The sequence below is a fragment of the Mya arenaria genome, chromosome 12 (assembly GCF_026914265.1).
Source record: "Mya arenaria isolate MELC-2E11 chromosome 12, ASM2691426v1".
Taxonomy (NCBI): domain Eukaryota; kingdom Metazoa; phylum Mollusca; class Bivalvia; order Myida; family Myidae; genus Mya; species Mya arenaria.
In genome coordinates, this window is record NC_069133.1 from 60455090 (window position 1) to 60599268 (window position 144179).

General features: G+C 35.5%; 5 protein-coding genes and 1 long non-coding RNA gene across 10 annotated transcripts; 4 read left to right on the top strand and 2 right to left on the bottom strand.

Annotated features, from left to right (window-relative positions):
- The first annotated feature begins 43354 nt into the window (after positions 1-43354).
- Positions 43355-46649, top strand: LOC128212279 (uncharacterized). Its single transcript, XM_052917654.1, has 3 exons — positions 43355-43506; positions 44756-44880; positions 46179-46649. Exons 1-3 carry the CDS (start codon positions 43502-43504, stop codon positions 46433-46435), a joined length of 387 nt encoding a protein of 128 aa, XP_052773614.1. The 5' UTR covers positions 43355-43501; the 3' UTR covers positions 46436-46649.
- A 4591-nt stretch (positions 46650-51240) lies between these two features.
- Positions 51241-65284, bottom strand: LOC128211547 (UV-stimulated scaffold protein A-like). 2 transcript variants are annotated; one of them, XM_052916460.1, is made up of 14 exons: positions 65183-65284; positions 63432-63555; positions 61983-62158; positions 61487-61641; positions 60494-60614; positions 58857-59524; positions 58468-58606; positions 57960-58034; positions 56623-56776; positions 55381-55647; positions 54017-54215; positions 53366-53468; positions 52660-52822; positions 51241-51988 (listed from the first exon to the last, which is right to left on the bottom strand). In XM_052916460.1, the coding sequence occupies exons 2-14, from the start codon at positions 63551-63553 to the stop codon at positions 51892-51894; spliced, it is 2439 nt and encodes an 812-aa protein (XP_052772420.1). In that variant the 5' UTR covers positions 63554-63555; positions 65183-65284; the 3' UTR covers positions 51241-51891. The 2 variants fall into 2 exon arrangements, with proteins under 2 accessions (XP_052772420.1, XP_052772419.1); XM_052916459.1 differs by lacking the exon at positions 65183-65284 and adding an exon at positions 64976-64986.
- LOC128211548 (BLOC-1-related complex subunit 7-like) lies at positions 65028-72045 on the top strand. Its single transcript, XM_052916461.1, has 5 exons — positions 65028-65332; positions 69351-69413; positions 69703-69746; positions 69981-70001; positions 71299-72045. Exons 1-5 carry the CDS (start codon positions 65213-65215, stop codon positions 71348-71350), a joined length of 300 nt encoding a protein of 99 aa, XP_052772421.1. The 5' UTR covers positions 65028-65212; the 3' UTR covers positions 71351-72045.
- Positions 72046-77160: 5115 nt separating this feature from the next.
- On the top strand, positions 77161-81418 carry LOC128212307 (uncharacterized). The gene is made up of 5 exons (XM_052917696.1): positions 77161-77352; positions 79044-79195; positions 79670-79770; positions 80079-80324; positions 81243-81418. The coding sequence occupies exons 1-5, from the start codon at positions 77227-77229 to the stop codon at positions 81257-81259; spliced, it is 642 nt and encodes a 213-aa protein (XP_052773656.1). The 5' UTR covers positions 77161-77226; the 3' UTR covers positions 81260-81418.
- A 2683-nt stretch (positions 81419-84101) lies between these two features.
- Positions 84102-105066, bottom strand: LOC128211554 (uncharacterized). 4 transcript variants are annotated; one of them, XM_052916467.1, is made up of 9 exons: positions 104588-104741; positions 93733-99212; positions 92138-92647; positions 91643-91786; positions 91277-91437; positions 90984-91116; positions 90540-90749; positions 88060-88158; positions 84102-87602 (listed from the first exon to the last, which is right to left on the bottom strand). In XM_052916467.1, the coding sequence occupies exons 2-9, from the start codon at positions 93809-93811 to the stop codon at positions 87493-87495; spliced, it is 1446 nt and encodes a 481-aa protein (XP_052772427.1). In that variant the 5' UTR covers positions 93812-99212; positions 104588-104741; the 3' UTR covers positions 84102-87492. The 4 variants fall into 4 exon arrangements, with proteins under 4 accessions (XP_052772427.1, XP_052772431.1, XP_052772428.1 ...); XM_052916471.1 differs by lacking the exons at positions 93733-99212; positions 104588-104741 and adding an exon at positions 104944-105066; XM_052916468.1 differs by lacking the exon at positions 93733-99212 and having other exon boundaries at positions 104588-104771.
- Positions 105067-105227: 161 nt separating this feature from the next.
- LOC128210267 (uncharacterized) lies at positions 105228-107194 on the top strand. The gene is made up of 2 exons (XR_008257131.1): positions 105228-105507; positions 105812-107194. It is a non-coding gene; the product is annotated as an uncharacterized LOC128210267 (long non-coding RNA).
- Positions 107195-144179: the final 36985 nt, after the last annotated feature.

The following is a 144179-nucleotide window of genomic DNA, read 5'->3' on the forward strand; positions in this document are numbered from 1 at the left end:
AGTTAAAGCCACACATTTTGTAAGTTTCGAGTAAAAAAGGAAAGAAAAAAGATATAGTTCAACTGCCAGGCCTTTAACAACTCCAAGTGCATTTTAATTGATATCATCGTCAAAGGGTAGCACGAGGAGCTAAATGTCGCCCGGCCGTCACCACAAGCATATACATGTATTTAGCAGACCTCCTCACAGGTTCAAGTGAATTGGGTCACCTCACATGACACACTTTATTTACCTATTTATAATTTATATGTTCAGTTTTGTTGTATCTAAGAGACCCCCACCACCACACAAACTGTGACGCCGCAATTTTCTTGTCGATGTTACTACAGTATATTCATAAGGGAGATCACTGGAGCTGACGATAACAAAGAGCCAATTCGTTAATTTAACTTTCGAAAACATAAAATGGCGCTTTAATATAGATGACAACGCTACACAATCGTTTTAATGAAAGAAATTCGTGCATATAGATAAGTGGCTGCTTTATGTTTAACTATGTTCAGTTTATTGGATTTAATTTTGTTTGAAATGACCATTATAATTATCATGTTTGTTTAGGTATATTGAAATTAGTTCAATTTAAACAAATACAGTACACGTGCATTTGACAGTTGAAAAGATGTGCTGAACTTAAAAATGACAATAAAATAAGTAATTCGAAGACAAAAAGTAAAATATTTAAATAAGTAAAATATCCCCACCCACCTCCTCCTGCCTTGCACACCGTCATTTTAGTTTTTGAGGGCAGGGCGTATGTCTAAAGGTTGCGCCCAAACGTTACGCCCCCTCAAAATTCAGAACCCCCCCTCCTTAACACACCTTTGCTGTGACCAATACCAGAGAGACACATAGCAGACAAGTCCATGATGCAAGATTAGATGGAAAGATCTCACAAGGGGGGGGGGGGGCGGGAGGGGGGCAGAGATTGCAATAATCAATCATAATAAAATCACTATTTAAAGTCGCAGATGTTGATCTTTCAAATCAAACTTAAATTAAAAGTGATCATTGGAACAACAAAAGTTTCTTGTTTCCTGACCTGAACCATATTTTTTACCATGACAATTTTTTTTTTTAATTCAAGCTCATCTATTTTCAACCAAGAATATGTTCAGGTTTTGAGGTTTATTGGACCAACATGACCTTTTAATATCCCATATTTTGAAAAATCAAAACGTTTGGATAAATTGTAAGAAAATGTACTGATCATTAGTTTAATGGGCCAGGGGTAGCTATTCAGTGCTGATAAGAATGTATACACAATTTGAAAAGTAATTGAAATGTTTTATAAATGTCAAACCATGTATTTGAGCAAATTGGGCTGATTCCACCTTTTGTTCCCTTCTCAAAAAAGCAATGGAGATATAGTAATGGTAGGTGTGTGTGCGTGTGTGTGTCTGTCACTTTAATTAACTCCAAAAGTCTTTGAAGTTTTGATTTCAAACTTCATTTACAGATAGATTTTATTTAGGGGGGATTGTGGTGCATAGGAACTATCACTTTGTTTGTGGTATTTTAGACTTCTTGCTCTTTGTCCATTTTTAGATCTCATGCTCAAGGATGAGCTTTTGTGTTAGGGGACTTTCCGTCTGACTGTCGTCAACATTTTCCTTGAAACAACTTCTAAACCACCGGGCGAATTGCCACCAAATTTCACAAATGGTCCTCTTCCAGATTTCTTAAAACAGAGTGGTTTCATGTAGAAAAAACTATGAAAATCTTTTTTTATAAAACAGATGGCCTGATTTCAACATAATTTCATAGAAATGTTCAAAAGGGTGTCATTCATCAAATTACTTCCAGGCGCGTAGCTGCCTATACAGTTGAATCCACATGATTTTGACAAAAAAATAAAACAATTCAGCCAGTTACAATATTTGTACTTGACTATACATGATGTTACAGACATATGGTGATTGACATTAAAAATGTAATTATACGGTTCAATGGCAGAAAGGACAGAAAAGTAGATTTCTGTTAGACAACCTGATTGTTAGGGTTATAATCAGGGCTTATTTAGTTACTTAATTAAGCACCTCAGAATGCCAATGATGCACCTGATTGCACCAATGTTTTCATAAATGTCAAGGGGGGATGCCCCCAGACCCCCCAGCAGTGAGCACAATTATGAATCCACATGAATAGAGGGCTAGCTAGGCTCATGCCTTCAAGCCATGCTGATTCATTGAAAACCTTGCAGACAAGTGGAGTTAGTTTCATATATAACTATATGAAAAATTTCTCCTTAGAAACTGCTGGGCATATTTCAAAATGATTTAGAATGTTCCTAAGATGGCCCTTTTTGAAATTCCTTAAAGCCATGTTGGTTCGTTTAAAACTCTGCCAACAAGGGGCAGGGCTAATTTTCACTATCTGACTTATTTCTAAATGGTGAGGTTTAGTATGAAAGACAACTCCAAATGGAAGAATCAGTTTGTTTTTCAGGCAAAATCTCCCTTTGAAAATATTCTCTGAAACTGCATTGACATTATGTTGTGGATCTTTATCAAAATTGGCTCGAGGGTCAAGGGTACCCGAGGTACCCCGCCTCTTTATTCCTTCAAGTTTTGTTAAAAACCATGCTGATAACATAACAGCACATTTCTCTTATATGACTAGAATTAGTTATTGTTAATTTGTTGTCAGAAACCACTGTCCCTTTTGAAAAGAATTCCACAGAATTGTTCTTCAGCTAACCCTAAACCATTTAACCTGTTAAAAAATTATGGACAGTTAATTGACATTTTCACTTTAACTCCCCCATTCGTTCAATTCACTTTATACCTTACACAGTTTTTAAAGCTGCACTCTCACAGATTGAACGTTTTGACAACTTTTTTATTTTTTGTCTTGGAACAAGCCAATTTTTTGGAAAATCCTTGGAAACCAGTTATATAAGACTGCTGACAAAAAATCGCATCGCAGATTTTTATATTTAAGTTCAACAATTGATGTTTCATGCATTTTTCTTAAACCGTTAGCCATAAAACATTTATTTTTGAACTGAAGTTATTATAATGAATATCTGCGATCTGATCTTTTGTCAGAAATCTTATATCATTGATTTGCAGATATTTACGCATACATTGGATCATTCCAAGACAAAATATAAAAAGGTTGTAAAAATGGTAAATCTGTGAGAGTGCAGCTTTAATGGCCATCACAGTATTAGGTTACATAACACCATATTAAGCTGATTACAAATTATTGCCCTTGATTGATTTTTTTTATTTTATATACACCCGTTTATAAAACAGGACGTATTATAGTATTAGTAGATGCAACGTAAATGTGGGCAAGCTGTTGGCAAAACATCTTGGACAGATATATTGCTGGGGTCAATCGGGGTTTATCACCCTTAAATTATAGAAACTACCTAAAATCAGTCTTGTCTGCTCATTTACTTTAGAAGCCTTGGTCCAAACATAACCAAATTTGGTCAGAATGTGTATGGAATAATATCTTGGATAAGTTCATTTACCAGCCATATGACATGAGTCATTTGATATTTATCGCCCTTTAATTATAAAATTACATAAGATTGGTCTTGTCCGTTCAATAACTTTAGATGTCTTGCCAATTATCACTCAAATCTCAACTTAACAATTTGGTGAAAATGTGTACTGGCATAATATTGTGGACAATTTGATAACCAGCCATATCGCTTTAGTTACTCGACAGTTACTGGCCTTATAAAAATTACAGAAAATTGGTATTGTCGCTCAATTACGCTAGAAGAAGCCTTTAATTTGTCTTATCATCAAATTTGGTCAGAATGTGTATAGGCATACTATTTTGGACAAGTTTTATAACCAGCCATATCGCTCTAATCACCCAATAGTTAACACCTTTTCATTATAGAAATTACCAGTAATTGGTACTTTGTCTGCTTAATAACTTTAGAATCCTTTGTCCATTAATATCACAAAATTTGGTCAGAATATGTATGGGCAAAAAAATTGTCAGGTTTGTCAACTATGTAACCTCAGTCACTCCAAAGATATGACCCTTGAATAAGCAAAAACTTCATTTACAGGGTCCGCTTACTTAATTTGGCTTAACGTTCAACAACTTATCACAAAACTTGGTGTCCATAAGGCCAAAAAAAAAATATGTGTGTTTCAGGTTACATGATCAAAAAAAATAGGGACGGTAGGCAGGCTTTTTTTTTTTTTTTTTTTTTTACCGTCACATATTTGGTATCTTTGACAACTACTATATGATGCCATTAAAGATGCCATTTTTCGATGTTTTGAATATTTTATAACATTATAATAATTTAATTGGTGCACTTTCAGGACCATACATGTACAATATTTAAATGAAGACCCATACAACCAATTACAGCAAACCAAAGGAAACAAGATGCTGCACATGTTTATGTTTGTCAGTTTCTGTTAGGACGTCTGTGGAAACACCAAATTAGTACTATTATCCTGTCATTTTTCTTGCTAAAAGATCAATATTAAAAACAAACAACTTGTATTTTTATTTCTTTGTTTCTTTATTACTATCAATAAACCAACACTGTGAAATCAGAAAGGCTTATTTTATCCATTAACCCTTGACTCCATGTATGCTACATTTAAAAAAAAATGCATTGTATTCTAATTTTGATCACTCTTGCAAATATTATCGAAAACTGAGCATTTGCTCCTGAGGAGCAAATGCTCCATTTCCCATATTATTAAATACAAAACATTCATAATAATTAATTAGAATTTTATGGGAAAAAATAAAATGCCAATTATGAATGTTTTGTATTGTGTTTTTAATGTTAAATATTATTATTAAAGGATTAAATGTAGAGTCAGTAAAATATACATTTAGCTTTCATGCAGCTTTGTCAAAGATATATAGCCCTAACTCCAGTTACTTGATAAGGCTGTGCACAGTATTTCACACTTCACAATTCCAACACAAGTATATGTTATTAATTCAAACAAAAAGGGTATGTGTTGCTTTCATACATTTAAAAAACAATGCAGCTTTCTGCAAAATAAATGGAAACTCAAAGAAATATACATTGTCAAACTAGGGCCATAACTTTCCTAATAGAAATTTGTCTACCTACTCTTTACTCCAGCCAACATATTAGAAGCCTTATCAAATGGGGTTTAATCCTATTTATTTGATTTCTGTTAATCTTTTTGACACTTTTTGAACTCTTAGAATGCTGCATTTATAGCAATATTACAAATTGAGACAAAACCGAAAGCAAGTATATTTTTAGCGCGTAAACGTCATTACGAAATTTGCATATCACGTGACTTTCCGACAACATAAAATTCTATGATTTGCATATTTAAAACTAACACGATAATTACGCAACAACAAGGCTGTTGAGCTAAATATTAAAATTATTTGCTAATAAGAGACATAACAGTTAAAGGATGTCATTGTTTATCCGTGAAAGCAATAAAATTCTACAATAATTAGCGAGGTGTTGACTGGGCCGTGACTGCTTGCCCTAATTATCGGATTAATTTTTGTTGTCGCACCAGCAGATGCGCTTGATTTATGACAGTGACAGAATCGATTATCATACAGGCCGCATGGTCACCACTTACGTCACTTTAAGAAAATATTTTAGAAAAAAATCGTTGTCGCCATAAATTCGCCAAATTTGAAAAGTTGTCGCCACTTTTGCGATTTTGTCCCAAATGGCGACAATGGCGATCGCCAGCGGAAACCCTGTTGCGTCAGTTAACTCCGCTTATAACCATATTGACATACCTCAAAACTATCATCGTTATATCGGAATTATTATCATTAAAAGCGAAACATTTAATTTTATATTTGAGTCACTAGCAGAGATAAAATACACACTCTGAATTTCAAACAGATTGCATACAGATGAGACGCTGAGTTAATCGGCAGACGCCATTATCTGTCGCCTGCTTACTCCTACTCAGTGCGCTCAGACGCTCTATCGATTTTTCCGGGATGAATAAAATACACGTTTAAAGCGTCTGACGACATTGAGGAATATTTGGGTAGGATAAAAAAATTACGGTCGGCGGGCGCGGAACAGACACGGCCGGGTAACCGGAAACACACAATTTTTTTTTTTACGCCTAACCTAGGACAGGCATATTTTGTGACACTTGGTGCTCAAGTGTTTAATTATCTTGACTATTTGAAGAATAAGGAGAGCTATACTATTCACTCGAGCGTCAGCATTGGCATCACACCTTGGTTAAGGCTTTGCATGTTAGCAAAGGGCCTTCATTATTCAACTCAGAAATTTTGGTTAAGGTTTTCCATGTATAAGCACATATCTATATGTTAATATCTCGGCAACGATTTGATTTATTGCATTGATACTTTATGCAACTGTACTTAACAATCCAACCTATGTAAATAACCAAATTAGATAATTAGCTTTTGCATAACTTGCAAAATGTTGCCCTTTATTATTCACCTTAGAAATTCTGGTTAAGGTTTTGCTTGTTACCATGCTTAAGTCAATATCTCAGCAAATACATCATGTAATTGCATTGAAACTTTATACAAGGGCTCCCAACCATCCAACCTTCTTAATTAATCAAGTAAGGTAACTCTATCCTCCATTTAGTATAAATTTTGCACCTCTATTATTTATTTCGAAATTCTGGTTGCGGTTTTGCATGTAAGCACATATAAGTCAATAACACAGAAATAACTTGATGTTATGCATTGAACTTTTATACAATCAAGTATCATAATGTTATTAAAGGTCACAGTCATCAATAAAGTGAAAAACTAAGCCACCCAGGAATAGACATGGATGAACATGCATTAAAAAATGCTCGACCTTAAAGCTGCATCCTCACAGATTGAATGTTTTGACAACTTTTTTATTTTTTGTCTTGGAACGATCCAATTTATGTGAAAATGCATGGAAACCAGTTATGTAAGACTGCTGACCAAAAAATAGATCGCAGATTTTTATATTTAAGTTAAAAAATTGGTGTTTTATGCATTTTTCTTAAACCGTTAGTAACGGTTTAAGCTATAAAACATTTATTTTCGAATGGAAATATGAAAAACTGCGACCTGATCTTTTTTCAGCCATCTTTTATCATTGGTTTGCAGGTATGTACGCAAAAATTTGCTCTTTCCAAGACGAAAAAAAAGAGTTGTAAAAACTGTATATCTGTGAAAGTGCAGCTTTAAGAGCATGAAACTTCATTAAGGAAGGTCACACAACAAATTATAAGATGAGCCATATTGCGTTTTGACTCAATGCATTTCTCCTTAAAGAATGTACCTTATTGCAGTCTGACAAGCAAAAGCTTCTGACAAAGCAGTGCTTAGTAGGCTTAAGGTTTTGAATAGTATTAGGTTACAGTAACATTGATAACCAGTTTAAATCATGTGCATGTTGTGGAAAGGTAGATTTTTTCTTAACAAATATGACATTTGATGTTATTTCTTTAATAAATATTACAAAACATGTTATGTTTTCAGCCTTCAAGAAGTAGGGATAGAACCTGATGATGGTCGCACAACCAATGCATGATGAGGACATGCGCCAGGTCAACAACATGAATCTGACCAGAGATTGGATGGCACTTGAGTCAACATGAACTATGGTATGAGTCATGGAATGTTTGTAAGTACATATTTATCTAGATTAACATGTAAAAGATGGTAGTAATGAATTAATATGCGAAGATAAAAAAGCACAACATGAACATGAAGTAATCCAATTTTGCTAATTTGGTAGATTGAAGCTTGTAATGTGTTCTCTGAATTAAAAAGAAATTCTAGCAATATGGTGTTATTTGATCAAACTCTGCCTTTCACCAGGGCATTAAAGAAAAAAGTTTGAATATTTTGCTTTGTCAAAAATAAAGTTTATGGCGAATAATATCTGAAAAAGTTCAAATGCAAATAGTTTGAATGAAATCCCTAATCTTGAATATACAGTATATCAACTTAAAGTAATATATCAACTTAAAGTTTAAACAAATTAAGTGGACAGTATACATGTACTGTGAGCCTATTGCATAAAAAACATTCAATAAAAGTACTCCACATCTTTCTGAGATCATTAAGGCTGCCTATGACAATCTTCTCGGTCCTTAATATATTGACATGCACCTTAAGCCTGCCAACAACTCTTCCAAGGTAATTATGCTTTTCATCAACTTACTCTTTTCTTCCAAACATAACCTCAAAAACGCTAAGCCTGCCAACAACAGTTTACTAGAGATGGTCTGCCAAACATGACCGCGAGCACCTTATGTCTTCCAACAACAGTAAAGCCTGCCAACCACAGGTATCTCATGTCTTTCAACAACAATTAAGCCTGCCAACCACAGGTATCTTATGTCTTCCAACAACAATTAAGCCTTCCAACCACAGGTATCTTATGTCTTCCAACAACAATTAAGCCTGCCAACCACAGGTATCTTATGTCTTTTAACAACAATTAAGCCTGCCAACCACAGGTATCTTATGTCTTCCAACAACAATTAAGCCTTCCAACCACAGGTATCTTATGTCTTCCAACAACAATTAAGCCTTCCAACCAAGGTATCTTATGTCTTCCAACAACAATTAAGCCTGCCAACCACAGGTATCTTATGTCTTTTAACAACAATTAAGCCTGCCAACCACATGTATCTTATGTCTTCCAACAACAATTAAGCCTGCCAACCACAGGTATCTTATGTCTTCCAACAACAATTAACCCTGCCAACCACAGGTATCTTATGTCTTCCAACAACAATTAAGCCTGCCAACCACAGGTATCTTATGTCTTTCAACAACAATTATGCATTCCAACAACAGGTATCTTATGTTTTCTAACAACAATTAAGCCTTCCAACCACATGTATCTTATGTCTTTTAACAACAATTAAGCCTGCCAACCACATGTATTTTATGTCTTCCAACAACAATTAAGCCTTCCAACCACAGGTATCTTATGTCTTTTAACAACAATTAAGCCTGCCAACCACATGTATCTTATGTCTTCAAACAACAATTAAGCCTTCCAACCACAGGTATCTTATGTCTTTTAACAACAATTAAGCCTGCCAACCACATGTATCTTATGTCTTCCAACAACAATTAAGCCTGCCAACCACAGGTATCTTATGTCTTCCAACAACAATTAAGCCTTCCAACCACAGGTATCTTATGTCTTGTAACAACAATTAAGCCTGCCAACCACATGTATCTTATGTCTTCCAACAACAATTAAGCCTGCCAACCACAGGTATCTTATGTCTTTTAACAACAATTAACCCTGCCAACCACAGGTATCTTATGTCTTCTAACAACAATTAAGCCTGCCAGCCACAGGTATCTTATGTCTTCTAACAACAATTAAGCCTGCCAACCACAGGTATCTTATGTCTTTCAACAACAATTTACCCTGTTATTCTTAATAATACCACATGCACCTTAAGCCTGCAAACACTAATTTACTCATTCCAAACTCCTCAGCCATTTTTATTGAAAACAACCTCTGATGTATGCCTGTACATCAGTATAAGTAGTTTGTAAGTTTTGAATTATATCATCCGTCGGTACACCAAACTTGTCCGAATGATAACACAACTTTCCCAGGAAGTATGGTCATCAAACTTGACATGAAGGTTGGGCCTGACCAGTAGATGACTCCTATTGATATAAGGGCTCATTGGGTCAAAGGTCAAGGTCCCAGTGACCTTGAATGGTAAAATAATTATAAAGCTTGTCCGGGTGATAACTCAACAACGAATATACCTATGGTCATCAAACTTGATATGGAAGTTGGGCCTGACCAGTAGATGACCCCTATTGTTTTTGGGGGTCATCGGTCCAAAGGACAAGGTCACAGTGATCTTGAATGGTAAAAGGTTGTCCGAGTGATAACTCAACCATGCCTGCACCCATGGCCCTTATACTTGACTTGGAGGTTGGGCCTGACCAGTAGATGACCCCTACTGTGTTTAGGGGGTCATCGGGCCAAAGGTCAAGGTCACAGTGACCTTGAATGGTAAAAGGTTGTCCAAGTGATAACTGGACAATGCCTGCACCCATGGCCCTCAAATTTGACTTGGAGGTTGGGCCTGACCAGAAGATGGACCCTATTGATTTTAGGGGTCATTGGGCCAAAGGTCAAGGTCACAATGACCTTGAATGGTAAAAAGTTGTCCGAGTGATAACTTGACAATGCTTGCACACATGGCCCTCAAACTTGACATGAAGGTTGGGCCTGACCAGTAGATGGCCCCTATTGATTTTAGGGGTCATTGGGCCAAAGTCAAGGTGACAGTGACCTTAAAAGATAAAATCTTGTCCGAGTGATAACTCAACAATGTATGCACCCATGGGCCTCAAACTTGACTTGGAGGTTGGGCCTGATCAGTAGATGACCCCTATTGATTTTAGGGGTCAAAGGTTAAGGTCACAGTGACCTTGAAAGCAAACTCGACAATTCCTGGACCTATGGTCATCAAACTTTACATGAAGGTTGGGCCTGACCAGTAGATGACCCCTCTTGACTCTGGGTCATTAGGCCAAGGTCACAGAAACCTTTAATGCAAAAAAGTGAACAAATCTTCTCCCAGTGATATATCAACAATGCCTGAACCTATGATCATCAAACTTGACATGGTAGTTGGGCCTAACTAGAAGATGAATCTTATTGATTTTAGGAGTCATCGGGTCAAAGGTCAAAGTCACAGTGACCTTGAATGCGAAAATGTTGTTCGGGTGATAACTCGACAATGACTGAAGCCTTGGCCCTCAAACTTTAATTGGGGTTGCGTCTGACCTGTAGATGGCCCCTTAAGATTTTAGGGGGCAGTGGTCAAGGTCACAGTGACCTTAAACGAAAAAAGCTTGTCTGTGTGATAACTTAACAATGCCTGCACCCATGGCCCTCAAACTTGACATTTAGGTTTTCGGTGACCAGCTGATGACTCCAATGGTCCATATAATCCTGACAACATGGCGCTTAGGGGTGGGGGCATAATGTTTGATAAACAATTCTTGTTAAATGTAGTGTTTAAGCTTGTATTTAATGATCTAAGTTTAAATTAATTGCCAGTGAAGTGTAGTATTGCAAACATAATTAAGATTTCCAACAGTTTAGTCATTAAGTTTAACTGCTTAATTAAATTACTACGCGATCAACTTGCAGCGGACTTAAACATACCGATTTCTGAGTAAATAAACCGCTTATACATTTTCGATAAAAATGGCCGAGGAGCTCTGAATGCAATTTACTTCGTTTTTCCAAATAAAACCATTTGCACCTTCAAACTACCAACGACAATGAACTCAGTTCTTCCAAATATTACCACAAGAACCTTATACCTTTCAACAACATTTTACTTTGCCTTTCTCAATATATTTACAGGCACTGTAGGGGCCTTCAACAACAATTTACCCTCTTGTTCTGTATTCATGGGCACCTTAGTCCTACCAACAACGATTAACTCTGTTCTTCAAAATACAATCACTGGCACCTTATGCCTTTGAACAAAAAAAAACACCTCTACTTTTTCCAAATATAACCACCTTAAGGCTGCCAACAACAATTTACTTTGTTCCTCTTAATTCAACCACATACATATTGAACATTCCAAGAACAATAATTGTTGTTATCTGTTCTTAATATAACACCACAGGCACCATATGCTTGCAAAACAACATACTTTGCTGTTCTTCTTGATATAATTGGAGTCACCTTATGCCCTCAAATACATATTTACTCTGTTCTTCCAAATAAATCCTTGGCATCCTTAGTCTTCCAACAACAATTTATTCTGTTACACTATGGGGCCTCTATACATGCCAACAACAATTTAATCTGTTCATCTAAATATAACACCACATGCACCCTTAGCCTGCCGAAAACAACAAAGTCTGTTGTTCGTCTTACTACAGGCACCTCTAATACAAAGTTACGCTGTCCTTCCAAATAAAGCAATGGGCGTACTTTGTCTTCCAACAACAATTCATTCTGTTATACTTAATATAAGCATGAGTCCATGTTCTTATAGGGCCTCGATATATGACAAAAACAACTAACCCTGTTCTTTTAAAGATAAGGAAGGACCTTTTAAGCCTGCAGACAGCAACTTAATATGTTCTTCTAACTATAGCCACAGGCACCCTATGTCTTTGACCAATAATTTACTCTGTTCTTCCAAATAAAACCATGGGCCCCTATGACTCCAGCCACCAGCAATTAAATATATTCTATCAAATGTAACCATGGGCATTGTTTGACGTCCAACAACAATTCACAATATTCTTTCAAATATAAAAATGGGCGTCATATTCCTGCTTATTACAATTTACTATGTTCTTCCGAATACAACACTGGGCACCCTTTATCTGCCAACAACAATTTACTCTGTTTTTTTTTTCAAATACGACCACAGACACCCTATGTCTTTCAACATCAATTTACTCAGTTCTTCCAATAATAATAACAACAGGAATAAGAACCAAAGGCATCTTGAATGCCTGCCATCAGCATTTGGCTGTTCTTCCGAATATAACCACAGGATATATATGCCTTAATTCCAACAATAATTGACTCTGTTGTTCCAAATAAAATCATAGACATCTTATGCCTGCTAACTGTTTTTACTCCGTCTTTTTTTCAAATATTACCATGGGTAATATACCTGCCAACAGCAATTTACAATGTTCTTTCAAATATAACCATTGGGCCCTATACATGCAAACACTTTACTCTGTTCTTTCAAGTATAACTACATGAATAATATGATTGCCAACAACAATTCACTCTGCAGACACCCTGTGTTATCCAAAACTGTATAAAATATGTTTGAACCCTGCAAAGAACAATCTACTCTTATCTTATATCACTAAAAGCACCCTGTGCAAGCCTATTAAATGCTTTATTTTTTCCCAAATTATAGTTTATATGTAAATATGTTTTCAACAAATAAAGAAATGTAAATTTCCGTACAGGTACCCATGACTTTGAAACACATTGATATATGGGCATCCCATTAATTTCAACTATGACGTCATATTAATCATATTTATTGTAACAACTATTTGTGCTTATCATGGATCCGTTGCCCTAATAAACCAACAGTTAGTGATGTAGACTTTTGTGCACAATGATATGACTTGTTGTGCAATGATGTATTGGTATATGACTGTGGTCAAAATCACAAGCCTTGTACTTTTATATGGATTTTCTGGCTTTCTTAAATTCTCCATTTTATAAAGCAGGCCTTTTTAAAAAAAAATACTTGTTGGCAAGGACTAGCATGTATATGGATTTGGGCTTGTTCATCCCAAAATCTTATTTCGATGACTGATTGATAGCAATTGTTGTGACTAACATTGTGCGGGAGGTAAAAAACAATAAATTACGTACTTTAATCAAGAAGGGGGCTACAACAGTTGCCCAGGGAAAAGGTGTTCAAAGAAGTGAAGAACTTCATCCAAGAAAGAGCTACAAGTAACCAAGAACTTGATTCAAGAAAGGTGACTTCTACAAGAAAACAAAAGCTTCACTCAAGAAAGGAGCATGTACAAATAATTAAGGACTTCTTTATTCAAGAAAGGAGTTACAAGTAACCAAAAACTTCCGTCAGGAATGGATGAACAAGTCGTTGACATCATTAATCAATAAAGGACAAACACGTACCTGCAAATGTATTTCATAAAAGGTCTTTTATTGGCACTAGTAACCTTGAGGATAAACATAACAATAACAATTAAGAGTCATCTATAAAACTGTTAAAATATTGATGCATCAACATCGAGATCCTTAGAGCACAAGAGTGTTCACTTTGGTATTAAATATGAAATTAAAAGTTGTTTTAATATGTGACCCTTGATCAACTTTGTTGGGTGTATTACAAATGTAGATCAACATTGTATGTTTTGGTCAATTTTTGTTTTATATAGTTACCATGCCTTTTTGCATATTTTACTTGTGCAATTGATATCGATGTACTCTTTTATTACCTTATTGTTAGACCATGTGGTAGCCAGCCTCTATTTGTTGGATTACTTAAGCATTCTGTTGTATAATGTTAGCTTGTTTTCGTTGTCCTCTCATGTTGTTAACAATGATATTTGCATTCACTGACTTTGTAGAAATATTTTGAGATCCTGAGTTTGATACTTTAAACCATTCTTTTATTGCCATAGCTTTTATTATTTTTTATTTAGGCTCTTTCTTTTGGAATGAATGATATTTGTATTCACTTGTCAGTAAATTGATATTGTATTAATGTTTTCTATAAGTTCGCCTCGGGTAACAGTATTTCTCTCATGTTGACAATATGTACTGTCACACTGGAAGCCATGCAATATTTATATATTGACATGTTTTTTTATTGTTAGAATATTTTTATATTTTTTTGTGGCCATGGAGACTTTGAATACTTTTGTGATATTGTATGTTTATTTTTGTTGTTTGTCTATGTATTAAGTGCTATTGGAGAACAATATTTTGTATTGTTTTTTGTTGTTTTTATTCTGTGTATATAGTATGTAGCTTTGGTCTATCTTTGAAGGTGACTTTGAAATTAATAATAATTTTTGCTCTGTTAGTTTGTTTTTGGCTTCATTTGGTAGCACTGGTTTATGTATTCAGTGACTTTGCAGATTTTTTGTTAATGTAATTTGTGCTGTTGCTTTTTTGGTAACCATAGTATGTATTTAGTGTCTTTGGAGAAGTCTATTATATAGGCTTATAGTCATTGAAAAATTGTGTTGTTTAGCTACCTTGTGTTTCTAATTGTTTATGTAATAACTAAAATAAGTGAACTTGAAGAATACTGTTGAATTATGTTTTTGTTCTTTTGTATTGTCTGTTTAAATTTGGGTATTTTTATGGTAACCATTATGTATATTGCAATTTGTTTTTGAAAATTTCTGCTGTATATTTAGTTTTAGCCATGTTCTAGGTATTAAGGCATCTTAGTAGCATTTTGGTATGAAATGACTTTGAAGAATTTTGTCAATTGTAATTTTGCTCTTCTGTTATAAAGATGCTCTTTTTATTAAGTTACTTTAAAGACTATTGTTTTATTATTTTTTGTTTTATTTTATTTTGTATTGTTTGTTGGTTTTGGTGTGTTTTTGTAGTCATTGTCTTCATTTGAAGGTGGAAGCCAAGCATGGTCTGTATGTTTAGTGACTTTGAAAAATTATGTTACCTTGTCAGTTCGTTTTGGAGTACAATTTAGTAGCCATGGTCTTATATTGAGTTACTAGGAATACTAATTTTGTATTGTTGGTTTGTTTTTTGGCTTTTTGTTGGTACTACCGGTATAAGTGTTAAATGGCTTTTAAGAAGTCTTTTGTATTAAATGTTGCTCTTTTTGCTAGTCATTGTTTTATTTGAAATGAATTCAAATAATTCTATTGTTACTTTAGCTTGTTTGGCTTTTTGATAGCTATTGTTTATGTTCATATTTAGTTTTACTAATCCAGCTGTATCATTATTTGGTTTTGGGCTCTTGATTTTGTTACCCTGTTATATATGTCAAGTGACTTTTAAAATTTATAATGTATTGTTAGATTTATTATGTTTTGTTAGATAGTTTTATGCTTTCTTGATAGCATTTATTAACCAGGTTTTCCCATAGTGAAACCTGGTTATTAGAATGGCGAACGTCGTTGTTCGGGCGGGCGGGTTTGCGGCCGGCCGGGCGGGGTCAAACTCACCTATGAAACTGAATTACTTTAGTAAGGGTTGACATATCTTGACCAAACTTGGTCAATAGGAAGAGTTTATGGATACCTTTCATGGGATTGCGTTTGGGGTCCCTAGTGTCAAGGTCAAGGTCACTGTTACTAAAAATAGAAAAACGGTTGAAACTGAATAACTTTAGTTAGGGATGACATATCTTGACTAAACTTGGTCTATAGGAAAAGTTTATGGAGATCTTTCATGGGATTGCGTTTGGGGTCCCTAGGGTCAAGGTCAAGGTCACTTTTACTACAAATAGAAAAACGGTTGAAACTGAATAACTTTAGATAGGGTTGACATATCTTGACTAAACTTGGTCAATAGGAAGAGTTTATGGAGACCTTTCATGGGATTGCGTTTGGGGTCCCTAGGGTCAATGTCAAGGTAACTGGTACTAAAAATAGAGAAACGGTTGAAACTAAATAATTTTAGTTAGGGTTGACATATCTTGACCAAACTTGGTCAATAGGAAGAGTTTATGGATACCTTTCATGGGATTGCGTTTGGGGTCCCTAGGGTCAAGGTCAAGGTCACTGTTACTAAAAATAGAAAAACGGTTGAAACTGAATAACTTTACTTAGGGAAGAACTATCTTTACTAATTTTGGTCTATAGGAAGAATTTAAAAAGACCTTTCATGGGATTTCGTTTGGGGTCCCTAGGTTCAAGGTCAAGGTAACTGTTACTAAAAATAGAAAAACAGTTGAAACTGAATAACTTTAGTTAGGGTTCACATATCTTGACCAATTTTGGTCTGTAGAAAGAGTTTATGTGTAGTTTTCATGGGATTGCGATTGGGGTCCCTAGGTTCAAGGTCAAGGTCACTGTTACTAAAAATAGAAAAACGGTTGAAACTAAATAACTTTAGTTAGGGATGACATATCTTGACTAAACTTGGTGTACAGGAAGAGTTTATAGATACCTTTCATGGGATTGCATTGGGGTCCCTAAGGTCAAGGTCAAGGTCACTGTTACTTAAAATAGAAAATTGGTTCAAACTGAATATCTTTAGTTAGGGTTGACATATCTTGACCAAACTTGGTCCATAGGAAGAGTTCATGGAGACCTTTCATGGGGTTGCGTTTGGGGTCCCTAGGGTCAAGGTCAAGATCACTGTTACTAAAAATAGAAAAACGGTTGAAACTGAATAACTTTAGTTAGGGATGACATATCTTGACTAAACTTGGTGTACAAAAAGAGTTTATAGATACCTTTCATGGGATTGCGTTTGGGGTCCCTAGGGTCAAAGTCACTGTAACTAAAAATAGAAAAACAGTTGAAACTGAATAATTTTAGTTAGGGTCTACATATCTTGACCAAACTTGGTATAAAGGAAGAGTTTATGGATACCTTTCATGGGATTGCGATTGGGGTCCCTAGATTCAAGGTCAATGTCACTGTTACTAAAAATAGAGAAATGGTTGAAACTGAATAATTTAAGTTAGGGTTGACATATCCTGACACAACTTGGTATAAAGGAAGAGTTTATGGATACCTTTCAATGGGTTGCATATGGGGTCCCTAGGGTCAAGATCACTGTTACCATAAATAGAAAAACAGACACAGGCTGAAGTTCTTCTGTCAATCATTAAAACCTGATTTCGTTGCATTGCGGCGTTTCTTGTATTTGTATTCAGTGATTTTGAAGATGTGTGTTGTACTGTTATGATAGCCATGGACAATGTTTTAAGTGACTTCAAATAATTTTGTTGTATTGTTCTTTGTTTTTAAGATGCTTTTTGTAAGCCGTGTTTGATGTTTCAGTTGCTGTTCAGAGTTCTGTTTTAATGTTGGCTAGTTCTGGCTGTATTTGTAAATGACATTAAAAAATGATTACACTTAGTTTGAAGAATGATTTAATATTGATGTTTTTTTTATGACTAATTGTTGGTAGCCATGTGTTTTGAATTAAACATTTTTAAAGATGTCCTTTGTTTTTAGCTCACCTGAGCACGAAGTGCCCAAGGTGAGCTATTGTGATCGCCCTGTGTCCGTCGTCAGTTGTAGTTGTCATCGTCCTTCGTCAACAATTTGACTGTTAACACTCTAGAGGTCACAATCTCGGCACAATCTTAATGAAACTTGGTCAGAATGTTACCCTCAATAAAATCTTGGACGAGTTCGATATTGGGTCATCTGGGGTTAAAAACAAGGTTACCAGGTCAAATTAAAGGAAAAGCTTGTTAACACTTTAGAGGTCACATTTATGACTGTATCTTCAGGGAACTTTATCAAAATGGTAGTATTAATAATCTCTAGGTCAAGAGCGAATATGGGTCATGTGCGGTCAAAAACTAGATCACCAGGTCAAATTGAAGGAAAAGCTTGTTAACACTCTAGAGGTCACATTTATGACTGTATCTTCATGAAAGACGGTCAGAATGTTAACATTGATAATCTTTAAGTCAAGTTTCAATCTGGGTCATGTGCGGTCAAAAACTAGGTCACCAGGTCAAACAATAGGAAAAGCATGTTAACACGCTAGAGGCCACATTTATGACCATATTTTCATGGAACTTGACCAGAATGTTGTTCTTGATGATCTTTAGGTAGAGTTTGAAACTGAGTCATAAATTGTACCCATGGTGCATGAATAACCTGTTGTACAGTTAGCTTGTTTTATGCTCTGTGTTGTAGCCATAGTACATGCATAACCTGTTGTACAGTTAGTTTGTCTTATGCTCTGTGTTGTAGCCATGATATATGTTTTCTCTATTGTACAGTTAGCTTGTTTTACGCTCTGTGTTGTACCCATGGTGCATGCATAATCTGTTGTACAGTTAGCTTGTTTTACGCTCTGTGTTGTAGCCATGGTGCATGCATAACCTGTTGTACAGTTAGCTTGTTTTATGCTCTGTGTTGTAGCCATGGTGCATGCATAACCTGTTGTACAGTTAGCTTGTTTTATGCTCTGTGTTGTAGCCATGGTGCATGCATAACCTGTTGTACAGTTAGCTTGTTTTATGCTCTGTGTTGTAGCCATGGTGCATGCATAACCTGTTGTACAGTTAGCTTGTTTTATGCTCTGTGTTGTAGCCATGGTGCATGCATAACCTGTTGTACAGTTAGTTTGTCTTATGCTCTGTGTTGTAGCCATGGTGCATGCATAACCTGTTGTACAGTTAGCTTGTTTTATGCTCTGTGTTGTAGCCATGGTGCATGCATAACCTGTTGTACAGTTAGCTTGTTTTATGCTCTGTGTTGTAGCCATGGTGCATGCATAACCTGTTGTACAGTTAGCTTGTTTTATGCTCTGTGTTGTAGCCATGGTGCATGCATAACCTGTTGTACAGTTAGCTTGTTTTATGCTCTGTGTTGTAGCCATGGTGCATGCATAACCTGTTGTACAGTTAGTTTGTTTTATGCTCTGTGTTGTAGCCATGGTGCATGCATAACCTGTTGTACAGTTAGTTTGTTTTATGCTCTGTGTTGTAGCCATGGTGCATGCATAACCTGTTGTACAGTTAGCTTGTTTTATGCTCTGTGTTGTAGCCATGGTGCATGCATAACCTGTTGTACAGTTAGCTTGTTTTATGCTCTGTGTTGTAGCCATGGTGCATGCATAACCTGTTGTACAGTTAGCTTGTTTTATGCTCTGTGTTGTACCCATGGTGCATGCATAACCTGTTGTACAGTTAGCTTGTTTTATGCTCTGTGTTGTACCCATGGTGCATGCATAACCTGTTGTACAGTTAGTTTGTTTTATGCTCTGTGTTGTAGCCATGGTGCATGCATAACCTGTTGTACAGTTAGCTTGTTTTATGCTCTGTGTTGTAGCCATGGTGCATGCATAACCTGTTGTACAGTTAGCTTGTTTTATGCTCTGTGTTGTAGCCATGGTGCATGCATAACCTGTTGTACAGTTAGCTTGTTTTATGCTCTGTGTTGTAGCCATGGTGCATGCATAACCTGTTGTACAGTTAGCTTGTTTTATGCTCTGTGTTGTAGCCATGGTGAATGCATAACCTGTTGTACAGTTAGCTTGTTTTATGCTCTGTGTTGTAGCCATGGTGCATGCATAACCTGTTGTACAGTTAGTTTGTCTTATGCTCTGTGTTGTAGCCATGGTGCATGCATAACCTGTTGTACAGTTAGCTTGTTTTATGCTCTGTGTTGTAGCCATGGTGCATGCATAACCTGTTGTACAGTTAGCTTGTTTTATGCTCTGTGTTGTAGCCATGGTGCATGCATAACCTGTTGTACAGTTAGCTTGTTTTATGCTCTGTGTTGTAGCCATGGTGCATGCATAACCTGTTGTACAGTTAGCTTGTTTTATGCTCTGTGTTGTAGCCATGGTGCATGCATAACCTGTTGTACAGTTAGTTTGTCTTATGCTCTGTGTTGTAGCCATGGTGCATGCATAACCTGTTGTACAGTTAGTTTGTCTTATGCTCTGTGTTGTAGCCATGGTGCATGCATAACCTGTTGTACAGTTAGCTTGTTTTATGCTCTGTGTTGTAGCCATGGTGCATGCATAACCTGTTGTAAAGTTAGCTTGTTTTATGCTCTGTGTTGTAGCCATGGTGCATGCATAACCTGTTGTACAGTTAGTTTGTCTTATGCTCTGTGTTGTACCCATGGTGCATGCATAACCTGTTGTACAGTTAGTTTGTCTTATGCTCTGTGTTGTACCCATGGTGCATGCATAACCTGTTGTACAGTTAGTTTGTTTTATGCTCTGTGTTGTAGCCATGGTGCATGCATAACCTGTTGTACAGTTAGTTTGTTTTATGCTCTGTGTTGTAGCCATGGTGCATGCATAACCTGTTGTACAGTTAGCTTGTTTTATGCTCTGTGTTGTAGCCATGGTGCATGCATAACCTGTTGTACAGTTAGCTTGTTTTATGCTCTGTGTTGTAGCCATGGTGCATGCATAACCTGTTGTACAGTTAGCTTGTTTTATGCTCTGTGTTGTAGCCATGGTGCATGCATAACCTGTTGTACAGTTAGCTTGTTTTATGCTCTGTGTTGTAGCCATGGTGCATGCATAACCTGTTGTACAGTTAGCTTGTTTTATGCTCTGTGTTGTAGCCATGGTGCATGCATAACCTGTTGTACAGTTAGCTTGTTTTATGCTCTGTGTTGTAGCCATGGTGCATGCATAACCTGTTGTACAGTTAGCTTGTTTTATGCTCTGTGTTGTAGCCATGGTGCATGCATAACCTGTTGTACAGTTAGCTTGTTTTATGCTCTGTGTTGTAGCCATGGTGCATGCATAACCTGTTGTACAGTTAGCTTGTTTTATGCTCTGTGTTGTAGCCATGGTGCATGCATAACCTGTTGTACAGTTAGCTTGTTTTATGCTCTGTGTTGTAGCCATGGTGCATGCATAACCTGTTGTACAGTTAGCTTGTTTTATGCTCTGTGTTGTAGCCATGGTGCATGCATAACCTGTTGTACAGTTAGCTTGTTTTATGCTCTGTGTTGTAGCCATGGTGCATGCATAACCTGTTGTACAGTTAGCTTGTTTTATGCTCTGTGTTGTAGCCATGGTGCATGCATAACCTGTTGTACAGTTAGTTTGTTTTATGCTCTGTGTTGTAGCCATGGTGCATGCATAACCTGTTGTACAGTTAGCTTGTTTTATGCTCTGTGTTGTAGCCATGGTGCATGCATAACCTGTTGTACAGTTAGCTTGTTTTATGCTCTGTGTTGTAGCCATGGTGCATGCATAACCTGTTGTACAGTTAGTTTGTTTTATGCTCTGTGTTGTAGCCATGGTGCATGCATAACCTGTTGTACAGTTAGTTTGTTTTATGCTCTGTGTTGTAGCCATGGTGCATGCATAACCTGTTGTACAGTTAGTTTGTTTTATGCTCTGTGTTGTAGCCATGGTGCATGCATAACCTGTTGTACAGTTAGCTTGTTTTATGCTCTGTGTTGTACCCATGGTGCATGCATAACCTGTTGTACAGTTAGCTTGTTTTATGCTCTGTGTTGTAGCCATGGTGCATGCATAACCTGTTGTACAGTTAGCTTGTTTTATGCTCTGTGTTGTACCCATGGTGCATGCATAACCTGTTGTACAGTTAGTTTGTTTTATGCTCTGTGTTGTAGCCATGGTGCATGCATAACCTGTTGTACAGTTAGCTTGTTTTATGCTCTGTGTTGTAGCCATGGTGCATGCATAACCTGTTGTACAGTTAGTTTGTTTTATGCTCTGTGTTGTAGCCATGGTGCATGCATAACCTGTTGTACAGTTAGCTTGTTTTATGCTCTGTGTTGTAGCCATGGTGCATGCATAACCTGTTGTACAGTTAGTTTGTCTTATGCTCTGTGTTGTAGCCATGGTGCATGCATAACCTGTTGTACAGTTAGCTTGTTTTATGCTCTGTGTTGTAGCCATGGTGCATGCATAACCTGTTGTACAGTTAGCTTGTTTTATGCTCTGTGTTGTAGCCATGGTGCATGCATAACCTGTTGTACAGTTAGCTTGTCTTATGCTCTGTGTTGTAGCCATGGTGCATGCATAACCTGTTGTACAGTTAGTTTGTCTTATGCTCTGTGTTGTAGCCATGGTGCATGCATAACCTGTTGTACAGTTAGCTTGTTTTATGCTCTGTGTTGTAGCCATGGTGCATGCATAACCTGTTGTACAGTTAGCTTGTTTTATGCTCTGTGTTGTAGCCATGGTGCATGCATAACCTGTTGTACAGTTAGCTTGTTTTATGCTCTGTGTTGTAGCCATGGTGCATGCATAACCTGTTGTACAGTTAGCTTGTTTTATGCTCTGTGTTGTAGCCATGGTGCATGCATAACCTGTTGTACAGTTAGCTTGTCTTATGCTCTGTGTTGTAGCCATGGTGCATGCATAACCTGTTGTACAGTTAGCTTGTTTTATGCTCTGTGTTGTAGCCATGGTGCATGCATAACCTGTTGTACAGTTAGCTTGTTTTATGCTCTGTGTTGTAGCCATGGTGCATGCATAACCTGTTGTACAGTTAGCTTGTTTTATGCTCTGTGTTGTAGCCATGGTGCATGCATAACCTGTTGTACAGTTAGCTTGTTTTATGCTCTGTGTTGTAGCCATGGTGCATGCATAACCTGTTGTACAGTTAGCTTGTTTTACGCTCTGTGTTGTAGCCATGGTGCATGCATAACCTGTTGTACAGTTAGTTTGTCTTATGCTCTGTGTTGTAGCCATGGTGCATGCATAACCTGTTGTACAGTTAGTTTGTCTTATGCTCTGTGTTGTACCCATGGTGCATGCATAACCTGTTGTACAGTTAGTTTGTTTTATGCTCTGTGTTGTAGCCATGGTGCATGCATAACCTGTTGTACAGTTAGCTTGTTTTATGCTCTGTGTTGTAGCCATGGTGCATGCATAACCTGTTGTACAGTTAGCTTGTTTTATGCTCTGTGTTGTAGCCATGGTGCATGCATAACCTGTTGTACAGTTAGCTTGTTTTATGCTCTGTGTTGTAGCCATGGTGCATGCATAACCTGTTGTACAGTTAGCTTGTTTTATGCTCTGTGTTGTAGCCATGGTGCATGCATAACCTGTTGTACAGTTAGCTTGTTTTATGTTCTGTGTTGTAGCCATGGTGCATGCATAACCTGTTGTACAGTTAGCTTGTTTTATGCTCTGTGTTGTAGCCATGGTGCATGCATAACCTGTTGTACAGTTAGCTTGTTTTATGCTCTGTGTTGTAGCCATGGTGCATGCATAACCTGTTGTACAGTTAGCTTGTTTTATGCTCTGTGTTGTAGCCATGGTGCATGCATAACCTGTTGTACAGTTAGCTTGTTTTATGCTCTGTGTTGTAGCCATGGTGCATGCATAACCTGTTGTACAGTTAGCTTGTTTTATGCTCTGTGTTGTAGCCATGGTGCATGCATAACCTGTTGTACAGTTAGCTTGTTTTATGCTCTGTGTTGTAGCCATGGTGCATGCATAACCTGTTGTACAGTTAGCTTGTTTTATGCTCTGTGTTGTAGCCATGGTGCATGCATAACCTGTTGTACAGTTAGCTTGTTTTATGCTCTGTGTTGAAGCCAAGGTACATGCATAATCTGTTGTATAATTAGTTTGTTTTAGGCTCTGTTTTTTGGCCATGGTACATGCATACTCCCATGTTCTGTTAGATTGTTTTATGTTCTGTTTAGTAGCCATGGTACATGCATAGTCTCTTGTACTATTAATTTTTTATATGTACTGTTTTGTAGCCATGGTTTATGTATTATCTGTTTTACGGTTAGACTGTTTTATGCTCTGTTTTGTAGCCATGGTTCATGCATAGTCTGTTCACTGCTACTTTGTTATATGCTCTGTTTTATAGCCATGGTACATGTACATGTATACTATGTTTCACCATGAGATTGTTTTATGCTCTGTTTTGTAACCTATGGTACATGCATAATCTCATGTACTGTTAGATTGTTTAAGCCTTGTTTTGAAGCCATGGTACATGCATAATCTGTTGTACTATTAGTTTGTTATATGCTCTGTTTCGTAGCCATTGTTCATGTATACTATGTTTGATGGTGAGATTGTTTTATGCAGTGCTTTGTAAGCTAAGGCACATGCATAATCTCGTATAGTTAGATTGTTTTATGCTCTGTTTTGTAGCTATGGTAAATGTATAATCTGTTATACTATGAGGTTGTTTTATGCGATGTTTTGTTAGCAATGGTATATGTATATAATCTGGTGGACTGTTTGTTTATTTTATGCTCTGTGTTTTGTTAGCCATGGTATATGTATAATCTGGTGTACTGTTAGTTTGGTTTTTGTTTTGTTTTTTTAGCAATTTTTATAGTTTCTTGCACTGTTATAAGTTTGTTGGTGCTGTTCTATTATTCGCCATTGTTTATGTTAGTCTGTCGTACTGTGAGATTGTTTTGCCATAGTATATATGTATTTAGTTATATAAACTGTTAAAATGTTAGTTTATTTGTCTTTTTTATTATACATTGTATATGTTTAATCTGGTGTACTGTCAGTTTCTTTTATGCTCTGTGTTGTAAGCCATGGTATACAAATGCCCTGTTGTTTTGTTAGTTTGTTTTGTGCAGTCTTGTGTTAGCCATGATGCATGTATAAACTTTCGGTGTGCTAGGGTTTCTTTCTCTTTATTTGTTAGCCAAAGTATATGTATTAAGTGACTTTAATACAATATGTCGAATTGCTAGCTTTTGTTTTGGTAGCCATGGTGTACATTTTAAATAACTTGAAGACTTATGTTGTATCGTTGATTTGTTTATGCCTGTTGTTTTTTTGGAAGTCATGGTATATGTATAGAGGGATTTCGAAAAAATCTGCTATATTGATTTTGTTTTTTGTCTCATTGTGAATATATATGTTTATATTAAGTGGTTTTAAAGAATTCTGCTGTAACATCGGCGTGTTTTGTAGCTATGGTATAGTTTAAATTTAGTTTTAATTATACAGGTATGCTGCTCTTGAACTTCTTACTTTAGATATGTGGTAAGTTACTTTAAAAACTTTTTATGTTTGGATGTGTCTAGAAAAGGTCAATAATTTTGTTGTATTTTTTTATTTGTTTTGGGATCAAGGTTGGCAGGCGTTTGAATTTATTGACTTCAATTTTCTTTGCTGTAATAGTATGTCTTTGCGTTTTTGTGTTTCTACAATTCATTTATGTTTTTAGGTATTTTTAAGCATAATTGTTTTGGGCTATTTTTGTTATTTTGCATTGTGGATCGTTTTGTTCTCTTTCATTGGTAGCTATTGTCTTCCCTTGTCCCAGTAGTTTTCATTGTATTATAAAGAGTCATTGAAGACTTCGGTGGAATGTTAGTTTGTCTTTTTTTTGCTGGGTAGCAAATTTCTAATAGTTTAATAACTTTGAATAGTTATATTGGTGTTCTATTGTGTTTTTACTTATGTAGAACCAATGGTTTTGTATAAATTGACTTTGATAAGTTATGTTTGTATGTCAGATGTTTTTGTGGTGTTTTCTTTGGAATATGTATGCTCTGTTGTACTGTTCATTTGATATTATTGCTCCTTTAATTAACCATGGTCCATATTTTAAGAGACTAATACATTATGTTGCAGTGTTGGTTCCTTTAGTCCCTTTTTGAAGTTGCCACGGACTAAGTATTAAGTGACATTGAAGAATGATGTTGTTTTGTTATTTCATGGGCTGTGTTGTTGTAGCCATGATGTATGTAATAAGTGTTGTTGACTATTTCTGTTGATTTCTTTGTTTGGTTTGGGCTTTTTATAGCCATGATCTATGATTATGTGATTTTGAGCAATTCTGCAATGTTTGTGGCACCCTCTGCTGGCATTGTTATGTATGAAATGATTTTAAAGTCATTTATTTGTGGTATGCAATTGCTGTTGGTAGTCATGATATTAATATATTTAGTTACATTGGACAGTTTTAAACCTTTTTGCGCATTTGATTTTGCCCTTTGTTTTAATTTGTTTTGTTTTGTGCTGGTAGCACATGGAGATGGTGTTATGTTACAACTTTAGTTTCCTTTTTTACACTGACAATGACTTTTGCTTTTAGATTCAACTAGAGTCTTTTGGATAGTGGGCATGTCCGTGTAGTTCACTAGGAAAACTACTATATTCAACATATTTGAAAGCCCTTTTTTGTGTGCAGTTGTGGCATTTCACATTACACAAATAACATTAAATTATACTAAATAACTATCTACCTTTCAGACAAAACCTATGCAACGGCACTTCTTTTTCTACCCCACCCCCGTTTATCATCTGTGTATCAAAAACACATCTGCTCCCTTTCCTGACAATGACTTAATTGATGATCTGAACTTGACCTTAGTTGGCAGCTTTATAGCAATAAAAACAAATTGTACAAACTTGGAACAATTTTCAATGACATGTTTTCTATATCATCATGTAATATAATCACTGACATATAACAGATGAACATAATTATGCAAATGAAAGTTAAGAACTAACTATTAATCAATTAACGTTTTGATATACTGCACCCATTTAGCTGTGTAATGTGTTTATTTAGATGACCTATCAATAATTACAAGGCCTACATTTGACAAGATAAAAAACAGACGAAAAACATGATTATATTATGAATATATGGTTGCTCGATAAAATAAATCGAAAATACTTACTGCTACATCATGTTCATGTTGTTTATTTGTTTCTTGCATATGAATTAAAATTTTAAGTTGATTCTTCTTGCTGAGCTATGCTTAAAGATTTATCAAACACATATATTTAGTACAAAGTTTCTCTGTTAATATTATTCAATGTTTTTTATACTTTCATGAACATTCCTGTGGTCCTGTCTACATCTCAACATAGACAAAGCAACCAGGCAGTCCACTTGTTTCTTTATTAATTCTGGACACAGTTATCTTCCTCATATCTAAGTAGACCATCAGAATCTCTATATCTCTAAAGTCTCTAGAATTTCTATATAGGTGTAATGTATAATATACGCTAGTTGTCCACTTAATATCTACATAAAACTACTTTCTGACACTAGTCCGATTCTACTTCCGTTTGCATAGAACTGCAATCTCGTACTTGTTGTCAACTTCATTTCCAAATCAAACTGCGGACGATAGGTACGATTTCCGTTTTGTTGTCTCGCGAATAACGAGGATTATGAATTTAACGCTATATATATACATTTTAAACACCAAAAACAGAAAAAAAATCATAAGAGGTCGGGTAAGGGCCGTCGGCATGATTGATGCAGGAACCTAGATTCGGCAGGTATGGCCAATTTTGTAAATAAATAAATAAATTCCTATGTAATGTGTGAAATTATTTTCAAAATGAACTGTTTTAACCAATGAGGCTTTGTAATCATTATATTTCAGGTTGCGCGGCTGTTCAATCGGCGACACTCCAGTCAGCTTTAGGGAAACTAAAAGAGCCGTAAGTGTTGCTGACATGCACCGAAAACCCAAACGCAACTTGCCACCAAGATAAATATATGGCTCTATCTCACGTACGCAACCGTTTTCCTCCGGATATGTCGATGGCAAAGAGAAAAATCATTGGCACGCACAACCGGCCAATTGGCCCAAAGACCGCCTGCAACCGGCTCCTGCTCTAACCGTATGGCACAAAACAGCACGATAAGCAATGGCGTGAGGGATTATTGGATTAACTAGAGCTGACTGGGCTAATCTCGTTTTGTGAATGAAACCAGACTGAAGCTCCGTAGGTCAGACGGGTGCGTCTGTATTTACCGACAGAGGGAAGAGCGAAGCAGAGAATGCTGTCTGGTTAACGCAAATAAGTTCTGCTGTTGATGGTATTCGGTAGTACAGTGTTTACCCATATTGGCGACCATTACGTATTGAAGTTTTTGTTGGTGATTTGATATTACATGTATAATATTTGTCCATAATTGCGACCATAAGATATTTAATTTGTTGTTTGTGATTCGGTATTAGAATGTTTGGCCATTGTATTTGATAAAAATGTTAATGACGTTTCAAAAAGACTAAATTATTTGAAAAGGGCATTTTTGTTTTTATAAAATTGATTTCAGAACAAACTCAAATACTCTTCGAAGTATAATTTCGTAACGTTTTCTTGAGATATAAGTAATTGATCTAATTGTGTTGGCTTTTTTTGCAGGAAATAACGTGAAACGCTAAAAGATACGTTTGAAATGAACAAAACAATTTATGCGTTGATTTATTTTAGTTCAAGGAAGATATTGGGGCGAATCATTTACATATTTTTGCCAAAACTGGCACTGATCAAAACGGAGAAGTAAAGGTAAAACATGCGTCAACTGCAAAGTGATGTGTTAAAATTCGTCGATTATGATTGCTGTAGGCCACATGCAATTACAAAACAAATAGAAAAACGTTTTGAAAGTGAGTATTTTAATGATCATAACACAAGGAATTTGTTGATGGTATCAGATGGCCATATGCTCCGACATTTAACCTTATGGTGGAATACATACAATTTGTTGTTGTTTACTTAACGATTTAAACGATTGAACGTATTGTTAACAACATGCTCCAATATGTCCAGTGCTGTTTCCGGAAAAAGAAACCGTCATATTGGGCGTTAGAAATGCCATAAAACAAGCAAAAGGGTGTATGCGATCATGAATTTGGAAAATGTTTAACTGCACCATTTTGTTTTGTCCGCCCTATACCATTCAAATTAAAAAAAAATGTACGTAAAGACTGCAAAATCACGGTGACCATATTTGCCATCTTTTAACTGAAAAAAAAAATGATTTGATGTTGATAGTTGACATTGGAATGCCTTTACCGCATCTGTAATTGTTAATTTCGGTAAGCCAAATAAATGTACAGAAAAGTACGTAAGGGGGTTAAAATGTGCTTTATTTTTATCAAAATGCTTATGATTATGAAAAGGGTAAAGAATGTGAAAGGAAAACAATTGTTATAGACCATAAAAAAATGTCATTACACCATGGGAGGAATGTCAACACTTGCATCACCAGGTCGCTAAATAACAGTGGCCATAACCACCATTGAAAATGTTCTTGGTGATCGGTATAAGAATGTTGGAAATATTAGTAACAATAACATTTGTATTTTGTTGTTTGTGATTTTGGTACTATAATGTTTTGCCATTTTAATGACCATAACACATGGAATTTGTTGATGGTGGTACGGTATTAGACGGTTTTGCCATTGTATTGACCATAGCGCTTGGAATCTGTTGAAGGTGACTCGGTATTAGAATGTTTGGCCATTGTATTGACCACAGCGCTTGGAATCTGTTGAAGGTGACTTGGTATTAGAATGTTTGGCCATTGTATTGACCATTACACATGCAATTTGTTGATAGTGATTCGAAATTGTAATGTTATATTTACCACATGCAGAATGATTTTTCTTGAATTTGAGTCAATTTTAGTTGGCAGTAGTTAAAATTCAACCCTATATTAAATCTTTCACAAGGTATGGAATTTGATAACAATGGTTATGACTGGTTTCAAAAAGAACAGAATTATGAAAAGGGTAAATTATATTAATTCAACAAACTGTTTTGTAATAAAATTCCAGTTCTGGTTCTTAAGCTATAATTTATTGGTTTACTGGTGTTGTCTTGTTTGTGGGAAATAATTTTAAACCTTAAAACGTCATTCGGAGCTCTTCGGACATTTTTATCGAAAACAGCCTCGATTGTATGCCGGTACAACACTTGAAGTAGTTCGTAATTATTTTAATTAAATGTAGTGTTTTAAAGTTGTATTTATTGATTTTTGCAAGTTTAAATTGATTGCCAGTGAAGTGTATCATTGCAAACATAATTAAGATTCCCAAGAGTTAAGTCATAACGTTTAACTGCTAAATAAATTAATACGCGATCTACTCGCAGCGGACTGTAACGTACCGTATATTTGAAACGAACAAAACAACCGATGTGACAATCGTATGCTTGTATATGAATTTTTAAATATTTTATTGGTGGTGCGGGGGGGGGGGGAATTGTGCCATCAATGGTATTATAACCGGTCAATATTTCATCACAGCATCACCGTGCTGCAATTTGTCGGCGGTCGAGTGGCCAAATTCACCGCAATTAAACCTTATGATGGAATACATATATTTTGCTGTTGGTCATTAAACGTTAAAATGTGTTGTTATGCACAAATATGTTGGCAGTGCTGTTTCCGGAAAAAGAAACCGTGATATGAAGCGTTCGAAAAGCCGTAAAAAAACAGCAAAACGGTTGTAGGCAATCATGAATTTGGAAAATGTTTAAATGCACCATTATGTTTTATCCTTCCAATGCCAAGCAAACGGAAAACAATTAAATTGTACATAGTAACTGCAAAATCACGGTGACCATATTTGCCACCTTTTAACTTGCATAAACAAATGTAATTCGATGTTTATAGTTCGACCTTGGAGAATGCTTTGAACTACATCTCTTAACAAGTCAATTTTGGTTGGCCAACCCTTCACAGAATGTACAGAAACGTAAGGAAAGTGGTTTAAATGTGTTTTTATTTTAATTGAAATGCTTATGTTTTTGAAAAGGGTAAAGACGGTTCGAAACAAAATTGTATAATATCATGAAATAAGAAAAGGTCTAACAGTGAGAATCTTTTTTGCGCTAAATGTCGATAGACCGGCAGAGGGACGTCAACACTGCATCGCCTGGCTAATTTATAACGGTGGCTATATAAGCAACCATTACACATATAATTTGTTGTTGGTGATCGGTATAGGAATGTATGCCATTTTAGTGACCATTACATAGTATTTTTTGTTTGTGATTGATTCGGTAATAGAATGTTTGGCCATATAAGTGACCATTTGACATGCAGTTTGTTTTTGGTCAATCGGTATAAGAGTGTTTGGCCAAATTATTGTTCATTACAAATGTAATGTGTCGTTAATGATTTGGTATTGAACTTTTATATTGACCACATGCAGAATGATCTGTATTTAAAATTTGTCGTTCTGTCGGCATTATTTTAAATTCAACCTTGTATTCAATACAGGACAATGTATGGAATTTGAAAAACATAATTGTGACTGGTTTGAAAATCACAAACATATATGAAAACGGCAAAGAATATTGATTCCAGAACGAACATTTTGCAATACAACAACAGTATGTTTTTTATTGTATAACTTAGTGTTCTGATAGTGTTGTCTATTGTGCGGTAAAAATACTTTGACGATAATGACTTGCAGTTGGCCACATTGAACCCACCGTAACATGTTAGAAAACGTTTGGAGTCTGAGTTTATGTGTTATGTTTTTTTAAATAGATTTTAATATATAAAATGATAAGGCATTAATTCTGGTCAACCGATCGTTGTTTCTTGTCGAACAGGCGGGCCCCTAGTCGAGGGAAAGGGTATTCGTGTATATCATACTCCGGTGGTACGAAATCGAAAAAACTTAGTACGGGGTGCTTTCCGGAGCAGGTGCAAAATTAACTAATTTCATCCCAAATAAAACGAGCGTTTTGTGGTAAGGAGAGGTCCCAAGACGCCGTTCCAATGTGCGTTCTTATTTTTGCAAGAAATAAACTGATACGCTTACAATGATGTTTGAAGCGTCAATTGTTTACAAATTTGGAGAAAGTTTAAGCGTGTTTTTCATGTGGGTTGTCTTTTTGCCACCAATGGTACTTGAACCCGTCAATGTTTCGACACAACATCACAGTGCTGCAAATTATTGTATGTGGATTTGTTTTAATATCCCAACCTGTGGTCTTATTAAGTGTGATGTAATAAATCTAAGAATTACATGATACGGTTAGAAACGCATTTGAAACGATGAAACAATTTATGCGGGTTTGGAAAAGGTTTAACAACACCACTATGTTTTATTTGTTTCCATAATTGGTATTGAAATTGCTAAATGTAAACGCAGTATCACAAGGTGGCAATATCACAGTAGCCATATTCGCCACCATTAAACTATGCTTAATCAATGGAATTCAACATTGAAATGTTTTGTGAACATGAACAGTTATATGCTAGGGAGAAATGTCCAATTCCGCTGGCAGTAGACCAAATCTTAACCTTTAGAAATGTAGGTAAACAAAATGGAAATGTTAAAATGCCTTTCTTGGTTTCGATATAAACAGATGTATCAAAAGCCGGTAGAATGTTGATCGCAGAACTAACACGTTTATTTATGAATGTTTTAGTTTGCTTAAGATATAATTTGTAACTTTAATATAAAGAATTTTGAACAGGTATTACGGCGGGAACCTATTGTAAATGTTTACCTGCGCCAATTGGCATTCAAATTTGCAAAATTACGGTTGCCATATTCGCGATCATTACCAATTGAATTTGTTGCTGGTGTTTCGACATAATTGTTTTAACAACAGCAAGTGAAATAATTTGCTTGGAAACAGTGTCAGATGTGGTTTAAAGTAGGTCACATTCAATCTTACATAACATGTAGGAAAACGGGGAAGTGTTCAAATGTTTTCTTGGGATAAACAATATATGTATATGAAGCAGGTGAGACTGTTGATTCAAGAACAAATTACTTATACTTAATAAATTATTGACTGTTTTTAAAGGTGTCATTTTCACGTTGTGTCTTATGGTTGTGACAAATTCCATTAAATGCTAGACAGGTTATGCGAATAATCTGAACAGCACTAACTCTTCGGTTTAACCTAAACTGGCATTGACATGGGGGAAATATGTCCAAGTAGCGTAATCCTACTGCAAAAATTAAGAAGGCAATATTCGCCAGCATTGAACTTGACACCATTAATGCAAATTGGTGTTGATAGTTCGACATAAAAATGATTTAGCAACACTATTTGCTTTAAAAATGACAAGTTTGGGTTGGCTTACCTTAACATAACATGTAAGAAAACGGACAGGAGTGTTTTATTGCTTTAAAAAAGACTAAGTACATGAAAAGAGCCTGAAATAATGATTCAAAACAAATGCTAACATATGATGTTTGGAATTAAACAGTTGTATGCGATCATAAATTTGGAAACCGTTTAACTGTGGGGACATTTTTTTCATTTATTTGTTTGCGCTAAATGGCATCCAAACTGAAAATAATATCAACACTGCATCACCAGGCTGCCACATAACTTTTCCATTTTCGCCACTTTTACTAATGTCATGTATTTACTTTTGATTCGAAACTAGAATGTCGTTTCGAATAGCATGTTATTATATGTACTTATTTGTTATGAAAATGTTCCATTTTGCTTTGCAGTAGGCATTAACCCTATAAAACATGTAGGAAAATGTATAAGGGTTTGAAATGCTTTATTGTTTTTGAATACACTAAAAATATAAACTGGATCAAGCATGTTGATTCCAGGTCAAAAGATATTTCTTATCAAAGTGGCGGGACCCTAGATGAGAAAAAGGGGTTAAGAAATGTCTCGCACTCCGATGGAACAAACATGCAAAAGAATCACATTAAGGTGCTGTCTTTTGGCGCAGATGCAGATGAACTAATTTCCTCTGTGTTTTTAACGAAAGTCGCGTTACAAGACGTCTTTATCTGAAAGGGCAGGGTATGTACGGTTTTTAAAAGCTTATTTGTCCCAATGTGTGCTCTCAGATTTGGCGAAAAATGACATTCTAAAGCTAACAAATGATGTTCGAAACATCAATTGTTTCCAATAATGAACTTTGGAAGGTTTATCGGTATGGTTTGTTGTGCTTTTTTGCTATAAATGGTATTGAAATCGGAAAATATTTTCGTCCGTCCGTCCGTGTGTCCGGCTCAATAACTCGTGTCCGGGCTGTAACTTTCTCTTGTATGGACATATTTTAAAATAACTTGCCACATATGTTCGACATACCAAGACGACGTGTCGCGTGCAAGATCTGTGTCCCTACCTCTAAGGTCAATGTCACAATTAGGTGTTTATTCACAATGGAGTGCTGCATATAAGGACATAGAGTATAGGTTGTCGTGTCCGGGCTGTTACTTGATCTTGTATGGACAGATTTTAAAATAACTTGCCACATGTGTTCGACATAAAAGACGACGTGTCGCGTGCAAGACCCGTGTTCCTACCTCTAAGGTCAAGGTCACACCTAGGTGTTTAGTCACAATGGAGTGCTGCATTTTAGGACATAGAGTATAGGTAATCGTGTCCGGGCTGTAACTTTCTCTTGTATCGACATTTTTTAAAATAACTTGCCACATGTGTTCGACATACCATCGGCTTTATATTATTATGAAATGCTGCATATATGCACATATATGTCATAACCGGGCTGTAATTGTGTCATGTATATGACAGATTTACAACAAAAACTTGGCACATGTGATATGCATATAAGGATTGTGCGTCGTATGCAAGATCCACATGCATACATCAAAGGTCAGTGTTTGATCTTTAACTTTTCATGTACTGACCTTGTTGATAGGTTATTGTCACATTCGGGGGCATTCGTCGCATACTGTGACAGCTCTTGTTTTAAGATGAAAGTTGTCACTTTGTCAAGTCAAATTATATGAAACGTCATGTTTGAAAGAAACATAACAATTTTATGTGAAGATCATTTTGGAGAAAGTTAAATAGTACTAACCCTTTCTGTTCTTCAAAAGGGAAATAAGTCAAAATTGCCAAGAGGACTAAATTTGCCGCCACTAAGCATAATAAATGTCATTTGGTGTTGGTAGTCCAGCATTTTAATTGTTTATCCTGCATGCAAAATGATTTGCTTAAAAAATAACAATATGAAACGGCTTATCCTACATAAAATGTAGAAAACAGTACGGAAAGGGATTGCTTTTTTCTGCTCTTAACAAGACACAAAAGTATATGAAAAAGGGAAAAAAAATATAGCAGAACAAACTCTAAAACTAATATTTGAAATAAAACAATTGTATTGATCATAAATTTTGAAAATGTTTGGTAGTGGGAATCTTATAGTTTGCGCTAAATGACATTCAAATGGGGGATAATGTCTGGCTTTACAATCAATAATCGATATTATATTCACGACCATTACACATTGCATGCATTTCAGGTGATTGGACGGTAGAATCTTTTTAAAGTATGTAAATTATTTACAAGGAACGTCAGAACATACCATGTACGGATTCATCTCTGTACCAGGAACGGCACGAATCATACCATGTACAGATACATCTCTGTACCAGGAATGGCACATAACATACCACGTACGGATTCATCTCTGTACCAGGAATGGCACATATCATACCATGTACGGATTCATCTCTGTACAAGGAACGGCCCGAAACATACCATGTACGGATTCATCTCTGTACCAGGAACGGCACGAATCATACCATGTACGGATTCATCTCTGTACCAGGAACGGCACGAATCATACCATGTACGGATACATCTCTATACAAGGAACGGCACATAATATACCATGTACGGATTCATCTCTGAACCAGGAACGGCACGAAACATACCATGTACGGATACATGTCTGTACAAGGAACGGCACGAAACATACCATGTACGGATACATGTATGTACCAGGAATGGCACGAAACACACCATGTACGGAAACACGTCTGTACCAGGTGAAAAGAACTACCTTATAGCAATATTCGCAATATTGGCGTGTATTTGTAACCTATGGTGAGGTTAACATTATCGTTGACAGTGGGAGTTCTGCCAATATTATTGACGAAGACGCATGGGAACATTTAAAAGAACAGAAAATCTTGTGTCACTCTAACAAAAGAACTAAGAAGAAATTGTATGCATATGGGAGCAACACACCCTTAAATTTGTTGGGAGAATTTGAAGCTGATGTGTCGCTAAACGACAATTCTAGCAATTTAACCAATGTGACTTTCTATGTTATAAAGGGGAAAGCTCCAGCTCTGCTCAGTAGGGACACTGCCGAGAAGTTAGGCATTCTGAAAATAGGGACAGTGTATAATGTTGAAGACATAAGGACTGAGTATGGTGACTGTTTTCAGGGTATCGGCAAGCTCAAGGACTTTAAGTTGAAGCTTCACATTAATGAAGATGTAGAGCCTGTTGCTCAGAAAGCTTATTCTGTGCCTATATCACTAAGACAGAAGGTGGCTGAAAAGCTTGAAGAACTTGAAGAAGAAGATATTATAGAAAAGGCCGAGGGTCCGACGCCGTGGGTGAGTCCGCTGGTGGTGGTGCCAAAGCCATCAGGGGACATACGAATTTGCGTTGACATGAGACAAGCCAACAAAGCTATAACCAGAGAGCGACATCCGATTCCAACCGTAGATGAAGTATTGGTACAGATGAATAATAGCTGTTATTTTAGTAAGATTGACCTAAATATGGCATTCTACCAAATTCCATTGGCCGAAGAATCACGTTTCATAACTACTTTTGTCACGCATAAGGGCCTTTACCGCTACAAGAGGTTAAGTTTTGGAGTAAACGCAGCACCGGAAATGTTCCAGCACATAATAACTCAGGTGTTACAGTCATGTGACGGAGTTGCAAACATTGCAGATGACATTATAGTACATGGTCAAAGTCAGAAAGATCACGATGCAAATCTCAAAACCTGTATGGAAACACTGAAAGCTAAAGGTCTCACGGTGAACCTTGAAAAGTCACAGTTCAACATGAATAAGATAACTTTCATGGGACATGTTGTGTCTGATAAAGGCATAGGGCCTACAGAAGAGCGTGTTAAAGACCTTATCAATGCATCAGAACCTAAGAACGCTTCAGAAGTCAGAAGTTTCCTTGGATTGGTGAACTTTAGTGCGCGATACATACCTGATCTTGCTACAGTAACTGAACCATTGAGAAAACTCACAAAGAAGAATGCACAGTTATAGAGTTGAAGACATGGTTTGTACACAATGCTGACTGTAATAGTGATACATGTATTTCAGCTTAATTAGTGCATGCACATTCAAATTATATGTTTTTAAATTGAATTTGTTTACGATAATTATAGAAGTTTCCAACCCGCCCGCTTAGATCAATAAGTAGGAGCGTCGGTGTCTAAGTTCGATCCTTGGGCGGGCAATGTTCTCCGTGCCGATTTGATAAGACATTTAGTCTGACATCATTTGTCCTCCACCTCTGATTCATGTAGGGAAGTTGGCAGCTACAAATCTTGTTCCGTTCCGTTCCGCTCAATATCATTATCCTAGGGGATATTTATACTTTGCGGAACGAAACGGAATCACAATTTATAAAGTTGAAGACATGGTTTGTACACAATGCCGACTGTAATAGTGATATTTCAACTGTATTAGTGCATGTAATATCAATTTATATATGGCAAGCATGTTTTCAAATTTAATTTGTTTACGATGATTATTAATATTTTTTAGAATTTTATATAATACAAAATGAGTGTACTGGATATGACGGCCATTCGATACATATTAAAGAGGTCCTGATATCGCCAAAAAATATTTAGATTGTCTACTCATTTTTTTTTCATTCGTCAGTTTATATGAATAATAAATATTAAATTACTGCAACAAGTGCAAAACATTTAAATATATAATTTTTTTTATGGCGATAGGATTTCCTATATTGACTAAGTCAAGAACATAGTTTTTTTAAAACAGCTAGGTTGCATGTAATAAATTCGTGTACCTGTAATATACCAGGATGAAAAATTCCATTGACAAGAAAAAATAAATCTTGTTCCGTTCCGTTCCGCTAAATATCATTTTCCTAGGGGATATTTATACTTTGCGGAACGAAACGGAACAACTGTTTGCAGTCCCGAAGATTTTAATATCCATTTAGAAGTGGGTTTTCAGATGGTTCAGTTCGAAAAAGCCCTTGATCGACTGTTCGCTAGGCAGTTTCAATATATCATTATTATTATTTAATATATTTACATATTAGTAAAAAAATACTAGCCCATGTAATTTAATTTTATAAGTTATTTTAATCAAAGAAGTCCGCTGAAATCTTTTCTGGTATTGAATGCCATATCTTGTCCAGTGGGTGTAAGCCATCCCACTGAAAACAAAACTCCTTTCCCGTTATGATAAACGATAAAAGATATTCAGTGAAACATCTTATAGTTCTCAATTTCTTTTACCTTTTTAAAGCAAAAAGGTATTATTTACACATTGAACATTTACAAGAGGGACCTGTCTAGGTGCGGATCAGCCTTCTAAAATCCAGGTAGTTTTGGGAGCACCTTATTTCGTTTGGGTGGCTGTTCCATACCCGATTGGCCTCAAAGCAAAAATAGTTTTTCCCATATTAAGTTGTTCTTACTGATTGAACGTCTACACAGTTTTCGTGTCTCAGATTAAAATTACATATCTTAAAAGTTACAAGGTTTTGAACATATTCTCGTGAGATGCCATACAGACACTTTAAAGTTTCAAAAGCAATGTATCTTACTCTGCTCAACTGTAATGTTGGCAATTGAACTCTATGAAGAAGATTTTCGTAAGTTGAGATGTAATCATTAAAAACAATTTTTAAAGCTCTGTACATATTGAATCTTTTCCATTTTTTCTGTGTTGGCCTTGCTACAAAAATTGATCTGATAACAGATTTAAAGATAATAAGCTTAGTATTGGTTGTCAAATATTTGCATAGTCTTTGAAGAATATTCAAATGCTTAGCTGCTTTTTTGCACATTTTAGAAATCTTGGCATCAAAATTTAATAGAACATCTACTGTAGCGTTACCGCATATTTGCACGATTACCACCCTTTGTTATAAATTGGCCATTTGTTTTAACAAAGTAAAATGTCTGGCGGTGTATTTCAAAGGTTAGTTTTACATTTCAGACTTATTGATTCCATACAAATATTTTATAAGCGACAATAATAATTAAAGGAATCATGTTGAGCATTATTTATTAACCGGGAGTTGTTTTTATAAATAGTTTAACCGGGAGTTGTTTTTATAAAGAGTATTAGTAAAAATAAAGCTGTCTCCCTTCAAGTTTTCGCATTTAGTGGAATATACCCGTTTTACACATGTTAATAAGGAACTCGTCCGCCTGGGGAGTATATAAGCGCGTCGCTCAGCTGATAATTAGATTCTTGATCTTCTGGTTGTTAAGTATTGAACACAGGGCATTACGAACTGTGGGGATATAAAGGCACCAGGAACTTGACATCTTTGTCAGGGTTAATCTGAATTTGATTGTAAGTAAACCAGTTTATCAAAATGTTTCTTTCTTCCTCAAGAGTGGAACCTCAGGATCAGGATTTAATCACACACAGAAAGAGTAATGTCATCTGCATAATTATACAAAGCTGCATTATTGATATTTAAATTTTGAAAAGAAATATACTGTATACGTCCAGTATCATTGTTATCGCCGATGACATCCGTGCCTGGATGTTTTGCAATAACCTGTACAGTAGCGCGATTACCAAAGTTTTACACTCGACTCAGTAGCCTAGCTAGGGCCTAAAAAACTTGAAGGATCGATGATTCTATGTGAGTTTTGGGACTTTTATATACACATTACACACAAACACAATTATACTTGCGATGATTTTTATAAAACCAAGCAATACACGTAGTTCGAATAAACACCAAACTTGCCAGGGTTAAAATAAAACAAACTTTTGTTCAAAGTGTTTGGATAGCTTTAGTTTTTTTTGCATCTTTTGTTATTCAAATTTGATCATTTTTGCCTACAAGGCCTATTTGTAGCTATACCACTGCTCGTTCCTTGCAATTGAAGGTCAAGTGTGATTGGCGCCTTAGACGTACACGTTAGTTTAAACAATTGCACGAAGGGCTGTTCGAATTTTTCATTTGTTCATGCTGTATTTATACAGGATGGCAAATTCTAGGGTTTCAGCTTGCCCTCATCCGTGGGCTCATGCAATATGATCACACAAAACAAAAGCTGGCAATCCTTATAAATAATTTACCAACATCAATTTATCATGATATCATGTATGTAAAATCATTTGTAACTGCTAGTTATGATGGCCATAACCTAACAATTGAAAATTACAACATTGAAAATGATACAGCCTCATTAGAGCCATCATCAACTATAACAAAATGAAGAATAATATCAAGCCGGAGTGCTTATTCTTAAAAGGTATTCAAAGACAACTATATATTTATATTATTAAACACATCTATCCCCTTTAATCTCTGTCAGGATGGCGTCTTATCGACCGATGTGAACAAGAAAAGACAAAGTCTTTCATTTTCCAATAACGCTCAATTTATAGCTTCATTGTTTATATATATATACGTATACGAATACATATATATTAATGAGCTGTGTATACCCCTAGCGGCGCAACGCACACTGTCTCTTTTTAGCAAAACAATTATTCCCTAACATTTACCTTCTCGGTGAATAAGTAATATCAGCCGTTAAATACTTTTGTAGAATATATTCAGTTTGTGTTTTGAAAAGTGCGTACTAGTTTCGGAATTTTATATGGCGAATATTATATTTAGGAAAATAAGTAAGGTCCACTGTTTGTTTATTTGAGTTTATCAAGGTCTGCCCGCGCCCATTGGCTGCATTATGGTTTGACCCCGCCGTGACGCCATCACGACTTAAATATCATTTAAATACTATAAGTGACATGAGATAGAAGTGACAGTAATTCGCAGTCAAATCCAGACATTGGAAGACTTGAAGAATCAGAGTGAGACACAAGAGATCCGGGCGCGATACCCTTGCTCTTTGCGAAGAGACCTCTTGGTTTTTTAACGTACTCGGTGTAAAGCACCGATACACGGGATACAACTTTCCTGGGTTGAACCAGTACGTGTTCCACTGTGAGATTGCTCCGCCTTATATACTCGACAGTCGAGTAAGTTTTAGGATTTAGGAATTCTGACCAATCGAAAAGTCCTTAAGAACAGATCAGCCAATGACTGTGGTTCTTATAATTCCTAATCATAATCCTAAAATGCAGTACTTCGGACAAGTAAATAACATAATGTTATGCATGGAAATGGAGTTAAGCCTACAAATATTCTCAAAGGGCAGTAACTGTCATCATGGAGGTATCGATTTAATGCTTTGTGACCTTGATTTATTTGCAATAGTCACAATCAGCATTATTTCATAACCTTGGAATTCTGAGTTAGGAACGCGCGGATGTTACAAAATAGTTCAACAACATAATTATCAGTTTAGAGTAGTGAATGATGTAATGCATCCATTGAATAAAAAATTGCTATTAACAAATGACCGTGTAAGACAGTATAAGATTACATTAAAAGTTGTAAATAACATTCATAATGCTGGAAATGAAACGATGTATCATGGCGCACTTGCAGACTCCCAGATAACGAAATGGTGGACATCACAGTTCCTTGACAACAAGTCCAATTTTCAATGCGATATCCCGAACAGTTAATCTTCGGTCAGCTCTAAGTCACATCGCAATCTCATCTGCTTTTCCTGACGCTGAGTTGGGACGTCCAGCCCTTGGATCATATTATACGTCACGCGTAGGGTCTTTCTTGAAACTGTTGTACCACTCATAGATTCGAGACCTAGACATAGCCGTAGCACCATACGTCTTTTGTATCATAGATAATGTCTATTGTCTGCTTTTACTCATTATGATTCAAATTTTGACGGAATATTATCCATAAAGTCACTAAATGCATCTACTTGTTTACTGTGCAGACCGGAAACGACTTCGTGGACGTCTAGTAGATTCCCGGAATAACGTCAATTTGCAGAGCAAATTAGGACCATAAATGTAAAGCAAACTCGTAGTTCTACAGTCAGTTTCGTTGTTGTCATAGTGCCCCGTTCACGCTTACCCGACGTTACCTTAACAACAACAAAATCGTCTAAATCAAAGATTATGTGTATGCATAATTTGAAAGAATAGATGAAACGTGTAGGTACAAATGCTGAAAAATTCATATGGAAATGTCAAGAAATAAAAATTTGACAGCATTTGTCCCGAAACATTCCGAACACCCCTCATTTAGCCCATAATGTACGAAATGCCTTTAATTTGCGGTTTGAAACTGGAGTATTTGAATGTTCTTTGTTTTTTGGCTTATTCAGATCAAATATATCAACTGAGTGTTAGGAGGCGCTGACAGCGTTGTATGCTGTCATGCATGAACATTCTCCATCAAACAGTGACTCCTTTACTCATACTTGAATGGTTTCATTTGCCTCTGACGGAAGTCTTAGAAAAATATATCATTTTAAATTAAGACAAATGCAAATAAAGAAGAAACTTTGTACTTATGGATTGACGGGTCTTTTCACGGCATCGTTACACACACATGCATAGACAGCTCGAAAGGTACATGTACATGCAGTAGTTCCTTTAAGGCAAATATTCACCAAAACCTTTTACAGGTATTGAGGTACTTATACCTTTTGAAATATGGTGTTCCTACTGGAAGGAAGAACTTAAAGAATGGCAACTATGTTTCTTACCACGAAGGAAAGAAGTCAATTGATTAAGATACATATATGTATTGTATTTGCCTTGTTATGACGATATGCCCTTTTTATTTTTGGAATAAAATTGGGATATATCTTATATCTGCGCACGTGCATGTTCAGCCCCGCTTATTCTCCATTTTCTGGTACTAGAAGGAGTAGGTTTGCAAATACTTGATAACATTTGCCCAGCAAATACCAGATGTTAGAATAACGTTGTATCATCGTTGGATTTACGTCACCATAATCCAACATCGGGTTAACATCGTAGCCCCGGTGTTAAACCAGCGTTATGGTCCGACGGTATATTAACGATGGATTTTGGTCAGACATGACGTATTCGTTCCTTTTTCCGGCCGTTAATAGTGACTTCCATTTTTTTCTCAATGATTTTATCAAAGATCTAAATTTTTAAAAGTTAATTTGATATATTTTTGATTATTAAGGAAAGAAGGTGAAAATGCGATATTCACCATTTTATACAATTTTACAGGAAATTGATAGATAAAAGGGAAATAGCCGCATATCTTACCATTAGTTTTGTTAAAACACATACTTTATAAGTAAAACGCTAAACGTAGGCAAAACGAAAGGTTCGATATGAGCCTTCGTGAGCCTATTGTTACGCAATCCGTACAATCTTCACTGTTGATTTCGTGGTAAAGGAAAGGTAAAAATATGCATTTTCGAAGCCAAAAAAACCCGCTTCGAGTGACGCGTAAGGCTAAATAAAAGCATGTTTTGTTTTTTGTGTAGTATTCAGTTTGGATTCATTTAAATACAAGCGTTAACACGAACAAGGAAAATGTTTTCATTCGCTGCACACCATTTAACAAAATTTGATCATGTATATTTAATAACCTAATCGAGCTACAATTCGCTTAAATGCAGTGAGCGTGGGCACATGTTGAGTCATACTTTAAGGACCGCATGAAGAAGGAAGTTATTAACGGTTGAGTAATTCACTCAATACCCGAAAAGGCGCATTTATTTACTCAACACCTCACAACGTTACGAAATAGTGGACGGAATAAGTAAATTCACCTTTGTTTAGTATGCAGTAAGTGACTCTTTATTTTACATACGTACATTATCCTACCATCATATATGAGAGTCCTTGTGCGCTTGTTGCAAACATAGCAAGTATGGAAGCATTAACAGGACTTTCAAAGGTGGATTCCGTGTCGTTAATGTTGTTTTGTACTTTGTCGAATGCTTTGTTATAATGATGTCTTTTAGGAAAATTACTTTACGGAAAAGCGGATTGTTTCAATTTATAGCAGAAAATGCATTTTTAAACTTGTAGTACATATTTTAAAGCCCTTAAAGCTGCACTCTCACAGATTTACCGATTTTACACCTTTTTTTATTTTTTGTCTTGGAAAGAGCAATTTTTTGCGTAAATATCTGCAAACCGATGATAAAAGATTGCTGACAAAAGAGAAGATCGCAGATTTTCATATTTCCGTTTGAAAATTAATGTTTGATGGCTAACGGTTTAAGAAAACTGCATAAAACATCATATTTTGAACTTAAATATAAAAATCAGTGATCTAATTTTTGTCAGCAGTCTTATATAACTGGTTTCCATGCATTTTCGCAAAAAATGGCTCGTTCCAAGACAAAAAATAAAAAAGTTGTCAAAACGTTCAAGCTGTGAGAGTGCAGCTTTAATGAAGGATGGTTCCGGAAGTAAAATACCTTATTAGTTTTGTGTAAACGACTCATTCAAGATTCAACTTATTTATTAAGTAACTTGAACACAAAGTGCTCCTCATTACATGATAGATATAATACATTCAATTAAACATATATACAACGATAACACGATAGGTTTGAAATCTCAGACATGAGAAAAGAACTGATAATTAATATTTTAACATTAGATACTTTTACATTACACTAACATTTCACTTACACGTGTACTTTTTGGTGTCATATGTTACACGGCAAATTCATTGGAGTATGCAGCGGATGTATTTTTATGCATGAGGTATTGGGTTTGAATGCACTGCGCTTCTCAAAACGACGTCCGCGTATACAACGGATTCGTTGCGACCGGGGGTTTACCAACCCAAAGATTTTAATTGTTTAATACACTTGCCTGTTGCAGCAATTTGTAAAAGAAAAGGTTATTTAATTGGATTGGCCAATCAATCAAATCACCGAATGGTGCATAGTAGCCAAATAATAATTATACATTTGGCTGCTGGAGTCTATAGATACACGGACTTCCGTCTTTTTGGCATTATACTTAGTTAATACCAATTGTACTTCGTTTGAATAATTGAGCGTCGTTCACGTTTCAGGTCACCGGGAGCTACTGCAGGTCTTGTGATCGGCTGCATTATCTTAGCGATCCTAAAGATTTTTCTGTGCTACTGGATACAGCGATGGAGGACATATTCTCAGCGACAAACAGTCGTTGTTAGAAGTGAGTTTACTTTGTTGTAGTTTTTTTTCAGATAAATGTGCATGTACATTGACACTTTATTTATGTGGTATAGTTCGATACTGGTACCCAGCTAGTAGATAAGTCAAAGGGAGATAACTGCGAACCAGGACCTCGGGAGAGCTGAGACGAAGCCGAGGCTTCAAGGCCAGGAGCACGCTTGCCGTAGTTGAAGTTAAAAAGCCACTTTCTCTTAGACGAGTATACGGGTAATGCAGATACCTTAAGAAAGGGTAATTGTCACAAATAACATATGCAAATTGATATATTAAAGTTAGCTGAAAAACACCACATATATATTTTATGCTGATTAAAAACAACGGACATTTTGGGCGTAAACTATAAGCACTGTACTGACATAATGTTTGCGTTTGACATGATGCAGTTCTGGGGGTACGTTTGAATATTTTGACTCATATCAGACCTACTTTGACTCTGAACAAACCAACGACATGTATGGTGTTTAATTGAAATATAATGCAAATGACAACGTCTGTTTATGAAGGCCTTTAAACAAGACCCAGGGGCAGTTTCAATCAGAAACAATTGAAACTACAAAAATCTTAAATCTGTATAAACGTCACACATAGCAACACATTGATTTTTTTCCTTCTCCCATCCCTAATAAGTAGATTCAAATACTGGTTATGCTGCAAATCCTTTTCTCCCACCCTAGACAAGTAGATCCACATAATTGGCCATGCTGGAAATCATTATCTTGCCCACGGGCAAATATAAAAAAAAGTACTCGTACGTAAAAAATGAATTAAACAACATTTGTACTATATTTTGTTAAGTGGGGGGGGGGGGGGATCATCTACCATAATCGATGTTAGAATGGTTCATCCCCACTCTCGCGCATGTAGTTTTACACTCCACTCGGTCATGAAAGATACTTATAATCTTCCCCACGGGCAAAGCTAAGTGGGGACTGTTTGGAGCCGATTTTCACTAAGTTCAAAAGATGTTCATAGAATTACAGTTTTATTACATTTTGTTTAACCAAGGTTGGAGAAGAAGCATGTTCCATGGCCGCTCGTGCAAAAATAGATTCATCCCAACCCTCGCTCAACCTTATGCAACGAACAATCCGTTAATTCATCATAAAACCATTTCATATACATTTATATATGATATATAAATGACCTTAAACAATAACAATTATTAGACATCATTAATAATAACATTAATTGCAGAAGGATTGCTGTATTTCGCTTAAAATGATATCCGATTTTCATAATATACATATAAAAGAACTGCAAATTTGAATTCATTTGCAGCGGAGGTCAACGTGGCAACTAACCCTCACCACGCGGGCTACAACCAACCTTTGGAGCAAGCCCGACCCCTATCCACCCCTGGTCATGTCCCTAATAACCCATCTTGGAACAACAAACTGCATGCCCCCCCTGCGGGTCATGAACAGCCCACTGGACAAGCCCGGCCCCAAATCACCCCAGGGTACGTGGGCAACAACCAACCATGGGCCAACCATGCTCAAGACGATGCCCCTCCACCTTATTCCTTTACTGCTTGAGTTGTTCCCAACTGGATGCCCCTGAAGGAAACACCAACAAACGCTCATCAGGATGTTTCTTAAAGACATATTGGGTGATTCTTATAACGATATTATTTCCACGTTGTGTTCAGACACTGCTTTTTCTTTGTTTACCTAACCATGTTTAGCTCCCGAGCTATAGTTGTCCTAATTAATAATTAAATTGAAATCGCTGTATTAGGCGCCAGTGGTTCGTAGGTGTTTTTGTTTTTGGTCCTTATCGAAATATATCCGGCCCTCGCTGCATGGCCAATAAATCGGCCAGATATGTTCCCGGCGGACGCACGTGCCCTAGAGTGGGACGTTTCGTTCCGGAACAATATTAGACGGTATCAGCTATAAGTACTACATCATCAACAAATAAAATCATGAATATTTCGATAATATCAAGTGAAAGCTGTATTCCGCAAACTCCATTTTGCTACTGGAAGTAAGATCATTCTTTTATAAACAGACTAAATAAAATAAGACTTAAATCCTTGACGCAATTCTAGCGGTCAAATTATAATCTCAATGAGTGCATAACCGTTTTTATTCGTCTTTTAACAGACACGTATATAGCTTTTACTGCATTGAATAGTTTACCATTTACTCCACGATTTAGCAATGACATATATAACTTACTACAGTTAACATAGTCAAACACCTTTTCAAAATCGGCCAAAAATAAAAAAATCCAGGGGTTTTATTTAAAAAAAGATATGATCTCATGGATAAGTCTAATATTTTCACCAATGCATCTATTTTTGGGTTGAGTAATTGTTTTTAAATCACTGAAGTTACCTGAACAAATGCAATTTGGTGTTGGAAGTTCGACATTGGAATATTTTTTTAACCGTATACTCTCATTCTAAATCAAAACATACACGTGTATAACACACATACATTTTGAGTGATTAACCTTGAACTACTTACTAAATAATGCATTTATGAAAATTAATAATCACTGATAACAAGATCGTAACCGTGTATTTAAAAGCTGAAAACTCAGCAAACATATTTAATGATTAGTGAGTGCTAAAAGATTTACTGTAATCTACTATGAAATCAAATAGAAATCGTCTATTCAAAGCAACTGTTCTTGACCTGATTTTAGAGAAGTTGCGAAGCACACGACTACGTGTAAGGTAGTTTTTTGGTGAAGCTTCTTCAATGTATTGGAAAACTTGAAGCACTTAAAAAAACGCTTACCTCCTTTGAATTTGTAGTATATACAGAACTACGCATTGGCAGATTTTTTTTTAGTGTAATGGATTTAAATTAAAAAGCAATATTGCAAATGGCAGTAAACGGAACGGCAACTTATACGTGCATATACTGTAACGTTTCTTTCATAGCTAGCTCGGACAAGCTACCTTAAATTAGACTACAACCCTATTCTCGGACTAAATTGTCCCAACAATTAAGTATGGCATTAGTAATATATATAAGTGATTAACAATGATTGCTTACAAAACCAATGATTGGAGAAATAATTATTACGGTTCAAGAATCAATGTTTAATTATCCCAAAACCAAGAACGCACAAACAGAAACACTACAACACCTATGCTTTATCTTACAGGACCAGCATACAAAACGTTCATAAGCCATTCTCACAATATATCAGTGAAACCCACAGTCCTAAGTGTATAGCTTTTACGGGGAATCAATCCATTGACCCTGTTCCGTCGGTATCGCAATGATCCAGGCTTACTAAGAGGCCAAAATGAAACCCCACGGATGTCCGAACCTGGAATCTAGAAGCTCTAGCGCGTTGCTTCACTTAATTCTCTTAGTCCCCAATAGCTCAGAACCCGCCCTAGACAGTACGAAAAGGAACTTCAAAGTTTGCCTACATATTAACGTGATGTTTTCCCATCGGCGTCAAGATACGAACTCGCCATTTCTATGCCTTTCGCTGTTTATATATCCTAACATCACGTGACCAAAACGGAACGGTCCATTTTAACAAACCCTATGGGTGAAACCATTATATATAACTTACATTACAGACTTGGGGTGTCAAGTTCATTAATCTTTAGAAAAAGTAGAAACCATTAAGAATATAACTTCTTTCGTATCAATCTTATACTAAAACCATGACTTAAATATTAAATACACATAACATCCTAAAGAAATAATAAGAAAACATCGGAACCCGTGAAAAGTCAATACTTCATAAATGTCACTCATTCGGAACTCCTTGGCCATTTTTTCAAAAACAACCTCGGATGTATGCCGGTACATCTGTTGAAGTAGTCCGTATTTTTTTGAATAAAAGCATTAATTAAATGTAGTGTTTAAGAGTTGTATTCATTGCTCTCAGTTTAAATTGATTGCCAGTGAAGTGTATTATTGCAAACATAATTACGATTCCCATGAGTTAAGTCATAAATTTTAACTACTAAATAAGATTACTACGCGATGTATTTGCAGCGGACTTAAACGTACCACTTTTTAAGTATGTAAACCGTCCATATACATCCGAGGTTGTTTTTGAAAAAATGGCCGAGGAGTTCCGAATGAAATGTCACTAAAACAGAAATGTTTATTTTGCGGGCTCCGGACTACATGATTCCATAAACATTACAATACAATGTAGCTAGAAGAAAGTCCATGTACAGATCGAGTGCGCAATCCGAAATCTCTACATTAAAAACCGTTTGATGTCGATGAAATACAATTAGCCTTCAAGTACCTTTAAGAATGACATGTATGTTACTATTATTATGTTCAGTATGATAATGTAAGGTGTGTCTATTGAGTCTCTTTCAGACTGTGAAATGCACGTCACTATGTGTGCGGGGGAATTATGTATCTATAGGTGTCTTAAACGGCAATAACCAGTAGGCAGAGTTCAGCATATGTTCAGCTCAGACCTAGTATGTCCCCGTTATGTATTTCCTAAGGTGGCAACCGATAGACGCAAAGCAAAGCCAAAAACGTTTTCTGACATTTTATTTTACGTTGTAGATATGACATTTAATGAAACTGGCACATAAAACCTGAATAAATACCAAAATACATTGCCTTTACATTATTATTACATTTGCTAGGCATAAAAAGTTATATCCATTGATAGATCTTTAAACAAATCTTCTGTATAAGTAAATAAATAACTTAAATACGACTTGTGCATCTGTTTAGATGACATGTATGTACAAATAACAACATGTTAACACAACATATACAATATTTTAAACTAATGCAAGTGAAAACAGCAAGTAACATTTAAATGGTCTCAACTGAACATGCTATAAAAAGAGTAAAGCCTACAAAGTCAAAATATCTGAAACCTATATATCAAGGATGCAAGTAATTTTCATTAGATTATTGTCATTAGTACAAGTTTCTCCCCCCCCCCCCCAAAAAAAAAAAAACAACAAAAAAAAAACAAATGCCAGAAACAATACATATTATTTAATCCATTACAAAAATCGAAAAGCAAAAAACACAAGATACATTCAACCTGAGATTGTATAATGATGAAATTCATTTGAAGTCGGCAAGGCATCAAACAATGAACACAAGCTCAGAGAGCAACCTGAGATTGTATAATGATGAAATTCATTTGAAGTCGGCAAGGCATCAAACAATGAACACAAGCTCAGAGAGGTTGTACATCTAACATGATCAGTGGTGTGTAAGCTGAACCAAAAGGTGTTGCTTATCATTCAATCTGTAGTTGTGTGTTATGTATACATAATTATGTGTATACCTTCTACCATGTGATTCCTAACATATGATTAACATTCCCATTTGTTTCCTTTGTTGAACGTGTATACTTTCAAATGCATTCATATTCCGAAAGAAGCAATACCTCCAGAACACAATAATAGTGCAAAAACACTGTTAGTGATTGGAAAAATGTATTTGACGTCAGTGGAACATGTGACGTCATTGCTCAAACGTATACTTCACTCAAGTGGCTTGGAAACAGTTTTTTCAGCATTTGGATTATCCAAAGAATACTTAACTTAAACTCCATGTGTTTTTATGACTAGAAATAATCTAAAAGTATTGTCTGTCATACACATTTACATACATGTATATATAGGTAAAAAGAATCATTTTTATACTTTAGGTATAAGTTCATATTATTAATTTCTACTTCACTCCTGGCATATTGCAAAAACACAAAGATGTGCCGTTCAATGATCACTATAGTTATCTTGTGATCTTAAGAGAAGACTGTAATTATCTTGTGCTCGTCTGTGAAGACTGTAGTGATCTGTGCTGGTCAGTGAAGACTGTAGTGATCTTGTGCTGGTCAGTGAAGACTGTAGTTATCTTGTGCTGGTCAGTGAAGACTGTAGTGATCTTGTGCTGGTCAATGAAGACTGTAGTTATCTTGTGCTGGTCAGTGAAGACTGTAGTGATCTTGTGCTGGTCAGTGAAGACTGTAGTGATCTTGTGCTGTTCAGTGAAGACTGTAGTTATCTTGTGCTGGTCAGTGAGGACTGAAGTTATCTTGTGCTGGTCAGTGAAGACTGTAGTGATCTTGTGCTGGTCAGTGAAGACTGTTGTTATCTTGTGCTGGTCAGTGAAGACTGTAGTGATCTTGTGCTGGTCAGTGAAGACTGTAGTGATCTTGTGCTGTTCAGTGAAGACTGTAGTTATCTTGTGCTGGTCAGTGAGGATTTTTATACTTTAGGTATAAGTTCATATTATTAATTTCTACTTCACTCCAGGCATATTGCAAAAACACAAAGATGTGCCATTCAATGATCACTATAGTTATCTTGTGATCTTAAGAGAAGACTGTAATTATCTTGTGCTCGTCTGTGAAGACTGTAGTGATCTGTGCTGGTCAGTGAAGACTGTAGTGATCTTGTGCTGGTCAGTGAAGACTGTAGTTATCTTGTGCTGGTCAGTGAAGACTGTAGTGATCTTGTGCTGGTCAATGAAGACTGTAGTGATCTTGTGCTGGTCAGTGAAGACTGTAGTGATCTTGTGCTGTTCAGTGAAGACTGTAGTTATCTTGTGCTGGTCAGTGAGGACTGAAGTTATCTTGTGCTGGTCAGTGAAGACTGTAGTGATCTTGTGCTGGTCAGTGAAGACTGTAGTTATCTTGTGCTGGTCAGTGAAGACTGCAGTGATCTTGTGCTGGTCAGTGAAGACTGTAGTGATCTTGTGCTGTTCAGTGAAGACTGTAGTTATCTTGTGCTGGTCAGTGAGGACTGAAGTTATCTTGTGCTGGTCAGTGAAGACTGTAGTGATCTTGTGCTGGTCAGTGAGGACTGAAGTTATCTTGTGCTGGTCAGTGAAGACTGTAGTGATCTTGTGCTGGTCAGTGAAGACTGAAGTTATCTTGTGCTGGTCAGTGAAGACTGTAGTTATCTTGTGCCATTCAATGAAGGCTGTTATCTTGTGCCATTCAATGAAGGCTATGTTGTTCAGTTCAGACTTTTTTATCTTGTGTTGTTCAGTAAAGACTAGTCATCTTGTGCTGTTCAGTTCAGACTGTAGTTGAACTGGTTGCTGAATTTTTCAGCTAGTTTCTTCATTGAAGCTGCATCTAGGGCGTTGTTCACCTTGCGTAAAGTGGTCCTGAATTAAACAATCCTTTATGGTAATATTCCTAATACACACATCAGAATATGCATTATTTTGAAGTTTCGTACAGTTTTTTTTGACAGTCTTAAAATGCATCTTATCAAAGAACATTTTGCAGAATTGCTCTTTGGGATTCATGAATATTTCTAAGTAAGTATATCATATACTTCGAAACAAAAAGCTAAAAATTCAATTTAGGCAAACTGTATTTCATTTTGCAAGTAAAACATGAAAATTATTTGTGACCAAATTTAAGTATTCAACTGAAATTCTTGATCTAACTCAACCTCGCAGGTTTGTGGCTTAAGTGCCACAAAATACACCAGCTTCGATAGGAAGGTACACACAGTGTTATACTGGACAGATGTTTAGAATGTCATGATGATGTATTACATGAGCTATATTTTACATTTAACCAAGCCTTGTCTCCACTCTCTGACTCTCTTGTAAATAGGTAGCATGGGTTTTGTCAAGATACCATGGATTTATCTAACCAACAAAATAAAACTTTTGACAAATTTGGTGAAGGCCTTACACCACACTATTAATAGAATGTGTCAAAACAGCAAAAGGAGCTGTTTGTCGTAGCTTAATGATAAGATGGCCCATATAAATATACTTATGTTTTATAACATAATAATGGGAATATAAAATAAAATTCCCACCTGTTAAATATCTTAGCCTCCAGTCGTGACCTACTAGTTTCTGTATCTTGAATGTCTGTAAGGTTTGGATACTTCCTCTTCTTTGCCTTTCCTTTCCCCTTGCCCTTACCCTTCCCCCTGGCACCTCCCTCACTGTTGTCGCCATTACTCGTTGAGGCTTCCTCTGTAAGGAGAGGATTGTGGTCATTACTTGTACTTCCATGCTATTCTACAATATGCATTCATATTGAATGCAAGTAAAGCCAATGAAGTTTAAGCAATTAACATTTTAATTGTCATATTTGACATGTTGCTAAATCAAGAAAGCATATTTACTTTTGGTGTCAATGTGAATATTTCGTACTTAATTTAAGTTAATTTAAGTTTGGCAAAGATTGTAGTTCATAGCACCACAGACCTATTAACCTGTTTATTGGTCTGTGAATCTTGTTCAAAAAAATTTCACTTGGAATCTCCAATAAAATTATTGCATTATCTTAACAAAGTTGCAATACTAGAGTAAACGACAATTTTTCGAAATGCAAAAGTTTCAAGAACTGCAGGTTTGTTGAAGAAACATACCCCGGTACTTTTTACTTTTCATTTGCATATTTAGTCTGATGATATTTAAAGTACTTAATAATTTGTGCATCACAGCTGGTCCAAAACCCACAAATCTCCGGGCTTGCAGTTTACATGTAAATACCAACTTCAATGGCTTTAATACCTATTTCTCGATGTATCCTCTCCCTGTTTAGACGATCAATGTCCTCAGCTTCTGTTGGTTGTCCCTCGTTGTCTCGACCAATAACAGGACCATGGAATGGACACTAAAATGTAATTAAATGAACTGAAGAAGTCAATTAAATAGATATATATGTACATGGATTAAATCATACAAATTTACCGGAAAGTACTGTAAAAGCACTGTTGACAGTCCCTCTTTGTATCCATGTATTGTACATGTAGGACCCTGGCATGGAAACTGTAGCATATACAGATGAACTCATAGGCAGTTTACCTTAATTTGATTTAGCTTGATTGTGAAGACGGCTGTAAGCCAGAGTCAAATGTTTCTTAGGTTTAAACCAGTATGAGGTCAGGAGAAATTTTCCTTCTCTTATGAAAGGTAAGCACCCTATAATAATTTTCACCTCTCTTACTTTAGATATATTTATTTTACCATGTTTTACCATTATTTCAAGCATTTTGTTCACATTTCACACAAAATTATTATTTTCTGATGTCTGAAACTACAAAACGTAGACAAGTCCCTCTAATGTTTTATCAAATTCTAATAATTTTGTTTTTTAAAGGTTCCCACCACTTAACTACATCATACTCCTCACATTTCATCAAATGCTAACACATACCCTACCTTGACTCTATCCATGCGTTCACACAGCTTTCCATTGCTCAATGGGGCACGACATTTCCACTTGACTGGTTCAAACTCGCCTGTGTATGTGAACGTTCGCCGTGTAAGGGAGGCAACCTCTTCTGATCCCCCTTGCTCTCCAGTTTCCAGGTCATCAGGGTCGCGCTCAGCTACCCAGAACCGACTCGCATCATCATACCTGCAGAAAATCATTTAAAAAGCATTATGTCTACTGCTGTTATTTTATTTTATTTTGTCAGGTCATTAATAAGTGACGAATGAAGTGTTACTCAAGTGTAATTCATAGGTCATTTTGAAAGGGAAAATATAGCAAACACTGGTTGTGCACACGGCACATAATCTTGGTGTGTCCTTGCATGCGACACGTCTACTTGATATGTCAAAAGTTATTTTAAGATCTGTCTATACATGAGAAAGTTACAGCCCAGACAAGATTACCTATACTCTATGTCCTTAAATATATGCAGCATTCCATAGCAAACAAACACCAAGTGTGACCTTGACCTAAGAGGTAGGGACACAGATCTTGCATGCCTCACATTGTCTTGTTACATGTATGTCAAAAACATGTGGCAAGTTATTTTAAAACCTGTCCATACAAGATGTATCTTTATGCAAGCAAATAGTTCATACAAACCCACAGAACAACCAAGTAACATAGCATTTCTAACATTTCATACCATTAAAGTACGTACAAAAATTTAATAAATAATAGTTTACAAGTGCAGTTAAACTTGACCAAAAACATACTATTTCTTTAGGTTTGCACAAGTGCATTAGACTACTGTGAATTACAGAATCAGAAATGCAGCGTGCAATACAGATTTCTTTCTGGTTTCCATACTTTATGTGTAAGTCATGCAATAATTTACATGACAATTTAACAGGTATGAAAAAGGGTTTAAGCTAAAGGGTTATGGGAGGGTGTTGCACCCTCTCCTTTTTTAAAAGGACATGGAGGACCGCCTGCACCCTCCTGCCTTCAAAGAATTAAATGCTTAGGTTAATCAAATATTTATTTTGTTTTGATTAAAACTTGAAATGTGATTATAAATTCAAACACATGATAAATGTTAAGTAGTTTAAACCTAATACAAGTACATGAAATATTTAAAGCACAATTTCTAACATTTTCTATGCAATTCATTATGATTTAATGATTCACTGCCCGATACAATGTTCCACTTTGTCCCTATTCTGTAGCACCTTGTCCTTTTTAAAATATGGCTAAAACCCTAATGAAATAAAACATATCAATTAAAGTTATATAGTCAATGTAGTAAAACGTTGCTTTATGGTTCCACAGGCAATGAAGACAATATTATTATATTACAATGATGTACCTGACTTTGGCTGCAGGCTTAATTTTATCTGGACTTTCCCAATGTTCGATGTCCACACCAAATGCCACAACAGGAGCTTTCTCTAGCAAACTCTTCTTTTTATCTTTTGTTCCCACACTAGCGTCGACATGACCGGTGGATTCTCCCTCCTCAATAACACAACCTTGCTCTTTCTTAATTGAGTTATGGACTGTGCACTCCTTCTTCAAAGCTGGGATAGCTTTAGTTCCTCTAACCTTTTTCCCTGTTTGTTTGGAGCTGGAAGGTCTGGAATTTTACATGGTTCATCTGCATTACTGTATGCATTTCAAATACAATTAAGTCTTAAAAAAGACAATTTATACAGTACTCATTCTTTGCATGTTTCTGGAATTTTTAGATTATTTTTCCAGTAAAGTAACTAAAGAACTACACACGACGACAGTGCATGAGCTAGCTGAGCGCTTAGTCAGAATGTACAGAAAAATATAAAATCATTGTTTAAAGAAAAGTCTTGACTAATTATACCACAATCATTGCACTTCCAAGAAATATAATTAATGCAAATTCATTTTTAATATTCAGGTTGCATTAAAATGCAATAACATCAGTAAAACCCATATTAAAGAGAGCACTGGTCAATAGAAAATAAGCGTGTTCAGTTCGTTATAATAGTATGCAGAGAATAATCAGTTAAAATATTCAATTATAGGTAGGTGAACTAAAAAAGCAGGTAAAAAAACAAGCATAACCTCTATTATTGTATACTTTCCCATGATAAGTTCAAAACAGTTCAATGACACAAATTAAACAAAAGCACAGCTGGCAGATGCCACATCCATCTATTGTTTCAGTTGAAGACAGAACTTCAGTATTAATGAGACATTATACAAACCAGAGTAAAAAATCAGTCCGATTTTTTTTCCATTTTTTTTTTATAATTGTTTCAAAAAGGCTTAGTTAATAGAATATAATAATAAAAATACACATTCCTTGTTTGTCTTTCACACATTCCCGAATACCCCCAATTTCCAGTGGTAATATTTGAACATAGTTTCAGGTGGATATCATTATTAATGATGTTTTAGTTATTGCTATGTTTTGCATGTAGACACTGCGAAAAACAACATCACCAAGGTAACCACCACATTACCAAGGTAACCACCACATTACCAAGGTAACCACCACATTACCATTTTTCTTAAGATAAAACAGACGAGCTAAAGATATAAGACAGTTTGTTGTTAGTTTTTTTATATTTACCTTGGAATATGTGAACCACCAGCTCCAGCAGTTGAAGTTCCTGGTTGCACATCATAAGTACCACTCTGATCCTGGTCTAGCCACTTGAGAGCGGCCTGTTTCGACTTAGATGGTCTTCCTCGCCGCTTGGTCGGCTTGGCAGTGCTTGACATAGCTGGAATTGTAGAGTCAACTTTGTGACATAAATATTTAAAGCTGCACTCACAGATTGACAGTTTTGACAATTTATTAATTAATTTTCTCAGAATCAGGTGTTTTTGGCATCAATGCCTTCAATGCAGTCATATAAGATTACTCACAACAGAACAGATCTCAATATTTCGAAAAACACCCAAAATTGCAATTTTCCTCAAGTGTTAGTAATGTTTATGCCATAAAACATCAAAATTTTCGACCAAAGATATAAAAAAACAGAAATCTAATCTTGAGTCAGCCTTCTTTTATCTCTGGTTTCCAGACATAATGGCAAAAATGGGTCATTCCAAGACAAAAAATAAAAAAAAGTTGTCAAAACGGTCAATCTGTGAGAGTGAAGGTTAAGGTATCAACATATATGTCAGATATAGCTTGTTCATTGTCAGTGCTAACATGAGTTGAGTAATTATATCCATGTTAAAGGTACTCTTTCATGGTTTCATAGTTACTGCAATCATTAAAGTTAAAGCACACTGCCGATGACAATATTAAGTCCAAGATTAAAACAATACCTCCACTTTATTTCTTCCCACATCAAACACGCTAAAGAAGTTTAAAATTAAACTCATCTTAACTTTCACAGCAGTGAAAAGTTTTTGAAATATATTGAAAAGGCAAAGGACTAAGTGCTCTAAAAGGTACTCACTCATGTTTTTTTAAAATGCACTTTTTATTGTATGGTGAAATAACGTGTGGCAAATCATTAGGAGTGTTTAAACTAAGATACCTAAAGCAGGAACCCTTCAGCAAATGTTGATATTTGTTCAAACATCTTTAAAGACCACAAGTTTTAGCAATGCCCATAATCACTTAATTACAGCTATGTTGTTGCATGATTGATTGATTGACATTATCACATGACGTTTTCAATGTTTTATTCAGAGGTCAAAATATCTACCAGTTTTAAAAGGTCTCGGTGGCCTTATGGTCTTGGGGTTGACTTTTTAATTTATTTTTTCTTGGCTTTACTGGCGTGGGTTGGTTAAAACCACTTTAACTATTTTTTTCTGCAATTTCGATATCATAGACTAAAAAAAAGATGTATTTTTAGATGCAATACTAGGAAAACTAAGTTTTGGTCCAATAACATGAGCGAGTACCTTTAAACTAGACAACCATATAAATCAGTGACAATACCATACCGGCCTCCAACTTGACATGTTCCGGAATATCCTCTTCATAACCGTCCTTGTCCGGGACATCCTCAAACTCAGAATCTGAAACAAGAATATTTCTTGGCTTGAATGAGAATGTGAAGAAGTTACCTGATTTTTGTCGATTAACAAAACATGTCCATAGGTTGCCAGGGTAGCACTGATAGGATTTAATTGCTGCACTCAGTAAGTAGGGTCAATGTTCAACTTGAAAATATTAGTTTTGAGCTTACATTGGGATTTAAAAAGCAGTTGAAAAATTATTTTCATAAAAAAAAATGAAATCATAGTAACTGACAGCCATTTTATTTAAGGGACAATTTTATTGCTGGACATATCATAAGATGAAGATCTTCATCGTGATATTACGTCAATGTCACAAATATCAAAAAACTCTTTAGGCATTCCAATTTCAAAAACGGTAATACAATTTGTCCATAAATACGATGGGGAAATATAATGGAGATTGTGAGAAAAATGGAGTAAGAAGGATTACCTGAATCCTCCTCCTCTACTGCACGTCGTGCAGCCTTTATTTCCAACTCCACACACTTTTTCACCACTGTTTCCAAACGAACCCGCAAATCAAGCAGCTGATCTATATGAACCTTGTCACCCTTGTTTTCAGTTAACGTCTGGAATTATAAGTACATTTATGTCATCTCATGTTCCAATATGTTTTACATATATTCATTCTGGCAAAATAAGCAAATTTTCCATATGATTATCTCGAACAAAGCTTTAAATGCTACTGTATACGTCAAATGTAATGCTCATTTCTAACAATTTCTTCACAGATATATGGTAACAACATACCAGTACAATGGAATATGGAACTATTATTTCATTCTAATAAAACCTTGTTAAGCTGATGCAAGCACTTACCTCTACCCATTTCTTCACTTTAGGCAGAAATCTGTTCTTGATGAGGCGGTATTTACCTCTAACATCTTCAATAATGTCTTTATTATCTTCTGTCTCTTCCACTCTCGGCTCACTTACCCCACCCACATTTATAGTCAATGAAAAGTTGTGATTAAACAGCCCGTGTTGTTGGGAAAAGCCATCACTGTCTGCAGTGTCTTCATTATCACTTTCTTTTTCATATTCACTATTCCCGACGGTCTTTATCGGTTCATCCTGACAATGTTTGCATGTTTTCTTTGATATGTCTCTTCCCTGAGAAATTACTGAGAACTCTTCTATATGATCAATTTTACTACCACACTTACATAAACTTTGCAAAAAATCTTCCCCTACATTTTCACCATCACAGTCTGATTTCTGATCACATAGTTTTGACTTTTGTGAGTCTTCATTAGATGGAGCATTTGATAACGTCTGTGATGATAACTTAAAGCTATTTTCCAATGAGTTTGATTCTGATGATATAACTTTCTGGTTGTTGCTTGATGATGTTATTGATGATGTCACTTCCTGTTCACTGCTTGTTTCCATGGCAACTGGTATAAAGAACTGGTCAGGCGTGGGCATAAGAAGTTCAAGGCCATTCTCAACCTCTGTTACACACAGCTCTATATCTTCTTGTAAGTCTGAAAAATAATTCATACATGTATATGCATTTTATGATAATAATCTGCCACATAGCACATATGATAATATATAGTCTGCTAAAGCTACACTCACTCCAAGCCTGCTTAACACAAAGCACCCTGGATTAAAGCAGAACATCCCAGATCAAGAGATATCTTGATCTGGGGTGGGTCGGGTGATACTGGGTATAATTTAGGATCCAATGCAGATCCAAGACAGATCTGATCACTGATCAGCCATATCTCAGTCCTAGACAGTCCAGAAGGTCTGTGGGACTGGGGCTCAAGCAGATTATGGCATTCTTTACAAAATACCAGCTATAATGTAGTGAAGCAGTTTGGTTTTAGCAAAAGAGCTATGGAAGGACGCTGCACCCTATCCTTCTTAATTAGAACCTTCTGCCCTCATGGATACCAGTATGAGCAGTCTTCTGCCTGCTTGATTCAGTCTGTCAACTTTTTATTAAAGCTTAAAATAAGATTACATGCACATAAAGACTTACATATTCTACCTAATATTACTTCAAATGATCACGATTCCTAATATATTTGGTCATTTTCATACTGTTCAAGTTCTTCCCAGCTAGATATAATGTGCCCCCTACTCCCTCAGCACCAAGTCCCTCTTCTGCAGCCTCTTGTCCTTTTTAAATCCCGGATTAAACCCTAGTGCTGGTATCCTAACTGTTTCAGATTTTATAAAAGACAAACAATGGATATTTGTCTCTTCTTGAACCATGACTTCCATTTGATAGTAAAGAGGCATTTTGAAAATAATTGTGTAAGATATTGTACCTGAAACAAGACCACTGCCTATGAGTGGATAGCAATTGGCTTTGAAAACAATTTAAAGGAAACACTTCAGAAAGTTGACATTCATTAAGAGATGACAACAGCTTGTAAGCATCTAAAAAAACCTAACAAATTAGTGAATGCAAGATTGATCTTAAAACAAACCCATCAGCCCACCTGACATTTGGTTGGTTACTTTCGCCAGCCTATCTTGCCTGGCCACCTCCAGTTTTCTCTCTGTTTCCTCCTGTTTGCGGCGCTCTAGGGCTACATCTGCCGCTACACCTTCAAACTCAACCTACACGACAGAATTATATATGGTGTAAAGCTCATAGTGAATTTAATGGTTAATCTCAAATTCATCTCTGTGACTTTTCCTTTTGATTAAGAGCAATGCAAGCTTGTCAACATATGGAAAAAAGCTAATTATTTCAAAACTTTGCACTTAATATAAGAGGCTGGAGTTGATCAAATTATCTTTCAGTTAAAAAGGTGAATGCCCTAACCAGAATGTTTATTATATTATGCTCAAGCCTGGTGGCCTTGTATGACTTTCAGTGTGTTCTCAGGAACATACAACAAATGGCTGACATGTACAAAGGTTTATGTTTTTCATGCCAAAGTTATACAAGACAATGTATCAGACATCTAAGTCTAAAAATACCAAATATGCCAGAATGTCTCCAATAGCTAACAAGCTGCAACTAACCTTTTTACCAGAAACTTATGCACCAGTCAATTGTAACCACGGCCCCCCAGGTCCGGGGGTATATCGGGGATAGCGGGGGAAATGGGCCGTGTTTTTACCTTCCAGGTGGCCCCGCAGTGCCGGGTGAATGTGGTGGTTTTGTCTATGCGCCAAGTATAGCTGGGAATGGGCCTTACCTAGGGTCCCTGGGGTGCGGGGGCATTTGGCAGGGGTTTTACCAGCAGTTCGTCCGCGCAGGGTGGGGATTCTGCCGGGCTTGGCTGGACCAAAAGTCAAAGTCCCCGCTATTCCCCGGACCTGGGGGGGCTGTGGTTACAATTGACTGGTGCATTATATCCAAGTGAAAACTCTTTGTTTGTAGACATATCAATTCCGATGCCATAGTATAAAATGATTTAAATAATTATTTCAAGTAGTAATATAGACTCCCTGAATCTTTTGAAGTGATTATCTGTACTCACCTGTTTACATGTTTTAAGGAACTCATATCCAAGAGCCAGCTTCTTGTATGCAGGCCCATATTTATCATGCCAAAGATAGACCGTTTTTATAGCCAGTTCTTTCATCTTCATAGCCACAGCTTTTGGGGCAGGTAGGCAAACTAGCTTATTGAGACCTTAAACAATACAGTAATAGTGAAATCAGTCTAACTGGCCAACACATATATCAGCATTAAAAATAAAATGAACAATTCTGAATAGAAAAAGGAGGTTAAGTGTTATTACATTTTGTTTCTCAAGATTGATCATTGGTATAGTTACTCTAGCAATTCTATAAAGCAATTAAAATGTTAAAAAAAGCATTATATCAACAAACTTTGTTTGCTAATCCCCCAAAATGTTTAATAATGATCCTTAATTTACATAATGGAATGGGAAGCGTTAAATGTTTTTTAAACTTGTGCACAACTGCCTCATCGCACCAATACAGATTATAATAACAAACTATATATCATACCTGTAGTGAGGTCTATGAAAGTCTGGAGGTCTTCTATGATCAGTTCACGGAACACATGAGATCTATGGAACAGCTCATCCACCATTTGACAGACGGACAGACGAACCTCGGCATGCTTTATATGCAACTGCTGCATCAGCAGTTCAAATGCATGGTTGACATATGCATCTGATGTCCTGTAAATATACAAAAATATTATATTTAACACATTGATATGAACACTAATACAGGCTGCCAATGTTACATGAACAATAAAACACTAAAAGGCTACACTCATTCACAAGCTTCCCATCAGTTATGATTTGTAAATAATATATTAAGCTTACCAACTAAAAGCCACTCTTAAATAGAATAGTTCTAATAAAGCCTAAAAATAAATTCTGATCCTAGTAGGTTTTTTTACCACTGACCAAAGGTTTTTACTGCACAAAAATTAAAAAGGCATTTTTATTGATCTCTAGCCTGTTCTGATAATTATATTTTAGTCTTGTTCAAGCTTAGTCTAAGTCACTGAGAAACAAATGTTTCCGTTTCCGGTATGAATATGTAAACATGGAAACAAGTTTTTACTAGCCATTTTTGAAATGAACAAAGATTGACAACAATAACGCAAATAAAATGCCTATAAAAAACACATTGAGTGTTAATGATATGTACAGAAAAGTACCTAAAAAACAACAACCCCAAACTACTGACCCATTATTTTTCAGCATGTAACAGGAAACAGACATATTTTTGTTTTGGCTTTTTAGAAACTTTTGCATTTAATTTAATAAGTCATACAACAATTCTGACTTCAATTGCCTTGTAGGTTACACACCACCATTGTTATTCCCTATGTAATTCAATGTAAAATTATAATTTTCCGACAACATTTAAAGGCATTTCGAGCGAATGCAGGCTATGATAACCACATATATTCTTAAAGTACAAGCTTTAAATTACCTTTTAAGCCAATAAAAAAGGGGGGTCAAGTTATTCCTAAGAAAAATCACTCCACTTGAAAAACAAACTCTAAAAATTGCACCGTCCGCCATGACAGATCTTCCAAAATGACTTTTCAACTATAGGGCAGAGGTTTAGGCTTTAATCTCTACTCTAAATGATAAATCAAGCAAGAATAGATACTTAAGGTATAAAAGTTTCAGCAATAATGATAATTTTGATTTACAGTGTATTGAGCATGTGAAAACATGTCTATCAATCATAAGAACATTTTTTTTTATTGAGAATTTTCCACACAATGGAAGTACATATGACGTAATGGTGACGTCATTCCTTGTACAGTCAACAAAAAAAATGAAATGGCATATGTAATGAAACTTAAACTGCTCATGATCTCTTTCAAAACATATATATTATATTTAAATATTTACCTACAGTTAACTCTTACGTATAAATTGCTATCTGGATCTTTTATAAAGTAAAACAAAAATTATTTATCATTACCTGCATAGCTTTTTGAACTTTTTCATCACCTCTTGGTTGAGGATTGGCTTCCCTGATGTGGAGAGAAGCTCAACCAGGCCCTTCATCTGTTTACATACAGTCTCATCTAGCTCCTCACTCATGGCTACAAGAACAATAGGCTGAGAGTTTTACCGTTCAGTATTTATCATAATATGTAAATGCTAACAGTAAATTTTATAAAATTCTTTAAATCATACATGTAAAAACAAGTAGAAGATAAGCATAAGGTTAACAACTTTTGCAAGTTGAAAACCTAAGAACACGCTTTAATTTGTCATAGTAATGGCCACTGGAACAAGTTTATTATGGTAATTAAAAGGGATTTCTCCCTTTCTATATATATATATATCTTAAAATATGATTTCTTGTGATTTAGTAGTACTACTTTTTAAAGTTCCCCTATGTTTATAAATATTCTAAGGTACATTTATGCCTTCATTATTAGTGATAATTGGGGATGATAGCATGTGTGTACTGTTTGGTAAGTACGTGCCCTGTCCCTATGGTTTCAGGGACTCTTTTAGTCCATATAAACAGCCGCTTCAGAGTCTTTGATAATTTTTGTGTTGGCGACTCTTCGCGTCCATATACCACTTGTTGTTTTCCTAGCCAAGATCCCAGCGCTAAGTATATTTAGCGCAAATATAACGCGCACCTGTTCCAGTTAAACTCCACTAATAAAATGCGCATTTGAAATCGGGTAGTCTTCAGTTAAGGGCATCAATATTTGATAAAAATGTGAACACATATAAATAAGGTTTATTAAAAGCTTTAATAAAACAAATACATTTATATCTATATACTAATCAGGAAAACAGTCGAAAAAAAATCAACCTTATGAATAATGTATCAAGATTATCGATGTCCCAACAGGGGAGGTCACTGCGTAGGATAAATATACTAATAGTGGCTAACCCAATATGGCAGTGAAAAGTTGACAGAAGCCGATCAGCGTCAGTTTATCATGGAAAACTTAAGTTATAAATAAAAGGTATTAACCATTATATCATTTATGTGTCCCTTTTATGTTTTCTTTTAACAATTCAGTGTTGTTGTAATGTAATAGTCTAATATTTTATTTTACACTGGTATACATAAATCGACTTGTGGCGTTATAGGGAACACATTAAATATCCAAATGTTAAAAAACGTTCCCTAAACGCGCATTATTGTGGCTAGGACTCTTTCAGACACTGTCCTTATAAGGCATCTTAGGTGTTCCGAAAATTTTGATTTCCTTTGGTTAGTAGGACAACTGTACTGTTATGATGTTAAGGTATGCAGAGATCAAATAAAATTTTAATTACTCTTAAACAGTGCAGTTGGGCTGTCCGATTAGAATGTAATGTCCGAATTTGTTACACTTGTGTTACAGCTTGTAAAATGCTTTATTTACACAATAACTGGACTTTTTATTTTTTTTGAATGAAAAACGGGATCTTATGTAAGTATTTTTATTTCTTAAAAACTAATCAGTACACTAAATGATTAAAAAAACATATTTCATATATTACAATGGTTACCTGCAACCGGTGTCGACATTTATCTAATTTATAAACATTACCGTTTCTGGACTTGATTCATTAATGAACGTGCCCAAATTATTTTAAGCAATTGTTTAGTAAAAACTTTCACAGCATATTTTTTCAGAAAAACTCGCGTACTTATATCAATCATTGAAAGTTATAAGGAAAATAACTTTAAACAAAACATCAAACAGAACGGTGTACCAGTTTAAGATCTCGCCAATCAAAGCAACCATGAGTTCCTCCAGCTGGAATCAGGAAACAAAACTAAAATTGAAAGAAAAAGTAACAGCAAATGTCAACGATCTTGGATCCCTTGTTCGACATGTTATCCGTTCATCTAAAAGCAACGAGGTCTGTTCATAGCATATAGAATAGACGAACTTATCTTAATGTATTCACGTTCCATTGAAGGTTAGGTTATACTATTCATCAGTTCATGTATTTAGGAACCTGGGCAAATAGACCCCAAGTTCAACAGCCCCCAAGTCAAAACGCCCCCATTTTGGTCAAATAGCCCCTACACTTTTGGTCAAATGGCCCCCACCTGGAAAAAATGGTCAGAACGCCCCCAATTTGGTTGAAAGGCCCTCATTTTGGTCAAAGAGCCCCCACTCCTTTATTATTTGAAATTATATTTGAAGGTAAGTTGTAATATTTTTAAGATATATTGCAATTACATAATCGCTAATCAAACATTTATAAACTGATTTCAAGACATAACATTGTTGACAATTAAAATGTTTTAAAATATATTAAAAATAATCTGCACATATTAAAGATTTATTAATTAGAAAAGATTATCACTGTGTGCAATAATCATATAAATGTGAACGCATATGTTTGAAACATAGATAATATGCTAAAATAGTAATTAATTAAGCACAATATGAATAATGTTTGCTAAGCCCCAATATAATTATGTACTCGTAATCTTTTTGTCATAAATTCGTGAAATAAGTTAAGAAAAACATAAAACTACACTTGCTTGCATTTATTTATTAGGCCAAATAAAAAAATAGGTCTGTTTCAGGTTACCCGACCGACCCTATTTTTTCCCGCCGATCCTAACCTATTTTTTCCCTGATAAAAATGTGACTTGGGTATGAAAAGCATTTGTTACGAAATGTATGTACGTAAAGTTGACAATATTAGAGTTGGATTTCAAAATGTATTGACCGTACAGTACACTCAACGAGTGAGACCCACTTTCCTCGCTCACTCCGAGGGATAAAGTCGATGATCGCGTGTTTCCTCCGAGGGTAAAACTGTTGCCCTCGCTAAAATCCCCCCGAGTTCCTCCGAGTGGCTGGCTTACCGCCGAGTTTAATATGAACGATAGCGTTGAGAATCGTCAGATTTTATGATCCCGCGGCGGAACTCCGAGTCTAATCAGATAAGCAAGAAATCATTCTTGTTTAGAAGTTATTTATTTTTATGCTTATGCACATTGTTAAGCGTAAAAGTTCTTACATGTACCAACGTTTAATTTGTATTTATGTCCGTAAAAGCCAATTGAATATTGTCTTGAATTATAAACATTGAATCATTAATGTATATCCACTAAGTTATTGCATCATAAAGCAGCCGACTATTTACACGATTCTGAACCATGACCTTTCCACAGAAAACGAGGCAAGAAGGCCCATGCGCTGTGAACTTTGAACGAGTGTTTGACCTCCTGATTTTCCGAAAATGTGTAACCTAGAATTTCTCGGAAGAAATGTGTTTATCAGTCATTAGAAAACACGTTTATAAGATGCATGTGCAACTAGTGAAATACAACTGCATTCTTGTGGTAAGCTAACTTCATGCAAAACAGGCAGAGGGAAAAGAATAATAGCAAGTTACTGGAGCCATCGTAAACTGTTAAAAATTTTAATAAAATAAATATAACTTTAGCGTAGATTCTTATCTAGTGTCCGCAGAGTTTCGCGGAGTTAACCCCTCCGAGGAACGCCGAGTTTGTTATTCTTCGGTCGACTTATCACCCTCCGAGGGCCTTAAATTCAAACTCTGAGGAAAGCGGACAGTCCATAAAATCATTGTGTTGGCCGTGATAGCAAAAATCCACGGAGGGAAACGGAAAGTGGGTCTAACTCGTTGAGTGTACTGTACTTCACCTTAGAGTTCGGACACCTTAAAATAATTAATTTTTCGCTCTCCGAATTCATAGAAAATTACCATTTTTACATTTTATCTACATGTATGGTAAACCTGCCTTTTTTCTTCATGTCTGCATTATACCACTTATTAATTTATCCGTAGTTATCAATGGTTATTACGCCTATAAGTGTAACTCCTTCATCAAGTTAATTAAATCCCATTCAACACCATTTTATACATGCATTGAAAAGAATAAACACCTTTTATCGGCTTCAGATCAAACAGTCACATTGTGTGACGTCACATAACTCTCAGTTATACCCACGAGGATCTCATGGAAAACATGGATATTGTTATGCAGGATTAATGTGTCTGGGTGGTATTTTCGATTGTAACTTAAGTATTGCATTTCTAACTTTAATTCATCACATTAAATAGTTACCTGTATCATTGAATGCGTTGACTTTTATTGTTCTATTGATGTTACAATGAGTATTACTCTACGGTTATTGCTTCATAAAGTCTATATTAAAAGTGTGGAACATTACAAGTTTCAAAGTTTATTGGCGGATCGTTTTGCAAACATGTCATGTCTGTCTTTTCTTAATGTCTTGATTGCTCTTGTTGTTTCTTTAATCCTCCATTAAATATATTACACATCCTTTTCAACAGGCAATAAATCGTTTAGGATGGGTAGTAACTAACTAATTTGTCACAGTGATGTATACGGTTTGGGTAATCTAGCCAGGCATTGTAACGATAAAGATCAATAATTTTTGTCTGTGAGACTTAGTAATGCACCAGTCAATTGTAACCACGGCTCCCCAGGTCCGGGGAATAGCCGGGACTTTGACTTTCGGCCCAGCCAACCCCGGGTAAAATCCCCGCCCTGCGGGGACGAACTGATGGTTAAAACCCGGCCAAATGCCCCCCCCCCCCCAGTGACTCTATATAAGGCCCAATCTTCGCTAAATCTGGCGCTATGACAAAACCACCGTGGTTACCCGGCCCTGCGGGGGCACCTGGAAAGTAAAACCACGGCCCTTTTCCTCGGTTATCCCCCGGACCTGGGGGGCGGGGGCGTCGTTACAATTGACTGGTGCATAATTGTAAAAATTACAATCGATGTCCTTTGGGTGTCTGAAAATTAGTTACTTAAAATAAATTATTTTTGAAAATAATAATGGATGTCCGAATTTTTAGATTGTCCGAACTCTAAGGTGAATTACGGGTAGTTTGTGCTTGTGTGGCAGGTATATTTCAATTCTTGAACTATATTTTCTTGTCAGATACAAATGTGTCAGATACTGACTTTCGGATTGATATGTCAGTGCAATTTTGGCAATAAAACCTGCATGTTACTTGTTCTTCAAACCTGAACCCCCAGGTCCTCTTGACAGCATTGAGGTTTCCTTAGCTGATGGCTTATATGGTAAATTTGCTGTCCCACTCTTCATGTAATTATGTTACAGGGAGGTTAGCATTCTACAGAGGGTGATTGAAAGCAAAAGGGTGCATAAAGAAAAGTAAAACCATTCCTGGAAAGTCTTAAATAATAGCAGAGTGGTGTACCATAACTTAATTGAAATCCAACCATCATTGTCAAAGTATTTAACCAGACAAATAAAGAATGTTTCCTTTGAAGTATGGAACATGCTTAAAAACTACTGATAAACCTTAAATTGATGACTTTTATTTTTGTTACTTTCTGAGTCAACAGTTACTGAAATCAATATATCAAAAAAAAAATATATAAAAAAACACCTGAAACGCACCTATTTTTTTATTTGGCCTTAGTTTTACTTTGTAAAGATGCTGTATAGTATACGACGTAGCGAGTACAAATTAGTCTATCTATTAGAGTAAATTCTACATGTTGTATAAAGAAAAAAGTTGAATTTGAAAATTATCTTATACAAACACCATACCAATTTTAAATATCATCAAAAAAAAAAAAAAAGTGGGGACGTTTCTTGGGGGCTATTAAAGTATTTGACTAATTTTGAAATGTGAGTGGGGGCTATTTGACCAAAATGGGGGCTATTTGACTTTGGGGCTATTTGACTAGGAAGCGTGTAACACAAACAGGGGTTTCCCCCTAAATTTCTGATGTTAAAATCTTGCTTTATATTCGCTGAAAATACAGGAAATTGCACCATATATACACTACAGTACACTACTCATACTCCAGGTCATAATGTCTTATTATTTGACAAGATTAAATAAATAACAACAAAAAGTTGAAGAATAATTATTTTTATTTCAGTTACTGAGTCAAGCTGCCAAAAATTTCTCTTCACAAGAGTCATTCATCCATAACTCTTCAGAGGTGAGTAGTAATTGTTAGGATACATGTATGTCTCTATGACAAATGTTAAAGTCCATTGGTCTATTGTCTTGATGATGATAGCCTGCCAAACAGTTCATACAAATTGCCATTTATAATTAAAATATATCATGAAGCTTATTTTGCGATAATTGCCTTTGCATTTCAAAATCTACTACTCTTGGCACTCATTTGATTATATACCTGAATTTAACCTTCTAATAAAATATTGATTTTTATGCTAGTAGGATACCCGTATTACCTATATTATTAATACTTCATTTTTTTGCAGACATTAAAAAAGATGAACCTGATTAAAACCCAGTTTGAATATCAGTAAGTACAAATGTGTTATACATGACAATTTAAGTTGTCATGATAATTCAAATAGTTATATCATTATTATTCATTATTTTTTTTATTAATATTATTTATTATTATTATTATTTTTATTATTATTATTATTGTTATTATTTTTTCACAATATCCCCTGTATAATGCTTCAATGTCAGTGACAGATGTTATATCCATTTATTGCATTGTAAAGGATTTTTTTCTCTTATTTTGCAGACAAACCGCCATTGAAAGAAGGTAGCACTACTAATGATATATAATTTTAAATCTTAATTATTTTTTATATATATTTTATATTATGCCCCCCTTCGAAGAAGAGGTGTATATTCCTTTGCACATGTTGGTCAGTCGGTAGGTAGGTAGGTCGGTAGACCAAAGCTTCTCTGAGTGATAACTCGACAATGCCTAGACCTTTGGTCATCACTCTTGACATGGAAGCTGGGCCTGACCAGTAGATGACTTCTATTGATTTAAGGGGTCATCGGGTCCAAGGCCAAGGTCACAGTGACCTTTACTGATAAAAGGTTGTCAAGAGGGATAACTCGACAATACCTGCACCCATGGCCCTCAAACTTGACTTGGAGGTAGGGCCTGACCTGTAGATTACCCTGTTTGATTTTAGGGGTCAGCAAGTCAAAGGTCATGGTCCCAGTGACCTTGAATGCATAATGCTTGTCTGTGTGATAACTTGACAATGCCTGCACCCATGACCCTATACTTGACATTTAGTTTTTGGTGACCAGTTGATGACTCCTATGGAGTTTGAGCTTATAGACTCAAAGGTCATGGTCATAACTCATATTCATCATTTAAATTTTGTCATATTTACTTTTTCCCTGCTGCTTAGAGGATACATTTTATCTGCAAATATCAGTCATCATCTGAACATGATTAAAACATGTACCTACTATCCTCACACTTTGAATGGTCATAATCTTAAAACTGCCTTAAAGGCATCCAATGTCAATGACAAATCAGCTGTCATTTCGATCCATGCATATTTCATTCAATTGTCCAAATAATCCTGACAACATGGCGCTCGGGGGGGGGGGATGTTTGAGAAACATCTCTTGTTATTTATATAATAATGATAATTTATATATTTCATAATGATAATTTATATATTTCATAATATAAATGCTTTCACTAATACTACCATCCCTATAATACAAACCATGTAACAGTATTTTTGGCTGATTTATCATATTAAAATTCATTGTCTTATGTGCATAATATCCCATACAATCCTATTCAATACTTTGTCATCAAATCAATAAAACATTGTTTACTGAAATAACAATATTTTCAAATTCAAAAAGCAGTGTATGATTAAATAAAACCTATATATTTCAATAACTCAGTCATGGAAATTGGACTATTAGATGAAGAAAACCCAATTCTTACAGTTGTGCTTGCCTAAAAACATCACAAGTCCTATATAAAATTCCATATTTAAACTAGACCTGACAGCATTTTATCAGTGCAGGGCTTTTGCTAATTTCGAAGACTGATGCATGCTATTTGTGATTTTCAGTGTGGCTAGTCTAGAAGAAATACAAGACCAGCTGAAGACACTGCAAAGATGACAGCTCCTTCATAATTTGCTGCTTAAAGACATGTTTATGTACCCTTTACTGTGTGTGTGATGAAAGGGGCACATTAGAATGATCACAAGTGACTATTGTTAACTGCAGAGAGTTCAAATTCAAATTATTTACGCTATTTTATCAAATGGGTGAATGAATCAAGTGCAATATATTTCCATATCATAGCTGCATGTATTTTCATTTTATTTCATTAAGAAGTGGTAATTGGATGCAATTGCGAATTCAAGGGGTGGGGTGGGGGCCACCCGGCACATGCCTCCATTAAATCATCCAAGTTTACTTTGTATGTTAATATTGAAGACACTTTTTTTTTAAATAAAATACGCTCAAAATGCATTTTTTTCTCCCAAGAAATTGTTCAAATTTTCTTGGGGGAGAACCCAACACCTCTGCCTACATTTTAAACCCTTTTAATTTCGGGTTTGAGAGAGGGGAGAATGTCAAAAGGTTTTGCCCCCTAAGTTACGCCCCCTCTTATGTCAATTCCTGGAACTGCCCTTGGGATGAGTAAATTGTTAGAATAGTATTTATATTTTATATATACTCATAAGAATAAGCTGAGATTTGTTTATTATAATATTAATGATACCAAATTAATTAAAAAAAGTGTTAGAATAATTAACTGGAGAAAGTATGAATACTTGTAATTGCTTGTTTACTAAGGCAAACAAAAACATTTGTAATTTCAAAGACTGATCAATACTGTGCATAAATTAGCTTCTATTTTTTTTGCAACAAAACTTATGCTTAATAGGAGAAATACATGGCTAATGAAACTTAAACAATAATGTTTTATGTAAAGTGCATATTATCTATGAAATATTTCATCTGATAACTTATATAATATCTTTTATGTTGATACATTTTAAATCAAGGTTGCAGATGTTTGTCCTTCTGCTATAGTATATTTGTTGTCTTTTTATGTTTTAATTATTTGTAAGTATCATTTGTATGTTCATTGAAAAATATACACTTTTGTATATATACGTTTTGCTTCCCCTTTTGAGGAATGAAAAATATATATCTACACAATGCTAGCTTTTGGTCATTATTTTGTGCCTGATTTTGGCGTATTCCTGTGTGGGCGTATTCCTGGTGGAACTAAAAGTGTGCCGATGAGTGTGGGCGTATTCCTGTTGGAACTAAAAGTGTGCCGATGAGTGTGGGCGTATTCCTGTTGGAACTAAAAGTGTGCTGATGAGTGTGGGCGTATTCCTGTGTGGGCGTATTCCTGTTGGAACTAAAAGTGTGCCGATGAGTGTGGGCGCATTCCAGTTTGTACTATTGTAAGGAAACAAGCTAATTGTATAAAAAAAATCATGAATTTACATAACCTGTTTTGGTAATGACAAGGACTTATTGGTTATAGTTTAAGGATTAATTTTTGGAATCGATTTTTATTGCCTGTGAACAGAATTGTAAACAAGAGATCCATGATGGCCCTAGATGGTCTAAACTGTTGGGCGGGGATAAATTTGACACAAGGGTCAGGATTTGAAGAAAACTTTATAGAAGTCTACTATAAGCAGACGTGTAAGCCCCTTCCAAGACTTGTCAGTAGCCTGGCAGTGTTTTGTTACATGTAGTAGTTTTTGACATTGGGTAGAAAATGTAGCCTCTAAATAGTTTACAAGGCTTTTCAATACTAGGGCCCTGTGACCTAGTTTTTGACCCCAAATGACCCATCATCAAATGACATAGAAATCATCGAAACAACCTTTCTAACAAATTTCAAGATTATTTGGGCGGAAATGTAACCTCTAGAGAGTAAACATTTTTTTTAATACTTGGGCTCTGTGACCTAGTTTTTGACCCCAGAATACCCATATTCGAACTTCACCTAAAAATAATCAAAACAACCTACATGTATCTGACAAATTTCCAAGATATTTGGGCTGAAAATGGTACCTCTAGTGTGTTTACAAGGTTTTTGACCCAAGATGACCCATATTCCAAACTTGACTTAAAAAAATATCAAAACAACCTTTCTGAAAAATTTCCAGGATATTTGGGCTGAAAATGTTACCTCTAGAGTGTTAACAAGGTTTTTCCATATCTGGGCTCTGTGACCTAGTTTTTGACCCCAGATGACCCTATTCGAGTTTGAGCTAGAAATCAACGAAAAAACATTTCTGAGAAATTTCCAGGACATTTGGGCTGAAAATGTTACCTCTAGAGTGAATTTATCGACTATAAATCTGCTAAAAGCAAGTTCCGCTATGTCCACAGAAATGCAATTTTAATATACTTAGATACGTTGGACAGGCAACTTGATGAAGACGCTGAAAGGGACTCTGTTACCTTTTGGAAACACGTCAATGCCAAAAAGAAAACATCAAGACAAGGGAACGGTGCCGGCATAAAATTTGATGGTGTAGTTCACAGAAGCCGCGAGGGTCAAACAAACCAGTGGGGACTTTACTTTAAAAAACTTTATTCACAATCGAATTCCCCGTATTTTGATAATGAATGGGAGCGTTTAGTGACAACAAGTATTGCAGAAACTTTGAAGTCGATAAAACCAGACCCGCAGGCATTTGTATCAAGTGATGTTGTGCGCAAAATAATCGGGACTCTACCGAACGGAAAAGCGGGAAATGATGACGGCATTGTATATGAACATTTAAAGAACACAAAAGAAATTATATCTCCTGTATTATCAAGTATGTTCTCAAGTATGCTGAGGTGTGGATATATACCAATAAAAATGAAGAAAGGGGTCATTATTACATTACACAAAGGCGGGAAAAAGCGAAAAGATGAGCCTAGCAATTATCGCGCTATTACCTTGTCCTCATCTATTCTTAAACTGTATGAAGCTGTTGTGTTAGAAAGATGCGAAAATAAACTGTTAGAAAACCTCAGTAAACAGCAAGGTGGATTTCAAAAGGGACTTGCATGTATTATGATATCGTTCGTCTTGCGCGAAAGCCTACATTTTGCCAAAGAAAAATCGTCACTCGTTTACTTGTGCTTTTTAGATGGCCGTCAAGCCTTTGACCATGTGTGGCACCTTGGGCTATTATTTAAACTTAAACAGTGTGACATTGATGATACTTCGTTAATTGCCATGAAGGAACTACTTTTTCACTCTCGTAGCTGTGTTAACAATCAAGGTCTTATGTCAGATGACTTCCCCGTGTTACAAGGCTGCCCACAGGGCCGGAAGTGCTCGCCGATTATGTACCTAGTTTTTATCGATGGGCTTATAAGGCAAATAGAACATAGTGGCTTGGGACTGTGTTTTTATGGTCAAAACATGAGTTCACCAACTGTAGCAGATGACATGGTACTACTATCATTCTCGAAATCAGCCATGGACCAAATGTTAGTCATCTGTTGCCAGTATTCCAGGAAATGGAGATATTTTTATAACTCGGACAAATGCAAAGTCCTGGTGTTCAACGAAAAAGTCAGTCATCCACTTGACCGCTGTTTTGAACTTGGACCTGACAAGATCAACGAATGTGACAATTATACCCACCTTGGAGTTATAACGGGCAAAAATCTTTCATCGAAACAAGCAATGCGCGAAGCGTGTACTAAATTGCGTGGATCGTATTTGAATGTCCTAAACTCTGGGTTACATCCAAAAAAATTGAACCCTCTGACACTGAGAACAATATATATTTCAGCAGTTCTCCCAAAGGCCCTATACGGGTGTGAGACATGGAACACCTACTCATCGAGTGAAATATTACACCTGGAGCGTGCGCATAGATTTTGTTTAAAGCACATCCAACAAATGCCAAAATATGTCAATGTAAATTTTGCTCTTCTTACACTGGATGCGTTACCGATAGAAACATACATCGATCATAAAAAGCTGCTCATGTTCGGCCAATTATGTCGTTTGCAGGATAACTACCTAGCGAAAGTTATTATCATCCATCGTCTTGTTCGCTTTTCAAACGGCGAACAACAGCGCCTTGGTTTTATACAAGATAGTGTGAGAATTTTAAACAAGTACGGGCTGCATAATGTTTTAGAACAATTTCTTATTTGCGGGACATTTCCTTCAAAGTTGACCTGGAAACATATACTGAAGAGAAACGTGCTAATATATGTGAAAACATCATTGTTAAACACTCTGGTGCCTGATAATGAATGGCTATATCCAAATATCATTGCGGATGGCCACTGTTCAAAACTCTGGACTGTTGCGAGGAACGAAAATAAAAGAACGATAATATGCACCACGCTTCTTAAAGCTGCTGGACAGTTAATTTCAAAACACTTTGTAATGCGCTGCAGCCGATGCGGTTTGCTTACAGAGAATGCTACAGAACACGTACTATGCTTTTGCCCTGCTAATGAGGCTAAAAGAAAGCTAGTTTGGGATGCGTTATGTGATTTAAGTCAAACCCTGTTCTTACAAATATTAAACATCAATAGCAACGAACAGTGTCAGTTCATTTTGAAAATTTCTACTGACAACAACGGTAGAAGTCTTCGCCATTTGAACCTGGCAACTTCATTGTGCAGATTACTAAGTTAATGCTGTGCCAATATCATACTTATTAGCCTGAGCTTAAATGTCTTAATTTTCGATTTTCGTTAAGACAACCTTGCCACTGGCTGTAATATAGAAATGCGGCTTATTACGATATTGCAGTATGTTATATGTTAGTTTGAATTTGAATTAGTACCGCTAACAAATTCTTTACAGACTATATATATGTATATGTATATACAAGCTATTAATGTCATTGTATGTTGACAGTACTATTATCACTTTTGTATTATGTCATTTGTATATGTTTATTTGTACATTGCAATAATATTGCAATAATCCATAATATTATACACACTGTTGTAATTAACCTTCTGTATATGTATATATGTTTTGCTCTCCAACCTGGAGGAATAAAAGATATCTATCTATCTATCTAACAAGGTGTTTCCATATTTGGGCTCTGTGACCTAGTTTTTGGCCCCAGATGATCCATATTCGAACTTGGGCTAGAAATCATCGAAACAACCTTTATTACGAATTTCCAGGCTATTTGGACTGAAATGATACCTCTAGACTGTTTACAAGGTATTTCCAAGTTTGGGCTTTGTGACCTAGTTTTTGACCCCAGATGACCCATATTTGAACTTGAGCTAGAAATCAACGAAACAACCTTTCTGTCAAATTTCCAGAACATTTGGACTGAAAATGTAGCCTCTAGAGTGTTAACAAGATTTTTCGATTTTTGGGTCAAGTGACCTAGTTTTTCATCTCAGATGACCCATATTCGAACACGTCCGAGTAATTACTTGGACAAACATCCTGACAAAAATGGGACCACTAGAGCGTTAACAAAATAAGTGTGGACGGACGAGGGTCATTCATCGATCCTAATAGCTCGACCTCAGCCTACGGCTAAGGTGAGAATATAGAATCGAATAGAATAGAATCGGGATAGTAACGCCTACAGCCTTTCAACACTAGTGGTAGAGACAGCCTACCGGTTCTTCATAGTTGATGCTTGTCATTTGACTGTTTTAGGTGCTGTGAATGTACCGGTCTCTTTTAATGTATTGCCGGTGGTCCTCGAAATACGTTGTGGGTGCCAGATGTGTGCTAATCGCTTTGAAACTATTCCAATAAATAAGCGATTTGTTTTTGTATCATACACTAGCCATATACACTTGTCGAAAATAAACTTTTCAACTGTATATCTATCAGTTACGCGTTCATTTAATTGTCTGATATGCATTTCATTTATCTTGTGTACGATTAATTATTTTGCTAGTGGCGATAACATATGTTACTTGTCAGTGTTATTAATGTGAGTTTGATTAATGAACAATGCAAATACAGTTTTCTCCATCAACAGTAAACACGATAAAACGCTTAAGAATTTAAAATGTCTTGTTTAAAAACGTGCATCCTTTTCGCCTTTGTTATTAATTTAAAGGCTGCTATGTCGGAAACAGAGGTACCGATGGCCATTATTCCGGCAGGAATGAATGTTGCAGATTTTACCAATTATGTGAGTATTCTTACTTGACATTTGGTTGTTTTCTCTTTGTTATTCGCGTCATCGTTATTTACTTCCAAATACTTAGTGCTCTGGAAGTTTACTGTATGTACTTGTGATCTGCTGTATTTCTAACACAATTTGGGACAACACTCGGGGTGTATTTGTTTATTTTTAAATATATAAAGATCATCAAACACTTGACGTTTAAAAGTTTGCACCGATGTCGTTAAATACGCTGTGTTCTATAACACAGGTATGAACAATAAATTCATTGTTGTATCACACCGCTGGATCAGGAAGGCTTGCCATAGTTCGTTAAATGGGTGATTACGTTCGGAAAACACGACTAAGTCTATTTACCAGAGTGCGGTACTATAAGTCTGTCAAATTCCACATTGATAAATGTGATGGCAAATATAAATATAACTAATTCAATACCAATTTCAATACTCAGAAAGGCTGGACCGTACCCAATGTCTTGATAATATACGTGTTTTTAATCGAAGAATGTGGGTTTTGAACTCTCTAGGAAATTTCTCTCCTGTCCGATCTGTGTCCACACGAAACTTATCCATGTCTCGATAAAGGGCAAACATGCTACCACCTTGATTGAGGACAAAACATGCTGCAATTGCTTGTAATTTATTAATGTTTTGTCTTATATTATGTTTGACAGCAGTGAAGTTTTGGCACCGGTTATAATATGTTCTTTTATGTTTAAACAGCAGGGAGGTTTTGGCATGAGTTATACTTCTTTCTTTTATGTTTAGACAGCAAGGAGGTTGTGGCACGAGATTTACTACGTTTTATTATATTTCGACAGCCGAGAAGGTTTGGCACGGGTTTTAGTACGTTCTATTATGTTTAGAAATCAGGGAGGTTTTGGCACCGGTTATACTTCTTTCTATTATGTTTAGAAATCAGTGAGGTTTTGGCACCGGTTATACTTCTTTCTATTATGTTTAGAAATCAGGGAGGTTTTGGCACCGGTTATACTTCTTTCTATTATGTTTAGAAATCAGGGAGGTTTTGGCACCGGTTATACTTCTTTCTATTATGTTTAGAAATTAGGGAGGTTTTGGCACCGGTTATACTTCTTTCTATTATGTTTAGACAGCAGGAATGTTTTGGCACCGGTTATACTTCTTTCTATTATGTTTAGACAGCAGGAAGGTTTTAGCGGGAGGTATTTTTCTTTCTATTATGTTTAGAAATCAGGGAGGTTTTGACACCGGTTATACTTCTTTCTATTATGTTTAGACAGCAGGGAGGTTTTGGCGCCGATTATACTATAATCTATTATGTTTAGACAGCAGGGAGATTTTGGCACCGGTTATACTATGTTCTATTATGTTTAGACAGCAGGGATGTTTTGACACCAGAAATACTTATTTTTATTATGTTAAGACAGCCGGGAAGTTTTGGCACGAGTTATTCTTCTTTCTAGTATTTTAGACAGCAGGGAGGTTTTGGCACCGGTTATACTATGTTTTATTATGTTTTAAAAGCAGGGAGGTTTTGGCACCGGTTATACTTCGTTCTATTATGTTAAGATAGCAGGAAGGTTTTGGCACGCGTTATATTTCGTTCTATTATGTTTAGACAGCCGGGAAGCTTTGGCACGAGTTATGCATCATTCTTTTTTGTTTAGACAGCAAAAAGGTTGTGGCACGAGATTTACTACGTTTAATTATGTTTAGACAGCCGGGAAGTTTTGGCACGAGTTATACTACGTTTTACCCTTTATCAACGGTAAACCAAGGTATATTCCGGACATAAACTATTTCCTGCGGTTCAGCGCAACGGACGATCCAAATGTCTACAAGATTGATACAAAGGGCGACATTCCAAGGTGTGAAACAATTTACTTATTTACACTTCGACGGTCGTTTGGTTTTCGAATGAAAGCGTCAATTGTCATTCTTGGCTTAAATTGGTCTCATGAGCCTAGAAGTGCAAAACTTTAAACCTTGGGCATAACTTAACTAACACTCGAAATATGCCTAAAAAAATATGGATGTTTACAAAGACAGGCATATATGTGTGTAGTAAGGCCCGCCATCTTACTGGCTAGATTAATTGCCATAATAATAAAATTGTTTCAATCTTTGGCCAACTGAGTAAAACTGGACGTGCCATTGAACTTGTTGTTGTTTAATGCAGTTTGCTTTGCAAATATCACAATGCCATATATCGACGTCAATTGTATTTTCAAAAACTTACGAATATTTTGAAAATAACATTATAACGGTTAACTTAGTAACAGTCTCAAACTAACTCATTTTCAAACAGATAGGCTTCTTAATTATTATTTATTTTCTTTCAGTGTAGACCAAGGTCGCTTAATTTGTGTACAGAGACCAGAGTTTGCTGTTTTGTCAAATCCAATTATGAATGCTGAGTTTTCGCTACGCAAAACAGTGAATGGTAAATAGTTAGATATTAATATGGGCAATAAAGAAAACATTTAAAACCCTTCCAGGCCGGGCACACTGGTTACCAGTTTTAAATCGATCCACGTACATTAAAGGCCACACGAAGCTAGTCGTATATTCCATGTTAGTTGGATAGCCAAATTCGACAAAAGTTCTCTTTTTTGGACACGGAGACTGATATACTTTGTCAGATAGCTGTAGTTGGGTACTGATTGACGCCAGGCATACACCAAATATAATTAAGTTATTCATTTTACTTGAATGAAGCGGGCTTATTTTGAAGCCAAATTGTATTTACAGGACCTAATTCCCGCAGTCTCGTCGTATGGAGTTCAGATCCGGAACACTTTTTCTGGACAATGCGCTGTCGCGAGGAAGGTCACCCGAACAATTCCACGTGCAACATTGATCAAACGGACATGGCACTTTTTGTTTCGGGAACCCCGAATGACCTAAACTGGCCATTAGTTCTTGAGGACATTGCTAAAACCAACATCACGTTTGCAGACAGGGCTTATAAATGGTTTTATGCTTATTCGGAGACTTGTAAGTAGAATTTAATAGCCATGTTGGTTTACCCTTTTGTCATTTGGCTTTGCTCATTACGGTCATGCTAGTAAGTGTCCTTGTATTTTGTGTTCAGTTGTGTCTTTATATTTCACTTTATATTTCACATAACTCTCTTGCTTAATAACACATACACAGTATTTTATAGCTACAAGAAATACCAATGATATGTATAGTGTAAGACATATATGCTATTGTAATTCCTTAATAAACTTGAAATACGCGGGATTTCGAGCACCTGTCATGGTCAAACCAATTATAATACAAAGTTTCGTCCGAAGTGAGGAAACCTTCGTCGTAAATTGACTTATTGAGTAGAGTCACAAACCAACTTGTCTAAGATATAATGCCTACAAATAATGTCACTACGTTTCATTATAATTGGGTAATAAATTCTATTGTCTGAACAAGACATAAACCTATTTTTCGCGAAAAGAGAGAAAGCTCTTGATTTACTAGTGCGTTTTACCCCGCAATCGAAATTCACCGATTAATTGTTTCTAAAAAATCTTTCATCAAGTTTCATCATGATTGGATAGTAAATACTTAAAACATTTTCTGAATAATTAGATATAATCTTACCTTTTAACGTAACATGACCATAACTTTGGAGTAACTGATGCGATTTACCCTATAACCGAAACCGTCAAAGACAGTAGACAGTAAAGCATGCCTGCAAACACTGTCACCAGGTTTCAACATCATGATAGGATAATACATTTTTAAGATATTGTCTACTCATGGTTTTGCTGACGCCGACGACGCAACCTTCGCCAGAAGTAATACCGAATAAACTGGCCGGATACTTAATATACGTGGACCATCTATGTCACGTAAAGTATGAACATCTCTTCCAATAACTCAATTAATATAGTAATGCTCTCTTTTTTCTTACAGCTCGCTGCATCGATTAAAATGGGTCGGCTTCATGGGTAAGCGATAACATGTGAACCAGCAAATTGTAAACTACCGTATTATATTCATCGGCTTTCTACTATTGCAAACACGGAGACCAAATATTTGTGACTTGTGTGTTTTATTCAAAGTTAGTGTACAATAAAATATCAAGTTGTTATTGTTTTGATTACTATAGCTGCAGTTTTACTGTCGGATGCATGGCGGAAACCCAGTCACTTTTTGACATGGAGATTTTATTTTTTTAGTATTGAATTCGTTTCAATGTCGTTCCATGGAGAGCCACGTGATAAAAATGAACCACTTAACATCATTATTGTAAAATAAAAAAACACTATTAAATATGTTTAATAAAAACAAACTTTATGAACAAACAATTGTATAAACTGATTAAAGAAAAAAGAAATACCAAGATACAAAAAACGTATGTCTTATAGCGTTATTACAAACCTTTGGATATATATATATATATAAGATATAAGATATAAAAGACTAACAGAGTATTTGTGGCTAAATTTAGATAGATATATGCATATCACTATTATTTTTATGCTGAAGCAGTCGAAATTCTTGAATATTGATGCAAAAAAACTTAAGAAACAAGCTTGAAGTTCTATATAATATGGTTTTGGAAATCATTTGTTCTAACATTTCTCTCAATACAGTACAGTGTGTTTATTCCGACCATTGTATTCTTTCTGATTGTTGAGTATAAAATGTGGATTTTAAATGCTTATTTTTTATAATGAATACCATTTATTAGATTTGTTATAACCACTTTGAATTTATTTTCTCATATTATATGATCATACCCTTTATAAATTGGACGAGAATATAATTTCCCATATTCATCCAAAGCTTGTGTCACATTTAAACTATAACTAAAACATAAAACATTAAGATAATTATTGTTAGTATGACACCACCTGGGATTTTTAAGCCCAATGGGTGGCATAGATGTGTTCCCCCGTCCGTCCATCCGTTCGTTCCCACGATTTCCGAACAGTGTCTGAAGAACGCGTAGGCCAAGGTTTCTTAAACTGTGTAGGCAGGTTGGTAATAACAAGTAGATAAAGTCTTTTCATTTTCGAGGTCAGTTGGTTAATGTTGTGGTGACCTTAAGTTACCTTCAACTGAAAATCGGTTTGGTCAAGACTATGCTAATAACTCTGTCGATTTGAGGTCGATGGGTTAAAGATCAAGTTCGGGGTGACGTTAAGCTGAAAATTAATAAACATTCAATATCTTAAAAAAAACCGCTCTGGATCAGGAACCTCAAACGTATAAGTAGTGTTGGTCATTACTAGTAGATTAACCATACTAGTTTTTACGTCAGTGGATCAAAGGTCATGTTGTTTGATACCTTAAGCTAAAAAATCGGTTTCCAGTCAATTATGATGAAGAATGCTATGGCTTAGGGACCTCCAACTTTGTAGGCAGATTGGTCATGACAAGCAGATGAACCCTATTGCTTGAGAGGTTAGTTGGTCAAAAGTCAAAGTCGTTGTGACCGTTAGCTGAAATTCGCAGTTTCCTATCGAACTTGGTAGAGGTCCCTAAAACATGGCCAGTACCCTAAATTTTGACGTCAGTTTGTCAAAGGTCAAGGGCGAGGTGACCTAGAGATTGAAAATCGATTTTGTTAAATAACTGAACAAGTTTGTATCCAGGTATCTCAAACTTGGTATGCTTGTGAACTTCATCTGCTTGCTTTCAAGTCATGTTTAAAACCCCCAACAATTTTGGCGTCTTTGAGTTTTACATGAAAATGAGTTTGTATTGATATGGAATATGTGTACGTTGTCTGAATAGTGTTTCGTGTAAGTCTGTCCATATCTAAACACTTGGATATCATAGGGACAAACGTTAATATGTTTCACGAAAACTTTAGTGAGCTATGTTCTTGGTTCAAATGAGTGGAAATGTCGTTCATTTTCGGCAAGCAGAAGCTGTTTTCCCTTCTCTAAACAAGAAAAGCTTAGAAGAGGCTACTCTGTGTACCGAAATGCTCCGCATCCACGTACCTTTCGGTGGTAAAAGACAGAAAGCTTCAAAGTTTCCCTCTCAAATATGTCGTGATTATTTTGTTTTGCGCATATATCACTGGTCTATTTGTTCACATATTATTGCCGAAACGAATCCATTGCTCAAACTTTGTATAAACATTGTTTAAACCAAAATGTAATGTGAAAGTGTGCTCGTTCTTACATCGTTAATGCTGTCTCAAATTTGAAGAATAAATTAGATTGTATTTGATAGTTCGATGACTGCTTACTTTTAAACATAATCAGTCATTACAACGTTATATATTATGTTTACATCTTTTTACCGAGCGTAAGCACCATGTATAACAAACAGCAGTTTCGTGATGATTGATACCATATGCCATTATAACAAACGGTTAAGTTGGTTTATACTAATCTATGTTAAGATCAACTGGGCAGACAGTTCAAAGGTTATACGCTCACTCTCAAATCCGTTTATGTGGCACAAACCAGGGTGGTGACCTTTTTGATAAGTCACGAGAAAGAAGCACACGTGGGGGTCGTAACCACAAAAATAGGGTTGAACATGGCAAATAATGACAAGAGCAAACGTCTTCCATGTATACATGTTTTATTTACAAATTATCAGTATAAGGATACAAGATGAGAGAAGAGTACTCACTTTCAATTATGTTACACATTATTTATCGTATAATAAAATATTCTGGGACTTTAAAAACGGGATGCACATAAAACAGGTTATTGATACTGAGGTTATATATATATATATATATATATATATATATATATATATATATATATATATATATATATATATATATATATATATTGTCAATTAAAAGGCATACCTGTATTTCAAAAGAAAGGAATTACCGTATGCTGTGTTCTGCTATTTTTCAGTCTTGATGGTATTGTGAAACAATAAAAAATACATATGAAGAAAATGAGAGTGGTAACAAAATATAATAAACAATAAAGAGAATGATCTGAATACAAGGAAAGAACTGCAATAGTATAAATATTTAGACAAGAAATGATACAAAGCATACCTGCTTATAAAAACAAGAAATGTACAATAACATACATATGTACAATACTTTCAGTACAATCAACTTTTCGAAATTTTATTGGATGCAGTATTTTATTTAATTCATATGATAATCTATCCATTAACTTTAACACATTTACCAGACTTTTGTTTTAAAAGTGCTGACTATTATTTTATCTACAACCATGATATAAAAATATTAATATTATTTTGCCATGCGCTTGTTCATATCAGTAATGGCACCTTGTCCAAACGAAACACAAGGTACTTTATAATGAACACTAGACTTTATTTAACTTTTTTTGAAAATTTATAAACAAGCGAAGAATATGAACATATAGTGTAAAATACAAACATGCGTCAGGTACAGCCAAACCTATATTGTTTAACATTAATACGATCCAGTGAACAGATGTTATATTATGACAACTTTACAGTTTACTCAATTATTTATTGTAGCGATCGACACCAACGAAATATTAATATATATAATCAGTGGTCCACATAAATAGTAAACAAATAAGCACATAACTTAATTAAAATAACAATCATTTAAAAGCTAGACACAAGCTAAAACATGCAACCATTAAACAGGCAAAGAAATATATACAATACAGTGAAAGCTGTTGTTGTTAGAAAATTACTGTAATAGATGAAAACTTAGTGTAAATATAAATAAAACAAGGTAATTTTTAAACAAAATTGTAAGTCATGGTCCAAAATATTAAAAACTATTAGAGATATATAACAATCACTAGAATAATATGATGTATGGTTATTTCAAAGTGTTGGTGATGTTAATATATTGATTATTGATATGTGAACTGAAACAGAGACTGAAAGATTTATATACAAAATAGTTTGCAGAACTTAATAATTCATCTAGAGCCAAAACATATGTATTGTTCGCAGGATTTAAGTAACAACCATATTTGTGTGATGTCTATATAGTTAAATTTAGGAAAGCATTGACGAGACTTAGAATTTCGTCTCACAGATAAGAAATTGAGGTCGGTAGATGGCACAAACCTACTCCAATTAATGAAAGAAAATGTCAAGTTTGCCATTAAGTAGAAAATGAATTTCATTTCTTGTTTGAATGTACTTTATATAGTGATTGAAGAAGACAACACATGTACATAAATACTATTAGAATAGACCAAATATACTCCCTTTTGTTGAACTTTTTACAAATACAAATATAACTATTCAAAGGAAATAAGCAACTTTATCCACAATGCATTTGAACTTAGAAATTTCATGTTCTAATTATGATGATGCTGTATTATACATTACAATGATATCTGTAACCAGTCTCCTCACTATGGTTATATTATATACTACACGTATAGGCACAGTCTATGTACCATTAGTGTTTCGTTAGTACCTTGTTAGAATAACAAAGTATGCATGTTTTTATATATTTAGGGACCAACGATCGATTGACAGAATTGTATATAAATATAACCACCAACGCACAATGTACATGACCGATACATGTATACACGAACTTGTCTTTCCCGAAAACCAATTTAAGTATCCGAGTAATCGACTACCCGAGTACTCGATCGGATGATTGCCTGAGTACTCGAGTACCAATTTTACTACTCGTTGCCATCCCTAATATATATATATATATTATATATTATGAATTTTATTGATGTATGTTCATGGGCCTATGACCTTTATGCATTGGAATAAACTATGAAACTATAATAACCATGACAATACAAATTGGGCCTCATGCCAACTTTTTTTATAAATTAAGAAACGGTCTTAAAGTTAGACGTATCTTTGCCCTTTTTAACTCATCAACCTATGGGCGCCACCATTTTCTTAGCAGTCACAAAACATTAAGATGTCATATTTTCCGTTAACTTAATATTTACTATAAGCCTTTTATAAGCCTTGTCGCAGCTCCTACCGATACGAAGGCTAATCAAGTACAATATCCATCACTTACCCTTCGGTCCTACATTTAAGGAAAAGTAATAAATATTTTTAAGAAAGTAGGTAGTAAAAACGACATTCTGATGATAATCTTATTGCATTACGAATGATAACAAAAATGCTTCTGCTGTTAAATATAACATCTATAAATGAATTCAAAAGTATTAACTATGCCAAATAATTACTTCTGTGCGCCCACGAATACATGGAACGCGGTAAAACTGGAATGGTTACACGGTATGATTAAACACGGCATCTTAGACGCGCATAAAATCGCATAACTAGTTTAGCCATTTATATTAGCAATCCAATAAGGCATCAGAAAACATCTTACGATATCATCCTAAAACCCTATCCTTTCCTGACCCATCCTATTATATTTTGCTGATATATACTAAACCAATTTACTTTTATTACAGCCAAATCTCCATACTGTATATTGATAATAGGAATGTGATTCATTGGTATATTCATATTCGTTTGATCTCGTTGAATGTTCCTTTAGAAACTGAGTGTTTTATACAAATTTCACCCAGGTTAAAAAGAGGGCTCTTTTGTTACACTTTTGTTTCTATTAGCATTGACCAGAATACCAATCCAAGGTTTATATTATCTAACGTCTTGAGTTATTTGAAGAACAGTCTTTGCAAAATTTGCTCCTTATGTTAAACCTGTATGTTTTACAAAACTATACACACGTTTGTAAACTATAATCATGTCAAAGATTCTTTGAAGCATTTTTTAAAACCAGCTTTTTAGCCGGAGTTCCAAACAAAGACCCGAGAGGTTAGTGAATATGGACCCAGAATGTACGAGTATTGCTCCCGCAGATGTACATAAATTTGTCTTGTTGAACAAGTTGAAAATGTTGATGTCAGTGACACAATTGTCATGTGGGTTGTGTAACCCGGGGACCTATCTGCTTTTTTGACTTTAAAGAAACTTGCAATTTACAAAAATGCAATTATTATAGTATAAAAGATGCTTATACTGAATAATAATATAATTGATTTGCTATTTCTTCATTTAAACAATAAGTGCATGTTCTTTTATTTTTGTGCATGTTTTAATTTGTCTTCAACATGTATTCAAAATTGAAACTCATATGTTTTTAAATAATCGTGTTTTCCATTTCATATTAGTCTTTTATGTTTTATGTATTGTTTGATTATTTGTTCTTAATTTCAATGCGTGTTGTTATAACGAGCAGATAGGTCCCTGAGTTTAGCTAAAAGCCAGCGTTCAAAACCGTCGGTCTGGATGAAGATGGCTGAGAAGTATGCGGGGTCGTATCAGGATGTATTTTGTTTGGTTCTGGTAGCTGAAATAAGTTTCCAGCTGAAATAGAAACAACGTTTTTTTACCCGTTTATTTTATTTATTTTATAAAACAAACATTACATACAATATATATAAATATATATTTTATATTCAGAAATGCTTTTATTGTTCAAGTGAGTTTGAAGAACTTTCAAATCATTATATAAAGGGTACATAATAATTATCGGTTTGGATCTCCTTTCGCAAATAAAGTAGGTCATATAGATGCAATAGGCAATCTGACTTAAAACAATATGTACAATATTATACTCTTTTTGGTCAATTTGGTAACCTATTGATATATATCTTTATATTCTTAAATAGAAACAACGTATTACAAAAATGTTTGTTATTATAATCATGTCTTATTCAGTGCTTTTGTCTAAATATTTCTGAATATTCAATACGTTTGAAGTATGTTTTAGATCCGAAGGAAAACCTTTTTCTATAATATATTATCATAAATATACACTTACTTGCAAGTACATCAGAAATCGGAACCATCAGTTTTGAGTTGTCCTCTGTCCCAACTGCCCGGTTTTCATTGGTGCTATTCTGCTCATGGATAGCTCGTCCTAAAAGTGAAAGCATTTTATCAACCACTCAGACAAACTAATGCCGCTTTTGCAATAACGATCCTCAAGAATAATGTGGCAGATCATCTCCTATATGTAAACGCTCTGGCAAAATGTGTGCGAGATCTACTCTCCTACTGGAAGAATCTTTGGCAAAATAAGTCAGAGGTCTAATATCCTACTGGTACTATCTCAGGCTAAATAAGTATGCGATCTACTCTCCAACTGGAAGAAGCTGTGGTAAAATATTCAGAGATCTACTTTCTACTGGAAGAAGTTCAGGCAATAGTAGTCAGAGATCTACTCTATACTGGAAGAAGCTCAGATAAAATTAGTCAGAGATCTACACTCCTAATGAAAGAAGATGTGGTAAAACTATTCAGAGATCTATTCTCTACTGGAAGAAAATCAGATAAAATAAGTCAGAGATCTACTCTCTACTGGAAGAAGTTCAGGCAATATTAGTCAGAAATCTACTCTCTACTAGAAGAAGCTCAGACAAAATTAGTCAGAGATCTACTCTCCTAATGAAAGAAGCTGTGGTAAAAATATTCTGAGATCTATTCTCTACTGGAAGAAAATCAGATAAAATAAGTCAGAGATCTACTCTCTACTGGAAGAAGTTCAGGCAATATTAGTCAGAAATCTACTCTCTACTAGAAGAAGCTCAGACAAAATTAGTCAGAGATCTACTCTCCTAATGAAAGAAGCTGTGGTAAAAATATTCTGAGATCTATTCTCTACTGGAAGAAAATCAGATAAAATAAGTCAGAGATCTACTCTCTACTGGAAGAAGTTCAGGCAATATTAGTCAGAAATCTACTCTCTACTAGAAGAAGCTCAGACAAAATTAGTCAGAGATCTACTCTCCTAATGAAAGAAGCTGTGGTAAAAATATTCTGAGATCTATTCTCTACTGGAAGAAAATCAGATAAAATAAGTCAGAGATCTACTCTCTACTGGAAGAGGTTCAGGCAATATTAGTCAGAAATCTACTCTCTACTAGAAGAAGCTCAGACAATATTAGTCAGAGATATACTCTCCTAATGAAAGAAGCTGTGGTAAATATATTCTGAGATCTACTCTCTACTGGAATAAGCTCAGACAAAATTAGTCAAAGACGTACTCTCTTCTCGAAGAAATTTAGGACAAAGTAGTCAGAGATTTACTATCTTCTGGAAGAAGTTCAGGCAACATTAGTTAGAGATCTACTCTCTTCTGGAAAAGCTCAGGCAAAATTATTCTGAGACATACTCTCTTCTCGAACAAGCTTAGTAGTTAACATTTATCAGAGATCCTCTCTCTTCTGGAAGAAGCTCAGGCAACGTAAGTCAGAGATTTACTATCTTCTGGAAGAATCTCAACACAAGTGAGAGATGTACTCTTTTCTGGAAGAAGCTCAGGCAACACTATTAAAGGAAGAAATCTCTTCTAGGTGAAGCTGTGGTAAAACAAATCAGAGATTTACTCCCCCATCTGGAAGAAGCTCAGGCAACAATATTCAGAGAAGAAATCTCTTCTAGATGAAGCTGTGGTAAAAATATTCAGAAATCTACTTTCTACTTGAAGAAGCTCAGGCAACACTAGTCAGAAATCTATTTGCTTCTGGAAGAAGGTCAGGCAAAACAAATCAGAGATCTACTCTCTTCTGGAAAACGCACAGGCAACATTTGTCAGATATTTACTCTCTAAAGGAAAAAAAAAGCTCAGGCAAATGTAGTCAGAGATCAAGCCTGTACTGTCAAAATATGTTGGAGATCTAATATCTACTGGTATTGCTTCAGGTAAAACTAGTCAGAGATCTACTCTCTACTGGAAGACTCTCAGGCAAAATCAATCTGAGATATGCTCTTCCACTGAAAGTAGCTCAGGTAAAACAAGGCAGAAATCTACTCTCCTAGAAGAAGAAGTTCAGCTAAAATATGTCAGCGATATACTTTCCTATTGATACTATCTCAGGCAAAATTAGTCACAGATCTACTCTTTACTGAAAAAAGCTCCGGCAAAATTAGTCATAGATCCACCCTCTACTGGAAGAAGCTCGGGCAAAATTAGTCAGAGATCTTATTTCCTATTGTTTATATCTCAGGCTAAATTTATTACTCTCCTGCTGAAAAATGCTCAGGCAAAATTAGTCAAAGATGAACTTTAAGAAGAAGCTGAGAACAAATAGTCAGAGATCTACTCTCCTACTGGAAGAAGCTCAGGCAAAATGTGTCTTATTTTTTATCGTTGGTTAAAAAATGTTGTTCAAAGGAAAGACGGAACCCATGCTATACTTCGTCTTTAACTCAACAAAGTTCTATGTTATGAATAGCCCGTGTGTCGAGTATAAAAGAAGAGTACATGTAAATTGTGTAAGTGGCTCATTAGTGACATACCGATGTTCGTATCCCCTTCATGTAAGTTTGGTTGTTGTAGGCTTTCGTCATCAGCATCGGACGTAACGACAGAAGTTCTCCTCGGTTGTGTTTGGCGGCCATTTACTTGGGAATTGTTGTCGTTGTTTTCACTAGCAATGTCAATTACATTATTTTCTAGATTACTTTCATCGTCGCTGCCATTTTCCATCTCCGATAAAGAGTCGCCATCTGTAAAACAAATCCATTAATATTTTTTAAAAGTATGTCAATTATAAACAATTTACGGTTATTTAATATATAGTACTGTGCTCATTATAGAACTCTTTAAATTGTCTCGGAGTACAAAGTAAACCTTTTCTTGAAGTATGCCTCTTTTAATATCCACGAAAATCAAATGAAGTTACGTAAAAACAAATCCGTTTAAACATTTAAATGAAATTAACAAACGAATAAATGACGAACCAAGATCTGAAGACGATTCTAGCATTGGTGTTTGTTCGTCTGTTGTTTCATAGGGGTGGTGATTGCTTATAACGGGTTCATTTGTTGCATCCCCTTCTCCCACCTCTTCAATAGGACTATTGTCAACTGGAACCTTTGAATTTGAAGTGAATTAATTAAAACGTACGCACAATAATCACCGTGTATTCAATGCATTTAAAATTATTCGAAAATAAAACACTGTAACCAACAGGTTAGTTTCATTCACGATTCCACTTAGTAAAAACCTATATATACTGTATACTTTTGCTTACGTTTTTGTTCAAAGTATTGTAGATCACTATCATCAAAATTCCAAAAAGCAAGGCAGCAGCCCCAATGCCTATCCCGATTCCAAGCCACATGTCAGTATCTTTCGTTTTTTTGTTATGCTTGTCATCGTCCACTGAAGGTCTTTGCTTTTCTTGTATGTAATCTTAAAAAAGTGCACTTTCGATAATCCTGATTTCATTCCTTTGTGAATTGTAGCATTGTTTATTTGATAATAAAGTAATATACCCTTTTTTATTATCAATTAAATAGATGATTTTTAACCATAATTTACTAAAAACAGTCGTACGATGGGCCAGAAAAAAGTTAAGGTCTAAAACAAACTAGTTTATATCGACCAATATACTCACAGTGACACTGATCAGTATTTTTCGCATCGTTACACCAACTGTTGAAAACGGGTTTCGTCATAATTTGGCACACGGTTGAACATGCTTGGCATCCGAGGATGAACCCTGAGTAGTATCTGTCAGTTCGGCAAATTAGGTTCGAATCTGGAAAAATACACCAGTCTTCTTATGATGTCTTCACGATATAAATTCATCTAAAACTACAGGTACTTTAAAGCATTGCGACTAAAAACTTTCTGCGTTCTTGTAAATATTGCTTAAAGCATAAGGTCCACTATGATATATCTAAACGCCTTATATGTCCCTAATGTAAGGTGTATGTATAGCGCAATGCCGCAATTTTGGCTAAGTTATACGCATGTTTGAGAGTTATAAATGGTAGACGTAGTTGGTATCGTACGTTGCTCAATTTGACAATTTTAATGTTCTTTTCAGAACCTTAACATTTTTCTACTTGTGACCAATCTAACCATTATAACTTCGCATACAACATACCAAATTTTAGCAGGTCCTTGAATGTGTCCAGTTGTTGAATGCTTATCACATGTGTATTATCTGTCGCCAGGGAAGTCAAACTGTATGACAATGGTCGGTCGGTTTCGGTGTTGGCAACATAGGTCTTTATGTTTCTGGCGACGATGTCCACTGAACTGCCAACTAGGTATGCGTCAGGCGTCGCGACAATCATTGCTATTTGTGCCAACAGGTTTGGTTCGTTGATCGGAAAACATTCGTTCAGAGCATGGTACAATCGCGTCACTGACATTGCACTTCCACTTGGGCTTTTGGACTGTAGGTCAAGAATTTTGTCTTCGAAAAATCTGTGGTCTTTCTCTTTTTTAAATGAAATATTTTGAGTTTGACTGTTTGCCCCAACTTGTTGAATGATAATTCTGCTTCCATCTGGAAATGTATTGACCAGCCTGATCAGCGCTTCTTTGTTCTCTACGTTGTTCAGAGCAGGCTCGTGTGTCAACAAGCACGCAGTCACCGGTCGAGTTGAACCTAAAAAATAATCGCAAATAACATATGAAACTGTATGTTAAAGCTATTTTGATATATAGATGTTGATTATTTAAATGTTCATGTACGCAGCCTGTCCCTTAGCGTATTTCTGCAGATGTCAAGTACACTATGACAACACGGACATTTAAATTAACGTAGGGACAAATGCGTGCATTAAACTCGAACCCGAAGCGTAAGCCAATATGTTGTGTTTAGAAATTTTTCAGTTTTGATGTTATTGTGGAAAAGGATAATAAGACATATATGAAGAAAATGTGAGCGGTAACTAAATATAATAAACAATACAATAGTATATAGACATGAAGTGAAACAATAACATTTGCTTATAAGAACAGTACATTTATTACAATAGCATACATATGTTTAATACATCAACCAAATAAAAATCTATCCATAAGCTTTAAAACACATTTATCAATATGTTTGATACCAATTAGTGTAGCTCAAACCAAAAATTCATCTTTTGTTATTAATAAGCTCTGTACATAGGGCCATCACATTTATGTATCTTATTAAAGAGCAGTGCAATTAAGGTCGTACATTTAATAAGTTTGAAATTACACTAGAGAGTATTGAATCTAGAATTCCTACTTTCGGTTTGTCTTAAAATACATATTCATACTATATGATTTATGGTTATCTGTTGAAATATCAACTCGGCACAAAGAAAACTACATGTGCTTCAAAACTTACACCTTATTTACTAGCACTAATCGCATTTCTTTATACAATAGGAGTGACTCTTTGATACATGATTGCCAGATCCTTACGAAAATGTTATTGTCCTATTTTTGGACTGAAACTGGATTTCCGAAATAAAATAAATTTAGGCCATTTAGTTTCCTGTTGATGTTTTAAATTCAATAAATATCTTCCTAATGAATGTCCAAATCATATGATATTCATATAGATAAACAGTCTTTGTATTTGATTTATAAAAAACAACAACATTAATTGGTGCGCTTCTTTATATTAGATTGATTTAAACTATAAAGTTTATCAAATATAGCCGTGACCACAAGTCATATCAAATATTTAAACATAAACTGTCTAAAGACACATACCGGTAAAATGTCTATCCAAGCTTGAGACCATCTTACTCATAAAAATCCCGACAACACACAAAATAAGCTCTGATTTCATTTCCTTACCAGTTTTCTTACCAATCAAGACTACTGTATTTCAATGAATGGCCTGCTTGATAATGCGAGGCGTGAACATTAAACAATATGTTTGTTTCCGGTTTTAAACTGTATTTCAATGAATGGCCTGCTTGATAATGCGAGGCGTGAACATTAAACAATATGTTTGTTTCCGGTTTCATGCTGCTACAAAAAAGAAAAGAAGGTCGGAACATATTTTTCATTTCTTTTATTTTTTATTTTACAAACATTTCATTCTTTAACTTTAAAAACAAATCAAACAAACGGTAAAGAATATTACTCAAGGCAATAAAAACCTTAAGTGTCGCGGCAAAAATGGGTATGTCGGGAAACAAGAAACAAACATATTTTTTACACCTTTAACTAGAACATATATATTTAGATTTGACACTTTAGTTATATTTATTTCTAACTGGGTTCCCTTGAAAAACATACCTGTCTTAAATTTGTGTTCAATGAGTATTAACATGATATCAGGATTGTGACTTTCGATTTCAATCAGTATATACTTACAGTCGATTTTACGAATATTTTGCGAATATAGCAATTGTTGTTCATGCTACTTACACTTCGGTCATTCAAGTGTATTTTGCGACGGAGTTTTATATTACAAACAAACAATTATTGCTCAAACTGCACCAGTTGAGAAATAGTGCATTTATTTTCGCGCAGTGCTTTATAATTACCAAATTCGTAAGGAAATGAAAACCTATCGTACTTTATTTAGATAAGTTTATGAAAATTGAAAAAAACGTGTTATATTGTTGATGTTTAAAAAGGTGTTCCAAAATATCTATGAGTAAGCCAACATAATATAAGAAAAACTAGAGGATTTTATTTAAAAGATATTCCCTCAAAGCGCCGTAGCAATGATCACATTGTTGTTCCGGCTCACTTTACGCGACATACATGTTTTACCCAGTTTGGTAGCTCGGATAAGGCAGGTGTATTTAATCATTTGTACAAAATAGTTACAGGGTTGCCATGCATAAACACCACATCATCAAGCAAAAAGCATTGGTAGGAATATGAATTATTACATATATGATCGTTTCATAGGTGTCTTAAAGATGCACTCTTACTCCCAGATAAGATTGACCACAATTAATTATATTGTTTTCAAACTCCAAAAATGATGAACAAATATAGAAAACAATGGTTCTTATAAAGGATACCGAGTTTAATTTGAGAGAAATGAGCATTAAACACGATATTTCTACCTTATGAGACTATAGTAGACCACAGTTAATATTTTAGCATTCACCAATCTTTTAATATTTTTGCGCTTTCTGTTATTAAATACACGGTTACAAACTTGTTATCAGTTACTAATATTTTCCTAACAATCATTAATTACTAACTATTTAAAGGTTTATCAGTCAAAATGTGTGTTTATTATACATGTGAATGTATTGATTTTGAATAAAATTGTCACTAAAATATTTACTTTGAACTTAACACAGTTTATTTGAATGTTAACGGTTTATACGATTTTTAACTTTTGCGACAATTATAAACACTGAATGCCATTGAAAAATTAAAATAACAATATTGTAGTATAACTTTTCATCATTTAATACTTAATCTAAGAACGATCCCAAAAATATCAGAGGGGCTGCGTAAGGTTTAAACAACACCCATCGGTCGACGTAAGCGGGGCGTGTTGGTTGTTGGTGGTGTTTTGAGGGGGTAATTATATATGTCACTCTGGCTACGGTTATATACATCTAGATACCACCGACAAACTTGCATCAGTATACTTGTTGTGAAACTGGCTTTACACTTTCAAAATGAGATTGAAATGTAATGTTTCTTGCAAACCGCGTACATGTCTTTTTATGAAACAAAGGTTGTATAAAACTGTTAACATAACTGATTTTGTTTTGAAAACTGGGAAATTCGGAAGCCAGCATAACATACGGACATATTTTTGCAAACACAGGTCTAACAGTCAATTCTGATATATATATATAAAATGCTGACGGCACTAGTCATCTCGGGGAGTTGGAGACAAATTGTTGTGAAGAACAGACGTACTAAGAACGAAGCTTGAAAAGACACCCATAGTTTATTCCTTCTATTTAATGATAAGTTTGGTTTGTTCCAGATTAGTATAAGATACATAATTCTGTATTTCCTACTTTGATGAAGAGATTGAACATGGCATTACATACATAAACATAGACATATTTATAAGTGAGAACGAGTATGTACATATATACATGGAATAATAATTACATGTGATTTATAATACAATGGAAATATAATTTCAATGTCTATAAGTAAATATATTATACATGTACTTATGATTTAACAATACATGAACATGGCATTACATACATATACATAGACATATTTATAAGTGAGATCGGGTATGTACATATATACATGGAATAATCATTACATGAGATTTATAATACCATGGAAATATAATTTCAATGTCTATAAGTAAATATATATATACATGTATGTACAAGAACTTATGATTTAACAATACAATATAGATTAAAGGTAAATAGTTGCGTTAGTTAATTCGTGTTGCCATTATTACTACATGTGGAATAACTCAAGTGAAAATTATGATTTTGTAAAATTATAATTGTTTTTAATGTCAATGTTTGAGCCGAAAGCAAAAATGATTTGACAGTGATATGGAAATAATGAAAAACTTAATTGGTGGCAGCGGTGTTTAATTAGCCCGTTCCAGTACCTTTGTGTTGAATTTTTGTTAGCAAATATATTTTTCTTACCGCGTTTGAAGAAATGATTTTCAATATCGACACTAAATAGTTCCCTTCCGTTCTTTACAGTTGATAAATTGATTCTGCGTCGAAGCCTCCATGGACTGCCATTAGCTAGCCCACTTTTTTACATTCATTTACTTTTAAGGCTTTTGAAATGTAGCCGGATGGAAGACAACAGATGAAAGTTCAATCAAATTATATATCTACTTAGGAGCATTTATTTGTAAACATTGATAGTCTAAAGTGCTAGTTAACTTTTTGAAAAATTGCAGACCATTACAAATACTGGCCCTCGGTTAGATTCTATCATTGTAGTTTGCGTGAGCATTTTGGCAACCTCATTGGAGAAAGCTTGCAGACAATGCTTCGAAAAGAGACTGCGATATTTTAAAGTCACTCTAACCAGAATCTGTCTGCAATGCCGGCACTATCCAATGTGTAAAAAAACCCACACCACCCTTCTTGTTTCCAATATGGAGGTGGAAAGTTAAGACAGCTTTGTTGTTTGAACAAAAGCAGTTGAATGGCCGCATCGATCACCTGACATCATTGTTGCGTAGCATCCCATGACGTATTAAATCCGAAAACATATTACAACACCCCACTGTTAACAATCAAACTAAGACCCCCTGTTATGTCAATGTCGCATCACTTTATGCCCCCCACCGGACAACACTAGTAACCCGAGTACCCCATTCAACATAGGTTGGCCATTTGTAAACAGCGTGCTTTTGAGTGATATTGATGGTACAAATCCTCAACAGCAGTCGGTAACCTCCCTCCAAACTAATGTCTCTTCTGGTGAGTCCAACATTCAGTACATGCAGAACTGAGGGAAGTTCGTGAGTCAATCGCTATTTCTATCGATGACGCAAATTCGCCTTTTTTGTATTGGCGAGCTGCTCATCACATGTTTAGCAATGCGGAAGTAGTTCCGAGATTACACACGGTTCTTGCATGATACGGAATCAGAAAACGACAGTATCATGATACGGAATTTTTAATACGGCGTGCTGTATTTTCACTGTTGGATATGGAAAAGGAATTTGATAGGCGTATAATAGATATAGGAACCGGGCCATTCGTAGAACGTAAAATTTTATCAATAACAGTTTATTATGTGATCCCTTATACTATTCTAATAAAGTACGCTACACTACATGTATCAGGTATCAAACCTGATAATTCACGAGGCGGAATGATCATTGAAAATGGTGGTAGTTAAACAAAATACGATCAAATATATTTGAAACGCTTTTCATAAAAATACAATTTACCCCCTATGACGATAGCGCGTACGGTTTTGCCAGATTATAGTGTGTATATTTAGCAATTGAAAGTCACATGATAAAATACAGATACATATACCGATTCTTCTTTAATTTCCTGGAATTTAGGTGGTAGACACACCCAGTAAACTGCATATTACACCCCCACCCAACACACCCAACCCCGCAAAAACGGTCGTGAGCGATGTGATACATCAGTAATTAGTTTTATTGAAGGTTTTGACAATTTTCTTTCGGTCAGTGCCTTTTGGTCATCATTGTATTGATCTACTTACAACAAGTTTATTTTGCAACCTGACACTAGGTACATTGTTCAGACTGCAGTTTTAAAAGCAGATAAAAAAGCAATATATAGTACAAGGTATTGGAAACCATGCGGTTTGCTGCTCCAGTCGGATAGTTTTGTATGTCCTTATCGCAGAGAAATCTATTCTTCTTGTCACACTTGTCTGTTTCCAGTATCAGCGTGCAACCTTGCTTTGTGATTGACAAGCAAACACTTTCCGGCTCGGAGTACTCTCCAGGAGTTTTTGGATCAAACGTAAGGAAACTGTCCTGAAAGTACAATCCGTCGTCCAGATAATGACTGATACCTTGGTATATGTGCGGAGTCAATTTACCTTTGTACTTTGTACATTTTGTCTTGATTTCATCTTTGGTGAATATTGTTGGTGGAACGCAAAAATTGCGTCCGATCTCAGAATATGTATTATAATTTTTCATACAGTCAATTTGGAGCTTTGACTCGGAACTGTAATCAACACAAATTCCTCGATGTTTGTGAGAGCATTTCCTGCTCATATAATTGAATTCACCGTTTTTTTGTTTTGCAACAATACATCTGTGCGTTCCATGTTTTACATCAAACTGCACTTTACGGTAAACGACAATAAGTGTTGAATCCGAACATTCCATGTCCGAATAGTCGTCAGCCATGCAAAAACATTGGGCATTATAGAAAGCAATGTAATTCTTGGAACCACGCGCCAAGCACTCTTTCGTACATTGAAACAAGGACGGTTTTCCTACTAAATTCAAAATGAAATCTTTCGGTAAAACTGAGGCACAGCCGTGCTCTGTGATATAATGTCCTATTTCAGCCTGTAGATTTACCCACAATGCTTCACCATCGTTAAGTTCTAACTTGTACGCGAGAATACAGTCGTCAACTTTGTAATCCGTAAGAAGAGACGCTGTTACAATACTGTTATACGCCAGCCCTCCCTTTTGGGAACAGTATGTGATGGCATCGTAAAATGTACTGTGTGTGTTGTTGTTTGCACGTATTTGTATAACCAATACTATCAAGATAATTTGATGCGACCACATCCCGATTCCCTTTATATTTCTGGAAGCAAACAACAATAATAAAGATCAGAAACGAAACACCTTACAATACATGTGTACTGATACTTCAAAGGATGATTTATTTTAAAAAAAATTAAAATATTGGTAAGTTTGATTTACGAGATGGTTACTTTACTGGCGGGGAAAGAATGGATAACATAATGCACGCTAAAAATGGTGTCATATATGATGTCAAAATGTAAGACAACCACATTAAATGAAATAACAACAGAAAATATTAACTTTCAGAATTACTTTTAAAATCAATTGTAGCTTCTTCCCTTTGATCAAAAATCAATTCCTCAATTTTTGAAATAGCAAATTATGTCAAGAAATTATAATTTTATCTTAAAAAGTTAACGGCAATATGCTTTAAAAAGGAAAAAAAAACAACACAACTTATCGTTTATTTGGTAATGGCAATCCTATTAATAAAATCAATCATTTGAAAGTCAATGTTCTTTAATCGTGTCATAAAGGATTGTTCATGCCTTTTAAAATACAAAATGTTTTTGAACGAATGGGACACAGTGGCTTGCAGAAGCTGTGTATAACGAAACTATTTTAAAACATTCAGATGTTGGATCAGCAGAAATTCCAGTTTTACCGAGCACTCGCCATCTACAATCGGAACTTCTCGGCTAGTATCAAGATATGGCCTCGGATATAATACGGGTCGTAAGAAAATAGTCCATCATGGCCGACCACGAAGATGTTCAAACAACCAAGAGATATGTTAGTCCAAAGACAGAATGAGGAGCGAACTTTTACCACTTATTTGTGTGTAAGTGTTATTTTTATACTTATTGTATTTTAATAAAATATTAAAATAGTTTTAAAAGAGCCCTAATGAGAGACTAATTGGAAATGTCATTAATTCTTAGTGGGTGGGGTAAAGTCTTCTTTAATTTGACAGATTCTAATTTAGTAAATAACAATTGTGAAGCTCCAGTGATCAGTGGCAAAAATTAAGAAAACAAATACTCTATTTGTTTTTTTTTTAATAACAAATAAGTCTGAATCTGACTTTACTTAGATCGATAATAGGTTAGACTTTCTCAGTGTATTTATCTCATACATTTCATATCATTAACTTTAATTTTTTATAATTAAAATTTACATTCTTTTAACCAAGGATGTATGGTTTATATGTCCGTGAGTGTTGGTAGCGAACAACTTAATGTAATGGCACAATTGAATACCTCGGCCCTGTTCACTAATATAGTTCTCTAAATAAATTAGATCTTCATTCTATTGGTTTAACAAAATGAGTTTGAACGCATAAACCAGCACACATTTCTTTCAAGACTAAATTCTTTGATATCCACCAGTGGTGGTGATGCAGAAACATTGAAAGATGCTGACATTTTTACTGTGCCAATGAAATGCAGACATTTAAATTTTAATCTTATTGTCATTTTCAGAGAAGAGTATGGTACCAGGGGTGCAGCTGACTCTTATTCCCGGCTTGTTCTAATGAAAAAAGGCAGATGAGGTAATGGTTGTGCTATTTTCGAAATTCGGACAATAATTTAACAGTCAAGTATCCTATTGGTTTAAGCCCAAAAGTACCTGCATGTTTGTACAATTAACCAACAAGGATTGACAGTATTAAAATATCAACATTGTAGATGAATTTAAACATGATAACAATTTCATTTCATATTTTTTAATTAACCAGTAGTCCAGAGCTAAAAGCTGCTCTCTCACAGATTGACAGTTCTTCTTGGTCATTCTTCAAAAGCCCAAAGGAGGAGTAATTAAATTAAATTTACACATATAATTAATTATATGGCTTAAAGCAATAGCAAAAAAATATTTTCCAAACAATTGAAATCTGTTCTATTATGTGTGACCTTATATGACTAGTTGGAGGAATTTTTACCAAATTTTCAAACTTGTATATAAAAGACTGTGATCTGATATTATGTCAGCAGTCAAATATCACTGGTTTCCATACGTTTGCGCAATAATTGCCAATTGGCTCGTTTAAAGACAAAAATAAAAAAAGGTGTCAGAACAGTAAAACTGTGAGGATGCAGCTTTAAATTGGTGTTGCACTTAATGTTTTGTGAATACTTTTCTGTTGTTGTACAGGCTTTTAAAATAATTGATCAGAAAATATAATTCCTATTGTTGTTGTATTTTCTGTTTTCTATTTCAGGCACTGGAATCCGAATGTAATCAAAAATGCCATTGTATGAGGATTGACCTGCAATGCATGGCAATCATCTTAACACAACTGCAACGCCTTCCTTGGAAAAATGAGTGCAAGATGGAAACAAAGCGTTCAGTGGAACATCTTGTCATCTCAAATATTTGATGACTTACATACTGATGTGAAGTTGAAGATAAAAGTCATCTGTTGGTCCGTGATTATTAAAGAAATCTAAAAGGGTAAAATGGTAATGGATTTATATACGCTTTAAGTGGTTTTCCTATATTATGGAGGGAAGATAACTACAAAAACAGAAACAGATGGTATCGACAGACCATATAAAGGAGAACTATTTTGTTCAGTTCAATTTTTAAGACTTCAGAAAATCTGTTAATAGGGCACATCCTTGCAAATGCCATATTGTAAACTGGGCTCTTTAAAATGTGAAAAGGTGAAAGTGGTCTAGAGGATAAGCCCCAAATTCAAGGTTGTGAGTTCAAGACCTCCAAGATACTTTCTTTTGACCTCAGGAAAAGGATGTCCATACTTGTTTCTTCTTAGGCAACAGACTTAAGTGTGATTTTGTAAGCTTCCAGCTTGCATAGCAATCTGATAAGGCATAAAATAAGATACTAGCTGACTTGCAAACAGTTTTTCCATTTGTGTTGATTTATTTGTCAGTCTGTTGGAATGTTTATTAGAAGTGATGCGCATTGCTTACTGCAACCAATATTTATTTTCTTTATTAAGTTGAATTTAACGAACACATAACATGACTTGTGATTTTACAGAATGATGCGTGTTTATTTCGTTGATTGTATGAGTTTATTTTCTCAAATGATGTAATAAAAGTTATTCTGAATGACTGTCCTTTTTTGTTTGAAGAAAATGTGTTGAGGTTTTGGCATAGCATAGTCCTCTCATTGTGTGTTTATGGTTAAAGTGGAGACATACAGTATATTTTGTAATGAAGACTTAAATTTGTATGGCAACGTAAAGTCATATATGGGGATTAAGCGCTAGAAATATTGTGAAGTCTCCCAAAAAACTCAATGCACTTAAAAGGGCTTGGCACAGAAATGAAAGTAAAAATGGGAGCAAAACCTAATTTATCATTAGTTTTACATTGGATTGCATGTATACACATGGCTCTGTTATTACTTGACTAATATTAAAAATAAAATTAAGAGACATGTTGATCCAAACTGTAATTATTCTTGTTTGCATTTTATGGAGTTGGACATAAAAGAGTCATTTGGTGAAGAGTGATCTAAAGGCTAATTATTCAAAATAGATTAAGTATTATTGAAAAAAGTCTGGTATACATTGCTGAAAAGCTTAGTAACCTGGCTAAATATTTGTTTAAGGCTTTTTATATTTACAAAAAAAAAATCAGTTGAGTATCTTATCAGTTACTCTTTTGGTGTTGTTGTTTTTAATAAAAAATGACAATTTACTCAAAGATATTGAGACTAATAATTATAGATTTAGACAAATATAATGTGTAAGGAAACTTCTAATGAGTGGGTTTTATCCACAGCCTAGGAGGTAAAGTGAAGCATGATCTGCCTTGAACAAATACAATTTTAAGACAACTTAGTGCACCAGTCAATTGTAACCCCCCCACCCCAGGTCCGGGGGAATACTGGGGTTAACCAGGGGAAATGGGCCGTGTTTTTACCTATCAGGTGGCCCTGCAGTGCTGGTTGAATGCGGTGGTTTTATCTTCGCTTAAAATATAGAGGGGAATGGACCTTACCTAGAGTCCCTGGGGTGTGGGGGCATTTGGCAGGGATTTTGCCATTGGATCGTCCGCGAAGGGTGGGGATTTTAGCCGGGGTTGGCTGTACTGAAAGTCAAAGTCCCCACTATTCCCCAGACCTGGGGAGGCCGTGGTTACAATTGTCTGGTGCATATCCACATGAACGTTGTATTGGCACTCTAACAATTGGGCTTACTGCGTGGATAGTCACCCCCCCCCCCCCCACCTCAACCCCACATAACTGTTTACACAAAAAATATCTGCAGCCCAAACCCAATAATGCTGAAGTAAAGGCATGCATAGATTTCAGCTGGTAAAGCTGACTTGGTGCCAAGCTCACACCCATCCTACCACAATCCACAAAAGTCTGCACAATGCAATCAATGATTGTTTTAATGGCAAGGCATGGTGTGAAAAATAACACGGCAAAGTATGACTTAAAACTTACATTTCATAGGGTATTCCTATAACTGTTGAGAAAAAGTTGACATTTAGTCCATGCATGCATTTAATCCGATGTAATGATTCATGCATGCCATGAACCGTATGATCATTTCAATGACTGTCAAGTACATTTTCTGTGTGCTCACGATTTTTCTAGAGGAAATAGAGTGCTTCAACTATAAGAAAACATCTAAATATTCATAAAACGAACATTTTTTGAGGTTACAATAAATATTTTCTCTTAAACAAGCACATTTAATTTAACACAATCCATTTCCTTGTTGTTACAATGGGCCTTCTTTACGCGGATTGAAAACGGTGTTAATCGCCGGCAGCCGCATCGCACTTTCGTATATCCTTACTACTATTTACGAGGTCTATCTCGAAGCTTGCCGGAGATGGCCGAGTTGTTACGATTGTCGCCATCTAGTCAAATTGTCCTTTTAAACCTACTTTAAAGAGCTTCCGGAATATGTTTGACTGATATCAAATTTCCCAGCAGACACGCAGACAAAGCCGATGTAAATAAAAATAGACCATAGATGGGATTCCAAAATTTCATAAATTTAGAACTTCTGTCATAGTTAGATTAATCAATAGATGGGATTCCAAAATTTCATAAATTTAGAACTTCTGTCATAGTTAGATTAATCAAAACGCCATTTTGTACTATTTTAATTTAGTAACTATTTTATGAAAAAACTTATCGAAAAATGAATAGCTCGGTCTGGACTGATGTTACGAAATAATAAAGTTCAATTGTTTGGGGTGTTTTGGGTCAGTAATCACATTCTCATCTATAATCTGATCAAACCCAGTACTATGAATAATTATTTTTATATTAAATGAAAGTCAAATTATTCCTAAGTTGAACTAAAACGTTTTGTAACCAAATCTTGAGGCTGTTATCGATATTTTTTAATTGCCTTGATCCGGAACTAGCCGTGATCCGGAATACCCCAAATAACGGTATTAAAACATTTTAAACAAATACTGTAAAAGATTAACTCACCGATGAAATGTCTATCGAAGCCTGAGGCAGTCGTTTTCATAAAAACTCACCAAAACAAAAAACCGAAGTTAATTCATTTTTCGTCAAATCGAAACAAAAAACTACTACCGTGCGTGACGAAATAGCAGATATTCAGTATAAAGTACGGACCGCGAAGTTGAAGTTTAAAATATACTACTATTTATCTGAGTATAAGATCAGTACACGGAAGTTTAAATATACATTATACAAATGACGAGTGTGAGAAGCGTGGATTTTATTTTGCACCGAAAGTTTGAGTTTCGTTTACATACACAACAAAGATACATACAATTATAGTTACTCCAAAGAACAATAACATAATGCTTAGCTCTCACCAAATTAATAACTTGTTCATCGGATTTCCCACACCTATTTCTTCAGAAAGAGAAAAAAGTATCACTTGAACCCGCACCATTTAAAATAAAACGAGCACGCATTTGTTTAGTGGAATGCATCCTTCTCCCTTAAACATTTCGCCGCCGTTGGCGACTCCAGTCGATAGCGGACGTGTAAGAGCATTATAGGCGACTGCAATCGACATTTACTGCTCTCTAACCTAAACCGCGTTTTTCGATTGTAAAATAAATCAAAACACCGGCTACTTAAAACAAATTTCAAAACGAGGCTCTAATAATTATTTCACGTCCTGATTCTTGAAAATACGTGACAATTCTACAGCCATTTAAAGGTTGATTAAATTTGGACGATCGTCTTTGTTTCAATATGGCTCCCGCTAAAAGGAAACGTACATAATTATACTGGTAAAGAAGTGTTGAATTGCGTCGTGAATGACAGTAAAAGTGATGATCCAAAGTTTGATTCGAATGACAGTTACAGTAAAAAGACAGTTTGCAATCAGTCATCTGCACCTGCTACACATGTCCCGGTAGAAACATTAGGTGTGTGTTTTTAACTTCATTGTTGTTTTGCTGCTAATTTAGCAAATTTGATGTATTTTGTAATATTTTTTCCTTCAAAAATATACATTTAATGATTGTTGTATGTTTGTTTTATATTGCTACAGATCAAAGAATAGTGTTTATTTAATTCATACGCATTGCATGTACGGTAATAGAAAAATAAAGTTTGGCTCAGAAATGAGAACCACTGGTATTCCTGCTTTTTTATTTTAAAGTGTATCAGTAATGCATAATTCATATACTAAAGAACATGTATAAAAAATATTGCAAATTAACATTTCAGATTCCTCAGACGCAGCGGATCATGAAATTCTGTCCCTGTGAGGCAACGAGGGCGTGCTCGTGGTGGAGGCATTAGTCGCGGTTGAGCCGATGGTCGTTGACAGAACGAGGACGCTAAATATAAACCTGACTGACATTCCTATGTGTTTCATGCCATACTATGAGCTTTACCATTCACACAAAAACATTAAACAAGCCAAAGAAAGAATTGTGTATAATTTGTAAATAAAAGTAAAAAGGAAAACAAATCATGTCAATACTGTGATTGGAAAAAAGTATGAATCACACTTTGTGTTGTGAATAAATGTTTATATTTTTTTTCAATGATCATGTGTATATTTAAGGTGGAACGCGACTATGAATTTTTTTTCGAGTTACTGTTTGAAAATATGTATACGAATAGAAGAGCATATGCCCAGTTAGGAACTGTTTTTACTTTTTCAATATTCGAAACAGTTTTGAAACTACGAGTCTTCAAAACATGCCACTGACGTCAATTTTGAGACGTCTATCATATTTTTGAGCTCCAGCTACAATAACCGATATTTTCACCAATTCTTCGTTTACCGCTATGAAATTTCAACATCAAGTGCGTCTTGTGAAAACGTTCACGCTCATATTTTTTTCGTTCTCTTATTTTACGTTTTTTACATTAAATGTGTCTAAAACGTCAATTTTCGTGGGAAAAAAAGGCGTGGCGTTTCGCTAAAAAAAATGCGCCTTTCTTTATTTTTTGTAAAAATTGCTCGTTTAATTTTTGATTTTTTTAAATAAATTTATTTAAAATTTTATTACAAAACGCCTGGTATCAAAAAAAGTATGCCTCACCGACTTCGTTTTTGCGTAATATTACTTTATATAACCCCTATACCTGTTTCCCAATCAATACGTATTATAGTGAAACGTTTAGAATGACAATTGACGTTTATAATATTTCTTAATACACATCAAAAATGTTTCAAGTCATTGGGACTATGCTGATTAATTCCTTGTTGATAACCATTCAGCTTCAAAAAACAACAACACAAAAACAGTTCTACTACTTTATTAGTTATATTTGTTTTAGATTTGTATCAGAGAGTTGCAGAGATAAAACTTTAGATTAAGCAACAACATGGTAAATCTACCTTGTGGCATACCTCACTAACACAATTAAACTGAAAACCAGAAAATTGACAGAAATCTGTACTACATTGTAATATGTACAAGCGGATCCAGGCGGGGGTGCCCCCCTCCCCCCTGCACACAACAAACACATATGCATGTATATACATTACAGATATTTATAAACATTTTATATTTCAGTTGAAATACAATGTTAAAATTGCTAAAACGATCGCAATTTATATGATTAATGCAGTAAAATGCTGTTTGATTTTATTAATCACTGCTTTGTTATTTGTCGCTCTCGCCTTGTTATTTTGATTTTCTGATAATAGCAAACTAATCCTGCACTCGGGATTTCTGTTATGCGCTAACTGCAAGTGTTCGTATGACAGACCACTATTGGCAATTTTATTTGCCATGTATGGAGTTATGCTGGATGTTCCCGTACACAATTTACCTTCTAGGATAGAGCGATTGCCACTATTTATAATCATGGAAAACATTTCGTTGATCGAAATGAAATTCGAAATTATCTCTTTTTCGGTGATATGAAAATGTGCAAGTATGGCCGCAAGCGCAACAATGTCCGCTTCTGCATCATGTGCGTTGAAAGGATCGGCGGAAAACGTTTCATACAAATTTTGCACAGAGTATGACTTTAAACCCGGTCTTTCTTTTCTTAGAATTATAAGAGTGTCAGTAAACCCATATACAAGTTCTCTTAATTTTGGCAATATTTTGAATTTGATAAGTATTTTGTTGTCAAATGACTTTCCATTGTGTGCAGCGAGAACAATATTTTCTTTATCTAAACTAGAAAGCCAGCCTAATAAATCACGCAAACCATCGCTGATAGTTCCGGCATGCATATCTCGACCATTTTTGCACAAATAACGGTTTCCATTTCTGTCCCGTTTGACCGCCAACGAAATGACGTTCGATGCTTTAGGATCAATATCGCCATCTGGCAGAAAGTAGCAACTGAATGATGTGTCATCACTCTTTACGGCCAGCAGTAGTATCTCCGCATTTTTCCCTAAACAGGTTGTTTCTAAATCGAACAATACAATATTTATATTTTTCTTCTCCAGGTCATCAGTTGCTTTTGTTATCATATCTGGAATATCCAGTATGTCTAAATCACTACTGTCAAAACCACAGTATGATTCGTTTGATGTACCTTCTTTAATTTCGTCACTTTTCGCTTTAGTTGATCTTTCAAATTTTATTTCAAGCCTTCTTCTTTTAGCATTTATGGAACTTTTGTACATTTTTTGCCGTTTGCGTTCTTCGTCCATTTTCTTTGAATACATCTCTGTGTGTTTTTGTGGCGTTAAGATTTTTTTCATTTACAATCTCGTTAATGTACGAGTATCCATCGTTAAACTGCAACACTGCTGAGGAAAGGCGATAATCAAAGCTTTCACTTCGATTATAATTTCTTGATTTTGGCGTCTTACTCCACGCAGCGTTATTGAGTGACTCGTTTGCCTGAGAGCTGCCTGTCATACGTAATTTGTCTGCATTAATTATGTATGGCGCTAGTAAATTTCCAAGCTAAATCTTCAAGTGAGTGTCCTTGAGAGGTGCACCAAACGGAAGGTTTCTGTGCCCGGCATCAGCTCCACCCCTCGAACGGCACCATTCTCCACAGTTTTCATGCTCGCCATACATATGTGGGACGATCGTCTGCAGGGCACATATCATCTCCCGTTCACTTTTGTCTGCATTTTGTTTTACTGCATACGTGAAGTTTTTTAGAAAGCTGTCGCGCACTTTAGCTGTAAGCGCCTTATGATATTTATGCACATTTTCTAACTTAGATCTAACGTTTCTTTTTACATGGCCGATGTCCGAATATTTGACAAGTTCCGGGTTTACTTTTTGTTGGACATGCGCAATGGAGCTGGAGTCATCATCACCTATTACGGCTGCATATATAAGGCCTTTAGCACGCGCCCTCGTGTGCAGCTCAACCGCTATATCTGGTTCCATTGCTTTTGCACTCTTCGACCAGTTTTAACGACAGTCATGTGGCTTTTTTTCATGTTTTCGATTACATTGGCTACACGTTGCGCATCGTTTTATTCGTGAAGAAACATCTAAGTCTGCACACCTATGACATGACCCCATCCTAAAAACAAATGACAAAATTTGTAAAAAAATAGATAATCAACATTACACCGACAAACATTCAGCACGGCCCTCATAATCATTATTCTATAATGAGGCCCGAGTGTTGCTGTTTAGTAGATTTTACAAGAACAATATTGCCAAGTACTTATCAAAACAATGAAAGGTTTCAATTGAAAGTCCAAGCGTCTATTGTTACTGCTGTTGCGGCTGATTCTACTTCTGCTACCACTACTACGAATTTTAATACTATTACTACTGGTGCTATTGCTACTGCTTTTATTAAAAATGATAATATTAATTATTACAATAATAATTTTTATTACAAATAATAATTAGCACAATCATAAAAATAATTGTTTATACCGGAAAGGTTGTTCATTGCACGGCCGCGTTTAGACCAAGCTGCATTCCTGGCTAACAGTAACGGCTGTTGGTGCTTCCCCTGCCGGACCTGGTACCGTCTGTGGCGGAGTTTTAACTTAAAAATTAGAAACAACAATCATACATTTGTTCAACTGTTAGATTTGATTATACGTATAGCATTCTGGTAATTATTTCCACTATAAAGAAAATTTCCAACGTAAACGCGTTGAGAGTCGAAAAATATGGAGCACAATTATTATTATTATTATTATTATTATTATTATTATTATTATTATCACTATTATTATTACTATTATTAATGTTATTATAATTATTATTATTTTTTTTTTCTAGTTACATGTATAGTATTTTCTCGCAGGCGTTTTATTACTAAATTCTTACTGAATATTTCTAAAACGTCATGGTGAAATTGACCTTTGAACTTCGACATAAAAAGCAATACATGTTAAGATATTAACCAATACATACACATGGTACACATGGCTTCTCATGTTGGGCTTCTAGGGTGACAAACATGCATTCTCATTATAAGAAATCGTACCTGTAACTTGGTCATGATGTACCAATCGGTTTAGGGAAGATTCTCCGAAACGTTGCGTCTGAGTATTCTCTGCTAACACGGACGTGTCCACAAATAGAAAAGGGCGCAATGTTTCGTTTGGATTGTCTGTTCCGTCTGAAAACATTGAGTTTATTAAACTTAAAACAACATTCCCATTTGGTATCATATCTCAAAGGGCCCAAATGCGTTATCTTCTTCAAGACGGTGTCTTTTATATGACAAAGTAACCTAGCCCCCCCCACCCCTTCCCCAACCCCCTACGACGCGATTGTGGTGGTCTAATATCTCGGAGTTACTGAAACCTACCACTTATTGTAACTTGTTATTATCATCGTGATGTATTTCAAATATAACACTACATTTATGTGATACGTTTGGGTTCATGCGTTTTTATATCGTTTTATATGTATTTTTCTTATCGAAATCCAATTACTACACGCGTTGGTTCAGTAGAAAATGTTAATACCTGTTCAGCGAAGTATATTTATTTATTTAGTTTCAAAGGTGACATACGATAATTTACCTGTTTCAAGTATAATCATGGCTTCGTCAAAGGAAATTTGGTCGTCTTCAGGTGGAGTACCCGATTCAGTCACTCCTTTTTCTTCACGTGGAGTACCCGATTCCGTCACTCCTTTCTCTTCAGGTGGAGTACCCGATTCCGTCACTCCTTTTTCTTCAGGTGGAGTACCCGATTCCGTCACTGCTTTTTCTTCAGGTGGAGTACCCGATTCCGTCACTGCTTTTTCTTCAGGTGGAGTACCCGATTCCGTCACTGCTTTTTCTTCAGGTGGAGTACCCGATTCCGTCACTGCTTTTTCTTCAGGTGGAGTACCCGATACCGTCACTCCTTTTTCTTCAGGTGGAGTACCCGATTCCGTCACTCCTTTTTCTTCAGGTGGAGTACATTTACCATTTCTGTCGATAATTTTTCTTGCGCACATGCCCTGTTACAAGAGTCACGTGCGTGCCTCTCTACTAAGAGTCCAAGAACTCGCTCCATTTTTTAAAAAGTTTTCTGGTGTATCCCCGGAATTCCCAGAGAGGCCAGGAAGCCATTTACATGTGTTGGTCCTATGCCTGCATGCAGCATTCCTGAAATTTGTTTTGGAAAAAAGGATTACAAATGAGGTATGTTGATTAAAGAGCGAGTATTAATATGTTAAAATCATGTTAAAGATGAAAGACTGAGTAGTATGCATGTATATCAAATAGTTTTTTTTTACATATTTCTCGTACAATTACTTACGGTTTAAAAATTGCATAAAACATCACTTATTTAACTCAAAACAAAATGAACGTTATGCTTAATATCTTAAATAAATATAACAAAACAACATAAAGACATAGGGAACTCATACCTTAATACGCCTTGATACTTACTCTATACGATCCATCCTTTCCTTTTGATCGTTTAGATGTTTGTATCTTGTTTACAGCTTAGCAATGCCGACAACGGAAATGTAACTTGGAAGCAAGTCCTTAATTATGTTCTTCCACAAAATCCTGGAACCTCAGTTCCCTTTCACAAACATTACACCCTTTCGCAAACTGCTTGAAAAAATGCTGAAAGTCTACAACACGCCTTCTTGGTAAATGCTCAAAATCTAGTTTGTTTTATTAAACTTTGTAAAGTGTTTAGATTTATTTACAGTAGATTTCGAGCCAAATTTGCTTTTCTTGCGCCTTCCGTGATCCATTATTATCGGAAATGACGTACTTAAACGTGACAAACGTCTTCATGACGATATATCATACATTAATAGTTTGGCGTACTTTTTAAGGTCTTTCAAACTATGCATAGTTATGCGATAACATCTGGTTTGTTGATTTTTCTCTTTTGGGGTAGGGGTTATATAAAGTAATAATACTCTCTGATACAAATCTAAAACAAATATAACTAATAAAGTAGTAGAACTGTTTTTGTGTTGTTGTTTTTTTTACGCTGAATAGTTATCAACAAGGAATTAATCAGCATAGTCCCAATGACTTGAAACATTTTTGATGTGTATTAAGAAATATTGTAAACGTCAACTGTCATTCTAAACGTTTCACTATAATACGTATTGATTGGGAAACAGGTATAGGGGTTATATAAAGTAATATTACTCAAAAACGAAGTCGGTGAGGTATACTATTTTTGATACCAGGCGTTTTGTAATAAAATTTTAAATAAAGTTATTTAAAAAAATCAAAAATTAAACGAGCATTTTTTACAAAAAATAAAGAAAGGCGCATTTTTTTAACGAAACGCCACGCCTTTTTTCCCGCGAAAATTGACGTTTTAGACACATTTGATACAAAAAACGTAAAATAAAAGAACGAAAAAAATATGAGCGTGAACGTTTTCACAAGACGCACTTGATGTTGAAATTTCATAGCGGTAAACGAAGAATTGGTGAAAATATCGGTTATTGTAGCTGGAGCGCAAAAATATGATAGACGTCTCAAAATTGACGTCAGTGGCATGTTTTGAAGACTCGTAGTTTCAAAACTGTCTCGAATATTGAAAAAGTAAAAACCGTTCCTAACTGGGCATATGCTCTTCTATTCGTATACCAATTTTCAGACAGTAACTCGAAAAAAAAATCATAGTCGCGTTCCACCTTAAACTATATATGGATATCATTCCAATGTAAACTATTTGAGCTAATTGATTTTTATCTATGAAAGAAATGTTGCATATTTTTTTTTGTATTTTCTTGTAATATTGTTTTTTGCTTTATATAAAAGTTGACCCAATCAGTAATTGCAGTACAATTGAAATAAAAGTGTTGTTTTTGTATATATGTTTATGTTTTGTATAACTTGTCCAAGTTTGAACAAAATTTCTAAAAACAAATAAGGCCAGTTTAAAATAGGTAGGCGTTAAATTCTGAGAAAGCCTAAAATAAAAATGGCGCTGGCTAGAATTATCTGTGACATATTTGGCGCCGAAAGGGTTAACAGTAGGTTTGTAAATTCTCTTCCGGAACTAAAATGTCTACCAACGTCAATCGTGTAGTTGCAAGAGTGATAGCTGTAGTTTATATTACATTGCAAATGCTTATATTCATTTTGTGTTTACAAGTGTTTTAAAAGATAATTATTTTTAACCAGGGTGTCCAAAGAAAAAGTGGAAAGCCTAGATTTTGGTTTGTCGTTGGGCAGACAGGTGACTGTGACCATTGGCGCTCTTGTGTTCAGGCTTTGCCATGCAAAGGGTATTTTGAAATAACTTTGCAAAAATGTATAACAACTAGAAAACAGTGGTTTTGAATTATTTCATTTATTAAATAGTTTAAAGCAATACATTTGTTTGATCTGAAAACTAATATTTGTATAAAATTATCTTGAAGTGTTATCATTCTTTCACTCGGATGTTATCAGTGTAAAGTTTTTAGTTAATAAAGGAATACAATGTGAGTAAAAGTGACTATATATATATATTTGTTCGCTCATCGCTCGCTCCTCTTTTTTGCTAAATGCCAAACAAATATTTTTTATTATTATATCGCTCGCTCGCCCCATTATATTTTGGAAAAAATCCGATCAACAAGTTATCAATTTAGTGAGGCCTGACATATTTTCTTTTAAATTTTGTTCAATCAAACTGACTGACATGCACTGAAACTGAATCATTATACCATGACACTGTCTGAATAAAAACATTTTATTTCTTTCTGAAATATTTACTGCACCAGAAATGACCCATATTGATATTTATAAAGAAATTCATTTACAATATTTTTTAAATAGATATATTAAAAAATGAACGATTATAAAATGATTAAAAATTGATTATAAACATCAATTAGGCCTTATAAATAATTCATGATATACCTCATCATGCTCATACTCAATTAGAAACATAATTTATATCATAATACTATCGAAGATATGTTCTTATCTAGCCTTTCTTCCTCCTTGATCGGTTTAAAATTGTCATGAAAGAGACACATCTCGTTAAAATGTGCACCGAATGTCCTGTTGTATTTATGCGTTATGTATAAAATTGTCTTTTTATCCTTTCCAGAAAGCTATCCCTTGTACTGACGTGAAACTCATTGGCACTAATCGTTTTGTTCTTATATGTTTTACTTTCAATTTTGCCTTGCATGATAGTTTGAGTGGTTTACGAGGTTCCTGCTCCCATGTTTTGATGTGACACCCAATACGACTGTTTATCACATCTTTTATGTATGAAATTATTTAAAAAATGTAGTAATTAATATGTCGGGCGAATTAATCCGCGTTTCTAAGTTGCACGTAGAATGAATTCACACAGAGATCATGAATACTCGTTGTCTTCAGATAAATGTTGTTTATAAATCTTAGATTATCAATGCAAGAAAATATTTTTGACATATCAATTTAAACAATTTAACAGTCTCAATAATAAACTTCTATATGATGTGTTATACTGTACAATAATTATTACTGTGTTTTTGCTATTAAAAACTGATGCAAAGTCCAGCATGTAATAGAGGAAGCATTAGCATTTTCAAATAGGTAATTGAACCGGTGACTTGTGATCTATAATTCTTTTATGTTCATAAGTATGAGTCAATAACACATTCCTGTTTCTATCAGCGTCATTTGGTTGCCGCTAAACGATAAACGTTCATTAAACAGTGAATGACGTTGACGTCACTTCATTTCTAGCATGTATTGGCTGATGGAAGTACAACGACATAACGTTTGGATTATTAACTTTTGTAAAAAAAGAAAAACGTGATTGTGTGAATATCGTATATATTCTCAATTAAGATTTGGAACCGACACGTTTGCCCTAATATACCTCTTTATATAGCTTATTTCTTGGTGACTTTTATATCGTAGTTGATCCGTGTTACAATGGTTTTGTCATTGCTATTTTGTCATTACGTACTAATAGTCTTTTTCAAAATACAGTCAGCTCACCTTTTGACTGTTCTCAGGTACCCAGACACTTGAAATCTCTTCAACGTGGTAACGTATTTTGAAAAAAAATGGGTAGGCGTCAGAATCCGATGTGTATGAACGAATGCAGGACGTCGAACAACGTCCCAAAACGATGTCTTTTCAACGTCGCATTACGACCATTTATGACTTATATTCAGCCATTTTCCAATTACTTGTCGGGTTTCAAACTGTAACCAGACGATTTTCCGCAAACTATCCATTTTATTGAATATATTGCATACGGTTCTTAATTATAGCAGAATCTCTATGTATTATGATAGATGGCAGGCAAAGACAGCATGTGTACAAAAATTACTTTCAAATTGATTCCCTTTAGGATATTGTCCACGCGATTTTACTTAACCTAGTCAAATGGCATCAAATTGATATTAGCCCACTTCGTATAAAGTAGCCATTTTGGAAAGTTTAAAGTAACTTGATATTTTATAACACTTTGAGATGACAAAATGGTCCGTATTCGATAACATTGTTGTGTTACCTATTTGTCTAGGATTTGCAATATATTTATTTTTTATTTGAATGCTGACATTTGATTGATTATATTATTTATGTTGTATATATCCGCGTCACTGGATTTTGTGTTTCAATCGGGGCAACTCGGCCACTTTCTTTCGAAAGCAGTCTCGGATGTATATGAATTGTTTTCAATTTCAGAATTCTTTAAATGTGATAACGCATATATACAATTCAATCATCTTTATTTCACTCAGGTTATACATACATAACATGAGGCGGTTTGGGGCCGCCAGATTAGTCATTAACCGATACCTTGTTTATAATTAATGATGTTTCTATCAAAACTAGAACACATTAAGGCATTTAAAATATGACTAGATAATGTCCTTAAAAGAACTAGAAAACAGCTTCCAAACATAACAACAAAATGTCACTATTAGAACTAAAATATAATAAGACATTCTCAAAATTTAAGCAATGTCACTGCTATGTCTAAAATTAATTGTTACACTTCTGAACACATCAGATTTCATTGTCTCTATTAAGACTTCAAAACATCTCTTTGTGGTGAAATGAACTGTCAATTTTTTGCACTCTTTTATTGTTTTCTTAGCATCTCTGGTCTTGATAGATTTTGTTTCCCCGCATGTGGCGCATATCGGACAAGTAATGCCAAAGCGTTCTTTTAAATCTCACACTTTATCAGAACATCACGGTTCCCATAGTAGAAGCAGATATCGTTAAAATCATTGTTTGACCTGCAAAAAGGAAACATTCTCATTTGTAATCTTTATTAACTGGGGTGGTTATACCAGCTCTAACATAGCACTCATAGGGTAAACTAAGTTGTCAGTCATATTGAATTACCAGATGCGTTGCCAACAATCATTTTTCATAACTCATGAGAATAAACTGGGTACTGGATGAGGCTTGTATTCAGGTATATGATGTTCAGGCTAGAAAAGTAAAATGTCCAGTCTGCATAATAAGATGCCTTTATTAAAGTACTGCATGGCAAGCCTTCCTTGGCAATTATTTGGTACCTGTAAGTCCTTGTGTGGAAGAGCAGATCCCGCATATGTAAAAAAGATCTTCTTCGATTCTAATGACCCACTGAGCCTCAGATGACGTTTATTTTGCTGGGCTGTGTTTAATCTTTGGTGGCCCGCCGCACTTATATATATTTATTAACTATTACGTATTTGATGAGATACAGTGACAATTGCGATATCAATACCAGACAATTAAAGACAATATATGCCAGAACTCGCTCAATATCAACCAAACTCGGCAAATATAAACAAAACTCGGCTTATATGAGTTTCCTCCGTTTTGATTGGCTACAAAACTCGCTTAATATAGGATTTAAGAAATGGGCCATTTTCATTGGCTGTCGAAATTCGCCTAATATAAGAAATATGTTGGAATTTATTTTACGACTATTATGATTTTGTACACCGAAAAAATGGACGACGAAGGTGAAACATTTGACGTTTTGGCGAAAGCTTTACGAAATTAAGACGAAAAGACATGCTTCCTTACAATGTACAGTGCTTTATTCATAAGTATGTGCAATGTCACTTTAAGGATGCATGTCAAAGTCATGCAAAGTCACATCTAGACAAGCAGACACCATGAATTAATAAGGGATAAATACGCCTTCAATGTGAACTAAACGTAAGTTATAAGAAAGCTTTTAACCAAAACAGTAATAGTTAATTAATAAAATACTTATTAATTAGGTGATTTCAGCTAACCTCGGACAAATAACTGGGCCAATATGAACTCACCTAATTAATAACGTAACGATATATATAGTTACTTATAATGGGAAAAGTCACACAAGGTGTCCAGGGTTCACATATATTTAATGTCCAATCAATGTGTGTATGTAATAACAGTACACGGAGTAATCAAACTTTCGAATACACAAATACTCGTAGTCGAAAAGTCAACACACTGAAAATAGACAATATACAATAATAAATAAATGAGAACTATAATACTTGACATATCTTACTGTTGTTATTTGATAATTAGGCTCGCTCCACAGAGCGAGCCTTTTTAGTGATTGGGTTATGAGATTGCACTGGAGACGGAAATGAATGATTTTAGCATTTCGATTGTAAGTGTATGCACAGAAAAGTGTTGTTGAAAATTTAAGAATTAGAGAATGATATTATTTTGACTACTGTTGGAGTGATTTCTATTTATCTTTTTTGCTTTTACCTAATTGGCAAAAAGTGTAACGAAATAATTTGTCTATTTCGAGGCGTATAAACAAGGGCCCTGAGGTCAATAACTCCTTTCAATTCTTGAGCATGCGCAAAGTAATTCTACGCATGCGGTGCGGGGTGATATCACTCAAAATGTGAAATCCATTAATAACTCATTTAATCTAATTAATAAATTATTTTTGTTGTATTTATTATGGAAAGTGCCCCATGAAGGGTATATGTTTCAAATTTTATTGAAATCTGTCAAAATATGAAGAAGTAAGAGCAATTTTTCATTTTTTTTTCGAAAAAAGATAGGAAATCGAGGTGAAATCCAGATTTCGAGAAGTGAAATCCACTCATAATTCATTTATTTTAATTAATAATTTTACTTTTTTGTAAATATTTTGGAAAGTGCCTCATAAAGGGTTTATATTTCAAATTGTATTGAAATTGTTAAAAATATAAAGACGATAGAGCAATTTTTCATAAATAGATCGGAAATCGAGGTGAAAACCAGATTTCGAGAAGTGAAATCCACTCATAAAATTCACTCATTTTTGCCTCATAAAGGGTTTATATTTCAAATTTTATCGAAATGGTCAAAATATGAAGAAGTTAGAGCAATTTACACAGGTGCAAATCACTTCTTACGGCTATTGACATTGCAGCTTTTGCAAACCTTAGTATTTGAACTTTCGCTTTTTGTTTTTAAATATTTCCCACAGGTGCAAATTACTTCTTACGGCTATTGACATTGCAGCTTTTGCAAACCGTAGTATTTGAACTTTCGCTTTTTGTTTACAAATACTTTCCACAAATTTTGCACACCTAAGTATTTGAACGTTCGTTTTTTGCTAAGAAATACTCTGCATAAGTGCAAATTCCTCATAATGGCTATTGACTCAACCACTTTTGCACAACTTTGTATTTGAAGTTTCGATTTTTGCTAACAAATACTTTGCACAGGAGCTAATCACTCTTTAAATAATAACTATTGACACACCAACTTTTACTCATTTTAGTATTTTAACTTTCGAACATGTTGAACAAACTTTGAACAGGTAATTTTAATCTACTGTATCAACCATTGACACAACAACTTTTGCACTCCTCATATTTAAACTTTCTGCATGTTGACACCAATATTTACACGATGTGCTCATTAATACACAGATTGCTTTTAAATACATGTTATTTAATGGACATTATTTTAATTTTGTATGTGTGAATTTAAATCAATAAATATGTAGCTAACTATGTACAATTATGTTTCTTTTCTTTTTGTAAAAATGCAGTATCTTTATAAAGATCATTTGAAATGTTAATTTGATATACATGCTATTGTTGCTGATTTCTTCATATTGATCACCAGTAAAATTTTGCCAAATTGTTGTCCAGTTTTGACAGTTAAAGGCAGCAGTTTAATTTACATGTTATTGTTAACTGATGATTTGGCCACACTTATACTTGAATAATGTCTGACGGTTGAAGGCCGCAGTTTGATTTACATGCTGTTGTTAACTAAGTTTCAGTATTGATATTTAACAGTAATTTGGCCAAACTGTTGTATCATCATTGACGGTTGAAAGCCGCAGTTTGATTTACATGCTATTGTTAACTACTCTTCAGTATTTATCTCCAACAGTTATTTGGCCACACTGTTGTATAATGTCTAACGGTTGAAGGCCGCAGTTTGATTGACATGCTGTTGTTAACTACGTTTCAGTATTGATCTCTTACAGTAATTTGGCCAAACTGTTGTATAATGTCTGAACCTTGAAGGCCGCAGTTTAAATAACATGCTGTTGTTAGCTGCTTTTCAGTATTCATCCATGCTATTGTTAATTCATTTGTATGTTAATTTTATTCACATTAAAAAAATACCAATATTTGTTTTGCATTTCTTTTTAAAATTTTGAAATCATCTATTTGTATGTTGTTGTTAAAATTCTTCATCTTAAAAACAAATGTACTTTAATCATTATTTCTCAAAACCAATCCTGCGTTTTGTATTGGACTCTTCTAAAGACTGCTTCACTGTGTTGTGCTTTGTTGTATATAAGTATGTATATATGTTAACATCCATTTATCCCATTTCAAACTATTCATTTGAAGGGACTGTACACCAGATTGGCACCAAAAAGATGTTTTATTTTGTAAAAAATCGCAGGACAATTATTTAACAGAAGGTGTTACGCTTTGATATCATAATTGTAAAAAAGGTACCAAATGTAAAAAGAAATGTGGCGGAGACCGGGTTCGAACCCGCGTCGCCAAAATGGCAGTCAAGCGTCGTACCCACTGAGCTTAGTCCAAATAATTGTACGTTGACGGATCTTTTTTACAATTTTTGATATGGCAATTCCTTCATGTACAAATTGTTTTGTACCAGAAGTGGGTAGATGTTCCGATCGGGATTCCGGGTTAAAGCATATTGCGCCCATAAAATATCATAAAAACAAGAAATATTACTAGATAATGTTATTTTATATTAGTTCTGTACACAATTTTTTTTTCCAACGAATAATTTATTCTGTCAAAACATAACGCAAGGCTGCAGTTCACAGATTTACAACAATCGGAACACTTCGGTCATGGCCGTTTCAATGTATATTACTCAAATCTGTCTTAAAGTAAAATAAAGCTTGAAAGATGTCCTGCATTATTTGAATACGATTTGTGAACTCATCCATGTTTGCATTGTATATATGTTATAAAACGAACCTAGGCTGATTAAAATTTCCATGTGTCAGTACTGAAACCGCCCATTTCACAAAACACTATCTGTACTTTGCTAGGGATCGTTTTAGAGCGAGCCTTTTTTGCTGTCTCCTACAGCAATTTTGTACTTGTGTGTCTAGTGGCCAGTTAACATAAATATGGATTAAACAATAAAACATGATTCAGATTACAATTCATATCACACACTACAATATACATTGCCTACTTACAGATTTATGGAATCAAGTACCATCAACAATAACTCATTACAGCAATATCTAAGATCCTTATTAAAAACTCATAAAAGAAACAAGTCTTCCACAATGACCTGTTCTGGACAAAGGCTCTCATCAAACTGATTTTCTAAAAATAGATGTGTCCACTCAAAACTGGTTTTGGAGTAAGTGGTCAATTTCAAAAAGGGAGATGATTGGTCAATGGTAAGTGATAGGTTGTAAACCACTAAAATCTTACTGGGCTACATGTGCACATACCTACGTTTACCACACTCCCGGTACATAATTAACGCCCTGGCCTAAGCTGAAACATCATTTAAAGATGAACAAAAAATATAAATGAAAAATAAAACTGGAATCTATATTGTCCTTTGTAGATAATTGCACAAAAAGTGTCTGTAGAATATCTTTAACATAAATAAAGTTTTAGCAAAGATATCAGTACAGTATTTGGAGATGTTTAAACATTTAACTGTAAGCGCCAGATTATTGTTCATAATCATTTTAGTCAGGTATAACTTCTGGCAATGAGTACCTAATTAAAATATATGTTTTATAAGAACTGAGAATCAAGTCTGCAAAATGATGTTGCTCAATTGTTGTTTTTCAGTTAAACATACATGCAGACGTCCATGGCAAGACCGCTTTAAACATTATTATGCCTCATACTTGAGCTAATTAGGGTCATGGTTGCAACAATGATGTGTTCGAATGTCTTATCCCTCTCAGATGAGAAAATTCCTTCGAAACTCCAAACGATTTTGTCTTATGATACCCACCTTTGCTTCTCGGCAAGGACTTTCGTTATTTCAACGTCCTTTTGTAGCTGAGCATTAATGTATTCCCCAACTTCACCAACTGATAAAGTTTGTATTGCGTATCAATAATTTATAAGTATTTTCGTCAATTAGTATCAATTAAAAATATTAAATATCACATGTATTGTTGTTAACATTAAATGCCGACATCCTGTTTGGAAGGCAGTAGGACGACGTTATTACATTGATTCTGATGGGCTTACATCATATTCAACCGCAGTGAACATCCATTTAAAATATGATAATATTTTGCATATGCCTTTTTACAATTGTGTCAGACTTGTGTCTTAATTGCAGTTAGATATATGCTGTAAAATAATAGACTTTTTTGGGAACAAGGGATGATCTTTACAAAGGTTGTAGGCACACACGAGACTCTACATCTTCCAGCAAAAGTATTTTGAACTTAACATCGGATTCAACGTTTCGCCAAGTAGGCTGAAACTCATATTCGTTTGGATTGTTATGACTGAAAGTAACATATACACTGTGAGGGAGCAAAAACAATCACGTGACCACAAATGCGAACGACCACGGAGAAATTGAGACAACAAAACGTATGTTTTTGATGTTTTCTTTATTATCTTGAATCGAATTAAAACAAGACCTAGCCCATGGTACGGCACATAATTTCCGATTTCATGTGGTATACTGTCTGATATTCTTGGTGTCGTAGTTTTTGAGAACATTCAATAACAAATTTGGAATCGCGGATGCAGACGACCACACATTTTGTATATCTTGCAAAAACAATGATACAACGGCTAGTTTCACCTGGTTCTTTATGAAAAACACTTATTAAAGCAAATATATACCATTTAGAGTACCTTTACAAGGGGTATTGATGGTTTTGATGGCAATATTAAAATATCAAATTATGCGAACGACCACACTCGAGAATTTTAGGCGAACGACCACACTTTTTAAATTAAATTTGAATGGGATGCTAATAAAGCCTCCGTGATCTCAATGCTTTTTTCTATTCGTAGGACATTTGTATCCGCACATGACGCACACACGTGTATAATCTTCTCGACAAATCCGACATGTCAACACCAGAATGTGACCGAGATTGTGCGGCATGCGTTTCGAGGCATTCGACCAGTGTAAAGGAGATGATTGTCAAGTAAGATGTTGATAGAGTCACTCTAGAATGTGTGTCTAGTATGAAAAGAAATACTAGGGCAATTTTCGGATGCCAAGATCAAACGCACATTTGATAGGGCTAAAACCCACCCAAATCACATGACACCTATATCTCTAAGTCTGTCAATCGTTAAACTTGTTAAAACACCAATGTTTGTATTGTAAGATGAAGAAAACATACATTTAATTTATCTCATCCACACAATTTCAGGGACCGTATGTTCGATATACGTTCGACGAAAAGGAAGAAGAGTGGTACAGTATATTTTGATCGAAATTCATTACAAAAAGGGGCACTGGGTGTCAGAAGGGAAAAGGCGAGGAGAAATGATTGAAAAACGTTAGTTACATCCTAAATGAGATTCCTAAACATTCAATGTTGACTATCGATATGATCATATGGAACTTCAAATGTTACTGGGTAGTTCATTTATAGCCGGCGAATGACATGTGTAGTCATTACTCAATAACAAGTTGTTTTTGATTAAATATGTGTTGTGCCATTATTCTTTATTGACACGTCACTTATATGGCAACAGTCAGTGTTATTATATGGCAATAATAGTGAAGATTAATCAAATACAACTGATATTTGATAACGTTTATTGTCTTTATTTTAAAAATACAAACGGATCACAGTAAACACAGAGTATAAATCACATCAATATGAAACAAAAAATGTCCGCATTTGTTTGTGAAACAATCGCATTTATAAGATTGATATAGCATGTAATACTGATCAGGCTGTTTACATGTAAAAAATAAACATACAAATGTAATCACAGAGCAAATCACAAAAAGTGAAATGAATCACCTACATTAATCTTTATTGCTAACCTATCGCCTCGAAATAGTACAAGAGTTTACTAATAAAGTTCTGGAAAAAACAACAACACAAAAATGAAATTAATCACAGTGCAATGATCTTTTATAATAAGAGCTGTCACAGAGACAGCGCGCTCAACTGTTCCGTCGCTTTTAAGTTTAGATTGCAAAGCTTTGGTATATATGCAAAACCTTAACCAGAATCTTTTAGTCGAATAATAAAGGGCCATAATTTACATTTTATGCAAACTGGAGCTATCTTACTTGATTAATTAAGTCTGTTGGATAGTTGGAAACGCCTGTCTGAAGTTTCAATGCAATACATATATTTGCTGAGATAATGACTTAAAGGTGCTTACATGCAAAACCTTAACCAAAATTTGACGCTAGGGTGAGTAGGATAGCACTCGTTAGTCTTGGAATAGTCGAGCTAAAAACCCATCGCCTCAAACAAAAGCAGGAATTTACTAAAACAGTTCTGAAAATGCCTTCCTGGTTATGTACATATGGCGATTAGATTTCAAAAACAAAATATTGTTAGAAAATACAATAAGTTTTCTAATAATGTATGTGTTGTTTCGTGCTGCCGCAGTGTTGAAATGTTCGAAAGGACCTTGCCACAATATCTGCAGACCTGAGGTTGTCGACTCTCCATCTAAAAGATATACTATACACATTAAGAAATAAAGTATTTGAAGCTTTATTCGCACTCTTATCAAAATTAGATAAAAAAGTGTGGTCGTTCGCCTAAAATTCTCGAGTGTGGTCGTTCGCATAATTTAATATTGTACGATTTCTTTCAAAAACATCATTTCGCCTTGAAAATGTATTGTAAATGGTATATATTTACTGTTTATATAACTTTTTGTAAAGAACCATTGGAAATTAGCCGATTTATCATTGTTTTTTGCAAGATAAACAAAATGTGTGGTCGTCTGCATCGCCGATTCCAAATTTGTTTTTGAATGTTCTCAAAAATTACAACAACAAGAATAACAGACGGTTTACCACATGAAAGCGGAAATCATGTGGCGTACCATGGGCTAGGTATTGTTTTAATTTGATTCAATTTAGTAAAGAAAATATACACAAACATACCTTTTGTTGTGTCAAGATCGCCGTGGTCGTACACATGTATGGTGACGTCACAATTCTTGCTCCCTCACAGTGATATACTTTTGCCTCCAAAACAATATAGTCAATTACTGACTCGAACCGATGACGTCCTATATAAAAGGTTGAACGGATTTGGAGAATAGTGACAGGCTCTAATTTAAATATTGTAAATTTATTAGACCTATAACAAAATTGGATGACCTTGTTGAAAACACGTGCGTTTGTATGTTAGGGATAGGTAGACTCTCCCTGTTCCATTTCCATAGATGAATGGCACTTTATTGCATGTCGGCATGGTCTTATTAATATACACTGCAAAAACATTCACTGAACCGCATAAAACGCAATACAGCATTATGTCGGTTAAAGACATTAACATTATATTCAACACTTTAAGTACAGTAAGATGTTTGCGTATAATGCATTCTGTACCATCTTGCAGGGTACCATAAGTCGGAGCTTCAAAGGCGAGATAAATCACTGTTTCATGAACCTAATACAAATAGGAGGATATGAAAATCTATGTGGCATGGACAATATTTACATCCTATAGTTCAAATGCTACATTCACATTTCAGAATTTATATGCTGTGCGTAAATATGCCCCCAAAACTCTATCCGAACAGAATTTCCACTATTTTAGCAGATAGTTAAATCAGGATATAATTACAAAGGGAACACGTAAAATATTCCTACATGATAAAATCATCTCGTACACCTGTCAGAACGATATTGGAGGTAAGCATTTGATGGCTAATTCCGTGAATATGCGATTGAAAGTCGCTCGCTGGAAATTAGAAGTGGTAGTAGGACAATGCTATTCATTGCTAAAAACGGAACATGTAGAAATGCAAGTTCGTGATACAATAGTGCACCAATAACATGCGTATAGTCTGCTAATTAACCAAAGAGTCTCTTGAGAAGAGTATTAATAATAATAAAATGAAAAGAGCTTTAAAACAGTAGTGAGTTGTATCTAATCTAACATGAGAAATACGCCTACAAATGGAAATGAAATCGAGATATAAACATCTTTCAACAAATTAGTTTTAATGTATGTACAACATACACTGCTGTTAAAATATGTAAGCATCGTCCCATTTATATTAAAGTGCTTTTTTGGTGTAGTCTTGGACAAATTAATCAAAATACGTATTTTTCCGTTTGTCGTCATTTGGTTAAAATGATAACAAGTATATCTTTGGGGAATGCAATTAACACGGAAAAATGCGAATTATATGAATAAAAGTCAAACAAATGATATAAAAGCTCCAAATATTATTATTGTTTATTTTGTTCAACGCCTTTGCATGATAAATTAACTAACATACTAAAACGTATCTTTAATCAAGCATTAAACGTTTCTCGTCTGATTAATATTATTTAATATTATTTTTTGCGTTTCAGCTCTGGCTAACGATTTCCTGTGGTTTAGTCTTTTCCTCTTTAAGAATTTCATAAAAGTCGTCATTGGCCAGATTTGTCTATTCATTTGTGTTACAAGTCTGGTCTTCAAACGATGAGGTTTGACAATTGAAATCGCTGAATACTAGTAGATGCTTTCCATCCGTTCTCTCAGATAATTAGACCTTGACTTGAAGTAATGAGCCTAGGTCTTTAGTGCTTTCTCTGTGTAATAAGATTGTTCATAGGATAAACCATATGACGTTTTTGTCTTGATAAAAACTTTAAACCTTATAAATATAGTGGCCATTAGCATTGTTGAAAATATGTTCCATAGTCGGTTACGGTTAGCTCTGCCATTTGTAAAGAACACATACCAATTGATTTATAAGATGCTGAGATGATAAAAAATTGTTTCCAGTAGATGATAATTGCTTGATAAATTGAATAACCTTAATTCAGTTTGAAGTTGAGCTTAATTCGTATGTTATATATGATATAGTTCAAAAGATGAAACTGCTACTAATCGAAACTTCCAGTAGTTTGATTTGATAAGTTAATTATAGCTAGATATAACAAAGCTGCAATTCAATTAAAAACTCTAACATTGAAATGTTACTGTTTCTTAAATACTTACTATGTGCTTTTCTCTACTCTTCGTATTATGCGTTTAATAATGGTTAGATTATGAAAGTCGCTTTGACTATGTTTGTAAGGTCATAGGCATTTGCATGCCGCTTTTGCATAACAAAAGCTTTGAACTTTGAATATTGTTTTGATGAGTATGGAAAACAAACATATTTTAAATCGTCGGTTTTATTTTTATTTGCATAGAAGATGTTACTTAGAATGTTTGTGTTCATAAATATGTATCACCGTCTTTAACCACAGGGTTTATCGCTTACGGAGATTTGTAAAATAATGACAAAAATGCTTACTATTTGTGGTTAATTATTTATGGGCGTTCATACGATATTTTACCACTGGCAGGTACATATATCGATCTTCTGTAAGAAGCGAAAAAATATATCACAGATTATAAATTTTAGATAAAGATATAAATTCTATATCGGAGGTAACATATAATGTGATATGCGACGAAAATATGTATAGTACATGTAAAGAAAGTCTTTCTTGTCATTTTGCTAAACAAATAATCATGCACGGATATTTGTGATTGATACACTACTATACTGTTTTTCAGAAACAAGCCAACTCGTAAAAAACAAACAAATTTATATCATGTTAGGATTATTATACAAACAGTATGGGAAACATACATTTTGAGTGATAAACCTTAAAGTAGTTACAAAATAATACATTTATGAAAAATACTGTGACTGATAACTGTAACCGTGTATTTGATAGCATTTTTGATTTATGGGCAATTAATGATTTTTGTGATGGTTGTTAATCAATATTTAACACATAAACAACTAGTGAATAATAATAATCTGTTGAATTATTCGAGCTACATTGGCTTAATAATTAAAGTACTTGCGAACAACCTTTTATGGCATTGTTATGCAATGAATAGCGGTATAAAAGATAAATAATGTGCCTCGAATCAAGGCAAATCTCCTCATCCATGGCTACTGTATTCTTCTTTGAAGCTTCCATTGAATCATGAGAGAGCCACACAACAATCTTTTTTAATAAAACTGAAATAGTCTATATATTGTCCATATATGGATAGCAATGTAGAGACTATTTGAATAGGTGATAAGTGCTAGTACAGAAATGCCTTCAACACCGCCAGTCGTGCATTAGCGATTACTTTCATCAGGTCATAATAAGTCCATATCTATTCGCCATTAACCTAACGCAGTATAAGCTACGTTTACCGTTGACATGTGCTACAAAGTAATTATGGACGTCACTTTAAACGGATTAGGACATAATCCTACTTGTAAGGTGAAATATGCATATGTATGATTGTTACACTCTCGCGCGAAACAACTCTCCTCCACCCAAATACGGCATCACATTTAAGTTGATGTATCCCAACCCTAAAATAACAATATTATACGTTTGTTTCGTGCTTAACTTGGCCACAATGTGTTTCATTGGTGTCTTTAACAGATCCCAAGCGATGTTTTAAAATGATACGCACTTCTATAAAACAACTTAAGCTATAGAGAAATGTATTTATGTTTTTTACACGGAAATAAATGTGATATTACAACGGGAAAGGCAATCAAAAATAAGAACGATTAGAAAGCGAGAAATAAAAATAACTTTATCCAATTACCTTCCCTGTTTTCTTTTTTTTTCCGACAGAGGCTGGTTATCACCGGTCGATACGGGTTTGTCTGCGTACCCCTCGAAATATGTCGTACCTAAATTGCCATTGTATGATGTTGAAGAGAAACCATTGTTAATCGATTTAGATATCAAAACAGAGCAGAGGAATGATGAAAACATAACAGAATGGATAAATAACTTGAAAGTGGTAAATGTTAACAAAACTTTAGACAAATCACTAATTGTAATAGACGACATAATGTATTTTATATCAGACGCAGATGGATCCTCTAAATTAAGGTTGTATTTACCAGAACACTTCGTAATGACAATGGTTAAAGGGTTTCATGATTTGGGGCATCAGGGTTTAGATAAAACTTACGATAACATGGAATGACGTCAGAGATGCGCCCCGGCTTGGACCAGTTTTTCCATTTAGGGTAAGCTCTAACCTACAAGATGCACCTGTCGGGGTGCACCGGTTTCGCGTCATTTCGTACTTTTTCAACGTTCCCAAAACAAAACCGGTACGGGAATGCAAATCTCATGTATCTCCGACACCAAAAGGGCTAGAAGGTTGGTTCTGGTCTTGAAATTTAGCATTCTCGATTTCCTACGTTACGCCGCCAGCGGCGCATATCTGACGTCATTACGTCACCGTTTCCATTCGCCTATAAGGCTATTTTACACTCTAAAATGCAGCGAAAAATGCCTAAAACTGGGGTGTGCGGTGTCGAATATATCTTAGCATCCCCGCACTTGCTGCGGCTCGGACTAGTTTTTCCATTTAGGGGACGCTCTAACCTACAGGATGCAACTGTCGGGTTGCCCCGGATGATTTATGGGCACCGGTTTCCAACGCGTCAAAGTAGGACCAAATTCGCATCATTTCGTACCTTTTTAACGTTCCCAAAACCAACCAGGTACGGGAGTGCAAATCTCGTGTATCTCCAGTACTTAAAGGGCTAGGAGGTTGTTTCTGATCTTGAAATTTAGCACTCTCGATTTCCTACGTTACGTTGCCTTCGGCACATCTTTGACGTCATTGCCTCCCGTTTTCATTCGCCTACAAGGCTATTTTACACTCTAAAATGCAGCAAAAAATACCTTAAACTTGGATGTGCGGTGTCGAAGATATCTCAGCATTCCTGCACTTACCGCGGATGGGACCAGTTTTTCTATTTAGGGGACGCTCTGATCTACAAGATGCACCTGTTTGGGTGCCCGGGATTATTTGTGGGCACCGGTTTCCAACGCGTCAAAGTATGACCGAATTCGCGACATTTCGTACTTTTTCAACGTTCCCAAAATCAACCCGGTACGGGAATGCAAATCTCGTGTATCTCCGGTACCCCAAATGATAGGAGGTTGGTTCTGGTCTTGAAATTTAGCACTCTCGATTTCCTACGTTACGCCACCGTCGGCGCATCTCTGACGTCATTGCGTCCCGTTCCAATTCGCCAACAAGGCTATTTTACACTCTAAAATGCAGCGAAAAATGCCTAATACTGAGGTGGGCGCTGTCGAAAATATCTCAGCATCCCTGCACATGCTGCGGCGAGGAAGAATTTTGCCATTTAAGAAAAGCTCCACCCTACAAGATGCATCTGTCGGGGTGTCGAGGATGATGTTTTGTCACCGTTTTCAAACGCGTCAAAGTATGACCAAATTCGCGACATTTCGTACTTTTCAGCGTACCCAAACGCACCCGGTACGGGAATGAAATCTCGACTATTTCTCCGGAACAACAAATGATAGGAGGTTGGTTCTGGTCTTGAAATTTAGCTATCTCAATTTCCTTTGTTACGCCACCGTCGGCGCATCTCTGAGGTCATTGCGTGACCGTTTGCCTACAAGGCTATTTTACACTCTAAAATGCAGCGAAAAATGGCTGAAACTGGGGTGGGCGCTGTCAAAGATATCTCAGCATCCTTGCCCATGCCGCGGCTGGGACCAATTTTTCCATTTAGGGGACGCTCTACCTTACAAGATGTGCCTGTCGGGTTGCCCGGGATGATATTAGGGCACCGGTTTACAACCCGTCAAATTATGACCAAATTCTCGACATTTCGTTCGTTTCAACGCACCCCAACGTACCCGGTACGGGAATGAAATCTCGACTATTTCTCCGGAACCACATACTATAGGAAGTTGGTTCTGGTCTTGAAATTTAGCTATCCCGACGTTATGCCTACGTCGGCGCATCTATGTCGCCATTGCGTCACCGTTTCCATTCGCCTACAAGACTATTTTACACTCTAAAATGCAGCGAAAAATGCCTCAAACTAAGGTGGGCGATGTTGAAGTCATCTCAGCATCCCCGCACTTGCTGCGGCTGAGACCAGTTTTTCCATTTAGGGGACGCTCTAACCTACAAGATGCACCTGTCGGGTTGCCCGGAATGATGTTTTGTCACCGGTTTCAAACACGTCAAGGTATGACCAAATTCGCGACATTTCGTACTTTTCAACTACCCCAACGTACCCGGTGCGGGATTTAAATCTCGACTATTTCTCCGGAACCACAAATGATAGAAGGTTGGTTCTGGTCTTGAAATTAAGCTATCTCAATATTCTTTGTAACGCCTTCGTCGGCGCATCTCTGACGTCATTGTGTCACAATTTCCATTCGCGTACAAGGGTATTTTACACTCTGAAATGCAGTGACAAATGCCTTAAACTGGGGTGGGCGCTGTCGAAGATATCTCAGCATCCTTGCACATGCCGCGGCTGCGACCAAATTTGCCATTTAGGGGATGCTCTAACCTACAAGATGCACCTATCGCGGAGCGCGGGATTATATTTGGTCAACGGTTTCAAATGCGTCAAAGTATGACCGAATTTTCGACATTTCGTACTTTTCAACGTACCCCAACGTACCCGGTACGAGAATGAAATCTCGACTATTTCTCCGCAACCCCAAAATGAAAGGACGTTAGTTCTGGTTTTGAAATTTAGCTATCTCGATTGTCTACGTAACGCCACCGTCAGCGCATCTCTGACGTCATTGCGTCACCGTTTCCATTCGTCTACAAGGCTATTTTGCACTCTAAAATGCAGCGAAAAATGCATAGAACTGGGGTGGGCGGTGTCGAAGATATCTCAGCATCCCTGCACTTGCCGCGGTAGGGACCAATTTTGCCATTTAAGGAACGCTCTTCCCTGCAAGATGCGCCTGTCAGTGTGCCAAGGATGAAATTTCGTCACCGTTTTTCAGCGGGTCAAAGTATGACCAAATTTGCGACATTTCGTACTTTTCAACGTACCCCAACGTAGCCGGTACGGGAATGAAATATCGACTATTTCTCCGGAACCACAAATGATAGGAGGTTGGTTCTGGTCTTGAAATTTAGCCATCTCGATTTCCTACGTTACGCCACCGTCGGCGCATCTCCGAAGTCATTTCTTCACCGTTTCCATTCGTCTACAGGGCTATTTTACACTCTAAAATTCAGTGAAAAATGCCTTAAACTGGAGTGGGCGCTGTCGAAGATATCTCAGCATCCTTGCACATGCCGCGGCTGCGACCAAATTTGCCATTTAGGGGATGCTCTAACCTATAAGATGCACTTATCGCAGAGCCTGGGATTATATTTGGTCAACGGTTTCAAATGCGTCAAAGTATGACCGAATTTTCGACATTTCGTACTTTTCAACGTACCCCAACGTACCCGGTACGAGAATGAAATCTCGACTATTTCTCCGGAACCACAAATGATATGATGTTGGGTATGATCTTGATACTTAGCTATTACGATTCCCTACGTTACGCTTGCGTCGGCGCATCTCTGACGTCATTGCGTCGCCGTTTCCTTTCGCCTAAAAGGCTATTTTACACTCTAAAATGCAGCAAAAAATGCCTAAAACTGGGGTGGGCGCTGTCGAAGATATCTCAGCATCCCTTGACATGCCGCGGCAGGGACTAAATTTTCCATTTAGGGGACGCTCTACCCTACAAGATGCCCTTTTTTGGGTACCAGGGATGATATTTGGTCACAGGTTTCCCACGCGTCAAAATATGACCAAATTCGCAACATTTCGTACTTTTCAACGTATCCCAACGTACCTGGTACGGGAATGAAATGGTGACTATTTCTCCGGAGCCACATATGATAGGAGGTTGGTTCTATAGATAGATATCACCTTCTATGTCAGAACCAATTCAAAAGTAATAAGCTATGAAAATGATCAATTAAAAGAAGTAGATAGTTTGACAGACTTCCATCCAACATGGTTACTAAAATGGTGTATACCTGAGCTTCTGCCAAGTTTTACAAAAATCATTAACATATCTGGGGAAACTGCAATTGTACCAAGATCCTTCAAGACATCTGGTGTTAGGCCATTGCTAAAAAAACTTATCTTGATAAAGACATATTAAAATTTTACCGCCCAGTTTCAAATCTATCATATGTTTAATTCTGTAAAAGGTTGTGAGTAAAAGAATTGACAAACATTTGATAATATACAACCGTCACGAAGAAACCCAGTCGCTTATAGAAAGTTCCATTCAACAGAAACAGCCTTGGTGAAAGTGCAAAATGACATCCTTCAATCTTTGGATCAGACAAATGTGACTAGTAAAACTGCGATCGCTCGAGGTCGCCAGGGATCGAGCGAAAACCTCGAGGGAACCGATGTTTTGAACGACCCAATTTTCAATTTTCCAGTTTGATATGAAATATCTTTCAGTGTATTTTAAGTTTGAAGTCGTCAAACAGACTGTTTACTAAGACACCGATTATGTGTTGTGTTGTGGAAATCGCTAATATGTTCAAAGGTTGACGTAAACTTAATGTAAAACGCAAAAGAAAAAACAATAAATGAATAAATAGAAATGTTTATTTCAACAAAAAAGCACATTTTCGTAACAAGCAACATTTGAATGACAGTACAACTTGTGGCATTAGTCAGATTTAAGTTTCGCAAAATCAAGGATAGTTGTTTGGGCCTCTTGTCGGTTTCGCGAAAACTGTTCAATCGTAGTGTGACGTGACAGCGTACAGAGCGTCTGAAGATCACGGTCAGCATCGGAAGTGAATTCAAAGAACCTTCTGACCACATCTAAAGCGTTAACTTCTCGTCATTAACTTCTCATAATGATCATCTCAAATGCCCATATCAACTAATATCGGCCATGCATTAACAGTGAAAAACGGTTTTTCACACCTTATCAAATTGCAATTCAACTGTCATTGTCGCGAATTGTCGCGAGAGTAACATTGACTATATGCATAACTGTTATACTTGTTTGGTCATATGTTTTATTTGCAATATAATTACTAATTTTCTTAATGTTAGTATTATATACAACTAAAATTGTTAAAGATTGTGTATGCAACTCTTACAAAGGTTTATTCACTCTATGTACTATATTTTCACATGTTAAATATTTACTATACGGCATTGCTCCGTTAAAGTTTACATAATGGATTAGAACCGCCATTGTGTTGTAACGGTGCCTTTGCTCCGCCGGAGACTGCTCCGTTGAAACGGGATATCATGTTACTCGGAATTCTCGTGCATTTCAAGCTCTTGTACCAAGTATATAAAGCCGTGCGATTTATATTCGCCGGAGATAAATTAACGTTGGATCTTTCTGGACTTACATTATATCAGTTTATTTTGGACATTTGTGAACCATCTTTATTTAATATAAAACAAAATTGGATTATTGCTTACTTTTTGGATTTGTGAATAAATGAAAATTCTACATTTGTGGTAGGTTTGTGTTAATAAAAGAAATACATAAAAGTGAGAAGAAAAGTATGTCTTTGTATCTCTCAACTCCAGTGTGGCAAGTTTGGGGCCAAATGAATAACTAAAAAGAAACTTCGCCACAGTCATTGCAATTTTTACAACTTGCGAAAATTTTACCACCTAGCAATTGTTTGTTTATTTTGAACACGCGTTCGGGAAAAGGTGTGAAATTATGTCCTCGAGGGAGCCATAAGGTTTTGTGCACGATTTGTGTATTTGGGACCGAGGATATTGCTCGACTGCTCGACATAATTAGGTTTCGACGCAGCGTGGGTATATTTTATATGAAAATAGAAGGAAACGCCGATTCTCGAACGACCGTTTGTTTGAGGGAACGCAGTTTCACTGTATCTTGATTTTGCTGGAACTTTCTGCTGCCTTCCACATCATCGAGCACAAAACCCTCTTGAGTCGCCTCGAGCAACATTTTGGTTTCACAGACAAACCACTTCGATGGGTTACATCATATCTATCAGATCGTTTCCAAACAGTGTGTATCGACGGTAAAGTATCCAGACCAGTATTGATGAACTTCAGCGTACTTCAAGGGTCTGTGTTAGGCCCAAGTTTTATACCATGTACACAAAACCTGTAGGCGCAATTTGCAAAACACATTGACTCAACCACCACTACGCAGATGACTCACAACTATATCTATCATTCAAAATTACCGACGGAATGAAACACTTCGTCGGGTTAAAATGATATCAAGATATTGTGTCTTGGATGCACCAAAATATGTTGAAGCTAAACACCTACAAAACAGGCGTGAAAGTAGAGGAGTTCCAAATAAAGTCATCATTATATGTGCGAAATCAAGGTGCATTAATAATAGAATGACACATCAAATGTCACAAAATCTCTAGTAAATTCGCTAGTCATTTTAAGAGTGGATAACTGTGACGGATTACTCTATAGCACCAACAAAGCGTACATCATGAAATTACAATATGGACAGAATACTGCTGCCCTACTGATTACACGACCATCTCGTTTTATTAGTCATATTACTCCTACGCTTAAGGAATTAAATTGGCTACCGGTACATAAAAGAATTGAGTACAAAATACTGACTATCACACTCAAAACTTTACATGTACAATCGCCAGTATATATGAAGAATTTGTTAGATGTTCACGAGCCTAGGTGCAATCTAAGATCAAAGAATGATGCGCCTAAATAAGTGGTTCCAAGGAATATTCGTATTGTTACCTTTGGAGAACGAAGTTTTATGTATGCGGCGCCAAAACTGTGGAACTCTCTTCCGTCTCAAATCAGAGCATCTAAAATGTTCAACTCATTCAAGACACTCACTTCTTCCTCAAACATTATGGTTAATGAACTGAGTGAAGTGCATTAGTATTTCTGCTAGATTGTATATATATAAACTTAATATTTACTCAGAATACTATTTACAGACTTCGAAGAACTTGAAACATGCTGAGCGCAGAACAAGTTATATTTTAAACATATATAGTGTACCATTTTGTTAATTTGTTTTTTACTAAAATAATTGTAATGGATATTATGTTTGTTTCATAATATCCCTTAGCTTAATCTTAAAAACAATTAACCTTTTCATTTAACTTTAAAGTTGAATTGTCTTATTGTTTTTATCAATGATTTATTTTCCGAAAATTAAATTCTTATAATAATATGTAATGGCGAGTGTTATCACGCTTAAAATGTAGCTTAATTTTTTGATTTGATAGTTTGTGTTTGTGTATATGTATTGTTAAGCCCTTTTGAAAGTATATTGCTTTATGAAAAGAGTGCTATATAAATGAGGTATAATAATGATAATAATAATTGTTTTTGCCTTGTCCGTCAGACAGTCAGTCAGTCCGTCACTACGTAACACTTCGTTTCCGCTCAATAACTATAGAACGCTTAGACCAAGGAACTTCATACTTATTATGCTAGTTGGTCATGACTAGTAGATGACCCCTATTGATTTTTGGGTCACTAGGTCAAAGGTCAAGAACGCTGTTACCTATAAGTGAAGAAATGGCTTCCACTCAATAACTAAAGATCATTTGGGTCCAGGAACTTCATACTTGGTGTGCTTGTTGTTCATGACTAGTAGATGAACCCTATTGATTTTAAGATCAAACGGTCAACGGTCAAGGTTACCTTCAGGTAAAACACGATATGTTGGAAGTGACCTTTAGCTTTAAAATGGTTTCTGCTCAATAACTAAAGAAAGCTTGTACCCAGGAATTTCATACTTGGTATGCTAGTTGGACATGACTAGTAGATGATTCCTATTGATTATGAGATCAGTTAATTAAAGGTCAACGTCAACGTGACCTTGAAGTGGAGAAACGGTTTCCGTTCAATTACTAAAGATCCTTTGGCTCCAGGAACTTCATACTTAGTATGCTAGTTGGTCATGATTAGTTTATGGCCCCTATTGATTTTGGGGTCACTAGGTCACAGGTCAAGGTCACCGTGACCTTGAGGTGAAGAAACGGTTACCGCTCAATAACTGAATAACGCTTGCACCCAGGAACTTCATACTTGGTAAGCTAGTTGGTCATGACTAGTAAATGACTCCTGTTGACTATGACATTAGTAGGTCAAAGGTCAAGGTCACCATAACCTTGAGGTGAAGAAACGGTTTCCGCTCAATAACTAAAGAACGCTTGCATCTGGGAACTTTATACCTGGTGTGCCAGTTAGTCATGACTTGTTGATGGCCCCTATTGATTTTGGGATCAGGATGTCAATGATCAAGGTCGCAATACTGTGAGTTAAAAAAACGGTTTCCGCTCAATAACTAAAGAATGCTTGCAAGGAATTTCATACCGGGTATGTCAGTTGATCATGACTAGTAGATGATCCCTATTGATTTTCAGGTCAGTAGGTCAAAGGTCAAGGTGACCTTGAGGTAAAATAACAGTTTCCGCAGATTTACTAAACACAATTTTGGCCCAGGAACTTCATACTTGGTTTGCTAGTTGGTCTTGATTATTAGATAACCCCTATTGATTTTTAGGTCATTAGGTCAAGGTCAAAGTGACCTTCAGGTAAAAAACAATTTGTTGGTCACCAGTCCATTAGTCACTCTTCTTTCGGCTAAATAAATATTGAAAGCTAAAAGCCAAAAGTACAATTTTCACGTCCATCATTGATTATTTCTCACCTACGACCACACAATGGGGGAGACAAGCGCCTTTTCAAAAAAGCAATTTCTTCGAACCAAAACTGGGTATGGCCGATGGATTCATATTGCAAAACGATGTAATGTAAGTATGTGATTGCCGACATGTAATTAGATTTTTTAGAACAAACTTGAGTCGTTTCCTACACTTTTCCAGTTATTTTACTATTAAGTATTCCCGATGGTTTTGGAACAAAAGGGATAGATTGTCAGAATAATTGGCAAATGAATTCGGGTTGTCAATAAACAGTTGATGGCTATACTTTCTTGGCGGGGTTTAACAGAGGAAGATGTGAAAATCTATGTCATATGTACAATTTTACAGCATGTTGTTCAATTGCTGCATTTTCTGAAAAAAATAAACAGTGTGCAAATATACCACTACAACGTTGTCCTAACAGAGTGTTCACGATTACATAAAATTAGTCACAAAATTATCGGAGGTGTCCTTTTGAGAGCAATTTACATGAGTAGGAAAGTACCTGAGTATCAAAGTTTTTTTTGTCACCAGGTTGGATTAGGACAGTACGATACACTCGCTAAAATGAAAACAAGATGTCTTACAATGCATTTAAAAGATCAGGATTCAACTGTGCACACAAAACATACTTATTATTAGAATTGTGTTAACTTTCCCTATCCCTTGCCAAATGTTGATGTTGGCCAACATACTTGTGCAAATCAGTGGTTTCCTCAAAAGCACTTGAACATATTTTGGCCCTATTAAAATGTTAGTCATTTGTCTATCTGGCGTGTAGGCGAGGTGCATTTGTTGTATTGGCGCGATCATTTGTCCTTCTGGCGTGTCGGCGGGCAAATTTTGTCGTATCGGCACAATCATGTGTCCTTCTGACGTTTCGGCGGGATGCATTTTTTGTATCGGCACGATGATTTGTCCTTCTGGCGTGTTTGCGAGATTAGTTGTCGTATCGGGTCGATCATTTGCCCTTTTTGTGTGTCGGCGTGGCGCATTTGTCGTATTGGCGGACTGATATGTTTTTCTAGCGATTCGGCTGGGTGCATTTGTTACATCAGCGATAAATGTCGGCGGTGCACATTTGTCATATCGGCGCCAGCAATCATTTGTCCATCTGTTGTTTGTGGCGAGGCGCATTTGTCGTTCCTGTGCGTTAATGTGTTCTACTGGCGTGTCGGCGGAGTGCATTGGTCGAATCGGTCACTTATTGGTCCTTCTGGAGTGTAGGTGGGCCATATTGGTCCAATCGGCGCACTTTTTTGTCCGTCTGACGTGTAAGCGGAGAGCGTTTGTCATATCGACGCTCTAATTTGACTGCCTGGAGTGTCGGCGGGGCATATCGCGGCGCGCTAATATGTCCTACGTGAGTGACCGCGGGCGCATTTAGTGTAGTTAATGTCGAAGATATGTCAATATACGCGCTCATGTTGAAGTTGGGACCGGTTTTGTTCTTTAGGAGGCCGCTTTGCTGCCTATGTAACACGATCTATAGAACAAAACCGTCGGGGCGCCTTGGACGTTGTTTGGTCACCGGTTTGTAACATCGCTAAATGTCCCAAAAACGCTTTTTTTCAACAGGGTCCAGCACGCCTAATAATGGGAGGCTAATGTCGATATCTCCGGTTAAACGATACGATGAGGTTGGGACCGGTCTTATTCATGAGGTCTCTAGATTTCCGACGGAGCGCGACAGTCGTGGTATATCTGACGTAATTGTGTCACCGTTTCAATTCTCGTACAAGTTTTTCCTAAACACTTAAAAGGCGCCGAATAACTTAAAATAGTGAAGTTAATGTCGAAGATATCTCAGCATCCCCGCAAGTGCAGTAGTTTTGATTAATTTAGTTCTTTATGTGGGTCTCTATTGCCTAAGGAACGCGGCCGTCGGGGCGCCGGTTTTTTATGTCGCAAAGCGCTTCTTTTCGAAGGGGCCAAACTTCATAATGGGAAATAATGGTGAAGATACCTTCAAATCCACGAATGCGAGGAGTTCGGAACCAATATTCTGTTTTACATATCTCGATGTCCAACGCAACTCGACCAGCTGGGCATCTCTGAAGTAATTGTGTCACGGTATCCATTTGCGTACAACTTCCTCCTATACGTTAATATGGCACCAATATACCTTACATTTGGCTAGTCAATGTCGAAGATATCTCAGCATCCTCGCGTGTGCGGAAGTTGGGACCAGTTGTGGTCTTTAGGGGGCCTTAAATCCTACGGAAAGCGATCGTTGGAGCGTCTGGGACGTTATTTGCTCACCGGTTTCTATCATCACAAATTGTCCCCAAACCGCTACTCAACGGGGCTCTGAATACCTTTTTATGGAAAGTTAATGTCCAAGATATCTGTGGATCAACGAATGCGAGGAGGTCGGAACTGGACTTGTTCTTTAGGTCTTTCGACTCAAGATAAAACGCGACCAGCTGGGCATATCTGACGTATTTTTTGTCAACGTTTCCGTTTGCGTACAAGTTTCAACTATACGCTTAAATGGGGTTGTTATTGTCAAAGATTTCTCAGCATCCCACACATGCAGAAGTTGGGACCAGGTTTGTTCTTAAAAGACATTTATTTCCTACAGAACACGATCATCGGGGCGCAAGGAACGTTATACGGTTACCGGTTTCGCCAAGTGTCATAAAACGCATATTTTCAACGTGTACGGCAATAGCTTATAATTGGAACATAGTGTTAAAGATAGCTAAGGAATAGAATGAGGTCGGGAGCGATCTTGTTCTATAGGTCTCTTGATTCCTAATATGTGGTAGATGCTGATATTGTGGCCCGGCAGAGATTGATTGGCTACCTGTGGGTAGGGATTAACCAGAGCATGGGAGAAACCATGCTTTTTTACGCTACTGTTTCTGATTCAGCAAAATCAAGTAGTATTTAAATTTCAGGATGAATTCAATACATCCTCTTAAAAGCACATTGCTATGATTTTCCTATCAAGCTAGATAATTTTGATCAACTACACATCAATGTACCATGCTGTAATTCCCAAGTATATTAATGCTACTTACAGGTTGCTATTTAAATGTACACAGTTTTCCTTTAATTTATACCGTTGAAAAACAAACCATATTACATATCAAATAGCGGAACCATGCGCGCGTGAATTTCCCGTACAGCCGGGAAAACTAGTTATCACTGTGTTCAGTGCTCAAATCTATCTTAGTTTTTGTATTTGTATGCATTAATATTATAAGGAACAGCCTTTGCAAATACTTATTCAAATATTTTTACCTATGTTAAACTATATGTTTTTACTTCCAGGTCATAAACTCATTGTCATGTTTTGATATGTAATGTATGTTTGTTAATCATGTCGTAAAATATCTTATTGATTTAATATGTACTTGTAATCATATAACCAGTTTTAAATGAAAAAATAGTGTATCTTGTATCTTGTATATTTGATATAAATTTGAAAGTAAATCTAACTGATATGAAGTTACATTAACCCAAAAAGAGATGTAAAAATATGTATACATACATGTGTGTACATTGAAGTTTAGTAAAAGTCCAATAAAATTATCAATGATTTATTGGAGTAGAAATATAAACTCATATAGTTCAACCTTTTCTTATAAAACATACATTAAGTGGCGGTTCGCTCAACTCCCCCCACCCCTTGAATTGTCGAAGTGAACTTTTCATATCAATATGATATGGGACCACTCCCGGATGATGAAAAATGATCGACATATTCAGGTTCAATGTCGTAGTCACCTTAAAAACCTTCAGCTGAAAATCGGATTCCGATCAATATATGAAAAACACTTCGGACAAGAGACATCAAAGTTGGTTGATATCTTTCAAACATGACCAGTGCCGTTACTGTTGTTATGTCACTTGGTCAAGGGTTAACATGTAATAGAAATATACTTTCTTTAGGAAATGGATGTACCACAATCCACTTTCTTCATAATCTGCCTCAATGCCTGATTGCTTGTGGTTTGTCTATCGAAGTGTTTGATGAAAATAATCACCTTATCAAACTCCGGTAATAAAACGAAAGCGTAACTGATAGACTGTCCTTTGTTTCATTAAAAAGGGTGTATTAAAACAAAAGTTATCATTGTCTTTAGTCTTCATTTAAAGCAAAATGTTGCTCTCCAAGACGTTATTTATCACTTGATGTACATACACTGATACATAAAGGGCTAAATTTTTGGTCACAATTTACGCAGCGTAAGTGCCTTCCTTTATGAAATTCTGCACGTAATACGGGTCATCTGCCAAACACTAGAGCAGGTCCTCGTAATTGTGAAATCTGCTAGAAATTGACACAGCACAATGTTCTTCCTTATATGTGATCTGCACATGACGCATTATCATTTGTATTCGTTTAAAGCAACCTCACCCCCCCCCCCCCGAATAATGTTGGATGAGTTCGACACATACTCATACTAACTATAATTCATGCAAATGTACATGATTCTTATCGAAAAAATACCACAGAAAAATTTTTCCTTATTGATACATAGAAATGGGTGGTGAAAGTCTGAAGCGAAGGTTTTAGATGTAAAAAGGGATCGACGCACTTAATATCGGAACGGAAAGACTTAAGTGGCATAAACAACGACATTGAAGTTTTATTACTTGTGCATTATATTTGAACTCCAACAAAGTTTTAATGAGATTACAAATATTAACTTAAAATTAATATGAAGGTTTGCTTTCAAATGGCTTATACGAACTTTCGCTTGTTCTTTTATCGATGCATAGAGTGACCACCAAAACACGCCGAGGATGATACAGAATCAAATCTCCCAAGCTGGGAGTTCCTTCAATATATAATTGCATAGGCGGAAAATGACAGTTAATTAAATATAAATCTGGGGTGTCAATTCGTAGAACATTGTGGTATGTCATTTTATTACAGTTTTGGTGTGATGTCCGTTGGTGAACCTTGGAATGTAATATTTCGCTTTCTGAAAACCCCACAGGTTATGTAGTGCATGTAATTCAAGCATTTACATAATTCAAGTGCTTATATGTCGACAATGTTGTATATCCTTCACATATTTTCAGTTAAAATTGTAATATCATTGCATATATGCTTTCAGCTCGTCGTTTGAGGTATTTTGCTCTGTACTTTGTCAAATACGTCTACACAAAGCAATTAATAGAACTTCAACGTACCCCGTATACATCCTTATTCATTTATGAAACCTTGACTGCAATTCAAACATTCAAGTATATGTATCTCATTACAGTTACTTTGGAGCGGTAGACGTCTGAGAGTCGTAGTTTACACCAAATTGGTCGATGATTGAGGATAACGAAGATCGACAGGAGGTACCCCTATGAGGAAACAACTTAAATGATGAGACTATTTTAGATCACCTGAATATGCTCTGCATATTTCTGATATCTATCATTTAATTGTTTTGGATTTATTTTATCTAGTTCATTATACTCCAGTGTCAGTTTGAATGGGTAATACATTTATCTTGACTTCCTGCTTTATTTATATAAGTTTGATTTTGGGTCAATTGATCGGATTTGATGGTTTGCTTCGGCAAATCAAATTGGTTGTCGGTGATTTGTTTAGCTTTAATTCATCTTCTTAAGGAAGTACCAACGTGCGTGCAGTATAAAACTGTTTTATGTTTCCTTCTGTCCGTCAGATTTGTGATAGCGGAATTCTTTGACAGAAAAGTCTGCTCAATACAATTAAAAATACGTTTAAAAAACGGTATTGACGAAGATGATTTCTTAGTTATGCATTCATTCTAATGTACACTATCAGATTTTTTTTCATTGTCTTGGATTTTTTTAATGGGATTAGCAAGGGTGTTTTGCTCTTATCTGTGAAAAGATGTATTGATATGTCTTTCTGTTGTATTATATAATCAAGGCTCTCTTTAAACTTGTTAAAGAGTGGCAACCTGTATGTATTGTTTGTTGAATATACTTTTAATCATAAATGTACAATGCATTAATGAAACTGAAATAAAATAAAAAAATCACTACTAGAAAAATAAAATGTTAAATACACGAAACGTTAATGTATATTCATAATCCAAAGCGGTTGATTTGGTGGCTTATATATTTGTTAAAGCGTTGAACATTTTTGTATCAATTAATAGTTAAGCTTATTGCATGTATAGAGGATGGCTTTTATATACAATATGATTATTTTTTCCAATGCAATTCATAACGTTATTCTTCTGTCTTAACGAGGTAAGCGTAGTCTTTAAAAAAAAAGTCTTTACACTTTTTTGCTGCATTGTTGCAGAAATTATGAAAAAGTAAGTGTGTGCCATTCGCATTATAAAAAATAAAAAAAGGTATGTGTCATCTTTGAAAAAAACTACAGTTTGATTGACGATACATATTTTCAAAAAATAATAAGAATTATGTAGCCAATTTCATAAGTCTAAAGTCGCAACACCACAATGTTCGTTGAAATGGAAATAGTGTATTTAAATACATTTACATAACAGCATTACATTGCAAAACCATGTGGAAACAAAAACCATATTATAATTTCGAAGGCGTTACCATAGGTCGCAGATATTATGTGTATATCCTACAAACAAACAGTCTCATACACTGTGTTTTTGAAATAATAAAACACATGGCTTTCTATTTTGCCTAAAATAGCAATGTCTTTCATCAAAGCGCCTCAATGCAGTAATTTCACAATATTTTATTGTTTTGCGCCCTCGGTGTGTGCAATCAGAATTGATATTAAGTTCGTAACAACATTCGTCAAAGCCATACATCATGTTTGTGCCACTTGAGAGTTATCGCCGTTTCCGGGTCGACAAGAACAAATAGCTATAAATTAACAGTTCCCAGTGCAATCATCGTCTTAATTTCTCTTACAGGCGCTTGTGTTTAGAAATTGAGATGAAGTTGAAACATTCATGATGAAAAGTCACCTGCTGAAGGCATTTCATTTGAAAAATATTTATTCTGTTATGTTTACATTTCTTTTTAAGAAGTTAAAGACTATTTTAACTTTTCGTTAGTCTTCTTATTATAACATTTGAGTTAATGTTGAGATAAATAAATTTCACGGACGTATAAGAAAACAATTTCCCCCTGTGATATCGCTTAGTGCAACACAGCTCAAAAACCATACATACAAATAGACATGATGTCGGTTTACAACACATATTAAAGTCGCTTGAA

What these genes read in the sequence shown, in the direction of transcription:
- LOC128211547 (XM_052916460.1), bottom strand. Translation starts at nt 63,553, where the DNA reads ATGAGTGAGGAGCTAGATGAGACTGTATGTAAACAGATGAAGGGCCTG. An exon ending in AAGCCTGCAGCCAAAGTCAG is followed by an intron (nt 54,216 to 55,380) that starts GTACATCATTGT and finishes GATTTTCTGCAG; the next exon opens with GTATGATGATGCGAGTCGGT. An exon ending in GAGGATACATCGAGAAATAG is followed by an intron (nt 52,823 to 53,365) that starts GTATTAAAGCCA and finishes CTCTCCTTACAG; the next exon opens with AGGAAGCCTCAACGAGTAAT.
- LOC128212279 (XM_052917654.1), top strand. An exon ending in ACAAACAGTCGTTGTTAGAA is followed by an intron (nt 44,881 to 46,178) that starts GTGAGTTTACTT and finishes ATTCATTTGCAG; the next exon opens with CGGAGGTCAACGTGGCAACT.
- LOC128212307 (XM_052917696.1), top strand. Translation starts at nt 77,227, where the DNA reads ATGTCTTGTTTAAAAACGTGCATCCTTTTCGCCTTTGTTATTAATTTA. An exon ending in TTGCAGATTTTACCAATTAT is followed by an intron (nt 77,353 to 79,043) that starts GTGAGTATTCTT and finishes AATTATGTTTAG; the next exon opens with ACAGCCGGGAAGTTTTGGCA. An exon ending in ACAAAGGGCGACATTCCAAG is followed by an intron (nt 79,196 to 79,669) that starts GTGTGAAACAAT and finishes ATTTTCTTTCAG; the next exon opens with TGTAGACCAAGGTCGCTTAA.
- LOC128211548 (XM_052916461.1), top strand. Translation starts at nt 65,213, where the DNA reads ATGAGTTCCTCCAGCTGGAATCAGGAAACAAAACTAAAATTGAAAGAA. An exon ending in GTTCATCTAAAAGCAACGAG is followed by an intron (nt 65,333 to 69,350) that starts GTCTGTTCATAG and finishes TTTTTATTTCAG; the next exon opens with TTACTGAGTCAAGCTGCCAA. An exon ending in CAAACCGCCATTGAAAGAAG is followed by an intron (nt 70,002 to 71,298) that starts GTAGCACTACTA and finishes TGTGATTTTCAG; the next exon opens with TGTGGCTAGTCTAGAAGAAA.
- LOC128211554 (XM_052916467.1), bottom strand. Translation starts at nt 93,811, where the DNA reads ATGAAATCAGAGCTTATTTTGTGTGTTGTCGGGATTTTTATGAGTAAG. An exon ending in AAATACTGATCAGTGTCACT is followed by an intron (nt 91,438 to 91,642) that starts GTGAGTATATTG and finishes CACTTTTTTAAG; the next exon opens with ATTACATACAAGAAAAGCAA. An exon ending in TGAAGGGGATACGAACATCG is followed by an intron (nt 88,159 to 90,539) that starts GTATGTCACTAA and finishes TTTCACTTTTAG; the next exon opens with GACGAGCTATCCATGAGCAG.